The sequence below is a fragment of the Lithobates pipiens genome, unplaced genomic scaffold (genome assembly GCF_037356315.1).
Source record: "Lithobates pipiens isolate NorthernLeopardFrog02 unplaced genomic scaffold, aLitPip1_a1.2 Scaffold_13, whole genome shotgun sequence".
Classification (NCBI taxonomy): domain Eukaryota; kingdom Metazoa; phylum Chordata; class Amphibia; order Anura; family Ranidae; genus Lithobates; species Lithobates pipiens.
Genome location: NW_027507718.1, coordinates 387,642,075 through 387,776,749, shown reverse-complemented (window position 1 = coordinate 387,776,749; position 134,675 = coordinate 387,642,075). Strand labels below are relative to the sequence as shown.

General features: G+C 43.8%; 3 protein-coding genes across 5 annotated transcripts in view; 1 reads left to right on the top strand and 2 right to left on the bottom strand.

Moving 5' to 3' along the window:
- The window catches only part of SNX25 (sorting nexin 25), a 229,212-nt gene extending 196,330 nt beyond the window's left edge, over window positions 1–32,882 (bottom strand). Inside the window, exon 1 of the mRNA XM_077477313.1 lies at window positions 32,278–32,882. Within this exon, the coding sequence (XP_077333439.1) occupies window positions 32,278–32,766 (489 nt within the window). The 5' untranslated portion in view covers window positions 32,767–32,882. The remainder of the gene's footprint in view (window positions 1–32,277) is intronic.
- A 17,418-nt stretch (window positions 32,883–50,300) lies between these two features.
- On the top strand, window positions 50,301–103,722 carry CFAP97 (cilia and flagella associated protein 97). Of its 3 annotated transcripts, none has more exons than XR_013272340.1 (6): window positions 50,301–50,485; window positions 53,407–54,214; window positions 56,540–56,611; window positions 83,371–83,639; window positions 94,245–94,374; window positions 97,748–97,860. XR_013272340.1 is itself a non-coding variant. In XM_077477310.1 (6 exons), the coding sequence occupies exons 2-6, from the start codon at window positions 53,428–53,430 to the stop codon at window positions 102,778–102,780; spliced, it is 1,389 nt and encodes a 462-aa protein (XP_077333436.1). In that variant the 5' UTR covers window positions 50,307–50,485; window positions 53,407–53,427; the 3' UTR covers window positions 102,781–103,722. The 3 variants fall into 3 exon arrangements, 2 of the variants coding, with proteins under 2 accessions (XP_077333436.1, XP_077333437.1); XM_077477310.1 differs by lacking the exon at window positions 94,245–94,374 and adding an exon at window positions 102,680–103,722 and having other exon boundaries at window positions 50,307–50,485; window positions 97,748–97,907; XM_077477311.1 differs by lacking the exons at window positions 50,301–50,485; window positions 94,245–94,374 and adding exons at window positions 50,616–50,783; window positions 102,680–103,722 and having other exon boundaries at window positions 97,748–97,907.
- An 8,214-nt stretch (window positions 103,723–111,936) lies between these two features.
- SLC25A4 (solute carrier family 25 member 4) lies at window positions 111,937–134,387 on the bottom strand. Its single transcript, XM_077477309.1, has 4 exons — window positions 134,174–134,387; window positions 122,289–122,775; window positions 122,053–122,193; window positions 111,937–112,577 (listed from the first exon to the last, which is right to left on the bottom strand). The coding sequence occupies exons 1-4, from the start codon at window positions 134,282–134,284 to the stop codon at window positions 112,420–112,422; spliced, it is 897 nt and encodes a 298-aa protein (XP_077333435.1). The 5' UTR covers window positions 134,285–134,387; the 3' UTR covers window positions 111,937–112,419.
- Between the last annotated feature and the right edge of the window lie 288 nt (window positions 134,388–134,675).

The window sequence follows — 134,675 nt, the reverse complement described above, 5'->3', positions numbered from 1 at the left end:
AACGTCCATAGAAACTGTAAAAAAGCCCTTGGTGTCCGATTGGCTCTGTGAAGTCTGATGAAAAGAGGGTTCTCTAACCCAATCAATCCAGAAAACACTCTGAGGAGTTCTTTCCACAGTGACAAATTCAATTCACCACAGAAAACGTGCAGGGGTAAGATAGAAAAGGGTCCACTACCTTTAAAATCACTGGCGCTTACCAGCTGATTTGATCTCGTTTAGGGAGATCAAAAAACACCTGAGGCTAATTCCCCAGCCCTGGGTCTCTGTGCTTGGCAGCTCTTATCCCAAGTTCGTCCTTGCTGGATCTCCCACATATGAGCCAACGATCAATTAGTCCCCATGCAAGGAAAGAATGCCTCCATAGCGTAAATCCTTAAAAAAAAAAAAACTTTAATACTTAAAAGACTAGATTGTAGTTACAAGTCGCGGATCAAATAGCAAGTGACAAAATAGTAGAGCCGGCTGACTCTCGATAACGGCCCGTTCCTTTCCGGGACTTTGAGTTCAACTAAGTGGCGTCAGCACGCCGCTCCTCCCTACGCCGTTTCGTCACAGATGAGGTCGTCCTGGGACACCACTGACCTCAGCGCAGGTCCCCAATTTGAAAGCCAGTCTGGTTCACATGTTATGTAGAGGTTAGGTATGAGAATCAGATGCATTTTGAACTGCATCCAATTCGCATATAACTGAACCGAGCCTAATGAAATCATATCACCAGTAGTGATACATGCGAACATCCAGGAGGTTTATCAGGATTCCTATGATATTTCTTTCTATCTGTACGTTACTTTATGTAGCAGCAGTGCTTTCTTTTTTCCTACAGAATACAAAACAATATTGGCCTAGCAACCAATAGCCATTTGCAGTCTGTGTTTGGGCTGCCGATAGCAATATATTGGCATCAGCAGCAGATTACAAAGGCAGAGTATTGTGGGTACAGTTTGGGAAGCAAGCACAGAACGCACCTTTCCTGCACTGCATTCTGGTGTGAACTGGTTGTTAAAATGCAAGTGGTGAATGTTTTTTTTTTCTGAATAAAGATTTGCAATGGATCATGCTAAAGGCTTGCTAATTCTGATTCTCCCTTTGTGTGTCACTATTACTGGAGAAGCATGGATGGGGCTTGTAGACCTCTTAGATGGGGGTTAACACAAAGTGCGTGGGCACATCGTCTTGAGAACATATGCGCTCGTTGAGGAAGGAGGCAGCTTTTGATGTGGAACCATTTAAGCTATGGTTGGTTTAAAGGGTTTGTAAACCTTTGTGGTTTTTAGAATGCATTGAGGTTAAAAACCTCTTGTAATCCACCAGCCCCCCAGAGCCCCCCCCCCCCCCCTTTTAACTTACCTGAGCCTGATCGTTCCAGCGTCAGGGACGAGCACACCAGCTCTAGCCGGTGTCTCAGGTCCTGATTGCAAAGACTAATAGCAGCAGAGCCAATGGCTCCCGTTGCAGTCAATCAAATCCAATGACGCAGGAGCCGAGTTCTGCAGCCTAAGTCAATGGACAAAGCTGCAGGACATGGGAGCACGTCTGCCCCGAAGGAGAGCACTTCTCCGACAGGGCACTTGAGAACAGGAGGAGCCAGGAGCGCTGCTGAGGGACCCCAGTAGAGAAGGATCGGGGCCACTCTGTGCAAAAGCAGCTGCACAAAAGGAGGCAAGTATGACATGTTTGTTTTTTTATTTAAACTGAAATTTTAGTTATCCTTTAACTGGCTGCAGACCAGCTGCCAAAGTTTTACTGCGGTAGGTTGGCTCCGCTGCGCAAAATCAGGTTATATTACATGATTTCGCAGGGCTGGGATAGCAGGCGCACGAGCTCTGCGAGTCCAACTCCACAGGTCCCACGGACTCGATGTCCGTGAGGTTACCCACGATCGTCTCACGGAGAGGAAGAACGGGGAAATGCTAATGTAAACAAGCATTTCCCCATTCTGCCTAGTGACAGGACACTGATCACAACTCCCTGTAATCGAGAGCGGTGATCAGTGTCATGTGTCACACAGAGTCTGCCCACCCCCCCCCCCCCCCCACAGTTAGAACACATCCCTAGGACATACTTAACCCCTGTAGTGCCCCCTCCTGATTAACCCTTTCACTGCTAATCACATTTACACAGTAATCAATGCATTTTTTTAATTGCATGATTGCTGTATAAATGTGAATGGTCCCAAAATAGCACCAAAAAGGGTCCGATCTGTCCGCCATAATGTCGCAATCACGATAAAAATTGCTGATCGCCACCATTACTAGTAAAAAAAAAAAAAAATGCCATAAATCCCCTATTTTGTAGACGCTGTAACTTTTGCACAAACCAAACACTTATTGCAATTTTTTTTACCAAAACATGAAGAATATGTATCTGCCTAAACTGCGGAAAAAAATATGTTTTTTATATATTTTTTGGTGCTATTATAGAAGTAAAAAAATATTGCTTCCCCCCCCCAACAAAACAATAAAAAATCGCTGACAAAGGAGTAGGTATCGTAGTCTTCGATATGACCGATTACCTTAGGGAAGCTCAACGACTCCTCTCCGATAAAGCCACTAAAACCAAGCTTAAAAAAAAGGGACCCCACGCCATACTTCTCTAGAGAAGCTAACATTCTGATCAATTATGCACTCCAGGAAGGCATCATCACCAAAACTGAAGGTTCATTTATACGTAAACCTTTTTATTCTATACCATATTTTTACTACCTGCCCAAAGAGCCATAAACATTTACAAAATCATCCAGGAAGGTCGACTGTGGTGGCCATAGACAGTGTCACCACTGGCTTTAGCCTCTACATAGATCAATTCCTACAACTTATTGTCCATTTACATTCACGACGGTACACATGTACTTGAACTTTTGTCACCTTAAAGTTGGGAGCTAACTTACATTTGGCTCTCACTTGATGTCTGTTCACTTTACACTTCAATTCCACACACATTCGGACTAACGGCATTAGAACAATTCTTGCTTTCGGACCCACTTAACCTACGTCAGGCAGATTTTATTGTACAAGCTACAAAATTCTGCCTGACGCAATTATTTTTCTTTTGATGATTATTATCAAACTGCAAGGTACTGCGATGGGGGCTAATTTTGCCCCCTCATATGCAAAACCTAGCCATGGGATTCTGGGAAAATAAACCATATTTACAAAAACAATCCTTTTGCAGCCAATATAGTTTTCTTTGGGAGATATATTGATGACCTTATTATCATAATCTGGTATGGTCCCCTGGATCTCATTACTCCATTTATTCAACATTGTAACAGTAATACCTATGGACTGTCTTTTACATCCGTTACCAATCCCTCTACTATGGCCTTCTTGGATTCAGAGTTAGGCCGTGATGGTCAACACATTTGTGCTAAGAATTATACTAAACCTACAGCGGGAAACTCCTACCTGCACTTTAATAGTTGTCACCATCTCAAAAGCAAATTTATTGACAAACAATACCCTGAAGGTCTGATCGATGAAGCTTATGAATCCTACCTTCAGGGTTAACCACCCAGGATCCAGCCATAATCCAAAGGCTGGCTCGGTGAGGTTTGTCATAACTTTTCATTCCAAGCATAGAAACATGGAAAGAATATTATCCAAACATTGTAATATTCTACAGCAGGACCCTCATCTAAAAACTATACTACCTGCTCACCCCACTATTACTTATCAGAGAGCTCCCAATCTGAGGAACAAACTTGCACCAAGCAAACTTAAATCCAATACATTTCCTGCAACTGTTTTAATACCCATCATAGGTACGTATCAATGCAAAAAAAGCACTATGAAGACCTGTAAATTTCAGGGCAGGAAATCTTTTACCACTAAAAAGGTAAATCATATCAGCTAAAGGAGTTTCATAATTGTTCATCAGACTATGTGGTCTATGCTCTCAGTTGCCCATGTGGCCTGCTTTATGTAGGTCGGACAATTCGGGCACTGAGAGCTAGGTTTGGTGAACACAGAAGATTTAGAGGATGGTACAGATCCCCATAGTGTTCCGACATTTCGCTATGGCTCACCAAAAATCCACTGCAGGACTCAAAGCATGGGTGATTGAACAAATCTCTAGCGCCCTTCCTGTAGCAGAGAGATTTAAAAAGCTCTGCGCACGTGAAACGTACTGGATCTACACTTTAGATGTACTTTACCCTGGTGGTATAAATGAGAGTATAGAAATTTCCACCATAATTTAATGTGTCCACTACTATTAGTACCACTTTTCCCTTCAAATATATATAATCCAATATTATCCTTATGCGCATGTACATACATAATATTATATATATATATATATATATATATATATATATATATATTGTGAAGTTTGGGGATACTAGCTCCGCGGGATTAAGTGCATAAACCGTTGTCAGGTGAAACCAAAATATATTTATTTATGAATAAATCAAAAATAAAGCTTTTCTCCAGCATAAAAAAAACGTAAATTAAAGTCCGCTTGTCTTCAGCACAAAATAATACAAAAAAAGAAAAGCACCTACAGTTCTGTAGAAAGGTCTTCACCAAAAAGAGTCCTTGCAGAGATCTTTTTGCAGCCTCCAAAACAGCAAATATAACAACACAGCCAGACAGCTCCTCAGACAGGTGTTCATCTCCTTCTCCTCACCACCACCTCTCTGTCCACTTCCTGTCTTATGGGCTGTCTGTCTTCCTGGAGGCCGTTAACCCCCTGTGGGCCAAATCCCTGTGGTCAGGGAGGGAGGCTCTTTCCCACCCAAATGTCACTTTAGAGCCTCCCAAAATTCCGGGTCCCAACTATCTCTCTTAAAAATATAGAGAGGATCGCGAATCAGTCTTCTCCCGAAAACTATACCCGGAATCCATCACCCATTTTTGGGTGACCCCCTGAGGCCTACCATGATACCCTTAAAGGGACCACATCCCGAATATAGGCGCCACATAGTACCCGTCCAGGACCCAACCTTGGCGTCCTGTACAATATATTATATATATATATATATATATATATATATATATATATATATATATATATATATATATATATATATATATATATATATATACACACACACACACACACACACATATACATATACACACACAGATTTTTTTTTAAATATTAGGGCTGTGGAAATTAAAGATTAATTCCACGATTAATTTTTTTTTATAGAGCAAAATACTTTTAGATTGGTACTCACCTCTCCGCTGGCTTCCGGGTCTTCAGGGAGTTCCGTTGGAGATCCGGTGACGTCATGGACATCAACGTCACCGGACTCCTGGAGGAGTCCGATGACGTTGAAGTTCTGATTGAACGTAACGCATGCGGAGTAGGTGCTACACATGACATCACCTGCTGCTGCCCTATGGAACTAACACGATTGTCGGCTTTACATGCTGTGTTTTATCATCTTTATGCGAGTAGTTTGTGTTTGAACACAAAAAATGTAATCTTATACTTAAGCGGTGAGCAATTCGATCTTTTCTTTCTACCCATGACCTGGCGTCCTTGCTGAGAACTAAGGAGACGTGAGAGAAGTTTATGTTCCCTGTTAACCCTTTTGATAACCGCTTGCATGACCACCTGTTTGCACAGGGGTCCATGCCATAAGGTGAGAGTGATTAGTTAGACCGGAGGTGGAGGGATTGTCACGCTACTGTGGGAAAAAAAAAAATAGTAATTACTTACGTCAGTTCTACAGTTGGAATTTAAAAACGTATTTGTGTGAACTGTGAAGTTAAGTCATGGATTGTGGAAACTAACTAGTGTCCGGTGATTGTGCGTATACCACATTTACCACTGACTGAATGCAAGGAGGTCAGCTAAAAGTAGTTGGATCTGTATGTGCGTTATAAATAATCGAAATTAGTCGATTAATCGATAAAAAAAAAAATACTTTTAAATATTTTGCATATATGCATATTGCCAGTTAATTGCTCAATAATACTGATACAGAACCCCTTCCCCAAAATAATCCTATAAGATTTTCTTTTAGCCTCTCGTACATGTGTACAGCTTACAGGTTAGTCCCTCCCCACTCTAAGGCATGGCATTTATGTTTTACCATTATAGTATACAATGTGGCTAATTAAAAAAATCAGACACTAATAGCAATCAATGTATGAATCTAAAACTCTTCTTTTTTTTTTATAAATTCTTTATTTTTCCATCTTTTCTTTCCATAAATTTCACATTAAAGAAGTTGTAGGTATATAATGAACTGTAACAGCTATATCTTACAATATTTCCAGTCTATACCTCAATTCCACATCATCCTCCCCCACCCCTCACCTTTCTCTCCCAGAAAAAAAAAAAAAAAAAAAGGAAAAAAAAGGAATTTTCATAATAATCCCCCCCCTCCCGATCCGCCAGCTCTACCATATTTCAAATATTTTACATCATACTTGCTCTATAATTTAGATATGGAGCCCAAATCTTCTGACATTTCTCATCTTGATCTCTCATTGTCAAATTTTCCATTTGTTGAATTTCTGCAATTCTCAAAAAACCACTGTGCTCTAGCTGGAGGGCTGCTTTTTTTTTTTTTTTTTTTTTTTACACAGAACCGGAATACATGCCCTTGCTGCTATCAATAGGTGTCTCAGCAAAGAATTTTTGAATCTTTCTATTGCCATTGGAATATCCAGCAGCAAAAAAAGTTGCCAGTTTATCTCCAAGGTCAATTCCTGTAATCCTTACAATAGTACAGCTACCATCTCCCAGAACACTCTAATTTTTGGACATTCCCAAAATATATGTAATAATGTTCCCTCTGCTCCATGACATCTCCAACATGTCTCCGATATCTGGGGGTAAATTTGATGTAGCACTTTTGGTGTTCCATACCACCTAGTAAGGATCTTCTATCCCCCTTCTTGACATCTGCTTGCCATCGAGGCCTTTTGATTAAACAGCAACATCTTATCCTTCTGTTCTGGGGAGAACTTAGTCCCTAAGGCCGCGTACACACGGGCGGATTGTCTGCCCAACTAAGTTCGTCAGACAATCCGACAGACAGTCCGTCCAAATTTTGAATGAACAGACTTGACCACACACGATGAACAGACAGTCCGCTGAAAACTTGCGCGATGACGTGTACAGCACGTACAACGGGACTAGAAAAACGACGTCCAATACACTGCAATGCAACCTTCGGCCGTGTAAATCCTTTCTGAGCATGCGCCACACTTAGTCCGTCCAACTAGCCTACTCACGAGCGGACTGTCCGCTGAAACCAAGTTTGGACGGACAAAACCAAGTTTGGATGGACAAAATTACAGAAATTCCGAAAGACAAAGTCCGTCAGACTGTCTGCTGAAAAAGTCCGCTGAAGCCCACACAAGAGCGGATTGTCCGCTGAAACACGGTTCAGCGGACTAAGTTGGGCAGACAATCCGCCTGTGTGTACGCGGCCCAAGTCTCTTTCCCAGGCCTGAAGAAAAGGAAGTTCTTGTGGAGTCTCCTGTTCTATTAACATACTGTAAAAATAAGACATCAAATGTCTCAGTTCCTCTCCTTTCAAACAGATTTCTTCAAACTCAGTTAGTGCCCTTATTTCAACTAGAGGTCGACCGATATGGGTTTTTCTCTGGCTGATGCCAATGCCGATATTTAGAAATCATGGCGGCCGATTAAGATGACGATTTTTTTGGGCCGATATGTTAGGCCGATTTTATTTTATTTATTTATTTTTAATCCCCCTTGATCTAACACACCTTTCCCACTGGGGCGTTTTTTAAGGCGCTTTTGGGCTAAAAATAGCGCCTGTAAAGTGCCTGCAAAATGGCTCCCCTGCAGTCTGTGTGAAAGAGAGTGCTTTCACACTGAGGCGATGCGCTGGCAGGATCTTAAAAAAAAAAGTCCTGCAAGCAGCACGTTTGGAGTGGTGTATACCGCTCCTCCACCACTCCTGCCCATTGATATGAATGGGCACCACTGCCGAAGCGCATGCAATGCGATTTGGCAGCGGTGCTTCATGGGCGCATTTAACCTCTTACTTGGCCGCTAGCTGGGTTATATGTGCCCCACTAGCAGCCAAATAGCACCGCTAAAATGATGGTAAAGAGCCGCTAAAACTTGCGTTTTACCATCAACGTCTGCCCGCTCCAGTGTGAAAGCAGCCTTCATAAATGATACAGAAAATTTCTTACACTTAAAGCGGAGGTCCACCCTAAAATGGACCTTCCGTTCATCGGATTCCTCCCCCCCTCCGGCGCCACAATTGGCACCTTCAGGGGGGAGGGGGGTGCAGTTACCTGGATAATCCAGGTAACTGCACCCACTTCCGGGCTAGCTCTCTGCTGAAAGGGGCGTACATTACGCCCCTTTCCGCAAGTGCCCGCCTCCTTCCGCAAGTGCCCCGCTGCCTGCTGGGAAACACACAGATCCCAGAGGCAGCGGGGACCGTCCTCATTGCGCAGCGCGGCTCGCGCATGCGCAGTAGGGAACCGGGAAATGAAGCCGAAAGGCTCCATTTCCTGATTCCCATACCCAAGATGGCGGCGGCAGCACTCGAGTGTCGATCTAGAGATCGGCTTCGGGTGCCGACATCGCGGGCGCGCTGGACAGGTAAGTGTCACTATTTTAAAAGTCAGCAGCTGCAGTATTTGTAGCTGCTGGCTTTAAAAAAAAAAAAAAAAAAACGCGGAGTCCCGGCGGACTCCCGCTTTAAACATCTATTAAACAAAACAAACCTCCAATCAGTTTACTTGTATGTATGATCTAGATTAAAAAAAAAAAAAAAAAAAAAAACTATATATTAAATAAAAACGGGTAGTCAAAACTTTTGGACAAAAAAAAAAAAAAAATGGGCTAACTTTACTGTTTTTATTTTTTAAATGGTGTATTTTTTTCCCAAAAAAATGCATTTGAAAGACCTCTGTGCAAATGCCGTGTGACATAAAATATTGCAACAACCGCCATTTTATTCCCTAGGATCTCTGCTAAAAAAATATATATAATTTTTGGGGGGTCTAAGTGATTTTCTGGCAGAAAATACAGGATTTTTACTTGTAAGCAACAAATGTCAGAAAAGATTTAGTCTTTAAATGGTTAAACTGAGAACTTCTACACAGAGATGACTTCATTCATTCAGAAGTGTAAACATTGTATCATTTAGTTCTTTTCTTGGCAGTCTGCCCAGAGAGGAGGAAAGTGTTGCTATGAAGACTCAGGCAACTTACACTGACTTCTTACAGAAGTCATTTCAAAGTCCCGCTGTAGAATCGGCTTTTTATCAACACAATCGGCCGATGCCGATTATTTAAAAAACGGCAAATATCGGCCGATATATCGGTCGACCTCTAATTTCAACATATACTTTTGATTTAGATCTAATAAAGGTTTCTAATTGCCTCATTCTGAAGGGATTTAACACTGATGTAATTTCTTTTTCAATATCTTTTTTTGTCATTAACTGATTACCTACAGAGAAATGACAAATTCTGCTCGTACCTCTGTCTCCTATTGTTTTGAATCCGTTATTCCCGGTTGAAATGCCGGGGTACCCAGGATGGGAAGGAGCGGACTGGGAATTCTTGAAATAGATGTTTTTCTAAATACTCTTTCAGTTGTTCGTAATGTCTCGCCTAATGTTGGATGTTTTCTCACTCCTGCATCTGGGATCCACACTAGTCCTTCCAATGGGATATCTATCACTGCTTGTTCTGTCTGTATCCACGGTTTTTCATTTTTGAGCCTACACCATTCCACTACTCTAGCTAAATGTGAAGCTTCCTGGTATTTTATTGGGTCTGGGAGTCCTATCCCTCCTTTTCCTTTGGGGAGTACTAAGATATCTCAACGTACTCTTGCTGGTTTCCCAGCCCAGATGAACTTTATAAATCTTGATCTAAGATCCTTAAAGAAGCTTGGGGGGGGGGGGGGGGGATCTTAATCGGTATAGTTTGTATTAAATATAGAAGTCTTGGCATCACATTCATCTTAATAATATTGGTTCTCCCAAACCACGTAAAATCTCTGTCCCACTTTTGAAGATCCCTTTTGATCTGTCTTACCAATGGGATATAGTTAAAGTTCAAACAGTTAATTTAGATTTTTTGACATTTTTGTTCCTAAATAACTTATATATGAATTCGTCCATCTAAAATCAAATTGTGTAGATATCGCTTGTAGACTAGACAAATCTATTTCTACCCCCATTGCTTCCGATTTTCCAGAATTTATTCTGAAGTTAGATATTTTCCCATATTCTCGTAGCTCCATTAGTAAAGACGGGAGAGATGTAATTGGGGACGTTACAAAAAAGATCAAATCATCTGCATAAGCTGCCCACTTCTGATCTTCATTTTTTATTTTTACCCCCTTGATATTCACATTGGAACGTATTTTCCTTAAAAAAAAGTTCTATTGTCATAATGAATATCAGGGGTGAGAGGGGACATCCCTGGCATGTTCCATTTAAGATAGAGTGGCTCTGATATGCAGACTGACTGCAGCGGCGCATGCGCACAAGGGGATTCTCGGCTGAAAGTCCGGCAATGGCCGGCTGGGATGAAATCTCCCGCGCGCAAGCGCGGGAGTGACGATATAGCGGCTCCGGCCACTCACAGCGCTGGAGCCGCGATACCCGGAAGAAACGCTGAGGGAGCATGTCAGCTCCCTCGGCATGGATCGGGCCAGATGTCGGGGCCTCATTCTAAAGGTAAGTATTTCATAATGAGCTAGTATGCGGTGCATACTAGCTCATTATGCCTTTTGCTTTGCAGGTGGTTAAAAAAAAAAAAAAATAATAAAAAAAAAACATTAGTGGGTTTACTACCGCTTTAAAAAGCTCTACGCACGTGAAACATACTGGATCTACACTTTGGATGTACTTTCCCCTGGTGGTATAAATGAGAGTATAGAAATTTCCACCATAATTTAATGTGTCCACTACTATTAGTACCACTTTTCCCTTCAAATATAATCCAATATTATCCTTATGCGCATACACACTTTTTTTTTTTTTTTTTTTATATTAGGGCTGTGGAAATTAAAGATTAATTCCACGATTAATTTTTTTGATTTATCAAAATTCTTTTAGATTGGTACTCCTCTAAATTTAGTCGAAATTAGTCGATAAAAAAATAAAAATAAATACTTTTAAATATTTTGCATATATGCATATTGCCAGTTAATTGCTCAATAATACTGATACAGAACCCCTTCCCCAAAATAATCCTATAAGATTTTCTTTTAGCCTCTTGTACATGTGTACAGCTTACAGGTTACAGGTTAGTCCCTCCCCACTCTAAGACATGGCATTTATGTTTTACCATTATAGTATACAATGTGGCTAATTAAAAAAAATCAGACACTAACAGCGCTCAATGTATAAATCTAGAACTCTTCTCAGACCTCACCTGTAGGTCACGGAGAGTGAAATGTTAGTAAATATTAAAATAAGCGATCACAATTAGAACACCACTAATCACATTATAAGCATTACACTTATCACATGATAGCAAAAGTCCATAATTAAAGGTGATAGTGGTAGAAGTGTCAGCAAAGAGGTGCCATCCACCGTAGATATTTATTTCAGTTACAAGGAGTAACAGCCCTACATCGTCACCGTATCCACCTTTGTGCAATCCTCCATGGCTGGCCGCTTACCAGAACAATACTGCAAACAGGCTTTGTATGTTATGTCTTTAAATCTGTCTGCTCCTCCAGGTCTCTTAAGGGCCGGTTCACACAGGGGGCGACACGAGGCTCCGACTCAGAAAAAAGGTTCCTGTACTACTTTTGGGCGACTTGCATTGACTTCTATACAGAATACTTCTATACAGTCATTTGCAAGTCGCCGCTGAGGTCGCGGCGAGGCAAGTCGGTGTCGCCTCGCATCGCCCCCTGTGTGAACCGGCCCTTACTCATCCACACACCGACAAAAACTCCTCATTAAGCATCAACATGCAAGGATACACAAGGGATCGGATATAGTGTTATACCCTTTATTGCACTTATACCTTCCCCCCTTACAAATTGCGCTTACATCAACATGAAAATAAAATCAGCATAAAAAGCGTGTCAGCTCAGCTTAAACGACAATCTCACCAACGATCGATTTTTCTTCTATACGATCCCGGGAATCGTTCGCTGCTACCGACCGTAAACCTCACGTGGCCACGCTGGTTACTTAAATAGAGACGGAGGCGGGGCCAGCGGCGCCACTCGCTAACCGCCCCCTCCCCTCCATATGGACAATTCACTGGCTACGATGTTTTCCATCAGCAGCGTGCATCTGCGCTTTCGTGTATTGCTGTAATTGCAGCCTCCGTGTCATATGCCGTCTAATGTCAGTGAACGGTCAAAAACGAACTTTCATTACTAATCACATCTAAACTCCGCTCTAGTCTGTGTGATGTACATATCGATAGAGACATAGATGTATTTCAAAACCTCATGCTCTATATAAAATAAGGTGTTTTTTTTATTTTTGTTGTAAAAAAATATTGCATAGGGCGCTGGGATCAGGTGTATTTTCAATATTCCACAAGTTTGTTGAGTATGTTTTACCATTATGTGAGAGGTTAGCTCGGCAGCGGGTGCGTGTGACCCCCTGGATGGGTTCACAACACAAAATCAGGCACAGCAGACAGCATTGTAGGTGCAAAAAAACAAAAGATGCAGTTTATTTATGCTACATGCAGTTAAACATATAACAGCCAAACAAAAATAAAACATGAAAATAAATCCTGGTCAGCTTGACCTCTAATTACACACTTAGATTCCCTGTCTAACAACTGAGTGCAGCCTTGTGCTGCACCAGTCCCTGTCTCTGTTGTAGAGGTTTGCCACACAGAACAGGTGTAACACTCCCCAGTCTATACAACACAAAACTGGTTCCAGGATGGAGCATCTCCCTAAGCATGCTGGGGTTTTTTGTAGAGGTCTTAATGAGCCCACTTACTTCAGCTGGGCTCATTAACTCTTCCCCTCTAATTGTAAAAGTCTGCATAAAGCCTGAATCTAGGGCACACATATTTCCCATCCTGGATACAACCAGGTGACTTTACCTGCGTGCTGCCACAATTATGTTTCTATTTATGATATCTTTTTATGATTTTTTTTGTATATTTGTGTGCAATTCGTTTTACGGCTGTTTCCCGTTTTTTAGCCATGATTCATTACATTTATTTTGCCTACATATATCAGCACCTTGCATTTCGTATCTTTTCCCTCTCCTGTCCTTCCCTTTTTTTTCCCCCCATACCCATTCTTTATTATGCAGCCTTTTTGTCTTAAACCACTCCCCCTTTTCCGGTGTATAGCCTTTATTTACTAGCCTCTGAACTCCACCTATCAGCTTGACGAAGGAGCGCGGCTGTCGTGTCACTTCAGCCTGCATGCTCACGAAACCGGTCGCGCCTACCAGCGACGTCATCTTCCTCCGCCTGCGCTTCAGACCTCGCTTTGCCTCCAGTAGCTCACTGCGGCTGGCGTTTCCATCTCTTACAGCTTCCTGGCTACTAGCAGTAACAGCGCCCCTGCCAGTAGGAAGATCAAATGGACCTGATTATTTTTATGATTAAAAATGTTTTTATTTCTACGCGCAGAGGCGCCTCTTCCCTTGCTTTTTTCTGTAGACCTTGGAACATGGTTTCTGTTCCTCCCCGACGGCAGCCCTGTGTGTGGATTGCCTGCATTTGATTTCCTCCATCAATTTTCCTTTGCTAAATTGGACTATCTATACAGACTATATATGGCATGGACTTTTATTTTTATTTTATTCTTGTTTTAATTTTTGGTTTGATTGATTGTTTTAAAAGATCCATGTCATCCAGCACCGTGGGAAATTTTTGATCCAGCTTATGCACATTTACTTGTATACTTTACAACATGGGGGCAGACAGTACAGTTACAATACAATTCAATACAGGAGGAATCCGAGGGCCCTGCTCATTAGAGCTTACAATCCAAGAGAGACCACCATTGGAAGTGCAGGAGTGTCCACCATTCTTCAATGTTCGATCATTGTAATGGCCAGAATAAATTACTATTTTGGACGATAGAACGAATGCCCAGACACCTGATGCCCCTATATGCACTTGAAGGATGCGGCTTTAGGTGCGTTTTTAAAGAGGAAGTAAACCCTTCCAAACAACTTGGACCTACAGGTAAGCCTAGATTAAGGCTTACCTGTAGGTCCAAGCAATATCTCCTAAACCTATATGGTTTAGGAGATATTTGCCCGAAAATGGGCACCGCTGTCTACGGCGCATGCGCCGTAGACAGCGGCGCGCAGGCGCACTTAATGCGGCAAATCCATGAATGGATTTGCCTAATTTGTCGACTCCCGTGCGCATGCGCGGGAGTGACGTCATCGCGGCTTCGCCGAGTGGCAGCGGCGGAGCTGCGAGACACGACTCCCGCGCGCATGCGCGGGAGTGACGTCATCGCGGCTTCGCCGCTGTGATTCGTCGGAGCTGCGAGACGCCACCAGCAACATGGATGCGGCGGACTACAGGGATCAGCGGCGACTTCGCTGGCTCCTGTGTCAGGTAAGTGACACATAATGAGCTACTATGCGATGCATAATAGTCCATTATGCTTTACCTTTGCAGGGAAAAAAAGAGGAAGTAAACCCATCAGGGTTTACTTCCTCTTTAAACACTGCTTTTTCCTTCTCTGAAGCAAAGGCGTCCAGGCAAAGAAAATAAAAGTCCTGTGTGAATGAGGATTTAGTGTCACTTTAAAGACAAAATGACAGAACACAAAGTAATGTTGTATTTCCTGCTTCTTTCCGCTATAATGTGCCATGTAATAAGAAACATGCCGTGAAATAGAGGACACTTAGCTATATAACAAAGACTGCATGGAGAAGTTTACAGTTATCAAATCACTACTTAAAGTGGTTGTAAACCCTCCCCCACAACTTTGTCCCATGTAAATCAGCATAAAAAAACCCTAATGAACACTGCTTGTAGATCTCTCCTTACTTGCTTAGTATTGTAATCCTTTTTGTTCTGTAGAATGAAGCCACTGAGCATGCCCAGATCTCCCCCAATTTACGGCACACTCTCTATGTCTCATCTATCTGTTATCAGGACTTCTTACGGCACAACACTAAACTCCCAGGAGACTTCAGAATCAGAGCTTCCTCCTACACACCATGTGATCATGTGGCATGACATGCAGTGTAAACTTGGCCATTACTGCAGTCTTATCAGCTGAAGCTGATTAGACATGGGCACAAGTAAATACTATGAAATAAAACAAGTCAGCTATGAACAGGGAAGCAGGGTTGCCATAGAAACGTTGGATTGAGAAGGAGGCTTGGTTAACAGTACAGGAAGTGCTCAATGTAAGGGCGAAAATACACTCCACTGTGGTCTCACAAACAATACTTAAAATGGCCCTGCCTAACCCCTGGAAACAAGTTTTTTAAAGTTTCTTTAAACAGTAAGTAATATGCGATTTGGGCTGGATTACAGTGGCTATAGTCTGATAATTACTTATTATAATGGACTAAATGAAAAGAAGCACCAGAGTGGGAGAGTTTACTTCCTATTTAACAGGCAGCTGAACAGTCTGAAAACTGCTCAGTTAGTTGTGGAATAGCTCTATGATAATAAATAATGATCCTTCATAATTACACAGGATAGGCTACAGAGCACTTCTTTACAACCAGGTGTTGTTACATTGTATTTTCTACAATGACTTTCTCACCCCGCATTTTGTTACAGCAATTTCTCACTAAAAAAGATCGTAATGATTTTCCATGGGATGGCCAACAGTATAGAATTTACAGCAATATATTGTTCAGCGTTCACGATTTATCAGCATTGCAGCTTGGTGGCATAATCGCAAGTATCAACTGATTTTCTAGAAAATGTTGCAGGAAGCACTTTGTTCAGCTACCGATGGGTATGGGCAAAAAGGTTTGGATGGAACTTTGGTTGTTTGGACATTCAGCAAACAACAAATAATATGCAGTGTTTGTGGCAAATTCGAAAGCCGCGGAATACACAGTTAAAGCCTATGGGACATTAACCACTTTCAGACCGGACCATTTTGCTGGTAAATGACCAGAGGTCTTTTTACACTTTGGCACTGCGCTGCTTTAACTGGTAATTGCGCGGTCATGCAATGTTGTACCCAAACAAAATTTGCGTCCTTTTCTTCCCACAAATAGAGCTTTCTTTTGATGGTATTTGATTGCCTCTGCGATTTTTATTTTTTGCGATATAAACGTAAAAAGACCGCAAATTTTGAAAAAAAATGATATTTTCTACTTTTTGTTATTAGAAAAATCCAATAAACTCAATTTTAGTCATACATTTAGGCCAAAATGTATTCAGCCACATGTCTTTGGTAAAAAAAAAGTCAATAATTGTATATTTATTGGTTTGCGCAAAAGTTGTCACATCTACAAACTAAGGTACGTTTTCTGGAATTTACGCAGCTTTTAGTTTACGACTGCCTATCTCATTTCTTGAGGTGCTAAAATGACAGGGCAGTACAAAACCCCCCCAAATGACCCCATTTTGGAAAGTAGACCCCCTAAGGAAATTGATAAGAGGCATGTTGAGCCCATTGAATATTTTATTTTTTTGCCTCAAGCGATTGAATAATGACAAAAAAAAAATTTTTTTTTTTTTTTTACACAAAGTTGTCACTAAATGATATATTGCTCACACATGCTATGGGCGTATGTGAAATGACACCCCAAAATAAATTCTGCTGCTTCTCCTGAGTACGGGGATACCACATATGTGGGACTTTTTGGGAGCCTAGCCGCGTACAGGGCCCCGAAAACCAAGCACCGCCTTCAGGCTTTCTAAGGGCGTAAATTTTTGATTTCACGCCTCACTACCTATTACAGTTTTGAAGGCCATAAAATGCCAAGATGGCACAAAACCCCCACAAATGACCCCATTTTAGAAAGTAGACACCCCAAGCTATTTGCTGAGAGGCATGTTGAGTCCATGGAATATTTTATATTTTGCCACAAGTTGCGGGAAAATTACAAACTTTTTTTTTTTTTTTTTTTTTTTCACAAAGTTGTCACTAAATGATATATTGCTCATGCATGCCATGGGCATATGTGAAATGACACCCCAAAATAAATTCTGCTGCTTCTCCTGAGTACGGGGATACCACATATGTGGGACTTTTTGGGAGCCTAGCCGCGTACGGGGCCCCGAAAACCAAGCACCGCCTTCAGGCTTTCTAAGGGCGTAATTTTTTGAGTTCACTTCTCACTACCTATTACAGTTTTGAAGGCCATAAAATGCCAAGATGGCACAAAACCCCCACAAATGACCCCATTTTAGAAAGTAGACACCCCAAGCTATTTGCTGAGAGGCATGTTGAGTCCATGGAATATTTTATATTTTGCCACAAGTTGCGGGAAAATTACAAACTTTTTTTTTTTTTCACAAAGTTGTCACTAAATGATATATTGCTCACGCATGCCATGGGCATATGTGAAATGACACCCCAAAATAAATTCTGCTGCTTCTCCTGAGTACGGGGATACCACATATGTGGGACTTTTTGGGAGCCTAGCCGCGTACGGGGCCCCAAAAACCAAGCACCGCCTTCAGGCTTTCTAAGGGCGTTACAGTTTTGAAGGCCATAAAATGCCAAGATGGCACAAACCCCCCCCCCCCCCAAATGACCCCATTTTAGAAAGTAGACACCCCTAAATTTAGGGGTACACTAGTGAGACTAGGTAATAAATGGCGGGTGCCCTGAAACTATAAAAAAATAATTAACCAACCAGCGTCACCTGTAACAGTTATATGGTGATCACTGGTGAAAGGGTTAACTAGGGGGCAATCAGGGGGCTTTATGCGGTAGTATATGGGGGTCCCTGGCGCTATAAAAAGCTGCGGCGAACCTAAATACCTACCTGCCTAACTAGCGTCACCTGTGACACTAATACAGCGATCAGAAAAACGATCGCTTATTAGGCTGGGTTCACACTGGAGCGATGCGGGAACGCCACGAATGCGCGGCGGGTTCCCGCATCGCATGCCTCCCGGCGGCAGTTCACACTGCCCTATGCGAACTGCTGGGAGTGTCAGTGAAATGTTAATGACACCCCCAGATCAGTTCGCATATCGCAGTGCGATCTGCAAACTTGGATCGCATGGTGTGAACACCCATGCGATCCGATTCTGCTGCGGACCAAAAAAAGGGTCCCGTGCGAGTTTGCGGCGGGTGCGACACGAATTCAGCCATACTATCTGTATAGCTGAACTCGAATCGCACAGAGATCGGATGTGATTTGCACTGCAGTGCGGTGCGAATCACATCCGTTCTCATAAACCGCTGCAATGTGAACCCAGCCTTAGTGACACTGGCGACGGGGGGTGATCACGGGGTTAAACCTTTATTGGGGGGGTTAGGGGGGTACCTTAGAACTAAAGGGGGCTAACCCTAACTGCCCTAACAGTTATTAGTCACAAATGACACCTGCCGGGTGATCAGGGGGTTAAACCTTTATTAGGTAATAAATGGCGGGTGCCCTGAAACTATAAAAAAATAACTAACCAACCAGCGTCACCTGTAACAGTTATATGGTGATCACTGGTGAAAGGGTTAACTAGGGGGCAATCAGGGGGCTTTATGCGGTAGTATATGGGGGTCCCTAGCGCTATAAAAAGCTGCGGCGAACCTAAATACCTACCTGCCTAACTAGCGTCACCTGTGACACTAATACGGCGATCAGAAAAATGATCGCTTATTAGGCTGGGTTCACACTGGAGCGATGCGGAAACGCCGCGAATCCGCGGCGGGTTCCCGCATCGCATGCCTCCCGGCGGCAGTTCACACTGCCCTATGCGAACTGCTGGGAGTGTCAGTGAAATGTTACTGACACCCCCAGATCAGTTCGCATATCGCAGTGCGATCTGCAAACTCGGATCGCATGGTGTGAACACCCATGCGATCCGATTCTGCTGCGGGCCAAAAAAAGGGTCCCGTGCGAATTTGCGGCGGGTGCGGCGGGTGTGGCGGGTGCGGCGGGTGCGGCGAATGGCTGAACTCGAATCGCACAGAGATCGGATGTGATTTGCACTGCAGTGCGGTGCGAATCACATTCGTTCTCATAAACCGCTGCAATGTGAACCCAGCCTTAGTGACACTGGCGACGGGGGGTGATCACGGGGTTAAACCTTTATTGGGGGGGTTAGGGGGGTACATTAGAACTAAAGGGGGCTAACCCTAACTGCCCTAACAGTTATTACAGTCACAAATGACACCAATGCAAAAAAAAAAAAAAACAAAAAAAAAATGACATTGGTGTCACTGTGACTGGGGGGCAGGGGTAATTGGGGGGGTGATCGGGGGGTAAAGGGGGGGTGTGAGTGTGCCTGGCATGTTCTACTGTGTGTGGGATGTGTTGGTGCAACTCACTGATCCGCTCTCCTCCGTGTCGGAACGAAAAATACCGACACGGAGGAGAGAATACATCACTTCCTCTCCTGTGTTTACATTACAGGAGAGGAAGTGATGTCACCGGGGATTTCCATTCGTCGGGAGCGATCGCGAGGGGGTGGCCATGAATGAATGGCCGTCCCCTCGTCCGGGATCGCTCCCGAACGAAAACCGACCGCCGCAGGCACCGGGCGGGGGCCCGATCGGGCCCCCGACCCGCGGGAGGCAAAGGACGTACATGTATGTGCTTATGCCTGCCCGTGCCATTCTGCCGACGTACATCGGCGTGCGGCGGTCGGCAAGTGGTTAACATGAAAAATCAAAAGGGCTAAATTTTAAAGGCTTATATGCAAGTTATTGTCATAAAAAGTGTTTGGGGACATGTATCAATGAAAATAAAAGTTTTTTTAGTGATTTTAATAATGCTTAAAGTGAAACAATAAAAATGAAATAGTCATTTAAATATTGTGCCTGGGGGTTGTATATAGTATGCCTGTAAAGTGGCGCAGTTTTCCAGTGTTTAGAACAGTATCACAGCAAAATTATATTTCTAAATTTAAAAAAAATAATAATTTAAAACTCATCGCGGCTGTAATGAATTTTTGGGTCTCAGCAATATAGATAAAATTCATTGGAAAAAAAAAAAAAAAACAGCATGGGTCTCCCCCACCCCAGTCCATTACCAGACACTTTGGGCTTGGTATTAATATTAAGGGGAACCCCAAACCAATTAAAAAATAAAATAAAATTGCGTGGGGGTCCCCCCAAAATCCATACCCTGTGCCAAATAAAAAAAAAAAAAAAAGGCGTAGGGTCCCTCCCTTTCAAAATCCATACCAGACCCTTATCCAAGCACACAACCTGGCAGGCCGCAGGAAAAGAGGGGGGAAGAAAGAGCGCCCCCCCCCGGGCCGTACCAGGCCACATGCCCTCAACATGGGGGGGGTGCTTTGGAGTAGCACCCCCCCAAAGCACCTTGTCCCCATGTTGATGGGGGCAAGGGCCTCATCCCCACAACCCTTGCCCGGTGGTTGTGGGGGTATGCGGGTGGGGGGCTTATCGGAATCTGGAAGCCCCCTGTAACAAGGGGACCCCCAGATCCCAGCCTCCCCCCATGTGAATTATTAAGGGGTACACGATGTCCATTCATCGTCTATCATGCCTACCGAAAAACCGAAAAAAAAAAAAGTAAATGCAACAACTCCGCCTCCATGCGAGGCTCCCGCTGAGTGAAGAGTCTTCTTGGTAACAGCTATTATATAGCTGAGGGCTGGGCCACTCAGTGCCTTAAACGGGTGACCCCGCCTTCCTCTGACGTCCCGAGGCATCAGAGGAAGAAGAAGTGCGGAGCTGTTGCGTTTTTTTTCCCCGGTTTGTCGGTCGACGCGATAGAAGATGATTGGACATCGCGGGACATGTTTTTTTTTAATCTTTTAATAAAGGACTTGGCTTTGTTTTGTGAAACGGTAGGTGTACAATGTACCCCTTACCAATTCACATGGGGGGGATGGGATCTGTTGGTCCCCTTGGTAAAGGGGGCTTCCAGATTCCGATAAGCCCCCTGCCCACATACCCCCCACAACCACCGGGCAAGGGTTGCGGGGATGAGGCCCATGCCCCCATCAACATGGGGACAAGGTGCATTGGGTGGCTACTCCAAAGCACCCTCCCCATGTTGAGAGCATGTGGCCTGGTACGGTTCAGGAGGGGGGGGGGGCACTCTCTCACCTCTCCCTCTTTTTCTGTGGCCTGCCAGGTTGCGTGCTCAGATAAGGGTCTGGTATGGATTTTGGGGGGGCCCCTACAACATTTTTTTTTAATTTGGTGCAGGGTTCCCCTTAATTTCCATAGCAGTCCTGAAGGGCCTGGTATGGATTTTGGGGGGACCTCCACGCAGTTTTTTTGTTGGTTTGCGGTTCCCCGTAATATTCATACCAGACCCAAAAGCGCCTGGTAATGGACTGGGACCCAAGACCCGACAATTCATTACAGCCGCAATCATTTTTAAAAAATGCTTCTTTTGTTTGTTTTTTTTAATTAAACACACGAGCTGTGCAGCTTTGACTATAATCGAATAACACCCTTGCTTTAGGTGTAGGCCATTTATGTACCTTGTGAAGCCTGACCAAAAAGAAAAAAAAAAAGGAATTCTGCTCAGCCAGCTTTCTACTACACGCATCAATGCCAGATATTACACAAAGCCCCGTCCATTTATTACTCTCCACTGCAGTCAAAGCAACACAAGGCTGTGTTTTTTATTTTTTATAATAAACTATCCAAAGTTAATTCTCTGCTTTCTCCTCCAATCAGCAAACTTAATTTGCAAGATAATTACATAGCATATTTCCCTCCGTACACGTTTCCTTAAAAAAAAAAAAAAAAAAAAAAAAAAAAAAAAAAAAGGTACCCTGATCACTAGGTTAATGGCATCTGTAAAAATCATTACCAACCTACATCACATCTAGCTCTCGATCACTAATTACAAACATGAAAGGCAGCAATAAATTACTCACATGTGGTTCCAATTAATGTCACACACATGCATCCATCAACAAGCAAAAACATGACTTGTAGATCCTGTTTTCAACTAAACCCAAGCACGCTCGTCTTGGCTGGACAGACTGAACATCCACCAATTCCCGCTTTTGCTGAATTGGCAAAAATTTAAAGCTCTCTAGCAATATACACCAAACTGAGCATGCGCAGAATGACGCCAAAGGCCGTCTTATCAGGAGATGGATTGGGGACAGTGAAAGATGGGGAGGATCAGAAGACAGGAGCAAACAGCCTTTTTACACAATGCAGAGGATTAACCCCTTAGATTCCACAGCGAGTATAACACGCATGCTTTACTGTATATACACTTATTTTACTGTTGTGGGTTTAGTAACAATTTAAGCCAGCTATAAACTAGTAGAATTATGTTCCAAATGTTTTGTTGCAAGAACGTTTGAATTTAGTGGGGGTCAAATTGATGTTTCTCGTCACTGTGGTCGAAAAGTCAGTTCAAAAGGAACAGGATATTTTGTAGTACTTTTGAATTACAAACGTCCAGTCATTTAATATGCATACAAATATTTGTATGATCGTTGATTAGAAAATTTACTGGTGTAAAGCCAGCTTAAGCCGAGTGGCAAATTATTGGCCAAACAGGGACTGCCTTCTATCAGATGCAGTCACTTTTCAGCAGCACCACCGTAATCAGGGAGGCCTGGATACAATAGCTGGCCATGAGGAATCCTCAATCCATCCTTATAGCAATGGATGAGGGAAAAATCGATTATTTAACTTATGGGCTAAACGAGAGAAAATCAAGTCGCCTATGGGCAGGTAGAACGATACTTTTTTTTTTTTAAACTGGTTCATCCGCAGTTTCAAATAAGCGCTTGGTTTTCCTAAACATGCAGCCCATGCGTTTCCATGCATTTCAACTGATGTGTGAATACAAACTGACGAAATTCAAACAAACAGTTAAAGCAGAACGAACAGCATCACACAAAATCTTACAAGCAGGCTGGCTATTTATCCCAGAAAAGGTATTGCAATGGTCTTTATACATTCAAATACACCTACCTGCCTTCTCAGTCTTCTGTGGCATGTAAACTGCTCTGTGCACGCAAAACTCTGCTTACATCACCAGGACGCTCCCCGTGTGCCAGGGTGGCTGACCCCTACGCATGTGCAGGAGTTAAGTCATCCAGGTGCCCAAAGCCCTGCACCTGGAAGGAGCGGAGGAGAAGGCCCCAGTGCTAGGGACAGGGTGGATTCGATTTAATTCACTAGTAAAAAGGCTTGATTTAAATTAAAGCGGTTGTAAACCCGCTGAATTTTTATTTTTTTCTACTCACCTGCAAAGGAAAAGGCATAATGAGCTAGTATGCACCGCATACTAGCTCATTATGAAATACTTACCTTAGAACGAGGCCCCGACATCTGGCCCGATCCACACCGAGTGAGCTGACATGTTCCCTCAGCGTTTCTTCCGGGTATCGCGGCTCCGGCGCTGAGAGTGGCCAGAGCCGCGATATTGTCACTCCCGCAAGGGTCCGGCGTCTGCCGGGCTTCCAGACGAGAATCCCCTGTGCGCATGCGCCGCTGCAGTCAGCAGCGCATTGCGAGGGGAATCTTTTTTTTTTACCTACAGGTAAGCCTTATTATAGGCTTTCCTGTAGGTAAAAGTCAAAAAAATTGACTATACAACCACTTTAACTGGATTCAAATTATAATTTTTAAAGAGAAAGTGTCATCTCTGTCCTGCAGTGGCTCCTCCTCTGACCCGCTGTTGACTCACCGACAGTTCCATTCATTTTAATAGGACGGCTGGGGATGCGGCAGTGACACAAGGTGAGGGACGTGGCAGCAGCAGATGAGTGGATGCCCACTATCAGGCGCTGCCATGATGGATCTGAAATGACAGGTGCTCTTTAAAAACGTAAGCACTTATTCTTGCTGGTAGTTAGAATCTTTAATGTTTGCAAGTATCAGCCAAACAAAGGTTTCCCATTTAGAATAATAAGCAATAAAAACAGCGATATCAGAATCGATCATACAGTTGGTAGTGTAAATAGATTTGCAAAACAATGAGATAAAGGAATATTCCTTTACTTTGTTTTATCTCATGGTTACTGTGAAATTGTGTGAATGCATCAAATGCAGTGCATGTTAGCTTGCAGAACTTGGATTCTTTAAATGAGTTTACCAAAAATATAAATATTGCAGAATATACAGCCTCATGCTACATAACTAATCTCCATTTCATGCTGAATAAACTAAATTATGAATGTATCTTGAACAGAAAACTATCTTTAAATGAATTTGTATACCAAAAGGATTTTAGCAAAATTAATTTGATTAAAAAATTAAATAAAAATAAATAAATCAGGATTTAACAAAAATCTGATTTTTTTTAAATCATTGATTTTTATCCACCCTGGCTGGGGTGGACTTGAACTGAACTGTTAGCAAGGAGGCAAGTATGACTTTACTTCCACTTCAGGTTCCGTTAATTGCAAAAGAACCAAACCTACTCTGAAAATGTAGTAGTTTGAGTGTTGAGACAACATTTACCATGGCCAGGGGTGCTTACAATGATCAGGTTTTATTCATGTAAAACCTTTTTGGAATAAAAAATAAAAATAAAAAAAACGGTTGCTCTAACTGCAATGTGAGCTGGAACTTGGCTGCTCTGTGCAAAACCAACTGCACAGAGAAGGAAAGTACCCCTTCTTTGGGGTTAAAAGTGCCCTGCTTGCGAACAAAAAGCACTGCTTAAACAGTTGGTTTTGCACAGAGCAGCCTGGATCCTCCTCTTCTCTGGTCCATCTTCTGCTCTCCTGGCCCCTCCCTCCTGACGAGTGCCCCCATAGACCAGCAGCTTGCTATGGGGGCACCGAACCAGGCCCCGCACCCTCTGTCTCCCGATTGGCTAACAGGCGTTGATTGAAAGCTGTGAGAGCCAATGGCGCCGTGGCTGTGCACCAGCTAATCAGGAGGAGAGTCTTGGACGGCCGAGGGAATCATAGACATCATTGAAGAGACTAGTGTAGAAAATACTTTATGATAGTGAGGAGGCATCCACCATTTCCAAGGAGTGCAGGAAAGATTACACAACACACATGTGTATCAAATCTGCTTACCAGATCACAAAATAGGGAAAATGATTAGCACAACTTTCACTTTCTCTCAGATGGAAAGATGATCATCAGGATACGGTCAATTTTAATGTCAATCTCTCTCAACCACCATACATTAATCCAGAGAAGCAGTCGGGGTATTTCATTAAACTTCAGGCTCCAGCAATCCAAATAGTTTACACATACCATGTAAAGCAAAAGGTGAAGCAACAAAACATAGTGAAGCCAGTAGATAAAAAAAGAACTTTATTGTAGGGCACTTACAGTGATGAAGTTACACACGAGCATCTAAAATAGAAATATCGCCTGACTGATGCAAGCATGCTGAATATGGAATATTGACGATATTTACTGCTACTACTACTAGACGCGCGTGTGTAACTTCATCACTGTAAGTGCACTACAATATAGTTCTTACGTTTTTTATCTGCGGGCTTCACTATGTTACTAAACATGGATGTTATTGATTTAATTAAATAAAATAATTTGTAGTAGTTCAACTATGTGTGATTAACCTAAACTCGGTTCTGATATCGTGGTTTTACTAACCTGACAGCTTATTATTCTAAATAGGAAACCTTCCTTTTGTTTGCAAACATTAAAGATTCACACTACCAGCAAGAATAAGTCCTTACATTTAAAGAGCACCTGTCATTTCAGACCCATCATAGCGGCGCCTGTTAGCGGGCATCCACTCACCCGGAGCCACCATGTCCCTCACCTCGTCTCACTGCCGCAACACCAGCCGCCCCCTTAAAGTGAAACTGTTGGTGAGTCAACAGCGGATCAGGAGGAGCAGCTGCAGGACAGAGATGACATTTGCTCTTCAACTGCTTGCCGCCCGCCCACCGTCAAATGACGGCGGGGCACTGCAGCTCTCGTTCTGGGATGACATCATCCCAGAATGCCCGTGCCGTGTTGCTAGGAAACATTGCATCCCAGATCACTGTAAAGAGCTACGGCCCTTCACCAATTGATCGGCTGTGTCCAATCACAGATGGTCACATGTAAACACGGAAATACCTGTAATCAACTCTAATTGCCTCACACTGATAAAGTGTATGGCGAGGAGAGCCGATCAGCTGCATCTCCTTGCAGGGGACATCGAGACATGTAATAAGGACACTGATCATCAGTGCCCCGATTGCAATAAAGTGTCCACAAGTGCCAGCAATCAGTTCCCATTAGCAATGCCAGTCAGTGCTGCCCATCAATATCTAGTGCCGCCTATCAGTGCAGCATATTAGTGGCTCCTATCAGTGCACATCAGTGAAAATTTACTTATTTACAAAATTTACTGACAGAAACTAAGAAAAACAGAAGTGATTAAATACCACCAAAAGAAAGCTCTATTTGTGTGAAGAAAAATTATAAAAAAAAAAGTCACATGGTTACAGTGTAGCATGACCGTGCAATTGTCATTCAAAGTGTGACAGCGCTGAAAGCTGAAAATTGGCCTGGGCAGGAAGGGGCTGAAGGTGCCCTGTAGGCAAGTGGTTAAAAATTTTAATTTAAAATCAAGTGGCTTTAAATCAAGCCTTTTTACTAGTGATTTAAATCAAATCCACCCTGGCATCTGGATACAAACCATGGCTCCCAGACACTGAAATATGTTACTTCTTGACAGCAGGGTTGCAGCAAAACCAGTTTTTTGGGGGTTTTTTTAACCAGCAAGTACCAGTACCGATACTTTCGGTCAAGTACTCACTGATACCGAGTTTCAATACCTTTGCGGGCAAATTAAGCCTATACCAAATGAACGCGGTTCCCTGCACTGCTCCTGTGTAAACGAGGGCTGCAACTAACGATTATTTTCATAATCGATTCGTTGGCCGATTATTGTTTCAAACAAAAGTCTTCAATTCAGCGAATGTACAAAGATTTTTCATCTGAATATTCTCATCTGAAAATTGATCCGTGTGGCCAACATAAAGCTCGGTAGGCATCTATACAGTTTACTTTTGATCCGTTTCTGCTGTGCGTTTTTGATTTCTGCACACGTGAAATTACTGCAAATTTGCAATTTTGCATTTTTTTGGGCAGATTAAAAAACACCAATTGCTTCAAAAACGCATTACATGCTTTTCTGCAGCTTCTCCATTGAAGTATATTGAGCCAAAGAAGCACAGTTTTGCATTTAAACTTCCCTGACCGTTTCCAAATACGCAGCGGCTGAAATAAAAGCACAGATGTGAACATGTCCCATAGGAAACCATGTAAATGAACTGTAGGGCGTTTCTGCAAAAAACGCCAACAAACATATAGATGTGAACTAGGCCTAAGAAATTTAGTAACATAATGGGGGTTAAAAAGACTAAAATGAGCCCTTTATAGAAGGAAAAAAAAAAATATATATATATATATATATATATATATATATATATATATATATATATATATATATATATATATATATATATATAATCACTACTGTAGGTAGTGAATTTTTTACTGTAGAACGAATATTTACACTAGCGATTTGCTCTTTTTGTACTATAAAGGGCTCATTTTAGTTTTTTTATCCCCATTATGTTACTGCCTGATTAATCGATTATGAAAATAGTAATCGATTCATTTCATAATCGATTAGTTGTTTCAGCCCTAGTGTAAACCCAGACTGACAGCATGATATTCAGATAGTAATCGCACAACATTCCCGTTTTAAGCGCATGCAATTCTTTGCAATGCAATCTGAGCCAATTTATTTTGTATGGGATCAAATTGCACCACAAAAGGTATTGGTTTTAGGGATCAGAGTATTTGTACGAGTACTCATGCTAATGCTCAATATTGGCACCGATACCGATATCAGTGCAACCCTACTTGTGAGTACACCCATGTGCATGAGCTCTAAGCCCTTGTACACACGGTCGGAGATTCAGACGGAATGTTTCCTATCAGACCGTTTTGTCGGATATTCCGACTGTGTGTGGTCTGCATCGGACTGTTTCCGTCGGAATATCCAATGGACCAAGTTTTCCAACTTGCCGGTAAAATTTTCCGACAAAATGCTCCTATCGGACATGCTCCGATCATGTGTAGCCTACTCCGACGGACAAAGTGCCACGCATGCTCAGATCAAATTCCTAGACCAAAGCTATTGGCTACTAGCCTGAACGTAGTCCCGTCGTAATGAAATAACGTCATCACGTTATGTACAATCGGATTTTACAACAACTTAGTCCGACCGTGTGTATGCAACATCTCTTCCGAAATTAATCCGACAGATTTGGTTGTCGGAATCTCCGACCGTGTGTACAAGGGCTAAGAGATGCATCAACACCAGCAGAGGAATCTCAGCAATCCTCATCCAAGGACCTCACAATAATACATGACCACCAATATGAACATTTCCCTTTTCTTTTCAGCATCAGCCCAATAAAACAAGAGCGCTGGTTGTTGAACATTTGTTTCCTGTAGTTCCTGAATTCCCAGCTGCATTCATTCATTCTTCTGAAGTATATTTATTACAACACCGCAGGGTGACCAAAGGATGTCACAATAATACGTGGGCTTCTCTTAGGACCCATTCACACCAGCTCTGTATACTGTGTGCCCGCTGATGTGCGTTGTGTAGGGGTGGTGTGATGCGTTGTTACAGTGCATGGCACGGTTTGTCTTTGTATTGTTTTTTTAAAGTGTCAGAGATAAAAGTAGAGAGCAGGAAGAATATTTATTGTAAAAGGAACATGCTATGTCTCTTCTGTAATAAAATATACCTAGCCTGATCTCAGTATTCTGTACAGTGTAAAACCATCTAGGGCAGGGGTATCAAACAGGTGGCCCAACTGTTGCAAAACTACAGGTCCCATTCATGCCTCTGCCTGCAGGAGTCATGCTTGTAACTATTAGCCCTTGCAATGCCTCATGGGACTTGTAGTTTCACAATAGCTGGAGGGCCACCAGTTTGAGACCGCTGATCTAGGGGTACCTTGTCAGCACAGCTCCTGTGTGCCGGTGTTCTGGCAGATAGTGTCCTGCCATCATATAGTGTCCGCCCCGTACTGCACATGCGCAGTACGGAGCAGGCGAAGCTTCAGAAAATCTCAGAAGATGAACGGCGCTGCGCCGTGAGTGGAGGTGGTAGCCCCACCATCCAAGTGGACATAGGGTTGGGAAAATTAGAGGGCCGCTCGCCATGCTTCGGGCTCGGCCTCGCTGCGCTCGGATCTTTTATATTCCAACTCTATGTCCACTTGGATGGTGAGGATAGAACCTGGACTCACGGCGCAGGCGCCGTTCATCCTCGGCTATTTTCGGAATCTGTGTGTGCGCTGTGTATTGCGCATTCGCAGTACACAACGGACACTATTCGATGGGGGACAGCATATGATAGGACACCAGAACAACCCTGGAGCATGTGCAAGAGTTACATGATCTCGCTGCGGCCAATCAACAGAGCTGAAGTCTCAGCACCTGGAACAAGCTGGGCAGAGGATTGCAGCTGCAGGGAAGAATCTGCCTGTGGCTTCAGTTCCCATTTACCTTTATTGATATGGTACAAAATGACACGAACGCCCAGCCACTGCTGTGTGCGGGGAGGACACTGCTTACCAATGTAGTGTGCTTTTGTGTGAATTTTATTAAAATGTCACAGCGACATTTTATTAAAGTGGAACTTTAGAGAGAAAAAAAAAAAATGATGCACAGGTAGGATTGGTAAAGTGGAACGAAGCGCTCTCAATCAACATTAACTATTTTTAATATTTATGCTGCTAACATTAGTACATAAATAGGAGGGTATATTATATCTATGGGTTTATATTTCTTTAGCTTAGGCCAAAATGATGTCAGACATCCCAGAAGTCTTCATTAGCATATTTTTTTTCATCTGGAGGAGGGGGCTCTCTCAGCTAAGCACACCTCTTGACTGCGTGTCTGAGCTCAGGGCAGATGGATTCCAGGAAGTAAATGATAAATTATCTACCCTTACTGAAGAATGTCACAGATAGGAATGCAGGAGGGTGTTTTTCAAAGTGATATCTCAGCAAAATAAAGCATGGAGATGTGAATGGATGGGATAGTTTGTTTAACCTCTAGAGATCCGCGCTATAGCCGAATGATGGCCACAGCACGGACCTGCTTTGCCGGGACGACGTCTATTGACGTCGTCCCGTGCACGCGCGGCGAGCTCTGTGATCAGTGAGTCTACGAGACTCGCCTGATCACGGTTTCGAGCAAGGGGTCGATCCCGACCCCTTACCACGTGATCAGCTGTCAGCCAATGACAGCTGATCATGTGACAAAACAGAGCCGTAATCGGCTATTTTTCCTCCTCGTGCTGACAGCGCGAGGAGAGAAAAAAAAAAGCCGATCACCGGCGGCCGTGATCGGCCAGCGTATCAGTGCCCACCTGCCCCCTGACAGTGCCACCTATAGAATAAAAAAGTGCCCCCCATCAGTGCCAAACATCATGGCCCACAGTGCCACCTATCAGTGCCCACAGTCTGCCACAAAAACAGTGCTGCACCTCAGTGCCACATATCCGTGCCCATCAGTGTCATCTACCAGTGGTACCCATCAGTGCCACCCATTCGTGCCGCCTTATCTGTGCCCATCAGTGCCACCTTATCTGTGCCTATCAGTGCAGCCTATCAGTGCCCACCAGCGCCGCCTCATCAGCGCATTTCAATGAAGGAGAAAAATGACCTGTTTAAACATGATTTTTATTTTTATTTTTTTTGCATTTTTTTTTGTTTGTTTAGCAAAAAATAAAACTCCCAGTTGGAATTAAATACCACCAAAAGAAAGCTCTATTTGTGGGGGAAAAAAATGATAAAAAATTTCATTTGGGTACAGTGTTGTAGGACCGCGCAATTGTCATTCAAAGTGCATCAGCGCTGAAAGCTGAAAATTGGTCTGGGCAGGAGGGGGGTTTAAGTGCCCAGTAAGCAAGTGGTTAAAATATTAAAAACAAATTAAATAGTTTTTAGTGCTCAGTTTGTTTCTGTCATATTATTTATTTTCTGTATTAAAGTTTCTTATCTACCTGTCCACCTGACACACAGCACAGTGTACAATTTTGTTAATACCAAGATGAATTAAAAGAGAAGTATGGGTTTCTTTGTTTTTTTTCCCCCCTATTCATACTTACCTAGGTGGATGCAGCATCGGTCCCCCCGCTGCCTCTGCACTGAGAACCGAGCAATCGAAAACCACCAATCACTCAATTCTAACAGATCCCCGAGCAGAGAGCTGCAGACCGTCAATCAGCAGCTCTCTGCTGTGCCCACTCCTCGCTCATTGGAGTGCTGAGCTGTGGAGGGGCGGGTAGTGGCCATCTAAGGCAGCCTTGCTGACAGGTGTCAGTCCAGGCACCTGGCATATCCAGCCTTCATTGTCACGGTGCCCAGACTGATTTCTGTGACATCAGCAGAGAGCGGACTTCGCTCAATCTCTGTTGAATAAGGGTCACAGGAGTGCAAAACAAATTGCAGTCCTTTGATCCATAGGAGAAGCCCAGCCTAACGAGCTCAGGCTGGACTTCTCCTTTAACTCCCACATATGAGTGGGAGTGACATTGTCTAGGCCTAGCCAATGAAAATGGCTAATGAGTTGGGATGGGATGTAGTGGGTCGGGGTGAGATGCAATGCCTTGGGGTGAAGTGTAGTGTGTTGGGATGAGGGGGTAGCACATAGCACCATACTCTGTAATGCCAAGATGAATTAACTCCCAAATGTAAGTGGGAGTAACGATGTCCTGGCCCAGCTAATGAAAACGGCTAATAAATTAGGATTGAATGTAGTGGGTTGGGGTGAGGTGTATATGCCTAGGGGTGAGATGTAGTGGGTTGGAGTAAGGTGTAGCAGGTCAGGATATGTAGTGTGTTGGGATGGGGGTGTAGCGGGTCAAGGTGAGGGGGTAGCGGGATGGGGGGTGTAGCGGGTCAGGGTGAGGGGGTAGCGGGAGAGGGGGTATAGCGGGATGGGGTATAGCGGGTCAGGGTGAGGGGGTATAGCGGGATGGGGTATAGCGGTTCAGGGTGAGGGGGTAGCGGGATGGGGTATAGCGGGTTGGCATGTGGGGGTTAACGACTTGGCGTATAACGGTCGGGTTGAGGGGGTAGTGGGTCAAGGTGAGGAGTATCAGGATAGGGTAGCGGGTCGAGGTGAAGGGGGGCACACATAGTACCACACTGCTGTGTACACATCCATCCTAGCCTACTTTGTTGCCATGTGTCGGTGTGAAGTGTAGGAATCGGACACCCGGTGATGATGTGAATGGGTCCCGTACACAGACAATGATGACAGAAGCCTCCTCCGGGGCGAGTCTCACCTGTCGGGGGGTCCTGGCCCGGGTGAAGTCTGGTGGAGGGGTGGATCTGGCGGTCCAGTAGAGGGCACACAGTGATCCGATGATCAGGGCACACAGGGCACAGCCCAGGTAGACGGCGATGGACAGTATGAGGACGGTGAAGCTCAGCTGCCCTCCCGGGGCTCCTTCGGACTGACCCCGGTGCTGCTGCCGCCATAGAGGATACACAGAGAGGAGCAATAAGACGAAGACGGCGGCCAGCATGGGGCGAGAGGACTGGGAGGTGCGGGGAGAGAGGCTCGGCTGATCTCCGGTAGGTGATCGGCTCCATGGACCGTCCTCGGTGAAGCTGTGTGTCCCGGGGAGGAGCGGGTAGCACGGCGGAGGGATGCTCGGTGCTCCTCTCTTCCTGCAGCCGTCATGATTCACCTCCATGTCATCGCTCATCCCGGGAGGAGACTCGCTGTCCTCGGCCCCGCCGGTTGTGCCATGACCCCCATGTATATTCATAGCGCTGCACCATCCCCCGGCGCGCTCAGCCTGCTCATCTCCCCGGGGCTGCTGCGAGCTCCGGGCCGGCTTTGGCTTCGCTCACTCTTTCTGCTAAGCTCCGCCCTAATCCCCGTGTGTCTGTCAGCCGCACTCCGCTAGACCCCGCCCATCCCTGTGTTAGTGGGCTGTGTGTAGGTTCTCCGCACGCCGCTAAGCCCCCGCCCCCGTGACAGTCGCACTCCGCTAAGCCACGCCTCTATGTTAGTGCATCGTGTGCCTGTCCTACGCTAGGCCCCGCCCAGTCCCTGTACAATTGGACTGGGTGCCTGTCAGCAGAACTCCTCTAAAAAAAAAAGCCGAACTCGGCTAAGCCCCGCCCCTGTGTTAGTGGGTTGTATGCCTGTATTCAGCACTCTGCTAGGCCACGCCCTTCCCTGTGTTAGTGGGGTTGTGTGTCTGTCGCTCGCACTGCGCTAAGCCCCGCCCCTCATTGTGTAATTGGACTGTGTGATTGGCAGGTCCGGTCCCTGTGTTAGTGAACTGTGTGATTGTCAGCCGCACTTTGCCAAGCCCCACCCCCTCCCTGTATATAAGTGGACCATTGTCCAACAAAGCACCGCCCCTGTCCATGTTTATAACAGGATTGTACACAGTGCTATCGCCCATCATATCATCCCGTTAGAGTGGAATATCAAATAAAAAGGGAAGATCCACTTATCCCCCCCCCCAAGTTTCTCCATATTGAAGTTTTTTGGGGGGGAGGGCAGGTACCTAAATTTGGCGGGTGCCCACCCCTATTTATGCTGGGACTACCTAGGCAATCTGAGCGGAAGTCCCCACCCCCACAGGTGCCAGAAGGCTGCGGGACCCTACACAAAGCACAGCCGGCTTCCCATAGTCAACATAGCAGCACTGGGGACCCGAAGACAAGTGTAGTGCCCACCACTATAGGTGGGTGCTATTAGTTTAGAAGTTAGGTTAAATTGTCAGTGCCTTACTGTATTTTATACAGGCCTGGAGGTTTGTTTGGGTTAGGGAGTTGTTATACCTGTTCATCACCCTGGAAAACACTCCCTTGGTCTCCAGTGGAATCTTCTGGATAGAAGGCGGGTCAGGCTCTGAAGGACAGGCAGCGTGTATGGGCCCTTATCCAATCGTTAATTTACTTGGTCAGGGGCGGGTCCATACATATACACTGGGGTCACATGTTCCCTGGGGAGTTGGTGATGGGAAGAGAACTAATCCATATAGGCAGAAAGATGTGACCTTAAAGCGGTTCTCCACCCTAAAGAGGAAGTTCCGCTCATCTGATCCCTCCCCCCCCTCCGTTGCCACAATCGGCACCTTTCAGGGGGGAGGGGGTGCAGTTACCTGGATAATCCAGGTATCTGCACCCACATCCGGGACAGACCGACGCAGACCCCTGCAGATGCCCCGCCCCCCCGTTGTGTTCTGGGAAACACACAGTTCCCAGGACACAACGGAGTCCAGAAGAGACGCGCAGCGCGACTCGCGCATGCGCAGTAGGGAACCGGGCAGTGAAGCCGCAACGCTTCACTTCCCGATTCCCTGACAGAGAATGGCGGCGGGGGCAGCAGAGAGACGAGCGATCGCTCGTCATCTGCCGCCGACATCACTGGACCCTGGGACAGGTAAGTGTCCATTTATTAAAAGTCAGCAGCTGCAATATTAGTAGCTGCTGGCTTTTAATATTTTTTTTTAGGTGCAGAAACACTTTAAAGTGGTTGTATAGTCAAATTTGGGACTTTTACCTACAGGAAAGCCTATAATAAGGCTTACCTGTAGGTAAAAAAAAAAATATCTCCTAAACCTGTACGGTTTAGGAGATATTCCCCTCGCAATGCGCTGCTGACTGCAGCGGCGCATGCGCACAGTGGATTCTAGGCTGAGAAAATCTCCCGTGCGCATGGGCGGGAGTGACGATATCGCGGTTCCGGCCACTCGCAGTGCCGGAGCCGCGATACCCAGAAGAAATGCAGAAAGAACATGTCAGCTCCGTCGGCGTGGATCGGGCCAGATGTCGGGGCCTCATTCTAAGGTAAGTATTTCATAATGACCTAGTATGCGGCGCATGCTAGCTTATTATGCCTTTTCCTTTGCAGGTGAGTAGAAAAAAAAATCAGCGGGTATACAACCGCTTTAATGCCAAGGGCTGGAAGTTCAGAGATTCCAGTGCTGGAATGCCAAACAGATCTTCGCCGGAAGGTGATGGAGGTTCAGAGACTCCAGAGCTGGAAGGTTTCCACCATGTTCCGAAGCAAGAAGTAGCTGCAAACCGATCGGAGTGAACCAGGGTTGGCCTGGACCTTTCCTGAGCTGGACTGGGAAGAAAAGGGCAGGAGGAGAAGGCAGGTGAGGCCTGGGACTGCTAGCGTTTCGTAGTACCACATGCTTTTCAGAGAGGCGTGCGTGTCAGCTCACTAAAGGAGAGGAACTATCACTCATATATTCTAATCCAGAGGTGACTCCTATTCTGTACATCACTTAGGTGATAGTTCCTGCCGGAATCTGGACTAAAGCTGAAGTTTATACATCTCAATCCAGAGGCAATGTATATCTGTGCCTCACTGAGGTGATAGTACTTGCCTGAATCTGGAATAAAGTTACAGTTTTGAACTGTTCTACATGTGTCTGTGCTTTACTACAGTGGGGGTGGAAGAAGCGGGGGTTAAACCAGCTGTATTGTATGAACTACTAGCAGGTCCCAAGGGAGTAGTGCGCTTCACAAGCAAAGAACCAGTCCAGGTGAGGAGAGATCTGACCCCCTTCCTGACCGCCCCAGAGCAGATTTTACGCTATAGGACGGCCCCTCTTTGCTGAATCAGATACACTATATTACCAAAAGTATTGTGACGCCTGCCTTTACATGCAAATTAACTTTAAAGTGGTTGTAAACCCTAGGACAAAAAAAAAAAAACCCTGCAAGACAAAGGCATAATGAGCTGGTATGCATATGTGTCTAGCAAAAGCAGTGCATTCTCGTGTGAATGGACCCTAAAGTGGGGTACACACTATGAGAAAATTGGAAGAAAAATCCCATACCAGAAATATATAGTGTGTACACAACATTTGCCATCCAACTCAGGCTTTTCAAACAAAAATATCAGAAGGGACAAACGCCAAAAATGATCTTGTATGTGAACATAACTAACGATCTTCGTTTAATTTGTGTACTATTTTTGTACAAGAAAAAACGGAAAAGAAAGCCTGCGCATGATCAGAAACAATAAGCAATAATAAGTCAAACAAAAAAAAAAGGCCTTTGTTGTTTGAGAATTTTAGTACCATCCTTGGTTTCGACTTGCTGTGAAACATCTAGAAAACCTGGACGATCGTACCCAGCTTTAGACTCGAGCATTAATATCTTACCAACCACTGTCCACCCATAAGTTGGGTGTTATTACCCCATAAGGATGGACCACGAGGAGGGAAAATAACAAAGGGGGGGAGGCAGGAGTGTATCTACTGCGAGGCAAACAGGGCGTTTGCCTAGGGTGGCATTTATCAGGGGGGGGTGGCGCCACCCCCCCATCCATGCAACATTTCCATCATTGTTCACTGCTAACTTCACACTTGGACCTGACAGCAAGCTGAGTGGAGCTTTCAATCATCCTCAATGCCATTTAAGACACTGCCCTCCTTTCCCGCCTCGTAGTGGAATTGGGCACAGCCATGGCTCCTCCGCCCCCCCTCTCTTCCACAGCCACATCCTTCTTCCTAACCTGTGTCCGTACATTTCCTTATTACTATCAATGAAAATGAGGGAGGAGGAGGAAGCAGGAGAGGCCTGTGGATTTGCCATTTGCTGCGGTGATTCATGACACTTCACTAAGTGCTTAGGACCCACTGTGGCAGGCTAGTGAGGGGTTTGGGGCAGCACTATGGCAGGCTAATGGGGTACACTGTGGTAGACTAGCGGGGGGAGGGGGGATACTACTCCACAGTCCACCAGAGACTCTACATGGCCACCAGAGACCCTGCATAGTACTCAGAGACCCCCGAATAGTCACTTGAGAAGTAAGGGGAGAGCGGTGGGGAAGGGGATGCGGAGCAGGTCAAAAGATCCAAAAGGAAGGCTGTCCAGCGGCTGAGGTACATATTCCTAGCAACAGCAGAAACCTTGTCACCTGAAACGCAAAACAACACCAGCAAAGCACAACAGAGGGACACTATAATCCTTTATAGGAATAGAGTTAATTTAAAAACAAATGGGCGATGGGGGGACCATCCCATGGGACCACGTTTTTTTTTTTTCATGACCCTCACATTGTTGGAGAGTGTTTTCTCTATATACATTGGGGGGGGGGGGGGGGATTTCTGCTGGCTTTTTTCACTGACCCCCAATCAATAGTTGTAGCAGGACCTCAGGATTACTTCAAGGGTTCCTTTGGAAAGGTTGATCAAGTCGGTCTCAAGCTTCTTTTGTAGATGATTTCCTCCAGTTGCCACAGGTAGCAGTTAGGGACGAAGTTTGGCTTCGTGGCTACCATGGGTCTGAGGTGACTCCAGCAGATTCACAATTTGCAGTCCCAGTGGATTAATGTGCAGATACCCCCAGGAGACTTTTTTAAAACCACAATGCAATGCACAGCCTTTAAACTAAGGAAGGCAAGTTTAAAAGGGCCGATAAATGCGGGGGGGGGGGGGGGGTCAGGAGGTACAGAACGGGCCTTTAAAGAGGAAGTAAACCCTGATGAGTTTACTTCCTCTTTCATTCCCTGCAAAGGCAAAGCATAATGGACTACTATGCATCGCATAGTAGTCCATTATGTGTCACTTACCTGACACAGGAGCCAGCGAAGTCGCCGCTGTCCCCTGTAGTCCGCCGCATCCATCTTCTTGGTGGGGTCTCGCAGCTCCACCGCTGTCATTCGGTGAAGCCGCAAAGACGTCACTACCGCGCATGCGCACGGGAGCCGACACGCGCGGCAGCTCCGTCGTTGAGAATGCCACGCTCAGTGCGCCTGCGCGCCGCTGTCTACGGCGCATGCGCCGTAGACAGCGGTGCCCGTTTTCGGGCAAATATCTCCTAAACCATATAGGTTTAGGAGATATTTCTTGGACCTACAGGTAAGCCTTAATCTAGGCTTACCTGTAGGTCAAAGTGGTTTGTAAGGGTTTACAACTAGGGATGAGCCGAACACCCCCCGGTTCGGTTCGCACCAGAACTTGCGAACGACCCCCGCGTTCGGTACGAACGTTAGAACCCCATTGAAGTCTATGGGACTCGAACGTTCGAATTGGAAAGTGCTAATTTTAACGGCTAATATGCAAGATAGTGTCCTAAAAAGGGTTTGGGGACCTGCCTCCTGCCTCAGGGGACATGGGTCACTGCAAAAAAAAGTTTTAAAAACGGCCGTTTTGGCGGGAGCACTGATTTTAATGACGATTAAAGTGAAAAAAAAAAAGTGAAATATTCCTTTAAATATGGTGCCTGGGGGGTGTCTGTAGTATGCCTGTGAAGTGCCACGTGTTTCCCGTGTTTAGAACAGTCCCTGCACAAAATGACATTAAAGGGAAATAACACCATTTAAAACTGCTTGCGGTTTTAATGTTATATCTGGTTCCTGCAATATGGTTGAAAATCATTGAGAAACATGGCATGGGTAGCCCTCCCTGCCCATTACCAGCCTATTTGGGTCTTGTACGCATATTAAGGGGAACCCCGTACCCATATTAAAAAAAGGAAATGCGTGTGGCCCCCAGGCCCTATATACTCAGAACAGCAGTATACAGGCGGTGCAAACAAGACAGGGACTGTGTAGGTTTGTTGTGTTAAGTTGAATCTGTTTGTCATTTTCAACCGGTACATTTTTAAAGTGTAGCTCCAGTCAAAAAAACTATCTTTAAGCTTTTTGGAAAACATAGGGAAGGGTTATCACCCCTGTATAATTTGTTTTGTCGTCCATCTTTTTTTCATCTCACTTGCTGCTGTCTCCTTGCGTTTGCAAGTAGGAGATGTTTGTAAGTTGGATGTTTGAAAGTAGGGGCCTGCCCTATATTATAGCGGTATGTACTGGGTACAGAGCACGCAGACAGCACGCACTATCTCCTAACACTACTGACTGCAAGCTCTATTATTAACCACTTGTTAGCCCAATGTTTGCATAAAGTGAAAGATGAAGTTATGCTGAGTAAATAGATATCAAACATGTCACTCTTCAAAATTGCACATGCCCGTGGAATGGCGCCAAACGTCGCTACTTAAAAAATCCCCATAGGGGACACTTTAATTTTTTTTTTACTGGTTACATGTTTTGAGTTGCAGAGGAGGTCTGGGACTAGAATTATTGCTCTCGCTCTAACATTCTCGGCGATACCTCACATGTGTGGCACATGCGAGCACATGGGGACATGGGCGCTTTAATTTTTATTTTATTTTTTATTGTTCATTTTACTTTATTTATTTTAGTTTGACATTTTTTCCCCCAAAAATATATTTTTGATCACTTTTATTCCTATTACAAGAAATGTAAACATCCCTTGTAATAGGAATATGGGGTGACAGGTCCTCTTTACAGTGAAATCTGGGGGGTCAATATGACCCCACATCTCACCTCTAGGCTGGGAAGCCTGAAATAAAAAATAAAAAAAAAGATTCTGGCTTTGATCGTACTGGCGAGTTGGTAGAAGCACCGGAGGGCGGTGAGGGGTGGGGGGCGTCTATGGCTGGGTATTTCAGGGTATCACCGAGTATGGCTGGGTATCTCTGAGTATGGCTGGGTATGGCAATTTATGGCAGGGTATTACAGAGTAATAGCAGGGTACTGCAGAGTATTGGGGGGTACTACAGAGTAATGGCAGGGTACTGCAGAGTATTGGGGTTACTGCAGAGTAATGGGGGTTACTGCAGAGTAATGGGGGGTACTGCAGAGTAATGGCAGGGTACTGCACTGCAGAGTAATGGCAGGGTACTGCAGAGTATTGGGGGTACTGCAGAGTATTGGGGGTACTGCAGAGTAATGGCGGGTACTGCAGAGTAATGGCGGGTACTGCAGAGTATTGGGGGGTACTGCAGAGTAATGGGGGTTACTGCAGAGTAATGGGGGGTACTGCAGAGTAATGGCAGGGTACTGCAGAGTATGCACTGGTATTGCAGAGTATTGGCAGGGAATTGAGGGGTTAAATTCGGTGAGCAGCGATGTGGGCACTGCAGATGCAGCCCACATCGCTGCTGACACCGATCTCTTTCCCCTCCGCTGTACCGATCGGTACAGAGAGGGGAGGGAGGAACAGGCGTCATAACATGACGCCGGTTTGTTTCCAAGTGATCACTCCGTCATTTGACGGAGCAATCACGTGGTAAACGGCCGCTATGAGCGGCCGTTTACCGTGATCCGTGATGCGACCCGGCGGTCACGGATGCTCTCGAGTGCGCACACCTCGGGGCACGCGAGAGCAGAATTCTGGGAGGCCGTTAATTAACGGCCTCTCAGAGTTAAACAACCCCCCTGAAGCCGTTAATCGGCAATGGGCAGTTGTTAAGTGGTTAAAGCTAGATCACTAGCTATATAGGTGAGGTGAATATAGTGGTGTATACTGCAGTCAGGGCACAGACAACAACCACTACACAGCAGCAAGATAGGAAATCAGCCAAAAACGATTGGTGTGTACTGTGTTGAAGGTACACAGAACACCCACTGCTTCAGATGCTAAGTAACACTACACGAGGCCGCCTCAAAGGCGGCCTTATATAGTGTGGGGAGTGCACTACACAGCCTGAGCTATGATTGGCCACAGGCAGGATGCCTGTGGCCAATCATGGCTCTCCTCGCTGCCGGCGCTGCGATTGGCCAAGCATGCGGGGTCACAGTGCATGCTTGGCCAATCATCGGGCAGCAATGCACTGCGCCAACGCAGTGCATTATGGTCCGCGCGCGCGTCACTCGAATTTTGACGCGAACGGCCAAAACGTTCGGAATTCGCCGAACGCACGAACAGCCAATGTTTGAGTCGAACGTACGTTCGACTCGAACACGAAGCTCATCCCTATTTACAACCACTTTAAAGTAGAACTAGATGAAAAAAATATTTTTTTCCATTTTGAATAGAGCCAGGGTAGGTTATAGCTTCTGTCAGATTTTTTTTCACCATCTCTGTCCCATTGCAGAGATTTCCCTTCACTTCCTGTCCCATAGCCAAACAGGAAGTGAGAGGAAATCCTTCCAAATTAAGGGAATTCCTTGGGGATTCCCAGGTCACCAGAACTAGTGTCCCTATTGGAAGATTTCCCCTCTATTACTTTTCTGGGGACTGCCCTAAATCTTGGGATTTTCTTTTACTTTCACTTTTGATGATAATGGTAAACAGGACACATAGAGAGGGGGAAAATCCTTAACAGGGGCACAGACAGCAATAAAAATTGACAAGGGTTCTAATCCCTCTCCGCTTTATCCAAAACTAAAAGAAATTTTTATTTTTATTTTTTTAAACAAGTGGAGCACATTAGTTGCAATCATGTGGACTGCTGTAAAAATCCCATAGTCCATGCTCCATGGTCCTTAGTCCATCTCAGCAAGAGAGGATGGCTACATTCCTACAAACAGTGGGACCATGGGGAACAAACATAGTCACTGTCATGTGCCTGGTGGAAGAGCCTGGCATGATAAGGAAGGCCTCTCTTACACCTAGGACTTGGGCCCCTGATAGATCAGACAGGTAGCACAGGTGTAACGACTGGCACAAGTCCCTACTGGTCTTGCTAGCAGCAGGGCTGAACAAACTTTCAAAACCAAGCAGGGGAAGACCATCAGTAGACCGCAGTAGTGCAGGAGTGCCAGATGGACACCAGTGAGCAGGAGACAGGAGCAGGCTGCCACTGGAGATAGAGGACAGGCACAGGCTGGTAGCAGATAGGCGGGAGCAGGCACCATGGAATATTGGCAGAGGCTTGCAGCAGGCAGTCCAGCAGCGATGGGGACAGAAGCCAGAGTCAGATGAACTGAGTCATTCATAGGCAGACAGATCAGGTATAGTTGTGTAAGCAGGAGCAATGTCAGGATGGAGGCCGAGTCGGTAACAGATGAGTGGAGCAGCAGCAAGGGGAACAGGCAGAAGCGTGGTCAGAGGCAAGGCGGAGGGGGGGGGGGGGGGGGTTGGAACACCTGCTGCATTAGTAAATGTTAACAACTATAAAGGAATAGTAGTGGTAAAAAAAAAAAAAATCACCTGCAGGTTTAACTAATAATTTTTTGTATATTCTCCTTTAACGACTCGGAAGTTTTAACCCCTTTAATGACCAGGCCATTTTTTTGCAATACGGCATTTCGTTACTTTAACGGACAATTGCGTGGTTGTGCGACGCTGTACCCAAACAACATTTGTGTCCTTTTTCCCCCACAAATAGAGCTTTCTTTTGGTGGTATTTAATCACCTCTGCAGTTTTTATTTTTTCACGCTATAAACAAAAAAAGAGCGACAATTTTGAAAAAAACAAAAACAATATTTTTTTACTTTCTGCTATAAAATACATCCAATAAAAAATGTTAAAAAATCAAATTTTTTCATAAATTTGGGCCAATATGTATTCTGCTGCATATTTTTGGTTAAAAAAATCCCAATAAGCGTATATAGATTGGTTTGCGCAAAAGTTATAGCGTCTACAAACTATGGGATAGATTTATGAACTTTTTATTTATTTTTTATTGTTTTTACTAGTAATGGCGGTGGTCAGTGATTTTTAGCGGGACTATGACACTGTAGCAGACAAATCTGACACCAAGTGACACTTTTTGGGGACCAGTGACATTAATACAGTGATCAGTGCTAAAAAAAAAAAAAAACTATATAAATGGCAGGGAAGGGGTTAACATCAGGGGCGATCAAAGGGTTATGTGTGCTCCTAGGGGGTGCTTTCTAACTGTTGGGGGAATGCTGACACTGGAGAAAAACAGAGATCCGCTTGAGATCTGCTCAGAAACACAAGATCTCCATTTTCCTCTCTCATAGAACAGTGGTCTGCCTTGTTTACATAAGCAGACCACCGTTCTGTCTCTCCTCTGAACGATTGGCAGGTCCCGGCTGGTCATTGTGGCCGTGTGGACCAGCTGATTGGTTTCTGGTGGCGCATGCACACACCCCAGAGCTGACAACAGCGATTATGTACAGGTACGTACTGCCACAGTAAATGTACATGGGGCGGTCCTTAAGTGGTTAAGAGGGTGTGTCCTATGCCTACATTCTTTGCTAATAGATAAAATAGAAAATTGTGAGGAAGACCTCCATAAGAGACCCTCATTTGGTAGACCATGTAGGTCTGGTACCTTATCCTAATCAATAATATACAAATTAATGGACCCTAACAAACTAAATATAAGGACTATAATGGTACTCAATTTTTGTAAAAAAATATCAAAAGGTATTTATTTATGATAAAAGTTGCACATGTATACTGTACATATCAAAAAACATACAAAACACACAAAATCTGCATATAAAACATAACCGCACATAAAACATAACCAACACCATCTAGTACTCCTTAAAGCGGAGTTCCACCCAAAAGTTGAACTTCCGCTTTAAGCACTCCTCGCCCCCTCACATGCCACATTTGGCATGTAATTTTTTTTTTGGGGGGGGGGGGGAGTGGTGGCTTCGTTAGGAGTGGGACTTCCTGTCCCACTTCCTCCTTCTGCCCAGGAACCGGCAGGGCAACTCCTCCTTTCGCCTTAGGCAGCCCTTCCCTCTAGGCGATCTCCTGGGACACGTGACAGGTCCCAGGAGATCACCTGTCCACTCCGAGAGCACAGCGCGACTCGCGCATGTGCCATGCATGCCTGGCTGTGAAGCCAAGAGCTGTCATGCCCGGGTGCCCAGAGTGGCAATGGAGGTGCCACGGAGAGGAGCGACACTCCGTTCGGCCACATCGCTGGACCATGTAACAGGTAAGTGTCTGTTTATTAAAAGTCAGCAGCTACACTTTTTGTAGCTGCTGACTTTTAATAAACATAAAAAGTCTGGAACTCCGCTTTAAATACAGATTCTCGGTGGCTCACCTATAGTAGAGCACAGTGAGTTGCTGTAATATCACTGCAGTTTGCTTTTCACGGGAAGTAACCCGCTGCTTCAGGAAAAGTTTCAGCAAGAACACTCATGGTTAATAGTCAAAAATGTCAAAATAGAAACACATTGAATGGTCCCCCTACAAATGGGCATTGTCACCCAATTAATGCCACAAGACAGTCCTCCTTGTTAGTTCCAATTTAATTGGAACTAAGTATCCATAATATAGTGCGCACTTAGTGATATGCACGGTGTTGTATCAGGTAGGTGAAGAGGTTCCCATCATGTCATTCCTCAGATCAGCATGGAGCGTGATAGATCAGAGGAGCGACATTTCCAGCAAGGAGCTCTGATTTTCCGGCAGCATCCGCCGGACCTTCAGAGTGCATGCGCCACTGATGTCAGGGGCTGCATGGAAAGTGAATGTCTCCTAAACCATACAGGTTTAGGAGATATTTCACCTACAGGTAAGTCTTATTATAGGCTTACTTATAGGTAAAAATATGCTAAAGGGGTATACAACCACTTTAATGCTGGCACTGCTACATCAGCACATTGGTCCTGAAGCTGGCACATAGACTTGTAATTTACTTCAGGTTCAGTACTCCTCTCCCAGGGTTTGTAGTCACACTCTTATACATACGTGTACATGAACCCAAGCAATAGGGTTGCCACCTGGGTTTGGAAGCATGTGTCCGGGTCTCTGTCCGCCTGAGACCCAGGCACATTATTCAGACCCGCTGGTGGCTCCCTGTGCCTAAGATGTGCCACCACGGCCTTGTCCAGAGTTAAGGTCTGCAATTATATCTGCTCCTGCTGTTGCTGCCTCCCTATCAACCCCATGCACTGTCAGCAATGCGTGCCGTGCCTCCGTCCGCTCAGTGTACTGCAGATGGGACACAGAGGCAGAAGCGGAGCCTCCATGCTGCCGGGTGCTCTCCTTTGGCTGGCTGTAGAAGGAACATGGAGGTGAGGTTGAGGGCAGAACACCTGCGTTCCCTGCTGCTCTTTTGAAAAGTGTGCAGTCGGAGATCGCTGTGTCAGACTAGCATGTAAAGTATGCTTTTGTGCTCTTAGTAAGTCAGGATTGCAAAGGGTTCTTCTCACTCTTCCCCCATACATACATACATCTAGTCCCCCCCCCCCATACACCATCCATAGATAAATTCCACCCTCATATACCATCCATATATACAGCCCCCCCCATACACCATCTATATACAGAACCCCCATACACCATCCATATATACAGTCCTCCCCTCCCCCCACACACAATCCATATATACAGTCCCCCCATATACCATCCATATATACCATATACAGTCCCCCCATATTCCATCCATATATACCATATACAGTCCCCCCATATTCCATCCATATATACAGTCCTCTCCCCCATATACCATCCATATGTACAGTCCTCCCTGCCATACACCATCCATATATACAGTCCTCCCCTCTCCCCATATACCATCCATATATACAGTCCTCACCATATACCATACATATGTACAGTCCTCCCCCCATATACCATCCATATATACCATCCATATATACAGTCCTCCTTCCATATACCATCCATATATACAGTCCTCCCCCATTATGCCATCCATATATACAGTCCTCCCCTCCCCACATATACCATGCATATATACATCCCCCCCCCCATATACCATCCATATATACAGTCCTCCCCCCATATACCATCCATATATGCAGCCCCAGAGGTGGCTCTAGGCTTTTTGAGGCCTTAGGCAAAACCTAGACATGAGGCCCCACTCATGCCCATAATGGGAAAAATAATTCAAGCGATAAAAAAATGAACTGTATAAATTACATATATTAAGAGCTTTAAAGTGCTGGTGTCAGTGCTCTCTGTGCTGGTGTCAGTACTCTCGGTGCTGGTGTCAGTGCTCTCTATCTCACAGGCAATGTTAAACCGTTGCCAGTCTGAGCTTAATGACGCAGCGGCATTGTTGTCAGCAGAGGCAGCTCTTCAATTAGGCTGTTGCGAGGCCCCTGTGAGTGCGAGGCCTTAGGCGACCGCCTTATTTGCCTAATTAGAGAGCCGCCTCTGTGCAGCCCCCCCTTACACAATATCTGTATATACATTTCTTCCCTCCCCCCATATACCATACATAAATACAGCCCCCCTCCCCCCCATATACCATCTATATACATACTTCACAACTGTCTCTGATTTTGAGGCACTGTCCCTGATTTGGACCATTGTCCCTCTGTCCCTCATTCCTCCTCATTTAGGTCTGAGCTATATAGTTGTATATAAAATGCACTTTTTATCTATCAAAAAGTGTCATCGGGAGCTAAATCTGTCATCTGATTTCTAAATTGCTGCATTTGTAAATTCCAAAAGCCAATATAAAGGAATAATAGTGGTAAAAAAGCACTTGTGGGTTTAAAAAGGAGGGCTACCTTAAAAAAAATATTTAAAGTAAGCAGCTACAAATACTGCGACTGCTGACTTTTAATAAATTGATACTTACCTGTTCCAGGATCCAGCAATGTCGGCAGCAGATGACGAGCAACCGCTTGTCTCTCAGCTGCCCTCGTCGCCATCTTCTGTCACATAGTTGCCAACATTGTAAAAAAAAAAAAAAAGGTGGGACACTTTTTTGGCAGTAGGCGGAGTTGTATTATAATTAGGGGGTGGGGCATGCGGTCATAGGTGTGGCATATAAAAAGGTGAAAACGTGGCGGCAAAATATGGGCGTGACTTACATAAATAGTGGGCGTGGCTTACATGGGGCGTGGCTCAAAGGGGTGTGGTTAGAGTCTGAGATTCGGGGGGGAGAGGGAAAGGGGGAGAAGGAAAGGGGAGACAGCAGCCCCCCGATCCTGCACCACAATAGCAATATTTGTTTGACAGAGTTTGACAATCAGCAGATAAAGATACTCCAAATACCTGGTGTTAGCGCTTCAATCATCCCGGCGCCATGATTGTTATAGTGTCAGGATGATTGAAGTGCATTATTTCTATTATTACATTGTAATATGAAATGAAATCATTCAACTCGCTATAATGCAGAATCAGTGGGAGCCATGAGCGCGTCACTAGCCATGTTGCCTGCCACCAGATGCCATCAGGTGTCCCAAGCGGAGTCTGTCCTTACATCAGGTCCCCCATCGGAGGTACCTTCCTCACATCTGTGTCCATCAGCGGAGCCCCTCCTTACATCTGGTGCCCCTCTGACATCCAGATTGACCGGCCCCCACAGACTGGCCCCGGCATCCACAGACTGGCCCCGGCATCCACAGACTGGCCCCCACATCCACAGACTGGCCCCCACGTACTCACTGCACGGACTCCCCCGACAGGACATTACATCTCCTGGCCTCCAAGCGACAGCCGTCGTTGCTGCGCTGACTTTGAACTGTGGCGCTGCCCACTGCTCTTCACACACACTGGCAGCGGGGGTGGGCGGCGCCACATTTTCTCTATTGAAGACCAGCTTCTGGTCTTCTTAAAAATGGCGGCCATGGACCTCTAAATTCAATTTCCCGGGACAAACCGAATTTCCCGGGACATTTCCCGGGACAAAATTAATTCGGGACAAATGTCCTAATCCCGGGAATGTCCCGGGAAATTCGGGACAGTTGGCAACTATGCTGTCAGGGAATCGGGAAGTGAAGCATTGCGGCTTTACTGCCCAGTTCCCTATTCCTGTGGGTACCTGGATTATACAGGTATCTGCAACCCCCTCCCCTCCTGAAAGGTGCCAATTGTGGCACTGAAGGGGGGAGGGTTCTGTTGAGCGGAACTTCCACTTTAGGTTGGAGGTCCGCTTTAATAAATCTTATTTTTTTTGTATAATTCTCCTTTAAGGGGTGTGTCCTATGCCTGCATACTTTTGCTGATAGGTGTCCCTCATTCCCATCTCAGAAAGTTGGGAGGGATACATAGTTCTAACCCCCGCCCCCATACACAATCCATTTAAACAGTAAAGTGAATTTATATAGTGAAATATAGGACTTGGAACTCCGTCTGAATGTTTAGATGTTTAATTTTACAATCAGCGAACTTCTGTCAGATTAGCAAACCTGTGAGATCAGCAGGCTTGCCGCTGCTTTTAAAATTCAACATCTAACCAGTCAGACAGAATTCTAACTACTGTATTTCCATAGTTGCCAACTGTCCCGAATTTACCGGGACATTCCCGGGATTAGGACATTTGTCCCGAATTAATTTTGTCCCGGGAAATGTCCCGGGAAATTCGGTTTGTCCCGGGAAATCTAATCTCCTGGTTTTTTGCCGCCGGCCGCTAGAGGCCATTTTTAAGAAGACCAGAAGTTGGTCTACACCTGTGGCGCCGCCCACCCCCGCTGCTAGTGTGTGTTTGTGTCAGTGTAAAGTGCGGTGGGCGGCGCCACAGTTAAATGTCTCCATGCGGCAACGGCGGCATGTCAGGGGCCAGTCTGTCAATGTGGATGTCGGGGCGGGGGCCAGTCGGATGTCTGGGGCCAGTGACAGTCATGGTATGTGGATGTCGGGGGCCAGTCTGTGAATGTATGTGGGGGCCAGTCTGTGGATGTCGGGGGCCAGTCTGTGAATGTGGGGGCCAGTCTGTGGATGTGGGGGCCAGTCTGTGGATGTCGGGGGCCAGTCTGTGGATGTCGGGGGCCAGTCTGTGAATGTGGGGGCCAGTCTGTGGATGTCGGGGGCCAGTCTGTGAATGTGGGGGCCAGTCTGTGGATGTCGGGGGCCAATCTGTGAATGTGGGGGCCAGTCTGTGCATGTCAGGGAGCCAGTCTGTGAATGTGGGGGCCAGTCTGTGGATGTCGGGGGCCAGTCTGTGAATGTGCGGGCCAGTCTGTGGATGTCGGGGGCCAGTCTGTGGATGTCGGGAGCCAGTCTGTGAATTTGGGGGCCAGTCTGTGGATGTCGAGGGCCAGTCTGTGAATGTGGGGGCCAGTCTGTGAATGTCGGGGGCCAGTCTGTGAATGTGGGGGCCAGTCTGTGAATGTGGGGGCCAGTCTGTGGATGTCGGGGACCAGTCTGTGGATGTGGGGGCCAGTCTGTGTATGTCGGGGACCAGTCTGTGGATGTCGGGGCCAGTCTGTGAATGTGGGGGCCAGTCTGTGGATGTCGGGGGCCAGTCTGCGAATGTGGGGGCCAGTCTGCGAATGTGGGGGCCAGTCTGTGGATGTCGGGGGCCAGTCTGTGGATGTCGGGGGCCAGTCTGTGAATGTGGGGGCCAGTCTGTGGATGTTGGGGGCCAGTCTGTGGATGTGGGGGGCCAGTCTGTGGATGTTGGGGGCAGGTCTGCGAATGTGGGGGCCAGTCTGTGGATGTCGGGGGCCAGTCTGTGGATGTCAGGGGCCAGTCTGTGAATTTGGGGGCCAGTCTGTGGATGTCGGGGACCAGTCTGTGGATGTGGGGGCCAGTCTGTGGATGTTGGGGACCAGTCTGTGGATGTCGGGGCCAGTCTGTGAATGTGGGGGCCAGTCTGTGGATGTCGGGGGCCAGTCTGCGAATGTGGGGGCCAGTCTGTGGATGTCGGGGGCCAGTCTGTGAATGTGGGGGCCAGTCTGTGGATGTCGGGGGCCAGTCTGTGGATGTCGGGGGCCAGTCTGTGAATGTTGGGGGCCAGTCTGGAGATGTGGGGGCCGGTCTGTGGAGTATGTGGGGGCAGGTCTGTGCAGGATGTGGGGGGGTGGTCTGTGGATGTGGGGGGGCGGTCTGTGGATGTCAGAGGGGCACCAGTTGTAAGGAGGGGCTCCGCTGATGGACACAGATGTGAGGAAGGTACCTCTGATGGGGCACCTGATGTAAGGACAGACTCCGCTTGGGACACCTGACGGCATCTGGTGGCAGGCAACATGGCTAGTGACGCGCTCATGGCTCCCACTGATTCTACATTATGGTGAGTTGAATTATTTAATTTTATATTACAATGTAATAATAGAAATAATGCGCTTCAATCATCCTGACACCATAACAATCATGGCGCCGGGATGATTGAAGCGCTAACACCAGGTATTTGGAGTATCTTTATCTGCTGATTGTCAAACTCTGGAAAACACATATTGCTATTGTGGTGTAGGATCGGGGGCTGCTGTCCCTCCTTTCCCTCTCCATCCCGCATCATCTCAGACTCTAACCACACCCATTTGAGCCACGCACCGTGTAAGCCATGCCCACTATTTTACGTAAACCACGCCCATTTTTTTTGCATTTCTTATGCCACGCCTATAAACGCATGCCCCGCCCCTAATTATACCACGTCTCCGCCTACTGCCCAAAAAGTGTCCCAATTTTTTTTTTTACAATGTTGGCAACTATGTATTTCATTATATAAACTCACTGTAAGTGTAAGTTGCAAAAACTCCGGTGGGTGTAACAAGATGTCCGCTTTACCCCTCTCTCACTGTATCATTACTGTGGAGGAGTGCGGGGTGTAGCAAGATGACGGCGACGGAACGTCACTTCCGTTACATATTCTGACGGGTTGCCGAATCTGACCAAACACCCACACCAAATATGGCCGCTAAAGACTAATCTCCGCCCTTAGTGTAGGAAGTGACGTGTTGTGGATACGGGGGCGGTGTGTTCTCGGCTGAGTGGAGCTATGTTGTGAGAAAGCTGCAGAAAGAGGGAGCAGAGAGGGATCCTCCGGTGTGTGAGGGAGCCGCATAGACCTCCGCTCTATTGTTATCAGCATTGCCGCCATTTGCACGGAACCCATCCCCCACACAGGTAAGAGGGGCCGTCCCCTGACCTCTGTCCGCCGCCTGATTCCTCTTCCCACGTGATGGGGTTGACACTGCTGCTAGGAGATGGGCAGATTACACTCTGTATATAAATAGTGACAGGCTGAGCCCCGCCCCCTCCTCCGTCTCCATGGTATCCTGATGCCTTCCCTGTAGTGCTGGGTGACAGGAGGAGAGCAGTTCTGTGAGTGTGTCACCATACTCCTCTCCACACAGCGGGGACACCTCCATTGCTGGGGGTCACAGCTTCTCCTCCTAGAAGAGTCATGCCCCCCATGGTCAGGGTGAGTATCTGAGCGTTCAATTAGCCATGCCATGGGAACATGGCGCGTTACATGTAGGGCGGCCCATTCATTTCAGCACACAAAAAACATCGCTGAGCCTTTTGGGAAATCATTTTGCGCAAAAACGCAGGCTGCTGCTGCGGCAGAGGAGTTAAAGCGCTATTCATCCCAAAAGCAGACCTTTCTTATATTGCAGCTTATCACTTCTCTATATGATGGCTGCATTGTGGTGTGTGTGTGTGTGTGTGTTTTTATTTTTTTTTTTTTTTAATTTTGTTTTTCCCCCCTTTTTTTTTTTTCCCCATTTAAATTTTTTTATTTTTGTTTTTGCCTTTCTTTCCTTTTTATTTTCACCCGGTGATCTGGCCCGTAAGGCTTTAATTACACTTTCTGTTTGAAACGAGATCTGTGTTCGCTCATCAGGCAGCAATAGATAGGGAGCTGTTTTAATCTCCTAAATGCCAGACAAGCGCATACAGTTCTTGGGAGGTTACACTGTATCCCCATTGGCTTGAATGGGCCGCGCTTAGTGGGCAGTAGCGATCGGTGTGTGCGACATGGATATAATTCCTGCTGCGGCCACAAAGTGATGCGCCGCAGCATTTGTGTGCATCTCTCAGCAGCAAATGGGGGAGCAATGCATCAAAAACACACCGGACCCCAGTACAGTAAGAAAAAAAAAAAAATATGAGAAAAAATTATCTGTAATGCATCCAGAACGAATCTGGAGGGTGTTTTGTGGTGCGAACTAGCCCTGAAAAAACTGGCGTGCTTTCCCACACAATGTTGATATTCAAGTGATGACGTTGCCTTGCACCCTTTACTAAAGGCAAATATACTGTGTGCTGCAAGTGCAGTTGCGTCAGAGCTAAATAAGGTAAAGCTTGACTTTGCAAAGAACACCCAATCACAAGCAATGAAAATAAAAAAAAACACAATTTTTGCTTGCACATGATTGGATGATAGAAATCAGCAGAGCTTCTTCTCATTTCAGAGCTTCCCCTAACATATGCAGAGTAAGGATGAGCTCCGGCGTGTTTGCACAGCCCATGTCCAGAGCCGCCAGGAAGTCTGCACTGCAATGAGACATTTCCCGATCTCTGCAGCCGCCCATCGGGACAATGTCTCGCTGCCTGTGATCAGCACAGTGCAGACTTCCTGGCGGCTCTTCGCGTGGGCTGTGCGAACACGCCAGAGCTCATCCTTACTGCAGAGCAACTGCACTTGCAGTGCACAGTATATTTGCCTTCAGTAAATCGATCTTCCCGTGGGATGCAGGGATCTCTCCTACTTTGCTGTTGTATTCTGACTTTCCAACAAGACGTTCTGTACAACTGGCTTTTGTTGAACAGACAGCGGTACACATCTTGCTGCTGAACTGGCGGACTATCAGTACAAGTGTACTAGTCTCAACTCTGGAAAGGCTGCAGAATCTCGGTTTGGTCTTTAGTGCAGTACCCTTAGATTGTAATGGTCAAGTTGGTGAATACAAAGGGCCTCAGTTGCAGGTGCGGCATGTTCTTGGGGCTGTACAATAGAATTTTGCTCTTATTCACATTGGTGCATCTGTTAAGGTGTGCATGCTGCTGTGCACAGCACTGCATTGGTAAAATGCATCTTTGTAGGCTTTTTTTTAAACATATTCTCATGTGCTGGAGCATGTTGCTATGCATTACAGCAGGTCAGACCAATGCAGTGCAAAAATGTCCTATTCTCTGAAGCCTTAGTAGGATACGAGGCTAATAACTTGTCCTTGCTTTGGGAAACAATGCTCAACAGATATTGGATGTGATCGGCACAATGTACATGTAAAATCAGGCATACCCTCCCCTCCCTTTTTATATATCTATTTATTCCCCCCCCCCCCATTTGTGGCTGGTGCCAGGACCAACTGAGGCTTTCATTTAGCACGTGCCCAATACAACACTCATAGCCACACATATGGGGGGGGGGGGGGCGCAAGTCACGTGCAGCATGCAGGGTGTGTGTTGGGCCCCAGGGCCTTCCTCCCCAGGTAACCGCAAAGAAAGTTGAATTAAAATGTAAAAAGCATGTCTAACGTTTTTGTTTGCAAAAAAAGTGAAGGGGTGGGAGGAAGTTTTCTGTTGTGTATGTGTGTGTGTGTGTGTGTGTGTGTATATATATATATATATATATATATATATATATATATATATATATATATATATATATATATATATATATATACAGTATCTATGTCTAAGACGTTCTTTTTCATTTCTTGTCCTGCTGACCACACAGAGTATGAGCGCAAATTTTTTTTTTTTTTTTTAACAGGAATAGTTTTTATTTCATAAAAATAAATGTATATCTAACAGGCAGCATAAGCTAACCATAGCACATACAGACACAACATTATCAGTAAATACAGTCTGGACACATCACAACAAGGAGTCGGGACTGGCCACAGGCCTCGCAATTAAATTTAAAAAAAAAAATATGTATATAAACCACAGTACAAATCTTGTAGAGGGTCTAATTCTACTACACTCTATTAAACAAAAATAGGATTTTTTTTTTTTTTTTTTGGATGCCGTTCAACTTTAATTGGATTATGAAACCACATTTGTAAAATTTTATGTTGACCTTTTGTCTTCTTCAGGTTCTAACATAATTTCAAATCATGGAGCGATATGCCAATCTTTCTGATGAGGGAGAAGTGGATCATTCTTTTTTTGATAGTGATGATGATTATGAAAAAGGGAAAAAAGTTGTGACCAGCACTAGCAAGCATGGCTACAAACAAAATAATAAGGATTTGGGATCAGAGGAAAGGAAAGGTGATGCAGAACAAGGAACGTACAAGATGGAAAGTGAAGAGGAGTCAATGGCCTCTGTTGATAGAAGTTCTCCAAAACCAAAGTTGTCTCCAGATCCATTGAGACCCAGAAGTGCGGCAAAGTCAGGCCGAGATTCTGTGCAGAGCTTAAAAATAGAAGCAACCATTCCTACAGGAATCCCCCAGATCAGACGAGAGTTTGAAGATAATTATTACCCTGATGAAGATGACAGCAGCGAAGATGAAAGCCGCAATTCCAGGCCCAAAACTGCAAAGCAAACCAATACTGGAAAGAAAAATGTGACGAAGTACAGCAGGGATTTTCCTTCTTCCATTTCCAGCTCTGATACAGAGTTTTCTGATGCTACTTCGGATGACCAAACATCAAAGTCTTATCAGTCATTCAAAGACAAAGTGCCCTCATCTCTGCGCTCCCCTGAACGCAAGGCATCAAGACCACCTATCAGAGATCTAAGAGACTATGTTGATGAGTCGGAGGATACAGTCACAGATGTCACCCCTCTTTCCACACCAGACATCAGCCCCATATCGTCCTTTGACATAGCAGCCACCAGTGAAGCTCTAAGGAATAAAGTTCAGCGACAAGAGAATGTGAGCAAGGAGATATATGGTAATTCTTCCTCTTCTGGTTTACTTTGCTTGTCTTAAAACATGATTGGTACGAATACAAGTCATTTACATATCTGTAAATGGGGACTAACTGAAGGTGGTTGTAAAGGTAAAAAGTTTCTTTTACCCTAATGCATTCTGTGCAGCTCCCCCCGCATCCCCCTAAATACTCAACTCTCAGTCCAGCACTGTGCACTCTGCAACAACTCTTCTCCCCTCTCCCTGCTCTCCTAGGCTTGGCTGAGAGCAGCTGGAGCCATTGGCTCCTGCTGCTGTCAGTCAAAACCTGTGAGGGGGGCAGGGCCTACCCGGACATGGGGGGTGTGTTTTTGTTTTTTGTAATAAAAAGAAAAACTTTGAATATTACTTTAAAGTGTATTTGCACAATATTCAGTACTTTCCCTGTCACACAGATATGGAAATCTTTAGTCAGATTCAGGCACACTGCCTGAGCTGCCCACGTCCAGATGGCGATTACCAGTTCTGGGTCATTTTGCATTACACTGCTGTCTGTACTGTAGAAACAGGAGCTTATTTTCGGCGACAAACTTTGCACGTTGTGGTTTGCCACGATTTATCTCGCCATAATCATGGCAAAGCTGCATTGCATTTTAGGTGCCATTGAAAATTGTTGGCATCCAAACATGTTTTGCAACTGCAGTGCGATTTGAGATTGAGGGCAGAATTGCTGCAATTCTGCCTGAGATCCTAAAAGGCCAAATGTGAACGGAGCCTAAAAGGCAGCTTCAGTCTACTTCAAATAACCTTTACAGACGAAGTATAGCCAAAGCTTTCTCTCTTTTGGGTCACAGGAGTGCACAGAATTGGTCAACAGAGTCCCAGTGCCACTCCAAGCAATAGAATGATCCCAACCATATTGTTGGGATCCACCCAGCTGCCTGATTGAGGGTTGGCTCCAGCCCTCTGTGCTCGGCTAAGAGCTGAAGTTGGCTGTAACTGTTGCCTCTCAGCCAGGCACTCCAGTAGTTGTGGGGGGTCCACAGAGTGGAGAGTAGTGGCTGGAGTCACTGCTCTCCACTCTTGGAAGACTGAGAACCGCGCCATCAGCGGTTATGTGGTCGCCGAGTTCTTGGGATTGACGGGGGACAGGTGCAGCAGCACAGCAATGCTGCAACATAGATGAGTATGTATGTTTGCTAATTTAGTAACCCCATACATGTTTAAGTACATAGTTGAAACAAAGTTCCAGATTTTTCTTCCTGCAATTATTTCATTGTGGTCACAACATCAGGTGCTTATATAGGGATTCTGAAACTCTTGTGACTTTTTGCTCCATTCACTGTAATCCCTTTTGTTTTCCCTTTCTTCCATTCTGCAAATGGAAACCTCATCTTTTCTTGCAAGCATTTGCAACCCTGCTTATTCACATCATGGTCTGGACTGCTCCCATTTTGAAAAGGTTGCCATAGGAGTGCTGATATCAAAACTGCACTTGCACAATATTTCCCGCTCATGCTAGTGAGATTGCTCGCATTGGTGTAACATTTCTGCAATCCCAGTAATGAAAAGTACAAAGCACTGTCACAGTTCTAAGTTTTCACACCGAAGCACCTTCACAAGACTGCTAGCAGATGGGAACCTGTTCTAACAGAAATGTGTGCGTGTTGGCTAGACAACATGGATTTTCCAAAGGGAAAGTCGCAGTCTTCAAATAGGGCTAATGTTGTAGGCAGCATTTGGAGGGAGAGACGTTTAGGTAAATCTGATTTAGGAGGAAAAGCTTCTCAAAATGCAGTTCACAATTACCCTGTCATTTCAAGAGCATACCAGCACAGGTATACCATCATAAGCTGTGTCAGTGATAATTGGGTGGCTTGTAAAACGAGGGTTTGAAGTGTGCAATATTGTGTAAGAATGAGGCAAAAGCATACATTAGTCTTAGCCCTTGTACACACGGTTGGACATTCCGACGGAAAATGTCCGACCGTGTGTGGGCTTTATCTGACTTTTTCCGTCGGAATGTCCGACCAACAAAGTTTGAGAGCTGGATATAAAAAATTTCCGACAACATGATACGATAGGACTTTGTCCGATTGGAATTCTCTACAAACGATCAGACAAAGTGCCACGCATGCTCAGATCAAATTCCTAGACCAAAGCTATTGGCTATTAGCCTGAACGTAGTCCTGTCGTAACTAAATAACATCATCACGTTACGAACAATCGGATTCCGACAACTTTGTCCGACCGTGTGTATGCAACACCAGTTTTGGACGAAATCCGACGGATTTTGTTGTTGGAATGTCCGACCGTGTGTACAAGGGCTTAGTGTTGTACTATTTTAAAATGCCTCTGTTGTCCACAGAACCTGATTTTGAAAGGAAGTCAGACCCAAAGGGTTTCCAGGAAGCGATGGACCTGAATCAACTTCTCAAAGGTATTGTATTTTTCTAGGATTTAGTAATGTTAAGTTTTAAGGCAGTGTTAAATTTGACATCACGTTTTGATTTAGTTTGTTTATAGTGTTTTGACTAGTATATGGAACTAAGCAAGTTATTTTAGCGATTCAATTTTAGGCTTTTGAATTATTTTAGTTGACTAAAATCTCTAATTGGTTTAGTTAAATTGTATGCTTTATTTCTTTAGAATTTCCAAACCTTATATATTCCCTGGAGTAAAAATTGAATCGCTAAAATAACCTGCTTAGTTCCACCCAAAAATTTAACTTCCGCTTTAGTTGCTGGTGACCCCCTGACATGCCACATTTGGCATGTCATTTTTTGGGGGGGAGCTGGTACCCAGTTTTTACAGGCTCCCAGCTCCCACTTCTTCCCCCTGGTGCCGTGGCACCAGAAGGAAGTTCACCTCTCTTTTATTCTTGGCCATTTTCCAGAGAATATTAATTACACAAAAAAACATTTTTGTTAGTGCTTGACTAAAGCCATTTATTAATCAACTGTTTACTCTTTACATCATAATGGCAACAAACTACCCAAATCACTGTGATCAACAGCTTACATACCCTGGTGATTTTGGCCTGATAACATGCACACAAGTTCATACAAAGGGGGTTGAATGGCTATTAAAGGTAACCATCCTTACGTGTGATCTGTTTGCTTGTAATTAGTGTGTGTGTGTATAAAATATCAAATGAGTTTCTGGACTCCTGGCAGACCTTTGCATCTTTCATCCAGTGCTGCACTGACATTTCTGGATTCTGGGTCATGGGGGAAAGCAAAAGAATTGTCAAAGGATCTGCGGGAAAGGGATGTAAAAATATATCCAAGGAATTGAGAATGCTAATCAAGAAGTGAAAAATTAGGGGTTCTGTTGAAACAAAACCATGGTCGGGTAGCCCAACTAAAATTTCAGCCACAACTGCCAGGAAAATTTGTTTGGGATGCAAAGAAAAACCCACAAATAACTTCAAGTGAAATGCATGTGGTGTGGCTGTTTCAAGGTGCACAAAAAGGAGGCAATGTAAGAAAGATGGGCTGCATGGTTGAGTCGCCAGAAGTAAGCCATTACTACGCCATTACAAAGTATCCCACTTGCAGTGCACCCAACAGCACAGAGACAAGCCTCCAACCTTCTGGCAAAGTCATTTGGAGTGATGAGACCAAAATTTTAACTTTTTTGGCCACAACCATAAATGCTGTATTTGGAGAGAAGTCAACAAGGCCTATGATGTAATGTACAGAGATGGATCGCTGATGTTTTGGGGATGTGTGAGCTACAAAGGCATGGGAAATTTGGTCGAAATTGATGGCAAGATGAATGCAGTATGATATAAAAAAATACTGGAGGAACATTTGCATTCATCAGCCAGGAAGCTACACGTGGCATGTACTTGGACATTCCAACATGACGATGATCCAAAACGCAAGGCCAAGTAAACCTGTCATTGGCTACAGCAGAATAAAGTGAAGGTTCTGGAGTGGCCATCTGTCTCCTAACCTCAATATCATTGAGCCACTCTGGGGAGATTTCAAATTTCATGCAAGACAGCCCAAGAAATTACATGAACTGGAGGCTTTTTGTCAAGAGGAATGGGCAGCTTTACCATCTGAGAAGATAAAGAGCCTCATCCACAAATACCACAAAAAACTTTCTTTGCTGTCATTGATGTTAAAGGGGGCAATACATGGTATTTAGAATTGGGGTATGTAAACTTTTGATCAAGGTCAATTGGGTAGTTTCTGTTGCCGTTATGATTTAAAAAGGGTAAGCACAGTTGATAACGTTTGGCTGAAGCCATTTATTAAACACAAGTAAGAAAAGTTTGTGTTTTTTATCATTCTCTGAAAAATGGCCAAGAAATTATAAATTCTGCCAGGATATGTAAACTTATGAGCACAACTATATAACATCTTTATAAATTAAACCAAGTTTCATAAACCCATAAATCTTGCTTTATGACAAACAGTAGTGCAGCTTGAAAAACTAAAAAACACAAACTTTAAACTCTGTTGGCTGTAGATGCCGTTGCACATATTACCTGAATATATTACCAACATTAAATATTTTAAGGAAAAAAAGAAAAGCCTTTTTTCTTAATAAATTTATTAAAATGTATTTATTTTATTTCTCCTTTCAGCAGCTTAGTAGATGCTCCCTACATATTCTTATTTATTTTATTTATATATATATATATATATATATATATATATATATATATATATATATATATATATATATATATATATATATATATATATATATATATATATATACACACACACAGTGGTGTGAAAAAGTGTTTGCCCCCTTCCTCATTTCCTGTTCCTTTGCATGTTTGTCACACTTAAGTGTTTCAGGACATCAAACCAATTTAAACAATAGTCAAGGACAACACAAGTAAACACAAAATGCAATTTGTAAATGAAGGTGTTTATTATTAAAGGTGAAAAAAAATCCAAACCATCATGGCCCTGTGTAAAAAAGTGATTGCCCCCCTTGTTAAAACATACTATAACTGTGGTTGTCGACACCTGAGTTCAATTTCTCTAGCCACACCCAGGCCTGATTATTGCCACACCTGTTCACAATCAAGGCATCACTTAAATAGGAGCTGCTTAAAACGGTAAGGTCCACCAGAAGATCCTTAAAAGCTACACATCATGCCGAGACCCAAAGAAATTCAGGAACAATTGAGAAAGAAAGTAATTGGGATCTATCAGTCTGGAAAGGGTTATAAAGCCATTTCCAAAGCTTTGGGAATCCAGCGAACCACAGTGAGAGCCATTATCCACAAATGGCGAAGACATGGAACAGTGGTGAACCTTCCCAGGAGTGGCCGGCCGCCCAAAATTACCCCAAGAGCGCAGCGACGACTCATCCAAGAGGTCACAAAAGACCCCACAACAACGTCCAAGGAACTGCAGGCCTCACTTGCCTCAGTTAAGGTCAGCGTTCATGCCTCCACCATCAGGAAAAGACTGGGCAAAAATGGCCTGCATGGCAGAGTTCCAAGGAGAAAACCACTGCTGAGCAAAAAGAACATCAAAGCTCGTCTCAATTTCTCCACAACACATCTTGATGATCCCCAAGACTTTTGGGACAACATTCTGTGGACCGATGAGACAAAAGTGGAACTCTTTGGAAGGTGTGTGTCCAAGTATATCTGGCGTAGAAGGAACACTGCATTTCCGAAAAAGAACATTATACCAACAGTAAAATATGGTGGTGGTAGTGTGATGGTCTGGGGCTGTTTTGCTGCTTCAGGACCTGGAAGACTTGCCGTGATAAAAGGAACTATGAATTCTGCTGTCTACCAAGAGATCCTGAAGGAGAATGTCCGACCATCTGTTCGTGTACTCAAGCTGAAACGAACTTGGGTTCTGCAGCAGGACAATGATCCTAAACACACCAGCAAGTCCACCACCGAATGGCTGAAGAAAAACAAAATGAAGACTTTGGAGTGGCCTAGCCAAAGTCCTGACCTGAATCCTATTGAGATGTTGTGGTATGACCTTAAAAAGGCCGTTCATGCTCGAAAACCCTCTAATGTAACTGAATTAGGACAATTCTGCAAAGATGAGTGGGCCAAAATTCCTCCAGGACGCTGTAAAAGCCTCATTGCACGTTATCGCAAACGCTTGGTTGCAGTTGTTGCTGCTAAGGGTGGCCCAACCAGTTATTAGGTTTAGGGGGCAATCACTTTTTCACACAGGGCCATGATGGTTTGGATTTTTTTTCACCTTTAATAATAAACACCTTCATTTACAAATTGCATTTTGTGTTTACTTGTGTTGTCCTTGACTATTGTTTAAATTGGTTTGATGTTCCGAAACACTTAAGTGTGACAAACATGCAAAGGAACAGGAAATGAGGAAGGGGGCAAACACTTTTTCACACCACTGTATGTATGTATGTATGTGTATATGTGTGTGTGTATATATATATATATATATATATATATATATTATATAAAAAAAACAATTTTTTTCTTAAAAGGTTTTTATTTGCCAAATGTTCACACAAATTATCACAATGCAATAAACGAATATGATATATTCTGAGGTATATCCAATTCCATGGCACTTGCATATACAATAAAGTTATTCATCTCCATGTCTTGTTTTTTTTGTACATTCGGCTATCCCTTTTTTTTTTTTTTTTACCAAGTCAAAACTAAACCATGTTAAACCAGAAGTACATTAAAGAACCCATATCTCTATCAATAAGATATATATTGCTCCCGTAGTACCTCATAGCCCCAAGGGTAATTTCCCTCAAACGTGTGTGCTGTCCATCACCCCACAAGAACTCTCGACTGTCATTCCAGATATGTGTTTATCTTGTGCAGTTGCATATCAGATTGTAGAGTGTTTTCAGAGTTAATCCATCTTCCCCAAACTTTATGAAATTTTTTTTTTTTGGTTGATCCTCTGGACTCGTGCGTCATTTTGTACATGGTGATGTTGGCGTTTAATCCTTTCCAGGCATTTAATGTAAGATGCTCTCTTCTAATCCAGTGAAGTGCAATTGTATTCCTTACATAATAAAACCACAGTCTTAGAAGTCTTCTCATATTGTTGCTCATAACCATCTTCCATAACCCCTAACAGTCTGAGAAGTGTTATATATGTTTGGTATATCTAACATGTCAGCAATAAATTGGGTTACCTGTGTCCATAGCGGTCTTATCCTGTCACATTGCCATACCATGTGTATAAACAAGCCTTCTGCTGTCAGGCATTTATGGCAAGTGGGGGTTATCCCTTTGCCCCATTTTATATAGCTTAAGAGGGGTATAATACATTTGCTGTAAGTACCTAAGTTGTATCAGTTTGTCTCTGGCAGAAATAACTGTAGGCAGGTATGAAGCCAGGACTCCCTCCCATTGTTCCTCTGTGATTTCAGGTATAATCTCCACCCATTTTTCTCTGAGTCTCCTTTTCCTTTGTGTTCACCCTTTCTGCTAATGTATTATAGTATGTAGATATTCTTTTTGTGTGGTCTGGGTCAGAAAGTAATTTTTCTAGTCTAGAGTTCTCCAGCAACACCGGTCCAGTTCCAAACTGAGCATGGACAGCATGTTTCAGTCTAATGAACTGGTATTCCCTTGTCTCCAGAATATTTAGTTCCCTTTTCAGCTGTACAAAGTATTTTAGTTCCCCATTATCATATAGCTGATGTAGGTATGTGAGACCATATTTGGCTCATCTGCAACCATCCTCTAAACAGGAAAATGCCTTTTTAGGCAGGGGTTAAACAATATTGGATCATTAGGGGAGTGGTGAAGAGGATTATCCATAATGTTTTATACAGGTCCCCCAGTATCCGTTTAGCAGATTTGAGTATCTCCGTACCCCCTTCAGTGGAGACCTTCCCCCTAAAATAGAAGTTTAGCAAGGTTACATATGAGGTTGCTGCTTCCACTGCGACTGCAGCATTGTTTAGCTGTAGGAACATTCGCCAGTGGATACATACTAATTGGGATGCTAGGTAATATAGGTGTAAGTCAGGTATTGCCAATCCCCCCCCCCCCGAACTGGTAGCTGCAGTATCTCCAAAGAGACCCTAGCTGCCTTATTGCCCCATAGGAAACATGTCAGCAAGGCGTTGATATGTTTGAATATTTTCTTTGGGATGTAATTTGGAGCAATGGTGAGCACATATAAATATTTCTGGAGGAAAATAATTTTAAATTGGCTCTGCCATTGAGTGTAAGTGGGAGATCTTTCCACTTCTGTATCCTATCACTAAATGCTCTAATTATGAGCCACAGATTGGCCTCAGTAAATGAGTCTACCGGTAATTGGATCATTGTTCCCAAGTATTTAAACTTTTCCACAATGGCCAGAGGGCATTGAGCTGGGAGGACTAAGTCTGGTTGTAGGTCCAGAGGAAACAAGACCGACTTGGTCCAATGGATCCCGGAAGCCAGAAAAGTCTCCAAACTCCCGAATCAGGTAGAATGCCGCAGCTAAAGACACATCAGAGTCTCTCAAGTACAGGAGCATGTCGTCCGCGTATAACGACACGCGTTCCTCCCAGGTCCCTAACCAGAAATCCCTGTAGAGTGTCACTTGTCCTGAGCTTAACAGCCAGTGACTCAATGGCCAAGGCACCCCTGTCTCGTTCCTCTATGGATCTGGAAGGAGTCAGATATGAGTCTGTTTACTCTAATGCTCTCTCGGGGGTCCTTGTACAAGAGTTTAATCCAAGAGATACATTTTGGACCAAAACCCAATTTGCCTAGGAGGGAGAATGAATAGTTCCATTCTATTGAATCAAATGCCTTTTTGGTGTCTAAGGACGCTATTACTCGGTTACCCTTATTCATGTGTTGGATCTGCAGATTGACATACAATCTGCGTGGCTTCATTTGGGTAGAGCTGCCGGGTATGAACCCTCTTATCTGAATTAATTAATTTAAGGATCACCGACTTCAATCTACCAGCCAAAACTTTGTCCAGTATCTTGATGTCCGAATTGATCAGAGAGATTGGCCTGTATGACTCGGAATCTTTCCCAGGTTTGAGTATCACTACAATTAAAGCCTCCCGCATAGAATCAGGTAATATGCTTTCTTTTTCTGCTGCTATAAAAACTTTTTGGAGAGTGGGAGCCAGTTTCTCCTCATGCAACTGGTACCACTCCGCCGGGAACCCATCCAGGCCAGGTGATTTTACCAGGTTTGAAGGAGGAGATTGCGCCACTTATTTCCTCCAGTGATATTGGTTTCTCTAAAATCTCACTATCCTTCTGATCAAGCAAGGGGAGGGTTAAGCTCTCCATATAGAGTGCTAGTTCCTGGTTAGTATGTTGGGTCTGTGTCTGGTATAGGGTTTCGTAGAAGTTCAGAAAGGTGTTTAGAATCTCCTGAGATTACCCTACCACCTCTCCGGTTGTTTTTCTGAGTTTCAGTACCGAAATCGGGGTATTGGTTCCGCTAGGAAGAAGAGGAGGCGACCGCTCTTTTCTCCAAATTCAAAGGAGGACCTATTATGGCGTAGTTGTTTTTTTTAACAGTATGTTAAGTTAAAAGTAAGCTGTGCTGTCATGTTTGGTCTTGCCAAGACTTGTATTTAGCAAGTGATGGGTCATGTATATCTTCTTTCAGAGTCAGTGGCCTTAACCTCCGCAACTTTCATATCAGAGTTGAGCGCTTTAGAGAAATTCCTCGTCTCAGTGGCAAAGACCCCTCTTATAGTTGCCTTGAAGGCATCCCATTGATTGGCCATAGGTCAGTGTTTCCATCCCATTCTCCTTCCATTATTGGTCAATGCTCGTTTTGCATTTTATAGTAATGTATTCCTCTTGGAGCCAATTTGTATTCATCTGCCAATGTCTCCTTCCCCGTGGAGCTTTCAGATCCAATGTAACCTCTGGAGGAGAATGGTCTGATATAGCTCCAGGGAGATATCTGACATCAGCTATATATGGAAGTCCATCCACGGATGATAGTACTAAGTCTATTCTAGAGTGTCTTGTGGGTCCCAGAATGACATGAGTACTCGTCTCTGATTCTAGGATTTCTTTGTCTCCACACGTCTGTGAGAGCATAACTCTCCAGCCAGGAGTGCGAGAGTCAGAAATATTACCATGTCTGTCTAGAGCACCATCTGACCCAGCATTAAAATCTCCTAGGAGTAGTAGTGGGCCTTGTGCAATCAATACAGCTTCCTTGAGAATTTTATCTAGTATTGGGAAGGAGGGGGGCGGGGTGGAACATATATACACATACCAATGTTAAAGATAAATTCTACATTTTGGCACACCAGTATAGCATATCTACCATTTGGATCCAGCTTGACCTGTAATATGAGTATTCAGCATGAAGTACTCTCATGACATTCGCTTTCTTCAGTGCCATAACCTTTAGACCCCTGGAGATGTGTTTCTTGCAATAATATGATATGAGGTTTATACCTTTTTTTTTTTTTTTATTTTATTTTTTTTTATTTAAAATCAAATATGAGAGATCTCTTAATCTTTGAATTCATACCACGTACATTCCATGACAATCCCTATCTTACCCTTCATTTTAGCTGTAGAAAAGACGGATGTAATATATCTGGCGGGACCTCTTGCGAGCAAGGTCCTGATTTGACAGTACCTCCCGTTGGCAACAGGACAAAACACACCAGCAGCACACAGCCCAAAACAATACTTAACACTTAACATTAACATGAGCCCCTCCGGTCCCACCCTGCACACAGCCCCAACCTGTTGTGTGCCTGAGACCCATAACCATAAGGAAAAATAAAGTGACCTTTGGGGGGGGGGGGGGGGTCACAGGTCTCTAATAGTAACGGAGACACCACATAACTATAAGCAGTGTATCAATGAAAAACTGGATATTGTCCAAACCGGAAGTTGCTAGATAGTCCAGCTAGAACTAGCGGGAGAGAGTAGGGGGGAAAAAAGGGGGGGAAGTCACTGGGATAATAAACTGCAAAGGGCCGAAAACCAAGGTCCCTCTCGCTACGGTTGAGGGAAGGGGTGTTTTGAACTGTAGATAGGACCAGGCGGGACAATTCACCATATTTATGTAGTACCAGACGATATGATGGGCAAGTTTGTCCCTATAAAATGGCGTAGGTGTCTGTCGTTAACTTCGCATGTATCATTGATTATCTCCTTCTCCGTTTACCGGTGTTCATCTGGGCTGCGGCTCCCCCTGGTGTCCAACCATCTGGAGGCTTCCGTGGGCGTGTTAAAGAATGACGCTTCCCCCCTATCCACCACTCTCTATTTTGCCAGGTACAGCATGTTATAGGGAAGTTACAAGTCTCTGAGTCTTTTATTCACATGTAGGAAGCTGGCTTTGTTTTTGTGTGGCCGAAGAAGTCTGGGTAAATGGAAATGCGGTTCCCATTATATTGTAGTTCACCCATGGTGCGGGCTGCTCTGAGTATATGTTCACGATCTCTGAAGGGCAAAATGCGGGCAATCGTAGGGTGCAGATGCAGCCATCAAAAGAGCCACATCTGGCTCACGAGCCATAGGTTCCCTACCCCTGTATTAGAGTAACAAATGCTTTAAAGCAGTGGTTCTTAACTTCAGTCCTCAAGTACCCCCAACAAGCCATGTTTGCAGGTTTTCCTTTATCTTGCACAGGTGCTTTAAGTCAGTCAATGGCTTGGTATTATGGACAGCTATTTTATCTAAAAGAAATTCCCAAAACATGGCCTGTTGGGGGGTACTTGAGGACTGAGTTTGCGAACCACTGATTTAAAGGATCTTTTGGCGGGTGGCTGGGTGCCAGATGCCACAGCATGCCTTCAGTGTGGAGCCCATGCCTCAGGGGGTCAGAGCTGTTTTGGCAACAACAGGGGGCCTATTCAATATTAGGAGGGTGGTCACAATGTTATGACTGATCAGTGTATGTCTGCATAGTCATTGGATCATTGAACTTCCAACAGCCTGTTAACAGCTTAGTCATGTAATCTGCTTTCTATGGCGAATAAACGTGAGAAAGTAGTGTCAGCCATATTATCTTTAAGCCAGAGCTCTAAAAAAAAATCTTCTGGTTGTTTTCCTTCAGCTTTTTCAGGGAAACCTACAAAGCGGACATTGTTCCACCTTTTGTCTGTCTTCCATGTCTCCCAGCTTATCAGTGTGAGCGGTTACTTCTCTGTGCAGATTCTGTACTTTTATCCTCCATAGGACGCACCACATCTGCCATGTCGCTAATTTACTGCTCCGCTTCTGAGGCCCTCTCTCTAATGGTCTGTACATCCTGCTTCAGGGAGGACATTTCTGCCCTCATCCCGTCAAAGTAGTTTGGCAGGTGTGAATAGCCTCCATAATTTGTTTTAGTGAGAGTTCTTCCGCTGCATCAGCTAGAGCTATGTCCCTTGTATCTGCATGTGGAAGTCTGTCTAGGGACAAGCCTCTTCTCCTGCCTGGGGATCTACGGTGTAGTGGGCTTACCTTCCCAGGGTATATATCTATCAGCCCTGCTCCGCTGTGTATTGCTGGGGCCTTGGTCTGCTGCATCATGTGAGCTGCCATCTTGGAATCCCCAGGCATAGCGGGACAAACATTCCGTGGCCGGTTCCATAGGTGCTGGCCCGTATTTTACCATACCCGGATGATGAGCAAGTTCGGGGGGGGGGGGGGGGGGGTACCAGTGTTGTGGAGGATCCATGTCTCTGACAATCAGGATATTAGCAAGATGTGATGTCCCGGCCGGAGCTCCTGTAAAGCGCTGCTCACATGTCCGCCGCTACCGTCCTACATATTCTTAAGTGGTAGTGCAGTGTTCATTTTGACATCAAATTTAAATTTAGTCCTAGTCTTTTGATTAAAATAGTATAGTTTAGTAGATAAAAATATTTTAGTTGACGAAATAACGCTGGTTTAAGGGAATTCAGACTGCTGAGTTGGTGTGTGTGTGTGTGTGTTTTTTTTTTTTTTTTTTTAAATCACCAACCCCTCCTGCTACAGTGATGTCCGATGTTCCCTGGTCAGTTAAACCTTGCAACTAAAAAGTTAGATGGTGCGCTTGCCTTCTCACCCACAATGCCTAGGGAAAGGTGCTATCATCCTGTCTTACAGCGAGATCTGGGGTAGTAGTTTCTAAATCTCCATGAGAATATGCTGCTGCCACTGCTGCATTTTCTGGTGAGTTTTTGGAGTACTCTGCATTCCCTGGGTTCTCTTTGGAGAATGATTGTCACTACCTGCACCACAGAAGTCAGGGAAAAGGTGTGTGTATAATGTAATTTTTAAAATAAATCTACTTGTATTAGTAATATAGAAGTTGCTATTACTCTGAAGATGCCGACCTTTCCTCCCTTTATCCTTTTTGTGCTGTGGTTGAACAAACCTTTTCATCTTCTGGGAAGAGTTTTTCTTTAAAGGTAAATTTTTAATAGATGTACTATTTTGTTCATCAAATGGTTTGAATACAAGACAAAAAAAAGAGCAGAGTAGCTATGCTAATTTGCTCGCCAAGCTTTCAGTTTTGCCACATATATGTACATTGTAAGAAATCTTTCATTGGAAACACTGTTCTTACAATTGTGACATTCCTCTGTAAGGGTATGGCAGGACACAGTAGCACTCAGGGCCACTTGGAAATGCTTAGTAAGATATGAGTAAATCGTTTTCCTATTAGGTAAACTTGGGATAGTATTTCTTATTAGACCACAGTGTATTTTATGCAGTGTAATTATTACACTTTTGAAAAGTACATTGTGCAGCCTTAGTGCTTCAGAATTACTTCATTTGGAGTGATGTAACACTAGTATGGAAATCTCAGAAAAATTCCTAATGTCATGATTGTACACTTTTAACTTCAGAAGGGAATTTGTTCATTCTGCATTCTGTCCTGAAGTAGCTAAAGAAGGAAGCTTGTTCACACCGGAATGTGGTGCAGGAAAGGCACGTTCCATTCGTGTTTCCCGCATCGCACTCTAAACGCACTGCCTTTGCAATCTTCTGCGGGTGGCAATACATTAACGGCACCCCAAACGCAGATCGCAAATGGTGTATTTGTGGGCACCAGACTGCATGATACCATGCGATTTGGTGTGGCACATTTTTCAAAAGTACATGCACTACTTTTTGTGCAATGTTCATTTGAATGGGCTGAAAATTGCACTGCAGGGTAATACAGAGGAACACGTGCCTTCCCATGCAATTCTGGTGTGAACCATCCCTAAAAGAGATCTATATATCTCAAATATAAAAAATATATAATCTAATCTATTTTTTCCCTCCCTTAATTGATGGAAAAGATAGTATTGATAGTAAACACTTTTGTTATTGTGTAACTATTTAATTTTGTGTTATGCAGTTGTTAAAGGATAAGATTGCATGTTGTCACTATTAACGTTTTGGTGGTTATATCTTAGCCATGTAAGGCCACCTTACCCACTTGTGTGACTTGTCCTGCTACTTCGGACTGTCAAAGTCTTTGATGCGACTTGCGGTCCATTGACCAAGATTAGACATTGCTTCATGTCGCACAAGTGTGTTATCAAGTCTGTCGTGCCACATCTCTCAATAAAAGAAGTATTGTGCAAAAGATGTATGTGTATAGAATTCAGATTCCCATTATCCTTCTCAAATAGGTATTCTGCAATGTGTTATGTGACAAGACTTATGAGCTTTAATTGGTAAACAGCTCCTGGCAATCCGTAGCAACTATTGCATGGAACACCTATTTTGATATTGATGTTGGGTTTGTTTCAAAAGCCAATATAGAGTGTAAGTGTGAGTGTGTGTTCACTGCTCCAAGAAATTAAATAAACACTTTTTAATCGGAGTATAGCATCAAGTCAATTAAACTCCTGGGTTGATCTAGTCGGTTAAACCCCCTTTCACACTGGAGGCATTTTTTTTCAGGCACTTTAGTGATAAAAAATAGCTCCTGTAAAGTGCCTGGGAAAAAAAGGCTCATCTGCAATCAGTGTGAAATCCCAAGTGCTTTCACACCGGGGCGCTGTGCGGGCAGGATGTCCAAAAAAGTACTGCAAGCATCTTCTTTGACGAGCTTTAGAGGTGGCGTATACACCACTCCTAAAGCGCCGCTGCCCTTTGAAATAGGCAGCGCCTGCAAAGCACCTTGGCAGCTGCACTCTGTGGACGCATTTAACCCTTTATTCGGCCGCTTGCGGGGGATGGGGGGTGTGAAAAGTGCCACAAAAACGTTGGTAAAGTGCCGCTAAAAATTGTGCTTTCCCGCCGACACCTGGGCGCTGGTAGTGTGAAAAGGGCTCTTGAGTAGCAGAGGGGGTTGTTAATCAGTTTCAGCTGCTTTTGGTGTTCATGAAATTAACAAGCCCACTAGATGGGCAACAATGAGACAACCTGCAAAACAGGAATGGTTTTACAGGTATATATTATGGTTTGCATTTGGCTAGGGTCAGTGTCACTTCTGGTAGCCTTTAGACCCTATAGAGGTTGCACAGGCAGTCCAACTCCTCCAGGATGGCACATCAATACATGCCTTAGCCAGAAGGTTTGCTGTGTCTCCCAGCACATCTCAAGAGCATGGAGGAGATTCCAGCAGACAGGCAATTACTCTAGGAGAGCTGGACAAGGCCATAGAAAGGTCCATTAGCAGGACCGGCATCTGCTCCTTTGTGCTTTGTGCAAGGAGGAACAGGATGAGCACTGCCAGAGCCCTACAAAATTTCCTCCAGCAGGCCACTGGTGTGAATGTTTTGTCAGACAATCAGAAACAGACTTCATGAGGGGGGCCTAAGGGCCCGATGTCCTCTAGTGGGCCCTGAGCTCATTGCCCGACACCGTGGAGCTCGATTGGCATTTGCCATTGAACACCACAATTGGCAGGTCCGCCACTGATGCCTTGTACTTTTCACAGATGAGAGCGGGTTCACCCTGAGCACATTTGACAGACATGAAAGGGTCTGGAGAAGCCACGGAGAACGTTGGGCTGCCTGTAACATCGTTTAATCATTGCCGGTTTGGTGGTGGGTCAGTGATGGTTTGGGAAGTCATATCCATGGAGGGATGCACAGACCTCTACAGGCTGGACAATGGCACCCTGACTGCCATTAGGTATCGGGATGAAATCCTTTGGACCCGTTGTCAGACCCTCAGCTGGTGCAGTGGTCCTGGGTTTCTCCTGGTGCAAGACAATGCCCGGGCCTCATGTGGCTCGCCTGACCTAAATCTAATAGAACACCTCTGGGACATGTTTCGGTCCATCAGACGCCGTCAGGTTGCACCTCAGTCTGTTCAGGAGCTCTGTGATGCCCTGGTCCAGATCTGGGAGGAAATACCCCAGGACACTATCCATCGTCTCATTAGGATCATGCCCCGACCATTGTCAGGCATGCAAACAAGCACGTGGGGGCCATACAAACTGAGTACCATTTTTGAGATGCTGCAATGAAATTTTGGGCAAAATGGACTAGCCTGCTGCATCATATTTTTTTCACTTTGATTTTTGGGGGTGTCTTTGAATTCAGCTATCTATACAGGGCTATCTTTTTGACTGGGCAGTTGCCCGGGGGACCCCACTTGCCTGGAGGGCCCCTTCCAGGGCTGATCCTGGGTGGGTGCACAGCCAGGGTGCACCGCGCCAGAGGGGCGCCGACACTGACTTGAAGTTGACTGCACTGGTTGCTCACTTGCTAGAATCGCCGGCTGCCCAGTGTCTAGCTAGCAACCAGAGACGTCAGTCAGAGGCTGCGGCTGCCCCAGCATTCATAGCGTGACGCCTCTGCGGCTAGTGAAACGCTCCGCCCACCTCTGCCATGTTCTTCAGACAGCATGGCTCACAGGGAGCGGAGCGTTTCTAAAGAGATAGCTGCCTTGCTGTGTTGTGCCCATCAAAAACCATTGACTTCAAGCCAATTATAAAGGAATTAGTGCTTTTGTACTGTCCCATTTCAATCTGTAATTTTTTGTTTTTCAATTTCTTGCTTTTCAAGCTCGTGTTATATTGTCCAAACGTTGTGTTTAACCACTTCGCATCCAGGCCAATTCTGACATTTCTCTCCTACATGTAAAATTCATAATTTTTTTATTTATTTTTTGCTAGAAAATTACATGGAACCCCCAAACATTATATATGGTTTTTTTTTAGCAAAGACCCTAGAGAATACAATGACGGTATTTGCGCAACAATTTTTCGAACGCGTTTTTTTTTCAGAAAAAAAAAAAAGTTTCATGCTTAATAAAAAAAACAAACAAAAAAAAACAGTAAAGTTAGCTTTTTTTTTTGTATAATGTGATAGATGAAGATACGCTGAGGAAATAGATACCTAGCATGTCACACTTCAAAATTGCACGCACTCGTGGAATGGTGCCAAACTTTGGTATTTAAAAATTCCCATAGGCGACGATTTAATTTTTTTTACTGGTTACATGTTTTGCGTTACAGAGCAGGTCTAGGGCTAGAATTATTGCTCTCGCTCTAACGTTCGCGGTGATACCTCACATGTGTGGTTTGCAGCCGCTATGATCGTTCTTATGGTGCAGGGAATCGCAGGCTAAAAATGGCGATATCTGAATGTCTGTGGCCTCAGTCATCATTCAGATATAACCACCGAAAGCCGAGGCCATCCCGTTTTTTGCCTTCCTGTTGTTCCCAGCTGCATAAGAGCTGGGGGAGGAGAAGCAGCAGCATGCGGAGCTTGCCAGTGAAAGTCTGTGCATGGTAGGTTAGTCAGGACAAGTCTGATCATTAGAGGAGAGCAGACTGAGTTCCCAGCACAGCTAGAGAATTGAACATGCTGTGCTCTCCTGCCTAGTGTGGTCAAGTTTTTAATAGGAAAGCAGAGGGACTGCCAGGAACATCAGGAATTTCGCACAAAGGAAGCAATACAAACAGGATGCTTTCTCATACAAGTACATAGTACAGCAGGCACATATCAGGAATATGAAATGTTAGAGCAGGGGTAGGGAACCTTTTTTGGCTGAGAGAGCCATGAACGCCACATATTTTAACCACTTTCAGACTGGACCATTTTGCTGGTAAATGACCAGAGGTCTTTTTACACTTTGGCACTGCGCTGCTTTAACTGGTAATTGCGCGGTCATGCAATGTTGTACCCAAACAAAATTTGCGTCCTTTTCTTCCCACAAATAGAGCTTTCTTTTGATGGTATTTGATTGCCTCTGCGATTTTTATTTTTTGCGATATAAACGTAAAAAGACCGCAAATTTTGAAAAAAAATGATATTTTCTACTTTTTGTTATTAGAAAAATCCAATAAACTCAATTTTAGTCATACATTTAGGCCAAAATGTATTCAGCCACATGTCTTTGGTAAAAAAAAAGTCAATAATTGTATATTTATTGGTTTGCGCAAAAGTTGTCACATCTACAAACTAAGGTACGTTTTCTGGAATTTACGCAGCTTTTAGTTTACGACTGCCTATCTCATTTCTTGAGGTGCTAAAATGGCAGGGCAGTACAAAACCCCCCCAAATGACCCCATTTTGGAAAGTAGACCCCCTAAGGAAATTGATAAGAGGCATGTTGAGCCCATTGAATATTTTATTTTTTTGCCTCAAGCGATTGAATAATGACAAAAAAAAAAATATTTTTTTTTTTTTTCACAAAGTTGTCACTAAATGATATATTGCTCACACATGCTATGGGCGTATGTGAAATGACACCCCAAAATAAATTCTGCTGCTTCTCCTGAGTACGGGGATACCACATATGTGGGACTTTTTGGGAGCCTAGCCGCGTACGGGGCCCCGAAAACCAAGCACCGCCTTCAGGCTTTCTAAGGGCGTTACAGTTTTGAAGGCCATAAAATGCCAAGATGGCACAAACCCCCCCCAAATTACCCCATTTTGGAAAGTAGACACCCCTAAATTTAGGGGTACACTAGTGAGACTAGGTAATAAATGGCGGGTGCCCTGAAACTATAAAAAAATAACTAACCAACCAGCGTCACCTGTAACAGTTATATGGTGATCACAGGTGAAAGGGTTAACTAGGGGGCAATCAGGGGGCTTTATGCGGTAGTATATGGGGGTCCCTGGCGCTATAAAAAGCTGCGGCGAACCTAAATACCTACCTGCCTAACTAGCGTCACCTGTGACACTAATACGGCGATCAGAAAAATGATCGCTTATTAGGCTGGGTTCACACTGGAGCGATGCGGAAACGCCGCGAATCCGCGGCGGGTTCCCGCATCGCATGCCTCCCGGCGGCAGTTCACACTGCCCTATGCGAACTGCTGGGAGTGTCAGTGAAATGTTACTGACACCCCCAGATCAGTTCGCATATCGCAGTGCGATCTGCAAACTCGGATCGCATGGTGTGAACACCCATGCGATCCGATTCTGCTGCGGGCCAAAAAAAGGGTCCCGTGCGAATTTGCGGCGGGTGCGGCGAATGGCTGAACTCGAATCGCACAGAGATCGGATGTGATTTGCACTGCAGTGCAGTGCGAATCACATTCGTTCTCATAAACCGCTGCAATGTGAACCCAGCCTTAGTGACACTGGCGACGGGGGGTGATCACGGGGTTAAACCTTTATTGGGGGGGTTAGGGGGGTACATTAGAACTAAAGGGGGCTAACTCTAACTGCCCTAACAGTTATTACAGTCACAAATGACACCAATGCAAAAAAAAAAAAAAAAATGACATTGGTGTCACTGTGACTGGGGGGCAGGGGTAATTGGGGGGGTGATCGGGGGGTAAAGGGGGGGTGTGAGTGTGCCTGGCATGTTCTACTGTGTGTGTAGAGTGTTGGTGCAACTCACCGATCCGCTCTCCTCCGTGTCGGAACGAAAAATACCGACACGGAGGAGAGAATACATCACTTCCTCTCCTGTGTTTACATTACAGGAGAGGAAGTGATGTCACGGGGGATTTCTATTCGTCGGGAGCGATCGCGAGGGGGTGGCCATGAATGAATGGCCGCCCCCTCATCCCGGATCGCTCTCGAAGGAATGCCGACCGCCGCAGGCACCGGGGGGGGGCCCGATCGGGCCCCCCATCTGCGGGCAGGCAGGGACTTATATATATACGCCCATATGCCTGCCCGTGCCATTCTGCCGACGTATATCGTCGTGCGGCGGTCGGCAAGTGGTTAAAATGTAATTCCACAAGAGCCATACAATATGTTTAAAACTATTTTTTTTTATCTTTATCGATTAATCGACTAATTTCAATTATAACTGTAATATCCACATCTCCCCTATGATTGTCTGCTTGCTTACCACTACACAGGCAGGCAGATCCACGAGCAGTTGAGGCGGGTGATGACGTCAGCATGCCGCTCACCTAGGCCGCCGCCGGGTGTACCAAGATGGCTGCAGCTCCAGAGGTAGGCCGAAGCTGCGGCCTTTCCTATGGGCTCAATCCACGGATCGGCACACCACACAATCCGCGGATTGAGAGGTGAGAGCCAGATGAAGCCATCAAGAGCCACATCTGGCTCGCGAGCCATAGGTTCCCTACCCCTGTGTTAGAGCAGTGATGGCGAACCTTGGCACTCCAGATGTTTTGGAACTACAATTCCCAGGATACTCATCTACACTGCAGAGTGCATGAGCATCATGGGAAATGTAGTTCCAAAACATCTGGGGTGCCAAGGTTCGCCATCACTGTGTTAAGAACCACTGCTTTAAAGCATTTGTTACTCTAACTTCAGTCCTCAAGTACCCCCAACAAGCCATGTTTGCAGGTTTTCCTTTATCTTGCACAGGTGCTTTAAATCAGTCAATGGCTTGGTATTATGGACAGCTATTTTATCTAATAGAAATTCCCAAAACATGGCCTTGAGGACTGAGTTTGAGAACCACTGATTTAAAGGATCTGTTGGCGGGTGGCTGGGTGCCAGATGCCACAGCATGCCTTCAGTGTGGAGCCCATGCCTCAGGGGGTTAGAGCTGTTTTGGCAACAAAAGGGGGCCTATTCAATATTAGGAGGGTGGTCACAATGTTATGACTGATCAGTGTATGTCTGAAATCCTGTAGTGACAGCATAGTCATTGGATCATTGAACTTCCAACAGCCTGTTAACAGCTTAGTCATGTAATCTGCTTTCTAGAACTAATACAATGAAGGTTAAAGGTGAATCCCTCTTATGCAGTAGCAATGACATTGTACTGAGAACTGTAATAACCTTTGTTACAGTTCATCCCTACCTTTTTGTGGCGGGTGCCTTCTGTTATTCTAAGTACTTAGAAAAAATACCATTCCACTGGCATTGTTTGGTGTTGGCAATCTTCACATTTTGTACTTCAAAATCATTTGGATTAACCTATGTCTATAAGGTTTTTGTTTTTTCTGGAATATGTATTGCTCAACTGAAATCCATAAACAAAAGATGAAGTAAAAGATTGATGGATGATCTGTAAGGCATAAGGCTGGGTTCACACTGCTGCGATGTCCATGATCGGATGTGATTCGCACTGCAGTGCAAATCACATGCGATCTCTGTGCGATGTGATTTCAGCCATACAGATAGTATGGCTGAATTTGCATCGCATCCGGCCCAAATTTGTACAGGACCCTTTTTTTGGTCCGCAGCAGAATCGGATTGCATGGGTGTTCACACCATGCGATCCGATTCCTGTCCGAGTTTGCAGATCGCACTGCGATATGCAAACTGATTTGGAGGTGTCATTAACATTTCACTGACACTCCCAGCAGTTCGCATAGGGCAGTGTGAACTGCTGCCGGGAGGCATGCGATGCGGGAACCCGCAGTGGATTTGCAGCGTTCCCACATAGCAGCAGTGTGAACCCAGCCTAAAACGTCAGCAAATGTGTCTCCTAGCCTTCCAAAAGTAATGACAAATCTCAAGGAAATAATAATGTGTAGTGACGTGTGTATGTAAAATAAATGACTGGATGTCACACCACTTCCTCAACCTTTCTAAAACTGAGCTCATGCCAAGGTACTAGGTGTAATCCTAGACTGACCTGTCTTTTCAGCCCCAAATCCAATCACTATCCAAATCGTCCACTTCACCTCGGAAACATCTCGAACCATTGAGACCACTAAGCAACATATCCACTCCCTTGTTATCTCTTGCCTTGACTATCGTAACTCCCTCCTCTTTGGCCTACCTCTCCTCCACAAGCTTTCCCCCCTTAAGTCTATCATGAATGCCGCTGTTGGACTCCTCCACCTTACCAACTGTTCAGTATCTGCCACTTCTCTCTGCCAATCCCTCCACTGGCTTCCCATTGCCCAAGGAATAAAATTCAAAACATTAACAATAACATACAAAGCCAATCTTATGTGCAAATATCACCCAAACCGTCCTCTCTGGTCCTCCCAAGACTTTCTGCTCTCTAGCTCCCTTGTCTCCTTCCTCCATACTTGTCTCCAGGACTTCTCCAGAGCGTCTCCCATCCTCTGGAACTCACAACCCCAATCTGTCTGATTATCTCCTACTCTGTCCATTTTTAGGCGATCCCTGAAAACTCATCTCTTCAGGGCGGAGCTGCTGACTTAATATAATGCTACTACTTGCTTGTCCAGGGAGCCCGCAATGTCTACACCTCAAGCCGACCCATCCAATGGCTCCGGGTGCAGGTACCAGCATCCTTACTAAGGGAAACAGGAATGTGAAGCCTAGCGGCTTCACAGCGTGTTTCCTAATGCAGCACTTTCTGAATGGTCCTGTCCTTTTCTGGAACACACACAGGTCCCAGAAGGCTATTTGAGGTGGGCCAGGCATGGGGGGGAAAAAAAAAACATGGAAGTGGCGTACCTCGACGACATGGGACAGAAGTCCCCAAAAAAAAACAAAGGGGGTTCTTTCTTTCCTGTCTTTCCACTGGTGTTGTCACCTGTATATCCCTGCTTCTCCACCATACAAGAAAAACTGAGTTACTCTTTCTGCATTCTGTCATCTTGTGGTCAGCTGCACCAGCCAACCAACTTATGTGCTTCTTTCAGTCTCGGATCAGCCTTGGAGCCGATGGTGATGGGCTTTGGTCTTGTGAAATTGACATTGAGATCATTCAAAATTCAACAGGAGAATTAGACCTGCATTTGACCTCCTTCAGATCTCAATTTGACTTGCTTCTAGAGGGTTTTGTATTCCTATAGACTTGAATGGGAATAGAGAACCTTTAACACAGTCCCTTAAGACCCCTTTCACACCACACCGCTGATAGCGTCGGCGGTAAAACATCTCTTATTTTAGCGGCGTTTTACTGCCGGATTTGCGGCGCATTTCGCCCGCTAGCAGGGTGCTTTTACCCCCCACTAGCGGCCGCGAAAGGGTTAAAACCGCCGGCAATATGCCGCAATAGCGGCGTTTTGCCGGCGGCATTACAGCGCTGCGCCATTGATTTCAATGGGGAGCCGCGGTGGAGGAGCGGTAAACACACCGCTCCTTCACAGCTCCAAAGAAGCTGCTGGCAGGAATTTTTTCTGACGTCCTGCCAGCGCACCGCTGTAGTGTGAAAGCCCTCAGGGCTTTCACACTGCACACAATGGTGCAGCTTCTTTAGGGCGGATTGCAGGCGCTATTTCTAACGCTATAGCTCCTGCAAAACGCCCTGGTGTGAAAGGGGTCTTAAGGAGCTCTTCATCCTCTGCAGCATGATCCCTTCTCTCCATCCCTCCTCCAGTCCTGCAAAAGTCGAGAACTTTTTTCTGTTTATTTACCTTTTTTAAAGTCTACCCTTCCTTGCACATTTGCCTAGGTGAACAACGTGCACTGGTCTCCCCTTTGCCCGCTGGGATATGCACATCACATATCACAGGAGACAAAGCCTTCCATTTAGTAAAGATGGAGGGGGCAGGGCATTATTGAGAGGCACACAAACTGAACCCGGAACAGCTGGTAGCCTCTTGATAACGTCAGAGCAAAACATGACGGCGTGGGACCAAGCACTGCCAGTGTAGGAAAGAATCTTTGCTGGACAGCATTGCATCCGTTGGCTGGGTGAGTGTCTGAACTGTGCAGATATCGCCTCCAACTAAGTAGCAGTTATAAAAAATAGCCAGAGGGTAGAAATCCACTTTAAGTGAACCTGTGCTTTGCCCCATAATCTCACATGACTTGTGTGGTTCTGGCTATTGCTAAGGTTCCCCATTTGCCTCCTGGGATATGCACATCACATATCCCAGGAGGCAATCCTTTAGTAAAGATGGAGAGGGCAGGCCTAGAAGGGTGTCATCGAGAGGCGATATGACTGAACCCAGAACAGCTAGCAGCCTCTCGATGACGTCTGAGCAAAACATGTCGAGCACTGCCAGTAGAGGAGATGATCTTCTCTGGACAGTGCTAGATCTGCTGGTTGGGTGAGTGTCTGAACTGTGCAGAACTCACCTCTAAGTAAGTAGGGGTATTAAATAAAATAAAAAAAGTGGGAGGGTAGAAATCTGCTTTAGGGGAACCTGTGCTTTGCCCCATAATCTCACATGGCTTTTGTGATTCTGACAAGTGCCAAGGTGCAATATACACAACTCGGCAATCATATCTTATACTGTAGGTGAGGTAATGAGCATGTTGCATCACATGAGGTGATCTCTATCATAAAAGCCTTTCCAACATGTCAGAAAATACACTGAAAGTAATGGTATCTAATTTCATTTTCCACTGGAAAAGAGTGATGCTTTAGCAATCTGTTTCATTTATCCATCTGCTGAATCAGGACAACAATCCTAGTGTGTCCCAGCAGTATGCCAGGCAGACAGATGTCTCGCCATCCGCAGAGTTCTCGGTAATGCATCTGCTTTTTGTGGCCACACTTACCGCTATTGTTTGGGTCTATATCCTTCATTTCTAGACGTTATTGCTTCCATTGGTTAAGCTAGGAGAACTGGTCTAAGGAGGCAGCAACTCAACTGTTCTTGCTGCTAAAGCAAATGGATATAAATATTACGAGGTGTTTTTATTCCCAATTGTGTCACTTTATGATGCATGAAATACATAGTTAAATATAATATTTCAATTTGCTCTAAAGATTGAAGAGTTCATTAACACTTCTGAGCATTCATTTGGCGTTGAATAAAACAAATGAGTATCTTCACAGCTGCGTGCCACAATAAATACTGACTGCACCGTCCTAAATTAATTCTATACTGGGCTGAATGACTGTGGCGGGGGCTCCAGGTAAAGCTCCCACTTCTTCCTTTTTTTTTTTTTTTTTGATTTGATAAGAACTTATCCAGCATTTGAGTGCTTGAAGTCGAACACCAACGAAAATTAAAAACTACCATTGCAGTTGGGCTTTCTCTATAGTTAAAGTGAACCTAAAGGGCTTTTTTTTCCCCTAAAACAACAAACATGTTATACTTGCCTGCTCTGTGCAATGATATTTCACAGAGCGGCCCTCAACCTCCTCCTTTTTTGGGGTCCCTCAAGCCAACACTCTCGACTCTTCCTCTTCTGGGGTCACCCGCTGGCACGCACAGCTCCTTCACTTACTTTCTCTTCTGGGGTCCCCCGCTGGCACTCTCAGTTCCTCCTCCTCCTCTTCTGGGTCTGCCACCATAGCAAGCCACTTTCTGTGGGGGCAAAGATGCAGGCTCAATCCGGAGAGAGGCTGTGTAAGTCTATTAACTTACCTTGTCTAAGGTACAATTGAAAAGCCGTTACTTATAAGGCTCTAGTTATTCCTGTTAGAGATGCACCAAAATTTCAACTGCGAAAATTGTGTTTTCGGCATTTTGACGATTAAGGCGAAAGGTTTCAATAATGGTGCTGAGAACCGTATGTAATTTTATTGTGATTTAAACCTGGGTTTACTGTGTGTGTGTGTGTGTTTGTTTGTTTTTTCATCATGCGACACAAGCGTAACAAAGATGCGTTATTGATGCATTCTTGCTGCGTTTTCAAAGCATTTCAATGAAAAAGCAGCAAGCAATGTTTTTTAACACAAAGCATTTTTGTTGAGCTTATCTTGCGCTAAAGGTGCCGGTAATGGCTGACAATATATTAATGACATTAATTAGAAAGTGGAATATATAATAAAAATTGTATTTATTTTTGTGTTTTTTATTTTTTTGTTTCCCTTCACTCCCTGTTCCAAAGAAGCAACATAAGAGGAAATCTTCAAAAGTGAGGGGAATTTTTTTTCTACGGTTGCTCACCGAACAGGCGTCTCTATTGGAAGATTTCACTTCCCAGATTGACAATGCTTGGATTAGTTGTCAACCATTATTGGGCATCATGAGTGTTAGGCTGGATTCACGCATATGCAGTGCGGGACACCTCATTTGATTTGGGTAGGAATTGCAACACATTCCTATTCAAATCACATGTGATGACTATGGTGCGATTTGAGCCATTCATTTGTATGGCTCAAATCGCACTGCATCTGCACAAAAAAGGTGTGCTATTTGTAATTTTATATCCTATGATCATCCGCTCAATCTAGTGGCCATCATGCAATATTTTTCTGAAGTACCTCAATCAAAAAAATAAAAAATAAAATGGCACATTATGGCCACTAGATCAAGGTGATCAATGTCATATTATAAACAAGATTAGGCGTTTCTGTGTGAATGGTGAAGACGTCTTCTTTTTTGTTTTTCTTGTGCAGTAATGTACTCTGTTAGCTGTCTGCTATCTACAGAAGCTCAAAGTCTTGTTTGGGTTACCCTGTCATCCAAAGTGGTCAGCTTTTTGGTCGGCAGTTTAATTCAGTTGCTTAAGTGCTGATTAGTTTATGCACATATTTTGCATGTCATGACACTGTTTGATTTTTATCTGGTATGCAACCACATCATTAACGTTTGTGTGTGTTTTTTTTTTTTTGGGTGCCTCCATTGAGCTGTGGGGGGGGGGGGGGGGTGTTGGCAAATAAAGAAATAAGATTCATCACTCTGCAGTAGACTTACTGTATCCTGATTCTACTGCAGTTTGATTGCTGCCACTTTGTATCTGTATCTTACTGGAAAGCTAGAAATTTCTCTATTCCATCTTGGCGATATGAGCTGAATAATTTAGCATTATGCTCAATTAAAATGGATCAGTGCTGTACTATAAATAATTTGTAACTGTATTATCATGGACACATGTAGCCCAGAAAATAAACATCTTGGTTCATGAGCTCTGAGCACTTTAAGTTAACTACATACATATGTATATATTTGTGTGTGTGTGTGTATATATATGTGTGTGTATGTATATGTATGTGTACTGGAAAACACACTACATGCGTTTTGTGCAGAAAAAAAGCGCACAGAACTGCGTCTGGTGCAAACTGGCCCTTAGGCCCCTTTTCACACTGGGGTGGTGCGGCCATCGGCAGTAAAGCGCCGCTATTTTTAGCAGCGCTTTACTGTCGTTTTAGCGGCGGCCTGCGGGCGCTAGCGGGGTGGTTTTAACCCCCGCTAGCGGGCGAAAAAGGGTTAAAACCATCCGTAAAGCGCCGCGGCGCTTTGCCGGCGGTATTGCCGCGCTGTCCCATTGATTTCAATGGGTAGGAGTGGTGAGATACACCGCTCCAAAGATGCGGCTAGCAGGACTTTTTTCACTGTCCTGCTAGCGCACTGCTCCAGTGTGAAAGCCCTCCGGCTTTCACACTGGCGTGAAAGGGGCCGGTTTTTTCAGGCGCTATTTTTAGCGCTGTAGCGCCTAAAAACCGCCCCAGTGTGAAAGGGGCCTTAGTAGTTCATATATTCATCTGATTTATTTATTTTCTCCCTCTGCTTTTTCAGTTTTTACAGAGCATGCCTTTTCTGTGCATTGTAGTCTTTTTGATGTTTGTTTCTGAAGCTTACACATTCATCAGCTTCCCTTTTTTTTTTCTTATTTTTTTTTTTTCTTTTTTTTTTTTCTCTGCCTTAAACAAGTGAGTCATATATGTAATTATTCCAGTGGACCCATTTGCTTGTTGTCATAGACACACTCCCATTCTGATGCCCATAGGAGGAGATCTACGTAGGCAGTTTTTTCAGCTATCAGCTGGCTGTCATCGCCTGGATGGCCTATCTATCGGCTTTGTAGCTACTGGTTGTCGTGTGTGTGTGTGTTTGTTTTTTTCAGAAGTCTTGTGATTGAATTTTTCTTGGCTCTGTGAAAAAACTGAAAGCGATAAACTATGAGCTGCTGTATGGTCTGCATGTTGACTTGTTTTTATCTATATTAAACAGGTGTAAAGTACTGGATGGTATGGCCCTATAATTGCCAATGATGTACCACGTTAAAAGCATTACTTGTGATTATTGGGCTTTTAGTCACATGTAGAAGGGGATAATGATTGAAGTTGGAGGCATGCAGTATTGTACTGGAAGATTTCTAGACAGTTGGTCCAATTCTTCCCTCTAGCATCAGAATACTGTGCATGTTTTGCGGAGGGGTGAGCAGCACAGAAGATACCAAAGCTTAGATGTTCATTTCCAGGTTGGGCAGATGCCTTATGGGCGTGTTTTTTTTTTTTGTGTGTTTTTTTTTCGTTTTTTTCCTCGAACATAACTGGAATACTTGCCTGAGGATGCAGGTATATATTTACAGCGGTCAAAGTCTACAACCTAATATCAGGGGAAATAATTGCGTTAGACTTCCTATTTCCTCCAACAGCAGTTGGCCACTCTTTGTATAGTATTTGGTGATGCCCACTAATGCAGCTTCTTTAGGTTTATTCCAATAAAACCTGGCACTGGGTTTACATCCAGGCATTGAATGTTGAACTAGTATCTCTTTGGTCATAAGCAGCCATTCACAACCTAGGTTTAGTGAATCCTAGGGCTCCTTTAGAGGTTGCTAGGGATTCATTGAACTGTGGCTGTGCCCAGTGGATGGTATCGCCCTAATAAAAGTGCATATAGCAGTAAAAACTTAAGATGCCTTAACTCTACCTCACACTAGTGAAAACTTGAGTAGATATTAAAAATGACCTCTGCTGCTGTCAAATGCTGAGCATTTTGACTCCTGGACACTTCTGGGTAATGGTGGAGTTAGTCCGTTCACTCCCCACATTCCTATTGGCCCTTCTGTGCCTGCTTGGCTAGTTGGAATGGGTGTGAGGAGGGAGTGGCATAAAAGCTCCATTACCACCAGAAAATTCTGGAGCTTTGTGTCTTCAGAGCTGCTGGTAGTCGGTTGTAGCAGAGGTGAACAAGCCCTCCTTACAAGAATGTGGAGCTACTGGGTGCTCTTATTTCAGTCTTTCAATTGGTTGACACTCTAAGTCACTCTAAATCTTCCTGTGGTAAGAGGAACATTGGAAAATCTAAGTTTTGTACCTTGTAATTTTCTACGTTTCTTTTGAAAAACCAATAAATATGATTGAAACAGAAAATAAGTTTAATGTGTTCTAATTCTGTTCAGTGATGGGAATTGATCTGTGACCCCAATGTACATGTATCTTTTCATGCAGCGTTTATGAACCTTGATAAGAAGGAGCCGAGGAACCTATCAGTGGAGCAACCACCAATCGAAAACAAGAAGAACTACTCTTTCAGCAACGAGGAGGTCAGGCACATAGACCGAGAGAACCAGAGGTTGCTAAAAGAGCTGTCTAGGCAAGCATCAAAGTCTAAAAGCAAGAGTCTGACCCCGAAAAAAACAAACGGCACCCCCTCACGTCTCTACCATAGCGCTCTGAACAGACAGAGGGAGCAGCAACGCATTGAAAGGGAAAATCTGGTAAGGGCACAAATTTTTAATTTTTGGTGTATTTATTAAGTATAACTTTGAATCAGCTGCCTCTTTCATCTGGCTGTCCAGATTAAGGAAATCTGTCACAAAAGAAGCATAAAGCTGATATCGGCTCCTGAAAATGCCAGTAACCTAGCTGTTAATCCAATCTTTATGATTCAGATTTGAAATGTACAAGTAAGGACATTGACCTTTTCTGAGACTCATGATTCTCATACTTGTTCCAGGTCAGTGATTTAGAAAAAATTGAAGCGAAGGGACGATAGCTAACTATCTAGCTTTTTCCAAAGTCAGAAAATGGCAGCCAACATATTGATACGTTTGCTATTCATGATAGCTTTACTTTGGGTCAGGACCTGATAGTTATTTCCTAATGTGTAAATAACTTCAAGAACAACGCTTGATACTCTATGTATGCTCTATAGGAATTAACTTTCCTGTATAATGTGTTAGGGCTGTAGCGTACGTTAGGAGTTTGCTGCCCAATTCTTGAACCTATACTCTCATTTATACGCTCCTTCTAACTGGACCTGGTTAATCTGTTCAAAATCTTCATGAATCTTGATTCTTTTCCCCCGTTTTAAACTTCAACATTATGCACAACAAAAGATAGTGGCATATAGCAAAGAGTACTCTACTGCACAACAAGGAGTTTAATTCTGCTTAAACATTCTAATAACATTTTACAGATGGACATACTGTGACCACAAAAGGTTGATAATGGTAAAAAAGCAACTTTTTTTTTTTTCTAGTTCCTGTGTGTGTGTGTGGTTTTTTTTTTATTTCTTTTTTTATAAATTTAACTTGGTGAACAGTAGAGGGCAGCAGAGTTGCACACCAGCAGTTGTTTCAGCCTTCCACAATGGCATTCTTAGTAGTCAGGTCACTTTAGTGGTTTTTGGTTTTCCTGCCTACTGCATTGAAAAGTAGGATTTATCTGATTTTTGTGGGTTGCAAAATCCAAATGCTTTTTCTCTCTAAGATTAAGAAAACATTGTGGTTTTTATTGGGTCCCATCTAAAAAGTGCATTCAGACTAGAAAAAATGCTTAAGTGAGCATGGGGGGGGGGGGGATTAGTTACCCCTTTGGCCCTTCAGATATACACATTCCATTATTGAGCTCTGCAAATTGGTTAAAGTATAATTAAAGGCAAAACTTTTTTTAGTTTCGGAAAGAGTGGTTTAGAATACCTGTCAATTTGTATTTGTCTGTGCCTCTGTTCAGGAGATTCACCCTCTCTAATAGTCCTGTTTACCATTATCATTGGAAAAGAGAATCCATACTTTTGGGTAGTCCCCAGAGCAGTAATAGAGGGTAAATCTTCCAGTGGGCACACCTTCTGGTAACCTTGTGGTCCCCAAGGGATTTCCTTAATTTGCACGGATTTCCCCTCTCACTTCCTGTTTGGCAATGGGACTGGAAGTGAAGGGAAATCTCTGCAATGGAATACATATCGTGGGGGAAAAAACGATCTGATGGGGGGGGGGGGGAGGGTGTTCGCATAGGCAGACTGAATGTGAAAAGTGTCCAGTCTTGGTCTCCATAGATTGGCACACTAGGGCTGCTAAGGAAAGAAAGTAACACCCCCTAATGACGGCGCTGCACTGTAGTCCCTTCTATAGTGGCATAACGCAAAAGGGGAAAATGGAACCATTTAGAAAATTTAAAAAGCTGCATTTTCTCCACAATAAAGGAAGCTAGAGTGGGAGCAGGTACATTTCTCTATATATTTGCAATTACATGACAAAGACCGACATATAGATTACATTCTAACTAGTCTTATCACACAGTTATTTTGACCTACATTCTACTTTAATTTTGACAAATTTTAGTTTTAGTCATCTGAATTGTCTTTAGTTTTAGTCAACTAAAAATGTAATGTATTATTTAAAAGAGAATGGGTGTGGTGTGGTGTGTTTTTTTTTTTTTTCCCCCATCCTACTTACCTAGGTGGATGCGGCATCTGTCCCCCGTCATCTCTGCACTCAGAACCGAGCAATCAAAACTGCCAATGGCTTGGTTCTCTCAGCTTCCCGAGCGAAGAGCTGCTGCCTGTCGGTCAGCAGCTCTCCCCTCTGCTCCTCTACGCTCATTGGAGCGCTGAGCTGTGGAGGGGCGGGGAGCGGCTTTTTCGTGCTCTCAGCGGCTCGCTGAGAGGCTAAGACAGGTTCCTGGTGGATCTAGACTTTATTGTTGTGATGATGCTTTGCCTGGACTGATTCCAGTGACATCGGCAGAGAGCTGACTTCAGACCGCTCTCTGCTGAAAACGGGTCACAGGAGGGCAAAACTAATTGCACTCCTGTGACCCATAGGAGAAGCCCAGCCAAACAAGCCAAGGCTGGACTCCTCCTTTTTAGGCCCCTTTCACACGAGTGGACCGTTCAAGTCCACTCGTCAGTTTTTTTTAGGCAGACCTGAACGGATGCTCCATGCAGGTCTGTGGAGTGACAGATGTCAGTGGTGACATGTCCGCTGACATCCGATCTGCTAAAATCGAATGTATGGCAATGCGTTCACCGTTCGTCCTATCGGATGAGATCTGATGAAAACGGACATAATGTCAGTTTTCGTCCGATCTCTCCATAGGAATCGGCGGCACTCAACGGGCCCCTCCCCGCTCAGTGAGCAGAGACAGGCCTGTCAACCACCGGCTCAGTGGAGATCAATGGAGAGATCTCCTGTTGAGCTGCCGGATGCCACTGAAACAGATCCACCTCGTGTGGAAGGGACCTTAAGAGTTTCTCTAGAATTGCCAAACTCCTTCTCTACTCCTGGAGAAAAAAATCTAACAGGTTATTTATGGTATTAAGGTTTGAACATGCACTACCTACGGACACAGATTGTGATATATAACGTCTTTAAAACCAAGTTTCATAAACAAACAAAAATATTGCGTTTTGACAAACAGAAGTGCAACTTCACAATGTTTTTAAAAAATTCCAAAAAACTGTATTGCCTGTAATGCCATTGCACATATTACCTGAATATATATTACCAACATCAAATATTGAGAAAAATAAGAAAACCCTTTTTCTTACTCCCTTTTTTTTTTTTTTTTTTTTTTTTTTTTTTTTTTTTTTTCAGCAGCTTAGTAAATGCCTCCTACTTACTATGTGATAGTGCAGTGTTAACTTTTATGTCAAATTTTGATTTAATTTTAGTCAGTCTTTTGACTAAAATTCCATTTTAGTTTGTCGTATTTAATCATTCGAGTTGTTTTAAATTTACTTGTATTTTAGTCGGCTAAAACGGTGTTCGTTTAGTCAATGAAATTTGGCACTGCTGTCCAGGATCTTCCCCAACCTATGAGAGGACAATGATGGAACAGCATCACACCAGTGAGGTCATCACTCTTCTCCCTGTAAGCATGGTTAAACTGCTAACTGACAGCACTGTGCAAAACAAAAAAATCGCAGGCTACTTCTGCTTTCAGTGTCAGTGCTGCTGTGCAGGGGAAAACGGGAAGCTTTGATTAGATGATATTTGGGAAGATAGGCTAGTTCAATATAAAAAAAATAATTGGTTTAACTTTACTCATGTCAAGAATCATGAAACAGACAGAGACAGAAGTACAATCAAATCACACTTGTTTATTAATAAAAATAAAAAGGTAAATTGGAAAAAGCGTAGTCAAGTAAGCCAGAGTCCAGTAGCCAGATCGGGTAGTCAGCCAGTCCAAAGTTCACAAACCAGATCGGGTAATCAGCCAGTCCAGACGTCAGGGATCCACGGAGAGCAACTGCAAGCAGGATGGAAGCCAGGAGGGATGTTAGCAAGCCAGTCTTGAAACAACAGCAGGAGATGGTTCCTAGTGATGTGACCAAATGTGAAGGCAATGGAGAAATGAGCTGGAAGACTTAAAATAGGCAGGCCAGACGAGCATCATCGGGAACAGCTGGTAACAGTGGAGAGAGAAGAGAGCTGGCAATTAGCCGACAGCTGAGCGGCCAGCCCAGAGAAGGAAGGGCTAAGCCAGCCCTGACAACTCATAACTGAAAAAAATGTGCTACTCCATTCGGGTAACATAACGAATACTGGGCCTTTTTACCTCAAGGGTATCCCTGTGACTAAGGCTCAGGTCACACTGGTGCAATGCAGAAACCAGCGCGATTCCTGTGCGGATTCCCGCATCGCACCTGAATCCCCGACGGTTCACACGGCTCTCTGCGAACCGCAGAAGGTGTCAATCCAAAGTTAATGACACCCGCAGATCACAGCGCGAACTATGAAATGGTGCAGGAATTGGATCACATGATTGTGAATAACCATGCGATCTGATTCCAGTGTGGACCAAAAAGGGTCCTGCACCATTTTGGCGCGAATGCAACAGTTTGTATGGCTGAATTTGCATTGCACAGACATCGCATGTGATCTGCACAGCAATGCGATGCGTAGCACATGCAATGTCTGCCATTGGTTATTGTACTGAAAGAACATAAACATATGAGAAAACGACCACAGTGCTGTGAAAGTGACATTTTAAGAAGGACATCAGTCATATAAATAAGCTGGAACAGGTGTAGCAGTCAGCTGCTTGGTGCTCCAGCTGTCAAAGGCCTCAAGCTTAGTGATGTAACAAGTGCGTGCGAGTGGCACTCACTGCTATATGACCCAGATGAACAGGCTCAAAGACTTCTTCATTATTACACTGCAAGCTTCCTCTACGTGGAAACAAACTTGTAAGATCAATAAATAGAGTTCCACCAGTGGAGCAGATGAAAATGTTCAGCTCCAGTGAGTATCATCCCATATCTATTAGTATTATAGCAAAATTAACTTTTATATTCATAATGATTAGATCTTAAACCTTTGATCAAGCTACTACCTTGCAGTAAGGACACTTTTTGGGTACAGATTGGGCTTTCCATAGAGGCTTCTTCTCAGTTTGGGATTTCAAACTAAAATTCTAGACATTTTCACATGGTCACAGCTATCCCCCTCATGCCCCTTTTTTTTGTTTTGAACTCAAAGAAATGTAAAAAAGTAATGGTACTTTCCCCTTCCTCTCCAGTCCCAGCCATTAGAGGAAGGCTTCTGGTGTAGTCCCAGAAATTTAGAAATCTGTCTTTTAAAAAACGCTCAACCAAGAATTGAAATTACTGAAAAAATAAATGTGTGTGTGTGTGTATGTATGTATATATGTGTGTATGTGTGTGTGTGTGTGTGTGTGTATATATATATATATATATATATATATATATATATATATATATATATATATATATATATATATATATATATTCTCAAATACTTGCGTGTACGTTAAGAGGTAGCTTTTATTAAGGCTTCACTTAAGCACCTCTAACTGTTGACCATCATGGTGAAAGAAATCCTACCCCAGGGGTCGGCAACCTCGGCCCTCCAGTTGTGGTGAAACTACAAATCCCATCATGCCTGTGATTGTCAGGGTCCTGTAATGTCTCATAGGAATTGTAGTTTCACCACTGCTGGAAGGTGGGCTGCGGTTGCTTACCCCTGTCCTAGACCTTCTGTTGCAGACTCTTCATTGAAGCTCCGCAATACCTTTTTATTTAATCGTTAAAACGGTGATCCACTGGGTTCTCTGCTAGAAATTTCCCCTCTGCACACCAACCTCAGTGGGTCGTTTGCTTGTATGTTTTTCAAAATAAAGAAATTTTTTGTACAAGGCAGAGTTTGTGACGTCACCCCAGGTTTTAATACACTTAGCCCCTGTACACACGGTTGGAGATTTCCACAACCAAATCCGTCGGATTTTGCCCGTCGGATCTTGTCCGAAACTGTTACATACACACGGTCGGACAAAATTGGCGAAAAAATCAGATCTTTCAGAACGTGATGACGTTTCATTACGATGGGACTACATTAAGGCTAGTAGCCAATAGCTTTGATGTAGGAATTTGATCTGAGCATGCGTGGCACTTGGTCCGATCAAAATACTCTACACATGATCGGAGTATGTCCGATCAGCCCAGTTGGTTGGGAAATATTTCCAACATGTTGGAAAATTGGGTCCGACAGATATTCCGATGGAATCAGTCCGATACATACCACACACAGTCGGATTATCCAACGACACGGTCCGATAGGACACATTCCGACGGATTCTCCGACCGTGTGTACAAGGGCTAACACTTGTTTTTGCACCACAACACTTTCAAATTTTGTTGCAAAAAAAAGAAATCTTCATCCCAGGAAATACTCTGTCACCCAGGTGTCATCCTTCAGTCTGTCTGGACTGGAAAAGTTCTTTGCCCTCAGGACTATAAGAAGTCCGGTTTCTTTGCTCTTTCAGAGACTGTTTGGCTTCCCACGCCTTGGCCATAGCCTTTGTGTAAGGGGTGGCTTAGATTCGGGGTGTCCAACTCCATTTCGTTGCAGGCTGCAACAACAATATGCTTGCCCTGAAAGGCCTGTTTGTATCTGTAGGACTATGTAACCCAGCAGAAGGCAAGAGTCCCTGACCCCCCTTGCCCCTTTCCTTGTGCTGCTACTGGGAAGAAGCTGGGGGAGGAACTGAGAGCGACTAGAGGAGAGCTGGAGTCAGCTGCCAGAGTCTGCTGAATGCTGAGACCCAGGGGAGGAGGAGATGACAGTTTCTGTGGTTGCGCAGAGGTGCAGGATCTGTAGAAGTTCTGTCCTCTCTGTTGCTGACTGCTGTGACAATGAAGTTTCTCTGGAGCTGCTTGGAGAAGCGCAGGATCTGGTGGAGGAGTTCTCTCCAAATTCTGCTGCCAACTGCTGAAACAACAAGGTGGGGGGCAGAAATGTGAGGTAGGTGCTGCAGAAGAGGTGCGAGGGACACATGAAATGGCCTGGGGGCCAAATTCGGCCCACAGGCCTGGTGGCCACATGTGTTGTACCAGTATACTCTCCACTAACTTTGCAGAACCTCAATCTGGTGTTGTTGGTTGTAGGCTACTGTTTGAACCGATTAGGGATATTTCTCCCCTTCTCCTATCACGCAAGATTTTCTTTCTCATGATTGTTGCCTCAGTTAGGAAAAAAGGAGGAGCTCCAACTTTCAGGTCATACACCTGAATGAGGATTTACCTAATCCACTTAGCAATCGTGGATCTAGAGGCAGTCTCTTCCTTCCAATGGCTAACCGATGTATTCTGGCGGGTGAGGACACAACAGCTCAGTGGGGGAGATCGCTGTACTAACATTGCATTGTCGGTACAGTGGCTTCTCCCAAGCTCTGCTTTTTTTAGTCCGGTCCATTTATTACATTTAAAATTTTTTTTTATCTGACACTTCTTGTTGATGTTTGACAATTACCGGAAGGAAGAGACTGCCTCTAGATCCACAATTGCTAAGTGGATTAGGTAAATCCTCATTCAGGTGTATGACCTGAAAGTTGGAGCTCCTCCTTTTTTCCTATGAAGGTCCTATCAGAAGTGTTGGTGCTTCCTGGGCTTTTCAACATCATGCATTTTTTTTTCCTCGGTCCATAGGTGGCCTCCTGGTCCGTTTTTTGCTTGTACATTTTGTTAAGTTTTACCTTTTTTGTAGTTCAGGCCGGTGGTGGGACCACAAGTCTGCCATGAGCGGCACTATTTGCAATTGTGCTTGGCTGTCATATTAATTCTGTCGCGATGATGCTTTGATTTCACAAACCAAGAACATGTATGTAAGAACTGACTTCAAATCTGAGTCAGCGTGAGAACCAGGCAGTTATAATTTTCAGAAGGTGAGTTCATTAAGTGTAGCTCCAATATTTCTTTAATGATAAGTTTTTAATTTAAGTGCTAAGAAGAAGAAGAAAAAAAGCATTTTCATATGAATATTTGAATGTGATGGATACCAGTGGCAGAAAGGTTGTTATGCATCACAATAAGTGTTGCATAGAATTGCTCACTGCTAGATCATCATGTTGGATTTTCTTTTAAAAATTACGTTTTTTTTTTTGTCACACCGCATTTCATATGCCATGTAAAAAAATAATAGCCTTGTTCATTGCTGATGATTCACCCATCATCCTTTTTTAAAGCTGCGTTTTGACAAGTTACTGTGAAATCATCTTACGTCTGAGTCTAAAGGATGGTATCGCCTGCTGACATATGTACCAGGCAAATTGAGAGATTGGGGGCATTTGTCACATCTCCTGTTACCAGCTGGGGAACTCCGACCAAGTTAACTGTTCAAGAAATGCCCAGCATGTAGATAAATAATGGGTACCTACTGCCATAGTCTTACACATTGTAAATACTTTGCTGTCGAGGCCTTTAATCAAATGGATTGCACAATCTGCTGTGATTTATTATTTTTGTAGTAATTGGCTCCCAGTGATACAGATATAGCAGAGCACCCCTTACAGAATTCTCTAAACACAATTTGTCATAGTATCTCTGGTTTAAAGAAGAAAAACTCGAAGTATTTTTTTATCTGAACTGGCTTAATAACCTTATCACAACATGTGTATTTATAGATCTTTCTATAATAAAATGGGTATAAGCAAACTAACACCTTTCTGACCTTCCTGCTTAACACCTTTGCGCCGTGGTCTCCAAACTGCGGCCCCTTGCTTGCCTCTGTCTGGCCCTTGGGGCACTATTCCTTCAACTGACACCAATGATGAAGCACCATTTCTCCCACTGACACCATTAATGGGGCCTGCTAAAATGAACAATGGGTGTCTATTCCTCCCATGTTAAAACGAATGTTGCAGCAGTGTTTACTCCCACTAATGCCAGGCCATGTTTTACTTGCACTGGCCACGGTCTAGCGCTCCTGAAGCTTGAAAAACAGTAACCTGGCTTTGTTTTAAAATATTTGGAGATCACTGCTTTAGTGGACCTAGCCTGGTTAACAAAGTTAATTTCCAGAATTAGCTAGACTACCTCATCCAAATTCACACTCTTTTCACTCTTCCTGGAGTCTGGACATGGCTAGCCTTTCTGCAGAGTACCCAATGACCCTGGGGCGCTTGGATATGCCATCATTTTCCATGGTTGGTAGTTCAACCAAAACCCTTCTGTCTTTCAATCCTTGCTATGTTTGCAAAGTGGCCCAGCTCTGTGACAGGCCAATAATAAGGCTCAGAATGTAAGCAGAACTTTTATTTTTTATTTTTAGTTTTTTTATATATTTGGGGTGGGTTGCAGAAAATTTAATCCAAGGTTTAGGTGCGGAGGGATGCCAACTGCACACTTTTACGGATCTGTTTATAAAAAAAATTTGCGCAAATGTCACAGGCATTCATCCAGGCTGCACACATTTTCCCCATTTTATTTTTTATTAATTTTTTTCTCTTTTAAAAGTGTTTTTTTTTTAACCCCCCCAAAAAAAAAAAATTCAGATCCTGGTCCCTTTAAGTCGGCTACAAATACTGCAGTTGCTGACTTTTAAAAGAAGGACACTTGCCTGTCCAGGGTGCCCGTGATGTCCTCGCCCGGAGCCATTCCGTCCTTTCGGCTCAAGGTGCAGGCGTCAGCATGGCTAGTAAGGGAGTCAGAAAGTGAAGCTTTGCGGCTTCACAGCCTGATTCACTACTGCACATGCGCGAGTCGCACTGCGTATTCTGAGTGGACCCTGTTGTCTTCTGGGACCTGTGTGTCTCCCAGAAGACAGTGGGGGGGTGTGACAGAGGAGGGCAGGACATGGTGTAGATCGCTGATGATCCTGCAACGATCTTTTTCTATTAGTGGGGGCAAATACCTGTATTAGACAGACAGGTATCTGCTCCGCCCCCTCCCCCTGAAAGGCGCTAAATGTGACACCGGAGGGGGGGGGGCAGCGGAAGTTAAATTTTTGGGTGAAACTCCGCTTTAAAGCAGATTAAACAGCACAGTGCTTGTGCTGTGTAATCTACCCCCTCTCTAAACTGTAAAAAAGCCTCCCCAAACCTGCCACTTCCTGTATGCCCTCTGTACTGACCACGAAAATCAGGGCTGCTGAGCCCTGACCACCGTGGTCAGAGTACGTCCCTCCATCATACACTGCTGTCCTCTCTGCTCTCCTCTCCCCCCTCACACCCTCCTCCTTACCTGTCGGCTCCTTATCTGTGTCTGTCTCCACCCGCCCCCCGACACTATAATTAAAAATAAAAAACCTACAATGGTCATTGCTAGCCCCTTTATTAGAGCCTTACATACCACACTATATAATTTTTTAAAAACAAACATTTTAAATACCTTAGGAATTGGAAAGGTATATGGGATTTTGAAGGTGCTGAATTAGAAAAAAATTATTTTATAAAAAGTTGAAATTTAGTCAAACAATAAAAACATACAAAGAGTAAATATTGATATTGCAGTACTAATACATGTGCTGACTGATTTTTCTCTCTACATGTTTCGCATTGATAATTGGCTTCTTTAGGAGGAATAATTGAGATCGGGCACAATGAGCACTAGGAATAAACAGAGTTTTCTGAAAAACAAAATGATCAACAATCACAACATCAAAGATGTATACATACAAATTTTTAATTGGTAAAATTTTTATGTATATATCTTTGATGTTTGTTTTGTTTTTGTTGTGCCTGATATCAATTACCGTATATCTCCTGAATAAGCCTATTAACAAGGTGAAATATGTAGAGATGAAATCAGAGTATGTATTAGTACTGTAATATCAATATTTACTCTTTGTATGTTTTTACCCCAGACGACGTCATCGTGTGACGAAACGCGTGTCGGGTGACTAGGACGTGCTGACGCAGTCACGTAGAATCTGAGCGAACGGGCGCTTGCTGGCCTGCCGGCATATATGCTGTGATTTCATACTATTTACGTTTGTGAGTATTTTTTTTATTTTTATTTGGAATAAAGCTTTTTACCTGATTTACGTTATGGGACGTCCCTCTGCTTATGTCTTTTGAGAGACCATCTGTGTATATGTGCGAGCCTTCTGAGTGTGATTCCAGTCTAAACCTATGGAAATTTGAGATCTTCCTGGGAGACCCTGCTGTGTACACTGAGTGAGCGATCGAATGCTTGCCTCTGGTAAGCGTGTATTCTTAGCGGTGTTTAGCATGTTTTTTGATGATGGAAGATTGCACATTTGATTATAATTTTTGAATGGACTAATACTTTGGATTTTTCCACTTTTGGTTTTTGGGACATTTTTTTTCACGTTTTTATCTATTTAAAATTCTTCATTAATTTTGTATCTTCTGTATATTTTTCTATGATTTTATTTATGTAACTTCTCATTTCTGTATATATTGATGAATTTTATAAAATGTATTTTGTTATAATTAGGCACCTTAAAAATCTCATATACCTTTCCAATTTCTAAAATATTTCCTAAGGGATATGGTGCTTTATCTTTTAGATGATAAGCAAAATACCTTCTCTCCGTTCTAAATACCTATTTAGAGTCCTCTTCAGGCCAGTCACATGACTCGCGGCTGCTTTACAGCTCAAAGACAGGCCTCCAGTTGGAGGCCACATGATCTCCCTGGCTGACGTCAGAGGGAGATCTCAGCCCCTCCCGCACAAGCCATGTATCAGAGCTGTAAAGCAGCCTTGAGTCACGTGACCGGCCCTAAAAAGGTATTTACAACACTTGTTTTTAGGAATGACTTGCATAGTGTGGATGCCAGGTTCTAATAGAGGGGCTGGCAGTGATTTAGAATTTTAGATTTAACAAACACTTTAATAGTATGACTTCCACTGATTGGTGGCACCATCTAGTGGTCTGAATGCTGTAAATGTTTTCTAACATACAGTACCTCAATCAGAAAGTATACTGCATTTTGGCCTTTAAATGGAACTGATGATCATAGGAAATCAAAGTAAAGAAAAGGAGGAAAATACGTGCAGTCTTGGCAAATGCTTGTGATATTCGTCCTCCAAATGTTTTCAAAACAGACCCCTACTGTTTTATAACCACTTAAACCCCGAACCAATTGTCAGCCTAAGGACCAGAGGTCTTTTTACAATTTTGCACTGCACTGCTTTAACTGGTAATTGCGCGGTCATGCTATGTTGTACCCAAACAAAATTTGCGTCCTTTTCTTCCCACAAATGGAGCTTTCTTTTGATGGTTTTTGATTGCCTCTGCGATTTTTATTTTTTACGATCTAAAAGGAAAAAGCCTGAAAATTTTGAAGGAAAAAAAAAGATATTTTCTACTTTTTGTTATAAGAAAAATCGAATAAACTAAATTTTAGTCATACATTTAGGCCAAAATGTATTCAGCCACATGTCTTTAGTAAAACATTTTTTTCAATAAGCGTATATTTATTGGTTTGCGCAAAAGTTATAGCGTCTACAAACTAGAGTATATTTTCTGGAATTTACACAGCTTTTACTTTGACTGCTGATCTCATTTCAGTGATCGATCGATACTGCACTTGGGTGGGCTGGGCGGAGGGGCAAAACGCAGGTGCTAGCAGGTATCTGGGCTGATCCCGCTAACAATGCGTTTTTTGGAACCCTAAACTGTTGGGGACGAAAATATAGATCTGATCAGATATTGATCTGTTCAGATACTATACCACTACGGGAGGTGTATGTTTTGCGCGTGGGTGTTAGCGGTACTGGCACTAACCTAGCGCTGCCTGGGGCGACGCAGACCCTGACCCTGACACCGAAACCTAATTGATATCACCCGCCGGGTGATCAGGGGATTAAACCTTTATTGGGTAATAAATGGTTTGTGCCCTGATGCTATAAAAAGCAAACTAACCAGAGTCACCCATAACACTTATACGGTGATCATTGGTGAAAGGGTTAACTAGGGGCAATCAGGGAGTTAAAACCTTTATTAGGTAGTATATGGAGGTACCGAACGCTATAAAAACCTGGCGGTGAACCTAAAAAATAACTAGCTACCTAGCAGCACCAGTGACACTAATGCAGCGATCAGAAAAACAATCGCTTAGTGCAGTGTTTCTCAATTCCAGTCCTCATGGCCCACTAACGGGTCATGTTTTCAGGCTTTCCATTATTTTGCACAGGTGATTTGATCAGTTTCACTGCCTTAGTAATTACCCCAGCTGTTTCATCTGAGGGAAATCCTGAAAACATGACCTGTTAGTGGGCCATGAGGACTGGAATTGAGAAACACTGGCTTAGTGACACTGGCAAAAGGGGGTGAAAGGGTTAACTCTAGGGGCAATCAGGGGGTTAAACCTTTATGGGGGGGTAGGGGGCTACCCTGGACCTAACACTAACTGCCCTGACACTTTTTACTGTCACAACTGACACTAAATGCAGTGATCAGTAAATAAATGATCACTGCAATCAGTGACACTGTGACTGGAGGGGGGGAAGGAGGGGGTCGGGGTTGATCGGGGGCCGATTTGTGTGCCTATGTGTACCTACGTGTCAATGTAGTGTTGGTGCACACTTACTATGTCCTCTCCTCGCAGTCCGGTCGAAAAGACCGCCCTGAGGAGAGTGACATCACTTCCTCCCTGCCTGTGTTTACACTACACAGGCAGTGGAAGCTTCTCATTCGCCATGAGCGATCGAGAAGGGATGGCCAGAAACCAACGGCCATCCCCTAATCCTGGATCGCTCCTGAAGCGAAACGGACCGCCGCAGCCAGCGGGAGGGGGTCCGATCGGACCCCCCCACCCGCTGGAAGGCGAGCACGTACGGGTACGTGCTTGTGCCCGTACATGCCAGTGCCCGTACATGCCATTCTGCCGACGTATATCTACATGCGGCGGTCCTTAAGTGGATAATATAGGCACAATTTTGCTTTATTATACATAGTGCATACAGGAGTGATACTTTCACAAACCGTATTAAATTATTCCATGCTGTTATGTGTACTTTTTCTATCAGGATGATATATTTTCCACAGCCAAGTATATGTACATTTTTAGTTTTCATCTAGATAAGGGGTCTCCAAACTTTTAAAACAAAGGGTCAATATACTGTCCTTCAGACGGGGGGGGGGGGGGGGGGGTTTGGAATGAGGCCAGTGAGAATAAACTGCCGCGTTGCTGGTGTCATTGGGAGGAATTGTGCCGCATTGTTGCTGTTATTGGGAGGAATAGGGCCGCATCTTTGGTCTCAGTGGGAGGATGCATGGCCAATTGTTTGTGTCAGTGGATGGAAAAGTGCCCCAAGGGCTGGATAAGAGAGCTGCAGTTTGGAGACCACCGGCCTAGACCATCTATATACTAAACATGTCAATGAATTGTCTTACAGGCTTTGTTAAAGAGACTAGAGTCAGTGAAGCCAACAGTCGGTATGACCCGTTCTGAGCAACTCATGGACTATCAGCGCCAAGCAGGATATTTGAGCTCAACAGCATCCTCTCCAAGGCCTGGAAAGGCATCTGTAAGCCGACTGAGCACCTCTTCATCCGGTAAATGTTCAGACTTGAATCATTGATATTTCACTGTGTAGCTGTTACTGGTGCACCATTGTCTCTCTCTTTTATGAGTCGTTTGTATAAATGTGAAGAGAAGAGAAAAAAACAGATGATTTCCTTAGCAACCGATCGGGTTTTAATTTTAAGAGTAGAAAATTACAGAATGTGATGAATAGAGTGTGAAGAACGCTGCAGTTTCACATCCTCCAATGTGCAATTAGCCAATTTCTACGGTGTGAGGTCAGACAGAACAAAGGCCGTGTCACTTGGGTTTAGTTTACGATGGCTGTGTGTGTGTGGGCTCTTTTTCATCACCTATCTTTCACATATTATATGGCTCTTTTATTACCACTAATATAAATCGTTGGCTGGAAAGTCTTGTCTTTGCTTTTGGGTGTGTTTTTTGTACAGAACTATAGTAGCTGGGAGGCCTTCTTCTTGGAATTGAACAAAAAATATCTTGGTGTTGAAACAGTCTAAAGACCGACTTCCAAATCGCTGATTACATAGACATACAAGAGCCCCTAATGGGAGACTTTTCAGGCAGTAGGTAATAGTGACAAATTTTATTTATTTTTAATAAAATGTTAAAACTGTGATAAACTTCACAATTTCCAATAAAAAGCATGGAGACTCACCATACAATATACGATGTAGAGTACTCTGAACTAATAAGGGAGCCCTAGGTGGGTCTCATTTTTATGTATGGACCCAACCAATGGAGGGGTTCACCCAGTGGTTCCCAACAAATTTCATAATTTAGGGTAAATTCCATCATCAGGGGAAATGGAGACAAAGTACAATCATCTAAGAATATAAATAACAGGTATATAAGTATACGTACAATAGCATATGATAACATTACAGAAATATCATACATAGCATGGGAAACCATTAGTACTTGCAGTGTATGGCTACTTAACATAAGAAATGGCAGTGTGTCCTATAGGAGTGCGCTCTCACATTGATGGCCACAGATGGATTGCCAATGGCAGAAAAGGAAGAAATGGTGGTATAATTCCCAGGAAACAGATGAAATCAGTAAAATGGCTGCCAGGTAAACAATGCTCGGGTCATGTAGACTGCAGCTCATGAGGATCGCACACAGGCAGAACGGCCCATCCTAATGGAGGTAATTGTGGTATAATGATAGTGGGCTGAGGGCTAGGGCATAGGCTCTAGATATGTATATACAGCCCCCTCCGTAGACTCCAGCGGGAAGGTATAGGTATAAATGAGAAGTAAAGCATGAACTGCATTGAAGTGGATGAATGCAGGTGGACTATGCTCGCCCTTCTGGAGTCAAATATGGGTTACTCACATATATAAGGGGAGTAGTGGCCAGCCACTCCCCAAAGGCCCAAACTCAAATAAAGCGATAAATTGATGGTAGATGCAATCCATACAGGCCCCCAGATCCAAAATCTGGTAGGGTGCCACCTCCGGATTGGTATCAGCAACGATTCCACGGCATCTGGCACTGATGACAAACTCCATGACAAACTCAGCCCTCAAGTTAAATTCCCTTTTTTGACTATTAATTATACCTTAATGAGCAAATTTTTATTTTTTTAATGAAGTAGACATGGCTTTTTATCCTGCTACCCATCTTTGTCTGTCAGTCTACAGACCCACTAACCAAATATTTAATGCAAGGATAGTTTTATGCAAGGATTTGTTTTATCCACGTGTCTAATTTTCAAGTCTCACAGCCTGAAAATAACTGTCACTATTCTAAAAATAAAAAAACTTAAAGCAGAACTTTATCAAATAACATCTTTTATAAAAAAAAAAAAAAAAATGTTCTTTAGCAAGGAACATACATTCTACATTAATAATTATGCTGCCATAATTAGTGTGTGCTGTAACTTGCCTCCAGCATTGCTCCTGTTTCTTCTTGCTGGGTGCCTCAATTTTGTTGAAGCCCAGAGCCCCTTGATAAATCATAAAGCGGAATTAAACCATTGCTTTAATGGTTTAAAAAAAAAGTTACATTCCTGGGATGCCAAGATTGCTGTCGCATGTGCTTGTGTGCTCAACCCAGCTGTCAAATCATCAAATGGCTGGTGTCATAACTGATCATACGTGTGCAGCACAATGGCCATTGCAGATCAGACAGAAGCAGCTTCCTTGGCTGTAAATGATAGGAGGGTTTTATTCCGCTTTAAGGCTGTCAGCCTCTACAAATTTAGCAGTTCCTAAAAATACACAAGAATAGACAGTAACTGAGCATGTGCAGAGCAGGGCGAGACGGTGTATTACTGGGTTTTAAACAGTGTAGACACTTATGTTTTATCTATTGCGTGTACAGGAGTGACGTCATCTTGTACCAGCCATTGAAGATTTTTTTTATTTTTATGTTTTCAATCCCTGGCACTGGACTCCATATTATCACTTTGCCATGTCAAACTGCTGAGAACCTGTCATTAGTCTGTTTGCCAAAAAGCCTGTGATGGAGGTACCTGTTGCCAAACTCACAGGCTGTATACTACTTCCAGTGCAGTCGCCCAATTGTGAGGCTAAACTGATTATTATTTATTTATTTTTTTCCTAGCTTTCAAATTGTTAAAAAAAAAAATAAAAAAAATTGTAGCTGTGCGGGGCTCCTCCCACCTGGTCGCTCCATTTATTCACAGCGCTCTGTGAATGGAAAACGACAAGGTCCTGCAGCCTTTGCAGCTGGCAGGTTGTAGTTTTTTTAATGAACTTTCACGGCACTGTGAGCCCTGTGTTGTGTTTGTGTGTGTGGTGTTTTCCCCCCCCCCCCCCCCCCCCCTCCTCTAATTTACTTACTCTCTGTGAAATTGATCTTTTATTGTGCCCCGACATCCAGCTTCTGGGAGGAGGGCTTGTTGAGATGTCCATTGTCATTTTCCCATTTGGCTGACTTATTGAAATACAAGTCCCCTGATGCTTTGTGTGCCTGCGTTTACATCACATCATGCAGATATGAATGGATGAGGTGGACCTAGAGACTCAATCAGTTTACACAGGTAGAGATCAGGAGCGGCCAGAGGCACCTCTTTCTACCCCCCCCCCCCTCGCTGTTTGCTGGCCGGTCTGACACTTAACCCATCTAGATGGATAGTGGGCAGCGGCTCCGTGTATTCTCCTCCACGGCCCACTTCCAGCGTGTGGCTGCGCCCCTCCTCCTAGGTGTCCGGTATGATCGTCTGTCCTGTCAGCCAATCGGGTGACAAGTGTCATAACCAACTTCCTGATTGGCCGGGAGGAGGAGAATCAATGTTACAAAAGCAACTATTCACTCGCTGTTGTGACACAGCTGGGTGGGCCTGTGAGTGCGTTCTCTGCACCCCGAGCCCATACTATTTTGAAGCCTATTAGAGACTTTCGTTCCAATCAGTGCTTCATAAAAACACCCCCGACATTGGAATTCATGCACCCGATGTCCCGAAAGGGGCCATACGCATAGATAGAAGGGGCGGCACCCGTGCGCCCTTAATGGACAGGCCGCCCCTGATCCAGGAGTCTCATCAGCCCGAAACATTTCACAGCAGTGATTCATTTACCTCCACATAGTTAGGAATAAACTCGAGCAGTGAGGATAGGGGCCACCGGTCTTACAAGCTGGATTTGCAGGAGACTGAGACCTGTCGGAGACATTTTCAAACAAAATATTCTGTGACCGCTTGGTGAAAAGTGGACTCCATACTGATGGAGAGTAGAAGACCAAGTGCTTTAATACTTTCAACCAGAGTTCAGCTTTAAGTTCTAGGTCTGCAGAGTAGGTTTAGCCAAATGTGTTTTAGTTGAATTTTCAGTAGAAAATGGTTAAGCCCCCGCTTATACTGGTGCGATTTGTCAGTTCCTAATCAGGACAAGTTGCAGCCCATTGCTGGCAATGGAACCGTTCATATTGCCACAATTAATGCCACAGCGATTATGAAAGGTTCCTGCACTATTTTTGTCAATTTCACGTGCGACTTGACATGGCATGAAATCGCACAGATGTCGGCAAGCCACACATGAAATCCCATTGACTGGTGTCTTTGAAATTGTGCTGAAGCAGCGTGATTTTAAAGCTGCGTTCATTGTGAACGTGGGCTTGATCCCATGTTACGATTTCTTTCATGGAAGATTTCCTCTGTTCTGGTCACATTTCCCTTGACTTCCTGTTTTGATGACTTGGTCACAAGAGCAGAAAAAAACGTTTTTTAGCCTGAGAGGGATCTGTAACAGAATGCAGCTTTTAAGTAGATATGACTGCTTTTTAGGTGTCTGATAACAACCCTGTAAAATACGGCATATTTATATCATAATGTGTTTTTTGTTTTTGTGTTTTCTTGGTTTTGAATGAAGTAGGAGAGAATTGGGGCCAGTTCACACCACATGCAGTCCAGTGCGTTTCTTTTTTTTTTCCTGCATAAAAAAACACATGAAAAGTAGAAATATGGTTTCCGATGGCATAGTTCACACCAGTGCAGCATCTGGAAACGCATCAAAAACACGTTAAAAATTGCGCATGCAAAGATGGATCTGGAGTGCGTTTTTTTTGGTGTGATCCAGTCCTTAGAACTCATGTCACGTTTTAAAAACTTTTTTTTATTTTTTTGGTCAATTGTTTTCCTGCTGGGGAGTTTCACCCATTTCATATGTCCCAGTGAACTAAGTCTCAGACAGAAATCTAAAATTTTACAGTTTTTACTAGAATAGGACTAATACATTTCTGCCTGATTTTAATCCTGTATGCTATTAGCCTGTGCTAAGGTAATTTTCATATATATTTGTTTTATCTTCCATTTTAGGTGGGCTCTCTAGGGTGTCGAGTGCCAGCAGTCGCATGGGCAGTAATGGTGCTTTACTCCGGCCCTCTAAATCCTGCAATGCACGAGCAGCGTGGATGTGATGGTGCTTATGAGCCAGTGTTTCCACAGATTCCCAGCATTCTTCTGAAGTCCTCGTGTAAATTGGTGTAATTTTAAAGTGTTGTCACTGGAAAATAAAGCAACTGGCACCATGAAAAAGAAGCGTTCTTATGTTTACTGGCCAAAGAGTCTTCAGCATCCAGCACACTTCTGCAGTTTCAGCCACCAGTGACTACACCGTGACTGCATGTTCAGTAGATGTTGCTGGGAGTGTGTTGGATGCTGAAGATTCTTTCGGTAGTGTGACCCTGCGAAGATTCGACTCGCCACTCACAAGGCTGGTACATATTCAAATTCTTTTTTTACAGAGTGCCCTTTCAGTTTTTTCTTTTCCTAGTGACCAAGATGGATTTAAAGCTGAACTCCCGCATTTTCTTTTTCCGATTTAGAATTGAGCAGGGGAGAATAAAATATTTGTTGTTTCTTCTTTTTTTTTTTTATTTTTTTTTTTTTTTTGTCTGTGACCCCATTGGTGATTTCTCCCACTTCCTGTTTTGTGGCATCGGCACTAGAAATTGGGAATTTTGGGAAAAAGGAGAATGCAGACTGCAATGAAAACATGGCTAGAAGTTGTCACTTTCCAAACGCTGCTAAAAACTTGTTTGTTTTTGTCTGTGGCCCTATTAGATTTACCATCACGTCCTGTCTTGGCAAGAAGTGAAGGGAAATCTCTGGGATTTGGGATGCAGATGGCAAGGTTCTAACTCTCCCCTGCTCTATCCAAAATACATTTTTTTTTTTTTTTTTTTTTTTTATATTTGTTAAAAAATAATACATTTCGGCTAGAGATGGACTTTAACATTCCTTGCTGCTACTGTGACATTTCTTGTCTTAAGAAGTATGTGATGTGGTTTGAGGCTTATTTATTTTGTATTTTAAATATGTAAGTATATTTTGATTATTAAAAAGCTGTCCTTCCAGAATGCACTTATTTATTACAAGTATCTGTTACATGTATTGCAGCTTATTCATTTTTTTTTTTTTTTTCTGTGAAAAGACAGTTGCCAAACTACTATATTTAAATGTAAAAAAAAAAAAAAAAAAAATCAATGATGATTCTCAGTTTGTAAACTTTGTTTTTGTTTTGTATTCTTATCTTTATTCTTTACAGATGATTTCATATCTATTGTTAAAGTGAATTTATTTAAATAGCAGTGTGTAGTACTGAATTATTTCTCACAAGCTAAAGTGTCAAGTCAGATTTTCGGCATCCCCTGCGACAAATTTCATTTTTGGTGAGATGCACTCAAGGGGAAATCACACAATGCAGACACTGCCACTTTCCTCATTAGAACCCTGCAGGTGCAGCAGCTGGCTGATAATTATGAAATCGCTCCTATACAGATTCACTTGGCACATGGATACAGACAAACGGCTATTTCTTCAGCATAACAAAAGGTAGAAATCTGTAACATATTTTCTGCAGATTTTTGTCTTTAGATTTAACAAAACCATATAATATGAGGTCAAACTTTAAGAGTTTCAGTTTGTATGCAATCAGGCAGACCCTTACACTACATGGTTTTGGTAAATCTGAAGAAAATATAGTGTGTATGGGGTCTTACAATATATCAGAAATTTGATCCACGTACAATCTGATGAACATTTCCAACATATGCATTTTGGTTAATATTGGAAGTCTAAGCTTGTATTCTTTTTTTCAGGATGTACGCTTTCTGATCGCTAGGCAGGATACTGTATATCTGAAACATTGATAAATGTTAAAGTGTTTCTTAACTTAAAAAAAAAAAATTAGAGATCCTGTTCCCTTAAAGCAGATTAAACAGCACAGTGCTTGTCCTGTCTAATCTGCCCCTCTATAAACTGTAAAAAAAAACCTGGCTGATCCTGTAACTTCCTCTGTCCCCCTCTCTGTGCTGACCACGATAATCTGGGCTTCTGAGCCCTGACTACAGTGGTCAGCATATGTCCCTCCGTCATCAGCAACCCTGCTCTGTCCTGTGTTCTTTCCCCCCTCCCTCCCTGCCGGTCTGCTCATGTCAGTGCCCACCCCTTCCCGCCCTGCTGCTCAAATAACTTTTCTTGTCCTGTTTAATCCTCGCTGTGTTCTAATAACAGGAGTTCCCGTCTGTGTGTTTTTTATTTTTATTTAAAAGCCTCCTTTTTTTTTTTTTTTTTACATTGCGGGACACAGAGCCATAGTAGTTACTATATGGGTTATAGGCCACCTTCAGGTGATAGACACTGACACCCCCTAAGACAAAAAGTGCACTCCCTATACAACCCCTCGCACTATTGGGAGTACCTCAGTTTTTTTCACCAGTGTCTAAGGTGTTGGTCACGAGTAAAGCTGTGCTGAGCTCCACTGGAGCAATCCTTGCTGGGGCTAGCCATGCTGACTGGATCCATTCAAAGTGTCTCTTCTGGCCAAATTGAATGGTTTCTCCCCGCTTATCGCCTCCTCCCCCCCCCCCCCCCCCCCCACTTATAGTCTTCCCCTCGTGCTCAGAATTCTTTATTTTTTTTATTTACTTTTTATTTTTAAAGGACAGTGTGATCAGCACGTTGCTTGGCGGCTTGTGAATTCCCCCGTGCCATACTTCTCTTGGTAGGTATGAGAGGATCTGTAGTCTGCTGCTCATGCAGGAAAACCCTTATTTTAAAATAGTGGGTGGAGCCTTAGGCAACGCAGGGGGCAAGGCTTGTTGGCGTTCTTCAGATGCCAGGACACAAGTTTTTATTTTATTTTTTTATTTTTTTATTTTTTTTAAAGCACATTGCATGCTACTTCAGGCTGTGGAGGGACACAAGCAAAGAGGTGCTATTAACAGGTTTGGTGACACAGGCATTACTGCTGCATTAGGCTGGGCATTAATAGCAGCAATTGTGCTGGACTGTAGACCTAGCAGTGTATGCATTCCTTCTGGTAGTGCCTCTGCTTTGTGCCTCAGGCTATGAGCGGAAGGGGGACAAGGAACACCTCAAAGGGTTCTAGAGGATCGATTGTTTTACGGCAACCTAAATCCATGTGTAAATTTTTTTTTAAAAATTACATCCTCACTCTGAGAGTGATGCGGCCGGTCAGAGTGAGCCATCGGGGGCGGGGGGGACTGGTGTTGCAGCAGCTCTGACACTTCAGCCTATATATAGAGATATATCTCTCTATATCACTCAGGGTTTTTTTTCTTCTACCATTTTACGTTTGGAACAGAAGATTGATGCTATGTTCGCTTCCCACAGTGAGCCCAAGCGTAGCACATCCCCGGCCATTGCTCAGGACCCTCATACTGAGGAACAAGGCCAGGAGATCATTAAGTTCTTTCAAAGGATCAGGAAGAGGCTGATGACTCCTCTTCCGAAGATCCTAATATGGAGGGAGCAGCCTCACAAGAGACTGTTGGTACATTCCCTTACTAAGTTGGTTCGCTCAACTTTTTTTTTTTTTTTACTGTCTGTAGCACAGTCTATTGATGAGCCCACCTCTGGTTTGGGATCACTAAAGCCTCCCCAATCTGTGCATGCCTTTCCTATCCATTTATGGCTAAAAAAAAAGCTGATGTATTCTGAGTGGGAGCACCCAGATAAACAGTTTTTTTCCTCCAAAAAAGTTTTCTATACTTTATCCTATGGAGGAGGAATTCTAAAGAAATGGGGGATTCCAGCAATTGATGCTGCTATAGCCTCACTAAATAAAAACCTGACTTGTCCTGTAGACAATACGCAAATGTTGAAGGTTCAGCAGATAAAAAGTTGGAACTTCTTTTTAAAAACAACATTGCTCTTGCGGGTTCAGTTGTGCAGCCAGCTCTTGTGGCGATTGGAGTATCTCGGTCCATAAAGGACCAGTTTGTGGAGGTACTCAAGATTATTCCTGATTAGCAGGCCCAGGAGATGGCTGGCATATCAGAGGCACTGTGTTTCAGTGGATGCTATGACCGATTCTATTATTCAAGCCTCACGGCTTATTCTAGGGCTGGTACATATGCTTAGAGTCCTATGGTTGAAAAATTGGTCGGCCGAAGCGCCATGTAAAAAGCTCTTGGCCAGTTTCCTATTTCATGGTGAACGGTTGTTTGGAGACTATCTGGATAAGTATATCCAAAGAATTTCTAATGGGAAAAGTTCTCTCTTACCAGTAAAGAAGAAGTTTAAACGTTTTTCCTTTTTAAACGTGCATCTTCTCCAGTGCAAGAGCATCTGCCTCCAGACAGCCTCGACGACCTCCACTGTTGGGTTGAAGAGGCAGACCTCAGGGGCAATCCCAGGGCCAAAACAGGGGCAGGAAACCCGTGAAGCAAAATACTAAAGCCTCCTTATGAAGGGGCGCCCCCGCTCGCTCGGGTGGGGTGGGGTGGGGATGGTTCTACACTTTTTAAAGGCAGGAACATTGTCCGGACAGATGGGTGGCTTCCTCAATTTCTCAAGGTTACAAACTAGAATTCTAAGAATTCCCATCTCCCCGTTTTTAAAATCAAATGTTCCCAGAGATCCAGGGAAAAGGAAGTCTTTCTGGCTCTGGATCATCTCTTGTCTCAAAGTGATATCAGATGTTCCCACAGAAGAGCAGGGATCAGGGTTTTATTCAAACCTCTTCACAGTAACAAAACCAAACGGGGAGGTAAGACCCATTTTAGATCTCAAAGCACTTGAATATCTGTTCCTTTCGCATGGAGTCAATCCGATCGGTTGTCTCCATTCTACATGAAGGAATATTTTTGGTATTGATCGATATCAAGGGTGCCTATCTCCACGTGCCAATTTTTCTGGCTCATCAGAAGTTTCTATGGTTCGAAGTAGAGACTAGTTCTTTTCAGTTTGTGGCTCTGCCTTTTGGTCTAGCCACAGCACCTCGAGTGTTCACAAAGATCCTGACTCCTCCTTTAGCCAGGTTAAGGGCTCAGGGTATAACAATTCTAGCCTACCTAGACGATCTGCTTTTAGTAGATCAGTTGGTCACCTGTCTAAACAAAAGTTTAATCTCGGCTATAAACTACCTTGAATTCCTAGGCTGGATTCTCAACCTAGAAAAATCCTCCTTACAACCATCAAGCAGATTACAGTACTTGGAATTGATCATAGATACTGTTCAAAAGGAGGTATTCTTACCCCAGGGAAGGATCAGCTCCATAAAGGAACTGATTCGGCTTGTCAAAACAAAGAAATCCTTCCATTCAGCTGTGCATGAAATTGTTAGGAAAGATGGTGGCTTCCTTCGAGGCTGTTCCTTATGCACAGTTTCAGTCAAGACTGCTGAAAAACAGTATTGTGTCGACCTGGAACAATAAGATCCATGCTTTGGACTTTACAATGCGTTTATCCCCCGAGGTGTGTCAGAGCCTCAATTGGTGGTTGATATCCAGCAACCTTCAACAGGGGAAATATTTTCTACCAGTATCCTGGAAAGTGACGACAACGGATGCCAGCCTTCTAGGCTGGGGAGCAGTCCTGGAAGAGGCTTCTGTCCAGGGGAAGTAGTCCAAGTCAGAAAGGACCTTACCCATCAATATTCTAGAAATGTGGGTGGTTCATCTAGCCATGAAGGCCTGGCCGCTCAGATTATGAAATTGTCCTGTTAGTATTCATTCCAACAATGCCACACCTGTGGCCTACATCAATCACCAAGGGGGCACGAGAAGTTGTGCAGCCCAAAAAGAGATGAATCCTGTTCTATCTTGGGCAGAAAGCAACATCCCTTGCCTATCTGCGATTTTCATTCCAGGGATAGAAAATTAGCAGGTGGATTACTTGAGTCGCCAACAATTGTTTCTGGGAGAATGGTCCCTTTACCCCATCTTTTGGTCGATATGTCAGATAGGGTATTCCGGACATGTATCTGTTCGCATCCAAATTCAACAAGAAGATCCACAACTTTGTGTCAAGGACAAGGGATTCACTCACATACGGAACAGACACCTTGGTCTTACCATGGGATCAGTTTTCACTGATATATGCGTTTCCTCCAGTTCTGCCGCTTCTGCGCCTTCTTCGCAGTATCAAGCGGGAAGGGAAGCAGGTGATTCTGGTGGCCCCAGTGTGGCCCAAAATATCTTGGTTTGCTGCGATCATAAAGATGGAGGTAGGGGACCCTTGGACCCTGCCACTGTAGCCAGACCTTCACATGCAAGGTCCGGTATTCCATCCTACCTTTACAAACGCTAAATTTAAAGGTTTGGCTATTGAAACCCACATTCTAAAGGACCATGGGTTATCTCCTTCAGTAGTGTCTCTTAATGCTAGGGGTTAATACTAGGGGGCACTGAAGTGGTTAAATGTGTGTCCTAGGGAGTGATTCTAACTGTGGGGAATGGACTAATGAGAGGAGGAGGCCGATCAGTGTTCCTATAGACAAGGAACATATGATCAGTTCTCCTCTCCCCTGACAGGACGTGGATCTGTGCTGTGATGAGCAATCGTGGGTACAGCGGCGTACATTGCGCATTGGGTCCCCACTGATGCGGTGTGCGCTCTCCAGAATGCCTGGAAGCCGAGGATGTCTTATGACACCCGCCCAGAGGGACAAAGGGTTCCTGCGGCCATCATTTTACAATACGGTGGTAGGCAAGTGGTTAACAACCACTTTAATTTCCAAAATGTTCAAGCTCTTACCTTTTACATAAATAAAAGCAGAAAATTGTAGGTTTTGGGGTGTCTGGTTGAGCCAATTGCATCAATGCTTTCTGGAGGCACTGAATCGGAACCAGTAGGTGGATAAGAAGGTTGGACTTCATCCTTATCTTTCAACCTGCATACTTGTCCTTAGTGAGTCAGAAAGAAAAATGAGGTCACAGACACCCAGCCAACTACTGTTCTTAGATGGTCAGAAATGGCAGCCCACCTGTTTCCAGCACAGGTTTATGGAGGGAGATGTGGGTAAGGGGGGGAGAATGGTGCAGCGGTCAGAGCTGAGGGAGGGAAGGACGTGAGGTGTGGATCGCTTGTGAAAGAGAGCTGAACACTGCACTCCATATCCAGAACCCTCCTCAACCCTGTGCTCTGTACATAGCGCACCCTGAAACTCTACACCCATATTTATTGCTCCTTAAAGAACCTTCCACTGTTAGTGCAACTTAGCCACCCACCCCAAAGCAGCTTGCAAAGCATTGTACCCATGATCAGTGGGTGGAGTTTTGGGGCACTCATCAGCACCTTCACACTTCACTGAAAACAACAAGCTGCTTGCTGAAGTGCCAGAGACAGCACTTGTAGTTTTCACATTCACAGACACCTGTGAATGATTGGTGCGGGTGAAGCCCCACACAGCAGCTCCAAATTTGAAATGTGACTGCAGGAGAGGAACCCTAAATACAGGTGTAACAGTCTCCAAAGGTAAACTTATCTTTTTAATGGTTATTGGGAGTATAAAAAAACAACATATCCCCATGTGGTCAGTAAAAGGAGAAAAAGTCCCATCATCGTTATTAGCGGGAGGAATATTGACCCACATTTAAATTCCTTTTTACTTATAAATGGATATTCAACGAGAACACCTTATTTACGATCATTCACACTACAAAGTGAGCAGTTTCTGCGCCCTTAGTAATTCATCCCCATTATGTAGAATAATTTAAACAATTCTTAAATTCAGGTTATGGAACTTTAACCCAGTTCCATGTCTCTACTAAAATAAAGTATAAATCTTGGCCTGTAGGGGGCTTGCTATGACCATCACTATAACTGTGAATGCTGTCTGCTTTATTTTTAGTTTGTGACATTTTAATTCAAAGTACTGTCCCTTCCAAAGGAGCTAATAATACCCAAGTTAACAGAATTAGAAGGGCAAAACACTTTAGGTTTTTTGTCACCTGTGTCCTGTTGGGGGGGTTGAACTTCCCTTTACATCCTGTCTTGTGAACACATCAGATCAGAGAAAAACGAATTGCTCAAAAAGTGGGGAAAATTCCTTCATAGACTGTTGTGGCTTGAGCAAGTAACCCTGCTGGAAGATTTGCCCTCTATTCCTGTTTTGGTGACCATGCCGAATTTTGGATTTTACCTCACTTCCAGCTCAGGTGATAAGATGCACAAGGACAAAGATGGCGAGTAAACTTCCATAGCATGGTACCAGACAAAGTCTGGCTTTGTCTGGCTCCATGCTATGGAGGTTTTCTCCCTCTTGCTGGATCTGAAAAATCCCTTTTTTACTGCAAGGATCACCCCTCCAGGTCATCCAGGAAACGCTCTGCCGAAGTCTATCCATCTATCATCCTACTGATAGCCCCATGATAGTCTCGTTTTCTACCTACGCTCTGATGACCAAGAATTTGATATGTAAGTGTACTATTTGGTTTTTATGAAATAAATGACTGCATTATTCTAATGAGGATCCTGTGCTGCTATCTCTTTGTTGTTCAAGCTCCTTGGATCTTCCCGGATCTTCTCATGGCAAGCTGCAGGACCCTTTTGAATACTGTAGTTTTGACCCAAAACCATTTCATGCAGAAGCCAAACACTCTTGACTGACTGGACCTTGTAGTGCACTTTACTGGTCTGTTTTGTCTCTGCACCCTATACAAGTTCAGCTTACAATAAACCATCAAAAAGATAGACCTAGATGATCTCTTGCACCAGCAATTTGCTTACTGCGGCTACATACCGTATACAGTAAATTATACAGGGCAGAGATCAACTCCTGGTTTATAATAAATCTAAGCCCTTGTACACAAGGTCAGACATTCCGACGGAGAATGTCCAATCGGACCGTGTTGTCGGATAATCCGACCATGTGTGGGCTTCATCAGACTTTTTCCGTCGGAAAGTCCAACCAACAAAGTTTGAGAGATGGATATAAAAATGTTCTGACAACATGATCCGATCGGACTTTTTCCGATCGTTTGTAGAGAAATCCGATTGGACAAAGTGCCACGCATGCTCAGATCAAATTCCTAGACCAAAGCTATTGGCTACTAGCCTGAACGTAGTCCCTTCGTAACTAAATCACGTCATCACGAACGATCGGATTTTCCCACAACTTTGTCCAACCGCGTGTATGCAACACCAGTTTCGGACAAAATCTGATGGATTTTGTTGTCGGAATGTCCGGCCGTGTGTTCAAGGGCTTAGACATCAACTCATGTTTGTGCATTGTCCAAATACAGTATAAAAATAAAAATTCATAATCTCAAATGAGTCTGTGAGCTAGCTTAGGCTTGAAAATGTGAAGTAAAAAAATGCAAAGCTTTGTTTTTTGTGTAGTGTTTATTGATGTCCAACCTTATGTAAACCGGGAGGGATTAATACTATTGTACTAGGAGGTAACGGTTATAATAGACTTTGCTAGACATACACATATTTTATTTCTCGTATTTATAAAGTACATAGCTACGCTTCTTACACATGTCGCACAGGTTTCAATGGATGCACCCACCAACCTTCTGAATGCAACGGACGAGTGACATACCCCTAATTACGTATCAATTATTATATGATGTCTATTTATCATCTAACAACATTACTGATTTAAATGTAACTCGTTGTACTATGTCATGGTGGAACATACGTCAGTAAGTGTTACGATACAGTAAAAATCCTTGCTTGTTGCATATCTCCCCTTCTGTCTTTTTTTTAATTTCCCTAGGAAACAGCTTTTTGTCCCTGAAACCATATGCTTCACGAGTCTTCACAACGTAATTAGAAATGATTAAATAAACAGGTTTATTCATTTATGCATATTTCTTGATTTCATCATACAGTACGAGTACAAATGCACCGCCCATGCCTCTCAATACATTGGACCAAGCACCCTTAAAGAAGGCTTTAGATCCTTCTTCTTTAGCAATCTTCTTCCAGCAGTCAATTGTTCCCGTGTACATGATATCAGCTGTAAAGACATCAAAGCATATCATGAAGAGGGTGACACAGACAATTAAAGGAATAAAGTATAGTTATTATATAACACATGCACACAGAAAATCAGGAACCAGTAATGTAGCTGATTCTCCACCAAAACCTAAACCAGGTATCACTGTATAGTCAAATAGATGTCCCTACAAAGAGTCATAAAGCCTGGTATACACCATTGAGCCTCTTACACACGGTACGATTGTTGGCCAACCGAGCGTTTGATTTTTGTCTTAAGGGTGTGTGCCAGGATTTTGTCTTGCATACGAACGGTACACAGTTGTCGGACGACAACACATAGTGACGTACTACGAGGAATTTCAGCTCTTGAGCGCCACTGTTTGGGCCCCTTCTGCTAATTTTGTGTTTGGTGAGCATTGATTCCGAGCATGCATGTTTGTACTTTTGACTTGTGTGACGGATTAGTGTACTGACCATATAAAAATCAAACCGTTGTCTGCCAAAAATGTATTAGCCTGTCATCCAACATTTGTTGGCCAAAAGTTGGACAACAATTGTCAAAAGGAGCGTACTAACAGTAAGATTTTAGGACAATCCCCTGCCAACAATCATACCGTGTGTACAAGGCTTTCGTTTTTTTTTTGTTTTTCTATTTAACCCAGCTGCTGAACGTAAAAACGGAATAGATAGGGAGGGGCCGATCGGCACCTGATCAGTGCTCTTGGGCCAGTGGCTGAAAGCGCTGACCAGTGTGTTCTGGCTGGGGGGGTCCCTCTGTCCAAACACAATAGCTCAGAGGGAGAGATCGCTGTACTAACATCAGATCCCCGCTGAGCTATTGTGTGCTGACAGAGGGAAAGGCCAGAACACACTCGTCAGCGCTTTCAGCCATTATCCCGAGAGACCCTTTTTGGTCATGCCTCTTCGACAAAAGCCTGGTGTCTAGCTGTCTTCTGTTGGACCGATTGCCATACACATGTGGGCTGATTTTTATTGAACCAGTCGATACTGCCGAATATTTGACCCTTGTGTACAGCCCTTCAGACCCTACCTATTGTTGACAGTATATTTCAAGGAAAGCTGGAAAAAAAAAAAAAATCACTAATGGAAGGAGAGCAAGACCAAAGGTTTTGAGTCTAAATATTCATTTATTTATAGTAAAAAACAACCAACATGCTTAAGAGCCAAAAAAAAATCTCTCCCTTCATCTGCATGAGCAAACTTATCTTGATTGCTCATGTAGCTACTGCTAGCCGGTAACTCTCCTGATCCAGAAATTAGCTTCACTACACAGATTCACACAGGAAAGCTCTATATTGAGTCCACTCGAGGTTCTTATTTTAATACTACCCCACCCCCAAAAAATTTTCTCCCCCCTCTTCTTTCTCTCCTTTTATATTTTCTCTATATTTCCACTTCTATCTTCTATTCTTTTTTTTTTTATAGCCTGATTAAGTGTTGCCTTTTGCACTCCTACCAACTTTAGGCTGGGCTCACACTAGTGAGAATTTGATGAGGGTTTCCCTATATTCAATTCGCATGACAGGAGATTGTAACTGGCCCGCAATTGAGCCGGTTCACACATTTCTGTAGCGGATTTCCTGTGCGTCTTTGGCTCAGTTTCAGGTCTGAATTCAGGCAAAAAATTGGGCCTGATTTGTTCCTGAAATAGAGAACAGGAATGCACCGCATGTGGCCATCAGCCGCATCCGTTTCAAGTGTGAACCCAGCCTCAGTCTTGTACTTTGCCTACAGACTCTGGATCTATTGTGCTGATTTTGTTGGGCTGTTCATGTACTTGTATTATGTGTTGCACACATCAGTCTATGATTTTCAGACATTTAGGCTGGGTTCACAGCATGGAGCGGCTCACAGCAGGGGTCTGGTGCGTCCCCCAGTGGTGTCGGGGGGGGGGGGCTGATGGTGGCTGGAGCCCCGAGTGGGTCCCCAAAAAGCCCCGGGTCTCAGGCATGCACAGTTCTGTTATTAGCCCCGAGCGCCGCCGCCGAGCAGGGACCGATCTGACTCAAAGTGTGGCCGAGTGACATAGCAGGTCCCCCATTCTTGAGCCTGCAGTGCCTATGATGGACGTCCCACTAGTCCAATGCGGGGACAGTGGAACATGTGACATCCACCATAGGCGCTGCAGGCTCCAGAAGGCGGGAATTACAATGCAGCTGTAAGAAGATCCCCACTTGGCGCTTGGGGCGGGCAGCTCTCCTCTCCTCTCCTGTCCTGTCCTGTTCTGTCATCATGGCTCTGGTTCTGGCTGCCTGGAGTGCTGTCTACTGTGATGGGTGTGCCGCATACTATGGCTGAGCTGCAAGAGGGGGTCACGTCACCTGAAGTCTAGTCAGGTAGGTGAGTGTAATGGTCAGATAGGTCAGTGTGTTTCAGGTAGGTAACGCCCCCCTGGGCTCTGGGCTTGGACTTTGTTTTTTGTTTTTTTGGCACCTAGCAACGCCCCTGGCGTCCCCATTCACTTTTTCAGGTCCATTTTCAGCCTGAATATTTGGCTGAATTCGGACCTGAAATGGACCAGAAGACTCACAGGATTCCTGTGCAATTTGCACATAGGGAGCCAGTGACCATCTCCTGACATGCAAGTTGAATTGGGGGAAAACCCACATCCAAATCGCAGTAGTGTGAACCCAGTCATATAGTATGAAAGCTCCCAAAAAAAGATACATAGTCCCTGTAAAGTAAACTTCTGAAACGCATACCAACATCCCTAACCTAATTTAGGAGCAAAGAATGGGTGTTTCCACATAGATATATGCTAATATATGTGTCTGCTTGACAGTGCCTGCTTGTTGTTGGAGGACGCGGTCACGCATTTTTATGCCCTTCTCATTGATGGGACATCCTTGAGCTATTATATATATATAGATATATATATATATATATCTATATATAGATATATATATATATCCTTTTTTGGGGGGTGTACGCTGACTGGTTATTTCCTGCCCAGTGTCTGTACTGATGACATCTCGGTTTCCCTCTGGATTGATTTTCCAAAACTGGTTTACTTTGCCCCCCCCCCCCCGACTCTTGTGGATAAATATCTGACACCAATTTGAAAACTATACTGGCCTTGGTATGCTCTCCCTACGATCTATTGTCACCATTGGTGCTGGTCCTCCCTTTTATGCTAACCATTAAAGAGGAAGTAATCCCTGATGGGTTTACTTCCTCTTTGTCTCCCTGCAAAGGTAAAGCATAATGGGCTACTATGCATCTCATAGTAGCCCATTATGTGTCACTTACCTGACACAGGAGCCAACGATGTCACCGCTGTCCCCTGTAGCACGAAGCATCCATCTTCTTCCGGGTATCGCTGCTCCGGCCACTCACAGCGCCGGAGCAGCGATGACGTCACTCCCATGCATGCGCATGGGAGCCGACACTAGCGGCATATCTGCGTATCACCTGCGCGCCGCTGTCTACGCCGCAAGCACCGTAGACATACGTGCCTGTCTTTTTGCAAATATCTCCTAAACTGTGTAGGTTTAGGAGATATTTCATGGACCAACAGGTAAGCCTTAATCTAGGCTTACCTGTAGGTCAAAGTGGTCTGTAAGGGTTTACAACCACTTTAAGACTCCTAGTAGTGCTCGTGTGAGTGATTGCTACATATACAAATGTTACACATGCTTTACAGCTCCTGAAGAAGCAGAAAAGCGATACAAGTCGAGCAACAAGCATTGTGATTGACATAGTATCTGTATATGTGCATGTTACGTATATGAACAATCTCTCTATGAAATGTTCTTATAGGAGCAACTGTATGCCTCATGTTCTTTAAAATTTTTGATTTGATAAAAATCTATGTGTTTTGTCACCATTAAAATCCCTTTCCATATTTTTTCCAAAAACGATGGTTTAGAAGGTGTTTAGGTAAGGATCAGGGGACTGTGATTAAGATGAAGGACCATGTCACAAGTCACTTGTCAGTATCAACTCAAGCATTTCTATTTGGTTTGAATGGTGATGGAGGAACATCATAGGAGAGTTGACTGCTAGTGCATTGTCGCCAGTGACAGAATCCATAGTGGGTCCAAAGGTTAGGCTAATGCCGCGTACACACGATCGGAATGTCCGACAGAAAAAGTCAGACGGAAGCTTTCATCATATATTCCGATCGTGTGTATGCCTCATTGGACTTTTTTTCCAAAATTCTGACGGACCTAGAAATAGAACATGTTTTAAATATTTCCGACGGAACCAATTCCTATCGGAAAAAACACTAGTCTGTGTGCTATTCCAACAGACCAAAAACGGTGCATGCTCTGAAGCAAGTACAAGATGGAAGCTATTGGCTACTGGCTGTTGAACTTCCTTTTCATAGCCCCGTCGTACGTGTTGTACGTCACCGCTTTCTTGACGATCGGACTTTGGTGTGATCGTGTGTACGCAAGACAGTTTCAGCGGAACTCCATCGGAAAAATCTTCAGAGTTTATTCCGAGAGGAAAACTGCTCGTGTATATGCGGCATTAGGTGGGCTGTTGGGTTTAATTTTAATGTTAAAGTATAACTAAATGCAAAACTTTTTTTCGTAGAGTGGAGAGGAATTAGAATCTCTGTCAGATTTTACTGCTGTCTGTGCCCCCCGTTAAGGAGATTCACCCTCTCTATTTGTCCTGTTTACTATTATGAAAGTGAAAGTAAAAGAAAATGTCAAATTTTGGGTTGTCCCCAGAAAAATAATAGTGGGGAAAATCTTCCAATGTGGACACTAGTTCTGGTGGCCTGGGGGTCCCCACGGAATTCCATTAATTTGCAGAGATATCCTCTCACTTCCTGATTGGCTTTGGGACAGGAAGTGAAGCGAAATCTCCACAATGGGACACAGATGTAGAAAAAAAAACTGTCAAGGGTCATAACCCTCCCTTACTCTATTTAAAATAAAAAAAATAATGTTTTACCTATAGTTTTACCTTTAAAGCGGAACTTCAGTAATTTTTATATATTTCCATCTATTACATCTTCTGCCCTTGTTGTTTTAACTTTGAATAGTAAAACATTTTTTTTTTTTTTTACTAGTAAATACCTTATACAGCCCACTTCCTGTTTCTTGCCTGGTATTTAGCCAGCGCTCTCTCTCTCAATTTTGTGAGAGTTTTCCAGGAAGGGAGAGGGGATGAATCATAAGAGTGCCAATGAGAGCTAAAGAGCTGGAGGTGTGCCTCTGTGTAAAGCCAGGAAGTGAACAGGCAGCAGCTTCAGCTGCCCACAGTTAAAATGGATGCTGCCAGACTCGATGGAGGGAGAATTCTGCAGCATATTTGGCAAGTACAGAATCACAGTATATATAAAATAATATGCAAAGTGGTTGGAGGGAAGCTTCAGAATGGCAAAGATGTTTTTATTACAAATTATGTGAGCAGATTGCAGTTCCTCTTTAAGGTTAATATAAGAATTACATTAAAGTGGTTGTAAACCCTTACAATACACTTTTTGCTACAGGTAAGCCTATAATAAGGCTTACCTGTAGCTAACCCGGATATCTCCTAAACCTGGTTTAGGAGATATCCCCTGTATTTGTATGTGCTGACATCATCGACACATGCACACTGATGCAAATGGCATGTACGAGCCATTTGCTTCAGTGAGTGGGCTGTTACCGGGGCGCGGGAGTGACGTCATTGTGGCTCCGGCCAATCACGGCGCCGGAGCCACGATACTCAGAAGTAACTGCAGGGCGAAATGTCACTGGCCGGTGCTGTATTACATAACGAGCTAGTATGCTATGCATACTAGCTCATTATGCTTTTGTCTTGCAGGTGTTAGTTTCTTTTTTTTGTTTTGTTTTTCAAAGTGGGTTAACAACCACTTTAATGATTAGGGGGAAGTTGATGGTTGGCATTGACTATTTTTAATCCTTATGCTGCTAGCATTTGTAAATAGCTAGGGAGGTATATTTTATTTACTTGTTCTAAACTTTTTTTTTTTTTTTTTACATTTCTTCAGTTACTTACTGTTTTTTTTTGGCCTGTGAAAATGATGTCATACATCCTAGGAGTCTTCAGGAAGGGAGGAGGGATTTCCTCAGCTAAGCACACCCACCTGCCTGAGCTAAGGGCAGATTGATTCCAGGAAGTAAATGCTACATGAATTCTCTGCCCTTACTCAAGATGGCCACAGCCAGAAATGCTATGGGGTATTTTTCAAAGTGATTTCTCAGTAAAAAGAAAAAGCATGGAGACATGGATACATGGCTGAGTTTGCTTAGGATTTTAGAAATGAATTAAATTGTTTTTTTTTTGTTGCTCAGATGCAGTGTAGTTCCACTTTAAGTGTCAAGGTAAGTGGCAAAGTGCTAAAATTCAGTGTTAGGGGGCAGATATGTGTCAATGGTTGATTTAGGAGAATGTGGGGGTGGGGGCTGAGTACAGAGGTGAGGATGGCTCGTCTAGTTTTTATTGCTGTGTCTGGATGAGTACCACTGTTACCAGGACTGAAAGTGATAAGATTTAAAAAAAAAAAAATCCAATAGGGGCTTGTGTTTTAGTAATTACTGTCTAAAAGGGGATTTCCTCTCACTTCCCGATGTATATACAGTGGTGTGAAAAAGTGTTTGCCCCCTTCCTCATTTCCTGTTCCTTTGCATGTTTGTCACACTTAAGTGTTTCGGAACATCAAACCAATTTAAACAATAGTCAAGGACAACACAAGTAAACACAAAATGCAATTTGTAAATGAAGGAGTTTATTATTAAAGGTGAAAAAAAATCCAAACCATCATGGCCCTGTGTGAAAAAGTGATTGCCCCCCTTGTTAAAACATACTATAACTGTGGTTGTCCACACCTGAGTTCAATTTCTCTAGCCACACCCAGGCCTGATTATTGCCACACCTGTTCACAATCAAGGCATCACTTAAATAGGAGCTGCTTGACACAGTAAGGTCCACCAGAAGATCCTTAAAAGCTACACATCATGCCGAGACCCAAAGAAATTCAGGAACAATTGAGAAAGAAAGTAATTGAGATCTATCAGTCTGGAAAGGGTTATAAAGCCATTTCCAAAGCTTTGGGAATCCAGCGAACCACAGTGAGAGCCATTATCCACAAATGGCGAAGACATGGAACAGTGGTGAACCTTCCCAGGAGTGGCCGGCCGCCCAAAATTACCCCAAGAGCGCAGCGACGACTCATCCAAGAGGTCACAAAAGACCCCACAACAACGTCCAAGGAACTGCAGGCCTCACTTGCCTCAGTTAAGGTCAGCGTTCATGCCTCCACCATCAGGAAAAGACTGGGCAAAAATGGCCTGCATGGCAGAGTTCCAAGGAGAAAACCACTGCTGAGCAAAAAGAACATCAAAGCTCGTCTCAATTTCTCCACAACACATCTTGATGATCCCCAAGACTTTTGGGACAACATTCTGTGGACCGATGAGACAAAAGTGGAACTCTTTGGAAGGTGTGTGTCCAAGTATATCTGGCGTAGAAGGAACACTGCATTTCATAAAAAGAACATTATACCAACAGTAAAATATGGTGGTGGTAGTGTGATGGTCTGGGGCTGTTTTGCTGCTTCAGGACCTGGAAGACTTGCCGTGATAAAAGGAACTATGAATTCTGCTGTCTACCAAGAGATCCTGAAGGAGAATGTCCGACCATCTGTTCGTGTACTCAAGCTCAAACGAACTTGGGTTCTGCAGCAGGACAATGATCCTAAACACACCAGCAAGTCCACCACCGAATGGCTGAAGAAAAACAAAATGAAGACTTTGGAGTGGCCTAGCCAAAGTCCTGACCTGAATCCTATTGAGATGTTGTGGTATGACCTTAAAAAGGCCGTTCATGCTCGAAAACCCTCTAATGTAACTGAATTAGGACAATTCTGCACAGATGAGTGGGCCAAAATTCCTCCAGGACGCTGTAAAAGCCTCATTGCACGTTATCGCAAACGCTTGGTTGCAGTTGTTGCTGCTAAGGGTGGCCCAACCAGTTATTAGGTTTAGGGGGCAATCACTTTTTCACACAGGGCCATGATGGTTTGGATTTTTTTTCACCTTTAATAATAAACACCTTCATTTACAAATTGCATTTTGTGTTTACTTGTGTTGTCCTTGACTATTGTTTAAATTGGTTTGATGTTCCGAAACACTTAAGTGTGACAAACATGCAAAGGAACAGGAAATGAGGAAGGGGGCAAACACTTTTTCACACCACTGTACATCACAGGATGTGAAGGTAAATATCCCCATGGGTTTCAAAATTGAAAAAAAAAACTGGACTGAAAACAAGATAGCTATATGAAGGCTAGATACATAGGCTGAGATGTTTGTTTTGGCAGAGAGACGATTTTACCCCCTATTGCAGTGATGGTGAACCTTGGCACCCCAGATGTTTTGGAACTACATTTCCCATGATACTTATGCACTCTGCAGTGTAGTGGAAATGTAGTTCCAAAACATCTGGGGTGCCAAGGTTCGCCATCACTGCCCTATTGCAATGTAAGGCCCCTTGCACACACACGGGCATCATAATTTACTGATGTTTACTCAGGAACTTGTGCAAGGGGCCAAAACCTGTGTGTGAAGACCTGAGTAATGTTGAGTATTGGCGAGTAAAGGTGTGTGAGTGTATAAATGAGTACAATTCTTCTTCATTGCGAGTATTGTAATATACAGTGGTGGCCGCTCATTAGGGGCACAGGGGTGCTGCCCCCCCCCCCCCCCCCAATCCATATGCATCGGACGCATGGATTCCAATTGTTTTTTTTTTTAAGCACGTTATTAGAGCCGGAGACTCTAATTGGCTTCAAAAAAGGGTGGACTGAAGTGCAGAGAACTGCACCTGAACCCACCCTGGTGTGTGACATTAACAATATGTCTGTGGTCAGGTCTGTCCCCTCCCCCAACCGATGGAGCACCGGCCACCACTGCTTACTTATACTCTCATAAACTTTAAAAGAGTAAACAGGCGAGTAAATTACTGCACTCAAATGTAAAGTTTTCTATTTTTGTTTTACTGCTCTGTTCTCAACGCTGTATTACTGATCTTTACTCAGTTGTGTGTCATGTCCCATAGACAACAATGCATCTAACTTCAAATTAGTAAAAAATCTGCATTTTTTTACTCCTGTGTGCAACAGGCCTAATTATTAGCAGATTTGCGAACACGTGGTGTGTATGTGAGCCGCTCAGGCTACAAGGAAGTGTAGTCCTGTGCCTGGTGCTGTGAATGCTGGCCAGCAAGGAGCTCACCTACACTCCAGACAATGGTAGATAATAGCTGAAGGTGCACATCAGAACAAGATCCGCTGCGTATGAACAAGTGTCAGTCTCAGCCTAGACCCCCACCAGGCCAAGCTCCCAACGCGTTTCACTACGTCCACCGGAGCTTACTCATGGGGATGCTCGTTTATGGCTAATGTGCTATTGATTTTGCAAACATAGAGGCAATTTTACACATCCACTGATGTGTGTCTGAGCTGTCATTAGTATTTCAGAAAAATACCCAGTTGTGGCTATGAGACTTACCTCCTTTCCTGCCAGACTGCATCATCATACGACGTCTGACAGTGTCGAAGGGATAGGAAACCAGACCAGCTACAGCAGTGACACTCTGAGCAATCATCCAGCTCACGAAAATGTGCACATTCTTGGGATCTGGCATCATACCTTTTAATAAGAAACAGAAACACTAACTTAGTATAATCATACCACAGTATAATGTCACCAAAAAGCTAACACAAGAGCCAATTGTTTTCTCTTACCCTTAGCAGTATCATAGACACCAAAGTAAGCTGCTCTGTAAATGATAATACCCTGGACAGATACGTTAAATCCCTGGTAGAGACCTTTAAAACCATCCGACTTGAAGATCTTGGTTAAGCAATCTCCAAGGCCCTTAAATTCTCTCTGGGCTGGACCTTTGCCTACATCAGCAGCCAGACGGGTTCTGGCGAAATCCAGTGGGTAGACAAAGCATAGGGAGGTAGCACCGGCTGCTCCACCAGAGGCCAGATTACCAACGAAGAACCTCCAGAACTGAGTGTGCTTGTCTACACCCCCCAAAAAGATCTGCTTGTACTTGTCCTTGAAGGCAAAGTTGAGAGCTTGTGTTGGGAAATAACGGATGACATTAGCAAGGTTGCCTCTCCAGAAGGAAATAAAACCTTGTTCTTTGGGGATACGGACCACACAGTCCATGATACCCTTGTATTGTGCCTCAACTGAAATCTGCTTGCTGGCATGCTGAACCTAAGACAAAAAAGATGAAAGCAATTAGTCGAATATCCGATATACTAAGTCATATTGTATAAGCACAGTCCAACCTTTGTTTATTCTGAATATGTCTATGTTCAATACTAGTTTACACGGTCATTCCTTGCACTCTATATTTTTGGAGGTCACCTTTTCCTTCGATCACCTTACTTTCCTCTCTAAGGCTGGATTCACACTTATGCATTTTTTAGTGCTTTTTGCATTTTGCAGATTTGCACTACAGTCCATTTAACATGGTTTCCTATGTAGTTTCCTACGTTCTGTAGTGCAAATCTGAAAAATGCATAGGTGTGAATCCAGCCTAAAGGAAACCTGTACTTGGGACGTATGGGGCTACCATTGCTGACCTCCTTCTGAGCATGCTCTTTTCTTTCAGCATGTAGCTAGTGAAGCAAGAACTTCTGAGTTGCAATATTTGTCGCAGGTCAGTGAAGTGGAACATTTCTAAAGTCATTGAATCAGCATACGGGCCAGAAAACCAGCATTTTCAAGAGGAATGGTAAACAATGGCACACTTTATATTTGCCTTAGTAAAGTTTTAATTCACAGAAAATTTGTAAATATATAGGTTGCCATCTCTGACCTGTCCTAAAAATCACAATTGTCTGGATGTCACACAAATACTTTGACTTCAGTCCCATCTCCAGATCACAACATTCACGCCTAAGCATCACATTTCCAAGCATTTTTGAGTGGTTTTTTTTGGAGCAGAATTGCGCGTTTTTGCAGTTTTATTAGGCGTTTTTCAACTAAAAGGTGTGGAGTGCTGCTGAAAAAGGGGCAGAGAGCTGCTGTTTGAACAGAAAAAGCTTGAGAAAACGCTAGAAAAAAGCCCATGTTGCGCTTTTCAGGCATTTTCATAGAATTCTATGTGGACAAAAACGCACAATTCTTCCTCATGTACGTCTTTGAGTGACAGGTGTTTTACTACAAAAGACAGGACCCTCAAGGCTATTGAAAACAATCAATTTTTTCTTGTTGAGCATTTCTGAGCGTCGAGCTACAAGCTACAAAACCCTCAATTGTGAACGGGGCCAAACTTGGGACAACTGTAATGATAGATAAGGAATTCTGAATAGCCTTCGACTTTCATTTGGTGCATCCTTGTTTTAAGCTCCATTCACACCTGAGCATATTGATTTAATGCAATTTTTGCGGACATTTTATTTAATCGTTTTTGCGAATTTTTACAAGATTTTAATAAAGCATTTTAGAAGTGTATTACAAGCGTTTGACTGCGTCAAACGTTTTTGTTTAGCCAATAGAAAGCACTAGGGGGAGGAGAGGGAGAGGAAATTAGGGGTGAAGAGCTGCTATATAAGCAGAAAAATGCTTGTAAAACGCTCAAGTCAGGCGTTTCTTTTGAAGTCTATGGGGCCAAGAATGCTTGTAATCTGCCAAAAAGAAGCTCATGTACTTTGTTGAGCTTCAGGCGACAGAACGCTCAGATGTGAACAGGGGTCATTGAAATGAATGGGATTTGGATTGTTGAGCGTTTCAGAGCTACAAGCTTCATGCAGAAAATCACTCAGGTGTGAACGGGGCCTAGGCTGTATTCACACCTGGGCATTTTGTATCTTGAAGCTTGAAGCAACAAAACGCTAGAGGGGAAAAAATCCATTTTTCTAAATGGAGATGGTTCACATCTCCACTCCATGTCGCCTGAAGCCGAACGCCTGAAGCTCAAACAAGTTCCGGACCCTTTTTTGTCGCTCAAATCGGGCAGATTTGGGCGTTTTTGTTCTTTTTACATTGATGACCTTTTGCCCTGCACAAAATCGCGGCAAAATGCCGTAAAAGCGGTGCAAAAAAGCAGCAAAATCGCTGTAAATTCATGGGATTTTCTGCCTGAAAACGCTACACTCAGGTGTGAATGGCTAGTGAGTCTGAATTAATGAAACCAGAAGACACACCCAGGTAATCATTTTTGGAGGCCAGCAATGCCAAGGAACATATTTTCAAATATCGGGTACTTTAAGCAGGACACGGGTTAATGAATGAATTATGTCCAATATGTATATAGGTGTCATACGATAGATGACCCTTGCACTTGGCAATGCCCACATTCTGATTATGCAGGTGTGAGAATGTAGTCACCCAATGGTCGATATGGGTAGTATTTGGAGGTTATATAAGAGGTGTTAACTAAACAATTCCATTGACATTCTCTTTTTTGGGGTCATTCAGTTGATTGTACAATTTCACAAACTAATTGTCATATCTTAGAAATCGAGACAGAAATGTTTGAGAACATTCTCTAGGTTTAACAGGAACGTGGTGCAAGAAAACCATGATGTCCATGGTCATAGTCTATTGGTGGCCATAGTAGAGACATAGAAATCTTCTGGCAGGGTCCTAAACATAAATGGTCCTCCAATTTGGCTGAAGCAGGGCAGGGAAGATGTGCTACGACCAGCTCAAGCACTGGCATCCGTTTGGGGGAAACTATCATGTTCAGACAAGGATTCGTAACCAGTTCAATGGCCTTTCCTTAATAAATAACGGCCAACAGCATCGGTAAGTGGCTCACAGACATTAAATTGTCACCTAGTCTGGTGGAAACACTGACACTGGACAACAGCCATGTCATGTCAAGGAACAGCTCAAAGCAAGCTAAAACTTTTAAGAGACCTGACTCATTTGCTAGGTAAAGTTACCGATAAAAATATGTTTTTCACTGGCCGATTACAATCTGGTTAGGAAATCGTCATATCCCTCGGACCAATTGATCTTGAGGTAGGGATTGATCAGCCTAGAACTGACTATACACTGTGCAATCTGACTTTATATCTAGCATTAGCAATTTAGTACAAGGGGGCCTGGCTGATTTGACCGTAATTTAATGGATTGCTCAGGTTTGACTGTTCATATTTGTCCTCATATTACATAGTTCTGGGAAATCTGGGATTGTACAATCAAATTATATAGAGTAAGGCCAGCTGAAGTTGGCTTCTGGCTACTGTTACTCCAAGAAAAGATACCTATACGAAAGACAAGCCACCAATTTAATGTCCACGTGGTACTCACAGATACAGCCATGAATGCTTGGCGGACTCTTAAAGAATAAGTACACCTTTAGTAATAGGTTACTTGTTACATCCATATTCAGGGTGTAATATATAAGATGTTAACTACTTCAATACCAGGCACTTTCCCCCCTTCCTGCCCAGGGCAATTTTCAGCTTTCAGCGCTGTCACACTTTGAATGACAATTGCGCAGTCACTGTACACAAACTAAATTTTTATAATTTTCTTCCCACAAATAGAGATTTTTTTTTGGTGGTATTTGATAACCTCTGCACTTTTTATTTTATAAAAAAAGGCAGACAATTTTGAAAAAAAAAAACTGATGGGCACAGATAGGTAGCGCTGGATAGGCAGCATTGATGAGGAGCTACTGACAGGCATGACTGAGTGGCATCTGAAGGGCACTGACAGGTATTACTGATGGCGCACTGATTGGCACTTTTATGGGCACTGATTGGCACTGTTGTGGGCACTGATTGCCACTTTTATAGGCACTGGCAGGCATTTATTATGGGGCACAGGCTGGCAGCTGATGGGCACTTATTGGCAGCTGATGGGCACATCTGATGGGGGCTGCACTGATAATCGATGTGCTGATTATCAGCGCAGAACCCCCCTCTGACAGGGAGAGCCGCCGATCGGCGGAATGATTATAGTTGTCTTCCAAAATATGAATTTCAAACAGAATAGAATATAATAAAATAGAAAGAATATAGCCATCTTTCAAAATTCAAATAGAAAAAAATAAGAGAGATTATAGCCATCTTTTGAAATTTTAATTAAAAAAAATAAAGAGATTAGAATACAAAATAAAAGAATAGAAAATAAAGAAATATAATAAAAAATAGAATAGAAATAATATAGCCGTCTTTCGAAATTTGAATAAAAAAATTGAATACAATAAAATAGAATAGAAAATAAAAGAATAGAATAGAAAATAAAGGAATATAATAAAAAAAAAGAATAGAAATAATATAGCCGTCTTCCGAAATTTGAATAAAAATAAAGAGAATAGAAAATAAAAGAATAGAATAGAAAATAAAGGAATATAATAAAAAAAGAATAGAAGTAATATAGCCGTCTTCCGAAATTTGAATAAAAAAATAGAATACAATCCAATAGAATAGAAAATAAAAGAATAGAATAGAAAATAAAGGAATATAATAAAAAAAATACAATAGAATAGAAATAATATAGCCGTCTTCCAAAATTTGAATTTGGAATAGAATAGAACCAGCTATTCTTCAGAATTAATTTGGATTGATTCGATATTTTTGATTCTAATTTGAATACTTCAAATTCATTAGAAAAGTTCAAATCTTTTTGAAAACTAATACATTAAACAAATTTATTTACAAATGCTACTAAACAAAATTAGTAACGAATTGATTCAAAACTAATTTTTTCATTCTGCACATATCTAAAGGTCACCTGGGTACAGTGTTGCCTAACCAATTGTCAATCAAACTATCACAGCACTGAAAACCTAAAAAGGTTCAGGTAATAAAGGAACTGTAAAATGTGGGTATGTGGGTGGTTAAGTTCTATACAAGACTGATTATAAGACATACTAAAACCTTGCATGCATCTGCAGCTTTCATTAAAATAATATTTACTGATCCTGCCATGAAGGCTCCTCTTCAGGCACTTCCTATTACAATATGATAAAACTCTGTCCCGGTCTCCCAATTGTGCTCCTCTGTTGTCAGCCTTTCTAAAGAGCTTCTGAAGTAGACTACAAGTTGTCACCATTGGGGAACCCATCCTGAGAAGTGCCACCCAGCCACTGGCGGACTGTATGTAGACAGGAAATAGTTGCAGGAGATCAGCACTACTGAGATGCAAAAAAAAAAAAGATGAAAAAAATCTGTTGATAAAATATATTCCTTTATTTTAGGGCTATGGAAATTAAAGATTAATTCCTCGATTAATCGATACATTTTTTTTGATCGATCAAAATTCTTTTGATCGGTACTCACCTTTCCGCCGGCTTCCGGGTCTTCAGGGAGTTCCGTCGGAGATCCGGTGACATCATGGACATCGACGTCACTGGACTCCTCCCCTCTTCCCCAAGTGCCTCTGTCTGCTAACGAAGGGAAGGGGGGGAGGAGTCCGGTGAGGTCGAAGTTCTGATTGAACGTAATGCGTACGGGGGAGGAGCTACGCATGACGTCACCCGCTGCTGCCCTACGGAACTAACATGATTGTCGGCTTTACATGCTGTGTTTTTTTCCATCTTTATGTGAGTAGTTTGTGTTTGAGCACAAAAATGTAATTTATACTTATGCGGTGAGCACTTTGATCTTTTCTTTCTACCCATGAGCTGGCGTCCTTGCTGAGATCTAAGGAGACGTGAGAGAAGTTTATGGTCTGTGTTAACCCTTTTGATACCCGCTTGCATGACCACCTGTTTGCACAGGGGTCCATGCCATAAGGTGAGTGATTAGTTAGACCGGAGGTGGAGGGATTGTCACACTACTGTGGGAAAAAAAATGACTTACATCAGTGCTACAGTTTGAATTTAAAACGTATTTGTGTGAACTGTGAAGTTAAGTCATGGATTGTGGAAACTAACTAGTGTCGGGTTGCAATGCAAGGAGATCAGCTAAAAGTAGTTGGATCTGGTTGTGCGTTATAATTAATCAAAATTAGTAGATTAATCAATTTAAAAAAAATCCATTAATTGAACACAAAAATTTTAATCAGTAACAGCCCTAATTTATTTTATGAGAAACACAGCAGGGGGAGCTGGAAATGGCAAATGTTTATGGGAGACATTGGACAGGAACAGAGTGAAGGGGGATAATGTCAGGTAGAGCTCTCTGTTGAGGTATCAAGGGCTTGTAAGAAATCTGAGTCCACCTACAACTGAAATATCACTTTTAGTTAGACTGGACCTTTAATTACAGACTAACTTTAAAAGGCTTCCTTGCATCATTACTTTGTGAGTCACTGATTAAAAGCATGTAAGTCAGAGTGGAGATTGTCCTCTTCCCTGGTCCTCATACTTGTTCCAGGTCAGTGCCTCAGAAAGTATTGAAATTGTTGGGTTAACATCCACGCAAGCAACATCCTATTGAAGGAGAGGTCACTTCCCCCACTGATGACACTGCAACATTGTAATTTTTTTAACAAATTACAAGGTGAGAGGCTGCAGCAGGGGCTGATCTGTGTCAGACATTTGTGAACACAGACAAGAACTGCACAAATGGTGTCCATCTCTGAGCCATCTCAGTCCAGGAAGTAGATGCTGACCCTGGCTAGTGCATGAGCAAAGATGGCTTAATTTATCTGAAATGAAAAGCAGAGGAAGCATTATAAGTATTGAAGTGTAAAGAAAGAGAAAATCAATTGATTCCCTTAAATACGCTAAACAGGAATCTCCACTGGCGATTCGGTAGATTCATGCAGGTGGCTCTAAATGCTTCCAGCACACATTGTGTATGAACAGGAGCGGCTGTCATTGGCGATTATCAGATTTCTACTCTTACTTGTAGAAATCAATGTCGGGTGCAGGCGCTATTTGCATGAACCAATCATCTGAGCAGTTACATGCGAAGAGAGTCTCTGGCTGATTCTGGACACATACGTTGTACATTCAGGGTCAGAATTTCTGCAATGTGAAATGTCTGAGATGACATTCCAGGACCACTAGATTTCCAACTGGGAGTCCCATTCGTTTTTTTTTTTCACAGACATATAATAGTCCCATTAGTTTACCCTGCAGGTAGGTTCTCATATTGGGTGATAACGTGGAGCAATTACACAAGAAACAAAGGTGCAATATACTACAATTATCAAAAATGATAGAAGAAAGTGCCAAAATAACAAATATTTAGGTCCCTGGTGCCCAACCCAGGGCCCAAGGACAGCATGTGGCCCTTTGATATATAATGTGCAGTCTGCATTGGAAACGCTGATTAGGGTAATAGTATTGATCCATACTAGCCTCATGTTCCCACATTGGTATTGTCTTCTGCAGCCAATCCCCAGACAAAAATGTAGCATTGCAGCCTTTTGCATTAGGGCAGGGGTCTCAAACTGGCGCCCTCCAGCTGTTGGGAAACTACAAAGTCCCATGAAGCATTGCAAGGCTGACAGTTACAAGCATGACTCCCACAGGCAGAGGCATGATGGGACCTGTAGTTTTGAAACAGCTGGAGGGCCGCCAGTTTGAGACCCCTGCATTAGAGTGTGCACCCCAAATCCATTAAAACATGGACGGTGTCAAAGGGCAGGGGTTGGTAACAGTATTTTTTTTCCTATTGTTTTATTTTTTCATTATTTAAAAAAAAATATTTTAGGAGCCAAGTTGGGGGGCTTTGCTGAAATATCAGCAGGGGGAATCTGCACTGCATGGGGTGATTAGGGTGTACCCAGGCACACCCGGCACATCCCCTGCGCACAACTATGCCCACAAGAATGTTACCCAACCTTAGCATTTATGAAGTGGAAATGGAAAGAGTGGTCGTTGAATGACCAACCATGGCCATAAACGCAGTGGGGGCAGGGGCGGACTGACCATTGGGCTACCCGGGCACTGCCCGAGGGCCCCATGCCACTAGGGGGCCCCATCAGGGTTGCCAGCCTCAGTAAAACCAGGGACAGTATGTAAAAAATTTGTGTTTTTTTTACATCTGTCTTTGAAATGTCCCTTACCGACATCCTTTTGGTCTAAAAATCCTGAGATTATAGCTGCCCCACCTCTCCAGTACCTGCTCAGCCAATAGAAACATGTCTGTATACTGTGTGATTGTATACTGTGTGTATGTGTTTTGTGTATACTGTGTGATTGTATACTGTGTGTGTGTATACTGTGTGGCCTCATAATCTCTGATTGCCTGGGGGCCCCATAATCTCCTATTGCCCGGGGGCCCCATGAGTTGTCAGTCCGCCCCTGAGTGGGGGTTATTTACTACAGGAAAATCCACTTTGCACTGAAAGTGCACTTGAAAGTAAAGTCGCTGTAGATACGAGGGGGACATGCAAGGAAAATAAAAAAAAAGCATTTTAGCTTGCACATGATTGGGTGATAAAATCAGCAGAGCTTCCCCTCATTTCAGATCTACCCCTTAGATTTAGAGTGACTGCACTTCCAAGTGCACTTTCAGTGCAAAGTGGATTTGCCTTAAATAACCCCCCAGTGTGTTTGTTTGTGTGTACAAAGTTAAAATGGTTGGCAGTATATGCATCACCAAAGGGGCGGGCTTTAACGCACGTATGGGCCGCTGGGTGGCTGATGGTTATGTACTGAGAGTGCGCTCACTGCCTGTTCCCATCACAAAGACTGAGCTGTCAGAGGCAGCTCTCAATCCTGGCTAGAGATCAATAGGTGGCAGGACTTGCTTCCAATCATGTGACCACTGTGACAGTAAAGAGAATATCATCAGCACACCAAGGATTCCTCGAAAAGGGTCCAAAGCTTTATTCCGTGGTCACATGATAAACATACAGCAATGTTTCAAAGCCACACAGGGCCCCTTCATCAGGCAAATGACAGTAGTCACATGATCACCGATCCTTCCCGCACCCTGGGCATTCCACATGGTTTAAAGAGGAAGTAAACCCTGATGGGTTTTGCTTCTTCTTTTTTCCCCTGTAAGTAAAAGAATAATGGGCTAGTATGCACCGCACACTAGCCCATTATGTTGCACTCACCTGAAAACGAAGCCCACAATGTACCTTCTGATGGCCCCATTCATCTTCACCCCTCTTCCTTCTGAGGCTGTGGACTCCGGCTCTGTGACTGGCCAGAGTCGCGTGACGTTACTCTAGTGCAAGCGCACAGGGAACCGCAATGACCCTTTAGAAAGGACACGATCGTGCCCTTTCTTCAGTGCGCATGCGCCAATGACATTGGCGAAAACGTATATGGTAAATATCTCCTAAACCGTACAGGTTTAGGAGATATTTCAAGTACCTACAGGTAAGCCTTATAGGCTTACCTGTAGGGAAAAGTGGAGTAACGGGGTTTACAACCACTTTAAAGGGATGAGCAGCAAGGGGCTATTCCATTCAAATAGCAGATCTGAATGACATTGTAAGGGCTTTTGAATGAAATGGGTTGACTCAATGATGGCAAGAATGAATGTCCTGATGAATCTGAGCATTGCATTGCAGCTTGAAGTGCAGATCAAATATTTTGAAACATTTTTCCAGCACTAATGAAAAAAGATAAAATGTAACAAAACATGTTTCTCAAAATATTAACTTCCAGTGTAGTCATTATTAATCCCCTTTGTTTTATTTTACAAGTGAAAGTATTTATGCATTTAAGGCCTGTTAAAAATAATAATAATAATAATAATAATAATAATAATAATACAAAAAAAAATAATAATAATAATAATAATACAAAAAATAATAATAAGAGTGTCAAAAATAAAATATAGGCTTGCTAATCTAATGGTGGCCATACACATAATGATCTGAACACAGGATCAGCCAATACGATCGAATTTAGTACGTTTCGAAAAGACACACATACTGTTTCATTGATCGATTTTTGAGCAAAACCAATCAGTTCCATTTAAATTATTCTGATCAATCTGGGCAGAAAATCCAGTCACAGAAAAGTAGCTAGATTGATATGATTGTTGAGGGTCACCATAAATGTTACAATCTGTCCATAACATCTTTTTTCATTTTAATTTACTTAACCTAATTTTAATTGAATTGAATTACCTTTTAATTTACCATTAACCATGTAATATGAGCACCTACCTAATCTAACCTATCACTTTGTATACAATTAGGCATGCCCTCGCAATACATGTTGATAGATCTAATAGTGGCCATACACACTTGGATAAATTATTGATTTCTTTTTTTCTGATCAATCTCTCCCAATAGGAATAATTGATCTCTATTGCCCGACCCACTAATTGACATCCTACACACAAGGAATTGGATTTTGATCAACTATTGGATCCCCATCCATAGACGCACCTTATTGATCACATCTCTGTCTTCACCAGACAATCTCATCATCTCATCAATTGAAGTGCAATCAAATTGATCAGCAAAGCATCTCAGCACTGCCAATCGATGTAAAAGTGATTGATAATTTTCCACCTAGGCTGACTGACTCGATTAAAGAGGTTGTAAACCCTCATGATTTTTCATCTTAATCATTGTAGGCATTAAGGTGAAAAACCTCCTGTGATGCAGCAGCACCCCAGAGCTCCCCTTTTACTTACCTGATCTTACCAGCGACGAGGATGAGCACACCAGCTCCAGCCGGTGTCTCGGGTCCTGATTGGATAGATTGATAGCAGCGCAGCCATTGGCTCCCGCTGCTGTCAATCAAATCCAACGCCTTCGGGGCCGAATCCTGCTGTCTGTGTCAAAAGACGCAGCAGCAGGACACGGGAGTGTGCCCGCACGGGTGCCCCAAGGGAGAGCGGCTCTCCAACGGGGCACTTGAAAAGAGGAGGAGCCAGGAGTGCCGCTGAGGGACCCCAGAAGAGGAGGATCGGGGCCACTCTGTGCAAACCCTGCACAAACCCTGTGCCACAACTGCACAATGGAGGTAAGTATGAAATGTTTTTTTTTTTTTGTAATCACGAACCTTTAGATATCCTTTAAATCTGATCTAAATAAAATGAAAGTATGCTTATTCAAGTGTTTGCCGACTTGATCATTTTTAATGAATCGCACATTGATCAGATAATAAAATGGAAGAGTGGATGGCCACCATAAAGGGATTGTACAATCGTATTGTAACATGTGGCACATCAGACGATTTTTGCAATCTTCCTGTTGTTTTTTCTTCCTAAATTGATTGACAATACAATGGTATTAGTATATAGAATAAGTAGGTGTAAGGCTACATCATGTGGTTTTTATATACACGATTCTGGATACACATAAAAAGTCTGCCATTGGTTGGCTGTCATGACTGATCTTCTGTCAGAGTGTCTGGGAGATGGACTTGGCATGTGTTCCAGTGCTGCCATGTGACAGGCCAGGGCTAAAAACAGTCAATGGGCAGATCAGAGGACACTTTCCATATTTAGTCACTCACAGCTGCCTCTTCCATGTCACCAGGAGCCCACCCCACACTCCATGCTGTCACTGCCCATCTTGGCTCCTGCTCTACTAATTCAACTTGGCTAAACCTGAAACTATAAAATGTGACCTTCTACACTGCATGTCCTATATCTATCAATGCATCCATACAATCACATCATCAATACCAATGGGTACCCAACCTGCACCATACTGTGATGTAGTCCATGCAGATCCATGCATCATACAGAACCCAGGCATGAATGATCCATGCCAGTGCAATCTCTCCTGCTGTCATCACACACTCTGTCCATAGATGATCAAAAGAGGATCTTACCTGCAGTAGCAGTTTGACTCTTTCAATGGGGGCAACAGCAGTCTTGGAAATAGCTGCAGCAACCCCACCAGCTAAAAAGTCCTTGAGGAAGCTGATCACTTGGTCACCCATGGTGGAAGTGGCTGAGATGAAGCCCTTGCTCCTTTACTAGGCAAGTATGTCCTTTCCCCACACAGCTCCCTGCCTGCTGTGCCAGCCAAAATAGGACGACTGGCAGGCTGAGCCCTCTATATAAAGACACCTGATCCCCCCAGGGGTGGGCCCCCCCACCACCTATTTCTATTGGCTGCTGGACCCACATCAGAGGGCATAGGGGGCATGGCAGCCATATTGCTTCATGGAGACCCCCATGTCACTGATGCTGAGAGGGACATTTAAAGGGCATTATAAAGTTATCTGGTCCTGAGTGAAGAACATTGTGTTACTGCATGTCCCTAAAATATTAATAGCTGGGGAAGAATGCAGAGACAGAAAGCAGACTGAATATCTTCCATACTCAGGA

Coding starts and splice junctions, on each gene's coding strand:
- CFAP97 (XM_077477310.1), top strand. CDS start 53,428: ATGGAGCGATATGCCAATCTTTCTGATGAGGGAGAAGTGGATCATTCT. Junction 56,612..83,370: donor CCTGAATCAACTTCTCAAAG/GTATTGTATTTT, acceptor CTTTTCATGCAG/CGTTTATGAACCTTGATAAG. Junction 83,640..97,747: donor GCATTGAAAGGGAAAATCTG/GTAAGGGCACAA, acceptor ATTGTCTTACAG/GCTTTGTTAAAGAGACTAGA.
- SLC25A4 (XM_077477309.1), bottom strand. CDS start 134,284: ATGGGTGACCAAGTGATCAGCTTCCTCAAGGACTTTTTAGCTGGTGGG. Junction 122,776..134,173: donor GAGTCAAACTGCTACTGCAG/GTAAGATCCTCT, acceptor TTTTTGTCTTAG/GTTCAGCATGCCAGCAAGCA. Junction 122,194..122,288: donor TGTCTATGATACTGCTAAGG/GTAAGAGAAAAC, acceptor TCTTATTAAAAG/GTATGATGCCAGATCCCAAG.